The sequence below is a fragment of the Protobothrops mucrosquamatus genome, unplaced genomic scaffold (assembly GCF_001527695.2).
Source record: "Protobothrops mucrosquamatus isolate PMUCROS unplaced genomic scaffold, P.Mucros_1.0 scaffold1212, whole genome shotgun sequence".
NCBI classification, from domain to species: domain Eukaryota; kingdom Metazoa; phylum Chordata; class Lepidosauria; order Squamata; family Viperidae; genus Protobothrops; species Protobothrops mucrosquamatus.
The window spans coordinates 107,418-209,044 of NW_015387421.1; the positions used below are offsets into that span (position 1 = coordinate 107,418).

Consider the following 101,627-nt stretch of genomic DNA (forward strand, 5'->3'; position numbering starts at 1 on the left):
ATTGTCCATATCTGTGAATACTCTCCTTTCTATCCATTAGCCAGATTAAAAGAACTTTCTATTTCATCTCTGAAGCATATTTTTACAAAATCGTTGTTGAAAACAGTTAAAGTTCTGAACTCTAATCTGTTCTACCACTTCACATGAGGTTTTTTCTTTCTGCTTTGCAATAGTAGGTTATTCATTTAAAAGAGGCAAATCATAACGTACTTACTATCTAGCATTCTCCCAGCCTTCCCAATTAATTCTCTTAAATGGTCAGAGGTCAGCTTCTCAAGTATATCTTTCTCTTTTAATAGTAATTTTATTAAAAATTACAACAATAAAAGCTAATAGAAACTATAAATAAAAAAATTAAAAGAAAAAATAGAAAATGCAGAAAAGAAAAAAATAGAAAAAATAATGTAGAAATACATATACATGCACACACATAAAACTTCCCCCTTTATCACAGCAAGTATAAACAATTTTAATAATTTAGCATCTTCTCTTAAAATATAGCAAATAATCTTTTCTTCCCATATCTTGTCTCTTATCTATAAACAAATCCTTAAAACCTCATCAGTTCAGTCCTAGTGTCAGCAGAAGTCCATTAAGGGTTACTAGAGATAACAACATATCTATTTTAATCTTCATCAAATAAACCAAATTTATATTTCTCCCTTTTACTCTAGTCCCTTCAAATAATGTCCTTTGTCCTTTCTGATAAAATTCTTCAGTTTTGCAATTCTTTTGCAAATCCAGTATAGGAGAATTAACTAGGACCTAGGTCACTCTTGGTTTGTTATTTGTATATCCCTTTCAATTACTAAGACATCAGCCAGTTCTTTTGGATGTCCAATGTGACATGTTTTTCCATTTTTGTAGCCTTCATTTTTAGGTTCACTTTCAAATCAATTCCTTTTCCATAACATATTTTAAATACAGACTGTCTACAGTCTTAAAATTAACTTCCAGGACCGTTGTTCAAAACTATCCTTCTGTACGTTCAATGTTAAAATATTTTGGTTCATTCATATTTGTAATTTTAGTTTAAGTGTTTATCTCCTTTAATTGTAATTTTAGTTCCCTGTAGTGTCCAATTATTAAAATTCTATTTTCTTATGATTTTTTAAGTAATTCAAAACAAAAGCTTTTTTCCACAGGAAGCTGTGTTTATAATTAATTCCAAAGTCTTGTGTCAAATTTATCTTGACCCTTGGTCTGTTTGTGACTTGCTAAAATCAATATTTGAATCATCGTTTTGCTGACACCCTATCACTCAAGGCAGTCTCTCTCTGTAGGTAAGAAGAAGGGATGACCTAAGGAGTGAGGTTTAAGGGATGAGCCTCCAGCTACTTCTTGGCAAATCCGATTTCTCACCATATATTCTGATTCTTGGATTCTTGTTCTTGTTGTTAACAAATAAAATATTTACTTTTTTTTCCTCCAGGCCTTCCTGACCAAAGTAGCAAAAATACAGCAAGGAGCACTAGAGTTATTGAGATCTGGAGTAATAGTGAAACTTGCACAGTTTCAGGTATATGATATGCGGCCAGAAATAGATCAACAAGGGTAAGTTTATACACCAGATTTCCAAAGTAACATCCTGGTTAGTGGTTTTTTTTAGTGTTATATGTTTATAGTGCATGTTTTGACTAGAATTGAAATTATTTCACTTACTGATAAACCGTTACATTTCCTTTAAAAATATAGGGTTTGATAGTTTTATAAATAGTAACTGGTTATATTAATCTATGTTTCATTGCATTTTTTTCATTTTTTGTTTTATTTTACAAGGATTTATGTATGCTACAGCCCCGTTTTATGGGCTGCGAAATCATCTATGTAAATAAATAAATCTAAGATTTCATTCACTTTAATGTTAAATCAAAACTGAATTTTGTTATATTTTCTTTTCTGGCCACTAATTGAAATAAATTTATCCATCTATCTAAAGCATGACCTCCACTTAAATCTCAAAACAAATAGTAATGCCAAGCGATCCTTTCCCAGCCATCTGTGCTAGATGGATTATACCAGAACTACTCATGAATAATCTCCAGCAGATGCTTTATTGTTGGTCACCTGTCTTACAAGAAGCTTGCCAGACCGATTACATTCCCTGGGAAATCGTCTGATAAGGCTTCAGGGATTCTGGGAAGTCAGGCCTATGCCACTTTCTGCAGTGCGAGGATTCTAGGTTTGCCCCCCTCTTAAGACCTCTTAACAGCCTAGCAGGAGATTCCACTACAATTAAGGTTGTAACTCAAGGACCACCTGTATTATCACGTATAAGCCAAGCTAGTGCTAAGCTAGATAAGTGTTCTGAGAGTATACAGAGAGTATGTTTTGTATTTTATAATTGTAAAATATGTACTATCTTGAGTTTTCAAGGTTTTTTTTAACATAACTAGATTATCGGTTTCCTTTTCGCTTCTTCATTTAAGAATATTTGGAATGCGAGATCCTCCAGTCTTCATTCCTGCTCCTGTAGAGCGTTATCACCAGATTCTTTTGCCTGCTCTCCAGCTTTGCCAGATCATCCTTACTTCTAGCATGGCACAACATGCTCAGGCTGCCAGGCAGGTAAGATGACAGAAACTGGCTGTTCATTTCAATTATTCTCAAAGTTACATACTATTGGATACTGGATATCATTGGATACTATGTGCTCTTATTTCCAGCTCCCTGAATTAATTACATTTGAACTTTGCTTCTTTGTATGCTTCTCTCCCTTCCTCCCTCCCTCTCTCTTTGTCTCATAGGTTTTGCAGTTCCTAATATCCCATTCAGATGCTGTCCAAGCAATCTTGCGGTGTCAGGAAGTTAGTGTGGGAGCCTTGCAAGAATTGGCATTACTAACTGGAATAATCAGCAAAGCTGCTTTACCAGGCAAGATGTTTTTTGTTTTTGACACAAAACAACACACTTTCTTTTATTGGGATAACATTAAATATTTATAAAATATATTATAAAAACTTTCCACTTGTATAGAGCAAGGAAGAGAAAGTTCACAGAATCTTTTCTTAATCCATATAATAGACATTACAGTCTTGCATTCTAATATAGGTTTTAGACTCACATGTTCATTATATTCTTCCAGGGAGTGAATCAATCAATCAATCAATCAATCAAAATCACTGTGTATTTTGAGAAGTTAGAATGCTGAACTATTTTATTTATACAGTTCAGCAGAAACTGCTTATTAGAAAAGCTCCTAAATTCTCCTAAAAATTTTTCTAAAAATTGCAAGAAAATTCTGAAACAACTAAAAATTAATATGATCCTGCTAAATAAAGTGGGTAATTACTACAGCCTAGCAGAAGATGCCCTTATAAAAAATATATTTCAATCTATTATGGAGTGTTGTTTCATTAGGTGTGCTTGGTGACTTCGACCCTGATTTCAATGAAGGAATGCAGATTGAACTACAAGGACATATAGGGCGATTTCAGGTAAATTTCTATAATTACAGCAATTGTTTTCTTTAGTAGTTTACAACTTACTCTAATAACACAACTTCACAGCAGTATTTATTTACTTAATTACATAGTTCTATAGACCACTTGAATCATCATTAATTCTAAGAAGCGTATGATAAAATAAGTAGTATACACATTTTTATAGGCTGTTTAAAGTATTTATTATTTATCCATCTTGTTTTTTGACAAAAGAATAAATGTTATAATTTAGCTAAGATTTACATTAAAAGTAAACATATTCCCTATGCTTTTCCAAAGACAAAACTAGTTGTGGCATAATATTTAAATACAACAAATAGTTTCGCAGAATGAACTTTAGGGCATAAAAGGTGTGCAGAAACAAGGAACATAAGGTACAGCCCAAGTTATATTTTGTAAAATTTTGTGAGGTGCAGGGTAGGTGAGGTGAATAAAGTATGATACTGTCAGGAACAAAATGTTTAATTGCAAATTTTCAAAACAGATAAAACCATTGAGAAAAATGAAAAAGGCAAGAATTTTAATTTAATATTGTGGTCAGTAATGCAGAATATGATTTTATACCTTAAACACAACACATTGAATTTTTATACAATTAATGGTAAACATCTGGAGAACAGAATTAATCATTGGTTTATTTTCATTTGCTTTTAGCGCCAGTGCTTAGGCCTACTCACGCGTTTTGGTAGTTCAGAGAGACTGCACCAATTCAGGTTGCAAGATGATCACACAGAGGCGGATAGAGTGAACAAGAGAGATGATATTGAACTAGCCATGCAACAGGTGAGCCATTCAATAAACCTCTGTATATACAATTGAGAAATGAGGTGGTCTAGCGGCTGAAGTGTTGTACTGGGAGTGAGAAGACCCAGGTTCTAGTCCATTCTCTGCTGCAGAAGCTCCCAGGGGGACTTAGTTAATTGCTCTCTCTTGCTCAGCCCAACTTACCTCACAAGGTTGTTGTGGGGAATGTGAGGGAGCATCACACACACATACACCACTTTGGCCTCCTATATAAAAGGCTGGATATAAGTCAAATGAAGGAACAAAGGCTGTTACTGCAACATTCTCAAATACCTTTTTCTATTTTCTGTGCCTTTTTCAAAGCAATAAGAGACATTGTATTAAAAAAAAAACTTTACATCTATATCTCTAGATCTGTGCCAATGTGATGGAATATTGCCAGCTGCTTATGGTACAGTGTGCCCCTACTTTTGAACACACAGTTTGCCTCTTCACTCCCAGTCTTTCTGAGTCCACCAATCGAGATGGACCTCGGCAGGGTAAGTTTGTGGATTTACTTGGGTAAATTAAAACATGCATTCTAGATATTATAGTTAACAATTCTTCCCATATTCTCATGTACTGAGAAGGCTGTTTATGTCACGCTTTTAAGGTCTGCTTTTACATTTGGGAGGTTGAGACTGATGCAGAACCTAGACATTCTCTGCCACAGAGGCTGCTTTAGTTTGTAAAAGTGTTAGTTCCGCAATATGCTGAATTGTCATAGTTATTCACTTTGCCAGTATGATTATCTTCCATATAATATGGCATACCATATATGTCTGTGTGACTTTGCTCTCAATGTTTACATATGTAGCATACTGTAGTACTTATTTTCTACATGTTTGTACTCTACATGTGGATGGGAGGGCAATATCAAATACATGACATTGGAGGCCACACTTTTGTAATAAAGTACAATTAACTCTTTAGCTTTTATTTTAGATTAAGTTTGTTTTTAATTTAGTGGGATCCACCTTTATGGCAAATGCTCTTTGTTTTAACGTGGATTATTACCTGTTTTAGATACACAAGCACCAGTGATTCCATATTGGCGATTGCCTGGCCTGGGTATTATTGTCTATCTCTTAAAACAAAGTGCAAATGACTTCTTCAGTTACTACGATAGTCATCGTCAGAATGTTAGCAAGTTGCAAAATGTGGAACAGCTACCACCAGAAGAGATAAAAGAGGTAATTTTCCTGTATCCTTCTCTTGCTTTCACTATTTCCACCAAGTTTATCCTTTAATTGTTGCACCCCTTCATGTTATATTTTATATGACAGTAATTACAACAATCAGTGAAGGGGATACTAAGTGTATCAGTACAATGGGGAGGGATGGTATTTACTGCCTCTTTTTGTATTGTAATAGTGTAAGTTCTGAATGAGAAAAAATTAAATATTCTTGCTTTTCTTAGAAGAATAAAGAGACTTTTAATTTTTTCTGTTGTTAATCAGTCTTTGCGGAGATTATCAAGTTATTCAGTGACTGAGATCTCGGGAGATGCCAAATGTATCAAAGTTGCTATACAAGTAATATTCCAGAGTTTCTCATTGTAAAATTTCTCTTTAAGCTTATTTTTTATTTGGAATAATATGTGTCTTTATATGAGAAGTTGGTTTTGTAGAGCTCTTACTTTGTATGATGGCTAAGTACACAATATTACATGTTTATATGTCTTTCTTTCTTTCCATAGTTGTGCCAGTCTGTTATTCTAGCTGGAGTAGACAAAATTTCCACTACCCAAAAGTATATTTTAGCAAAGCGACGTTTAGTGAAGCTGATCAACAATAGAGCCAAATTGCTTTCTCTGTGTTGCTGTATCCTTTGATCATTATGTGAAAACTAATTTGTTTTTTAGAGCAAACTTCAGAGATGGTATTTTAAAACCTTTAGGAACAAAATTAAGAACTTAATATGGTGAAAAGTGACTTCCTCCACTGCTATCCAACTTAAATGTTTTTTTTAACCAATCTTGCAAATCTCAACAATTTGTGATTTCTTGATTTTAAATAGATAATAGCCTTTGTTCAAAGACTGTAATCAGATGTAATAGTTTTTTAAATATCAAAAAAATCTGCATGACCATTGATCTAACATTACAATTTTATAACCTTTAAAATTAATCAAAAAAATGAACTTTTGTGAGAGACTGTTTAATTCTATAAGATGATAACATTTTAAATGCAGCAGAACTTCTGGGAAGATTTTTTGTTTAAGAGGCATTAAATGCAGTTTGGGATTATGATTATTGTTAGGAATATTAATTGAGCAGTCTAAATATAAAGTTATTTAATAACGTTTGAGAAAGCAATAAAAATAATTTAAACTGCAACTAGAGAACTTGGTTTTGCTTAAAAATGATAGAATGTATGTGTATTCTGGAAGAAATAATTTAAATGTGGGAATGAAACAGATCCTTATTTGCCATTAACCCAGCAACTGTATGATTATCTCTTGCTTTATTTTGTTATATACATGCTCATGTATATGGACAATAAATGTAAGCTCCTTTACTAGATATGTTTTCAGATATTATAGAAACCTGTCTTTTTATTCTTTGGCGGCATCTTGAACACTATCTACTACACTGTACTCCTGCAGATTCCCAAGCTTCTCTTTTGGCTCCCAGGACTCAGTTGAGGAACAGAAGATTACAAGGTAATTTTCCTTAAATTTATTTAAATTCCTACATTATGTTATCTCTTAAAGTTTAATCAGCAGATTATGCAACTATTTTTAATCAATTAGGATTGGAAAAGTTTTAATGGATTCTGCTACAACAAAACTAAAACATTGGTTTAAGCATTTTGTGATTAATTAGATGCATGAATCATGCTTATAAAGGCTCCCATTCCAGGGGAAATTGTAGTTGAAACAGAAGTTGTAACTTGCCCCTCAGTAATGGCTTCCACTTATTCCTCCAGCAGGAAACATGAATCCAGAACCCCCAGAATACGATCCTGTTCTCATAAGGAAGCACAACCCTTCTAGAATAAAATATGAACTTACTCTAGAGTTAGATTTCTAAATCTGACCTCTTCATTCTGCTGAAAATAAGTCTAAAGTTTGTTTCTTCCATCCAGTCAGTCCCTAACAGCCTCCAGGCATTGGGATATCATTTTGATTTACAATTCCTTCTTAGCTTAAAGTGGAGATATATAGTTGGTTATCATCAACATGGTACCTTATATTGTGCTGATAGATGACCTCTTCAGTAGAATCATGTAGAGATTGAAAAATAAAGAGGACACAATCCACACCCTACACAGTTCAGTGGAATACTATGACCAGTGGTATAAAAGAGGCCTTCAAGATGTTCACAAGATCAACAGGGTCATACTCCCTCCATCCAGATCATCTTACAATCATCTACATATAAGATGTAGTCTTATCTGATTATTGTAATTATTATTTTAATTACTTTTATATTTTTTATAATAATTATATTTTTTATAATTATTATCGGAATTATTATTAGGAGCCAGGAAGAGGGCTGAGAAAATATCTACAGACCCCTCACATCCTGGACATACAGTGTTTCAGCTCCTCCCCTCAGGATGCCACTACAGGGCATTGCATGCCAAAACGGCTTGATACAAAGACAATTTTTTCCCCCATGCCATCCCTCTGCTAATCACCTAATTCCCACAGCATTGATTTATGCCTAAGAATATTTACCCATGTAGTTGGGCTGTATTGCTATTATCCTTCTCATGTTTCCTGTTATATTCTCCTATTGGTATCTTACAATTTATCACTTTGTTGTTTATATGTACATTGAGAGCTTATGCACTGGAGACAAATTCCTTGTGTGTCCAATCACGCTTGGCCAATAAAGAATAATTCTATTCTATTCTATTCTCATATCTGAAAGGGATTCAGACAATTCTTTTCATCTACAATGCTCTGTAATTGCTGCCCTACCAGTTCCCTAAGGTTAATAGTCCTCCAAAACAGCTGAATTGAGATGGCTCCTTTAGGAGACGCAGTTGGTATAAGGATCTCAGATTTTCTTTGTCTCTCTATTTATATGTACTAGAACAAAGATATCAATTGATAAAATATTTCTATTTACTAGAATAATTTTTGATTCCATGTATAGATATTATGCAACTCTAAAATGACGTAACATTGCATATTTTTAAAGCTTGCTTTGGACATAACTATGTTAATTTTTAATTCCAACATTCCTTTAATTCAGAAACTAACTTCGATGTAACAAGTGGATTGAGCAGAGTAAGCCAACTTGATATAGATCAGGTAGGATCTTTCAAAGGTTTTCTTTATAAATAGTGGGCTTGATTCTCTACATTACTTTTATTAAGTGATTATTGGTCCTTAAAAATAAAATTTTTGATTAGTTCAATGCTACTTACCTTTGAAATTATTCATTCTGAATGGTCAATAAATACACAACAATCCAGCATAAATATTGCTTCTAGAACCATACTTGTTCTTGTGGGTTATGAATATTAGTAATAAAGGGTTGTGGGAGGGGTTGACACATAGTGAGTAGTAGTCCATGCAGTTTTCTTGGCAAGGTTTTTTGAAAATGGTTTGCCACTGCCTCTTTCCTAAGACTGAGAGAGAGAGACCACGGTTGCCCAACTAAACTCTAGAACAGTGGTGGTGAACCTATGGCACACGTGCCAAAGGTGGCACTCGGAGCCCTCTCTGTGGGCACGCACGCCATCACCCCAGCCCTGCCTCCCCCCATGGCCCCCTCCTCACCAGCAGCCCCCCTGGAGGAGAGTCGCCCCCAGGCACAGCCCGCACGGAGCAGCACAGCCAAAGACATAGCGGGGCAGCAGGGACAAGACTCTGCCCTCGCGCCTCATAGTGTGCAGATGATGCTGTGGGGTGCGGGTGGAGGGCGTGGCTGCCATGGTGCTGCAGGGCTGCCTGGGCGATCTGCGGTGGGCCATGGAGGCGGTGCGTGGTCCTGCGGCTGGGCGGGCGGGGGCAGAGTAGGCAGGGTGGGAGGCAGAGCAGGGGTGGGGGGTGGTTTTTGGGCACTCAGTCTCTAAAAGGTTTGCCATCACTACTCTAGAACTTAGTCTCCCAGTTTAACCACTATTCTAAACTGGCTCTGTAATAAAAGAAATTATCCAACATATTTGCTTTTTCTTGTCTCGTCTCCTTTACACTTTTCTATTATGATACTAAATTTAAAAGCAGAAGCAAATATTGGAATTTTTCTTTTCATTTCCTTTCAATTAACAAAATGTAAACCATTAAAAAGAAAGCATACTTTGCCTTGTTTTTTCTTTGCAAATCTTACATTATTATAACAGTAAAAAGTATATTAGCTTTAAAATAAATGAATATAATTGACTATTTTTTCATACACTTGAGTAATTTATATATTATTTGTATTTATCATTTTTCATATATTTGAGAATAGAAATTTAGGGATAATTAGGTTTCTTGGGTGCGTCCCTGTATCATCTTTCTCTTTCCATCAAAGTCTATATTTTAAAACTTTAAAATAATAATATTGTAATGGGCTTCTGATTCTTACAATGTTATAATATCAGGATTGGATTTTCACTTTACTTTTTGTAACAAGCATATGTTAAACCTAGGCATGGCATGACATAAATATATATGCTTACTTTTTAGATTTTAAAAAGCAAGGCTGGGTCTGCTTCAAAGAAGACCCCATTTATATAAACCACTGAATCTAAATTAGCAGTGCATTAAAGGAGGATTTAATAAATAAAGATTATCTTGGGTTTTGTTGTTGTTTCTTTTTAGCTTCAGCTAGAGGCAACCAATACTTTTGGAGAATCCCTTCAGAAGAAACTTCTAGATATAGAAGGACTGTATTCTAAGGTGCGGTCACGCTATACTTTCATTCAAGCACTTGTTAGACGTATCCGTGGCCTGCTAAGAATATCAAGGGGATGAAGAATAATGTTTATTCATTATTGATGTTTTTTGTACAAGTAACATTTTATAAATTATGGTGAAATAATTTTAATAGGTTTCATTACATGTATGAGTAATTTTTGTGTGTTCTTGCCATTCATTACCTAAGTGGAAAAATAAACTTTTTTAAACAGCCACATTTGTGTACAAGGTTAATTAGTTTGAAAAGGAAATAGAATATAATTAACAAGAATAAAAATTCTGGTATCAGTATATCAGTGTCAAACACTGGCCAGATTTTTTTTTCTTTAACTCTGGCAACCCACATGAAATGAAATAATGTGTGTGTAAAATGATTTTGTCTACAGGTAGTCCTTGACTTACAACAGTTCATTAGAGACTGTTCAAAGTTACAACAGCAGTGAAAAAAGCGACTTATGACTATTTTTTACACTTGGGACCATTGCAGCATCCCCTTGGTTATGTGATCAAAATTCAGATGCTTGGCAAGTGGCCCATATTTATGATGGTTGCAGTGTCCTGGGGTCATGTGATCACCTTCGGTGACCTTCTGACAAGCAAAGCCAATGGGGGAAGCCAAATTCACTTAACAACCATGTTACTAACTTAACAGCTGCATCGATTCACTTAACAGCTGTGGCAAGAAAGGTCGTAAAATGGGGCAAAACTCACTTAACAAATGCTTCATTTAACAACAGAAATTTTGGGCTCAATTGTGGTCGTAAGTCGAGGATTATCTGTATTTAAAGAATTATTGGAAAAAGTTTCTTTTTATAGCAACATTGTTTCCCTTCCCCCATTCTACTGAAATTATATGAGCCTTTAAAAAGTATTCTGAATAAAATCTAGATTGTCTAAGGCAGTGTTTCTCAACCTTGACAATTTTAAGGCATGTGGACTTCAACTCCCAGAATTCCACAGCCAGCAATGCTGGCTGTGGAATTCTGGGAGTTGAAGTCCACATGCCTTAAAATTGTCAAGGTTGAGAAACACTGGTCTAAGGATAGTGCTTTCTTTCATAATGTATGTTTTGATAATTGCTCTTTCTAAAAAAATATCAAATAACGCCTTTACAAAAAGTGAAATGTAACCAACATGTCATTCTATAAATATTAAATTACGTTGGAAAATCCCAGGATAATCACATTCTGCAGTCCTGTTGCAAGTTTCTTCATAGATGTACTTGGAAATTCTCCACTGAAATATGCTGCTGCCCCGTCGCGCTTCATTCTTAAACTACGCGGGAATGAAACATCAAGTTTAGCAATAAATACTACAACACTGCAGACCCGCAACCTTAGGTAACAAAAAAAAACAAACAAATACGCCAATGCTTTCCCTCAAAAGCAGAAAACGCTTCCTGCAACTTCCTACCTATCACCGCTTTTGCTCAGCACCACGTGATCCCGGAACTCGAACCAGCCCCACCTCTTGGATCCCGCGAGCGAAATCTATCCCCGCCCACCGGCCGAATTTCTCCAATGAGGAAGCCGAGAGAGGTTCTGTCGCTCTGCTTTCGACCTAGCAGATTCGTCGCGTCGTCCTCAAGTCTCTGCGCCGCTGGTTTGTGTCGAAACGTCTGCTCTGGGTTTGGCCGCCATGTCAGGCAGCTGGGGAACGTCGCGACTCGAGCACGCGGGAGCCGACGTGGAACCAGCTTCTCGCCGACTTCCGGGTGGACGCCGCCGGCAGTAACAAGAGTCTGAGCGGGGAGGACCAATACCGGGAATCTGAGCGGAAAACAGCCCGGGAAGCCTTTACCGCCATGGGTGAGGGACGGGAGAAAGGCAGGACTTTGGCGAGGGCGGAGGTGGCGGCTCGAAGGGGAGGAAATCATGCAAATCCGAAAAAGGAGCGCTGGGGGCAGGAGGGGGCGTGGGGTTCCGGGAAGAGCTTCCCCCCCCCCTCGTGGCGCGAGACCGGTGTGTGTGTGTGTGTGTGTGTGTGTGTGTGTCCGCGGCGCCCTTGAGGCTCTGGGCTATTCCTGGGGACTATCGGGCGACTGGATTCGCTCGCCTGGGAGCTTCCTGGAGGGGAAACCCGGCATCTCGGGCGGTGTGGTGGAATTTTCTTCCCGGAGTCAACTTCGACGCCTTCGAACCGACTCCCCTCCCCTTTTCCTCCTCCTCGTTCTCACGCGTTATTTCCCCTTTGTTTAACTTAGGTGAAATGGAGGGTAGCTTGTACTGCAGTGTTTCTCAACCTTGACCATTTTAAGGCATGTGGACTTCAACTCCCAGAATTCCACAGCCAGCATTTGCTGGCTGTGGAATTCTGGGAGTTGAAGTCCACATGCCTTAAAATGGTCAAGGTTGAGAAACACTGTTGTACTGCTTGTAGACAGTAACATGCCCTGGCTCTCGATTTCTAATTTCCCATTCGGAAGCTTTTACCTTAAGGTCGGGTGCGACCCGCAGGGATATCCATCTGTATGTCACTGAACTATAAATTTCAGCCGTCTCTGATGAGGATGGCAAACCAACTTGGAAACCAAAATTAAAGCAAGATTAGGGGTACCCCAGCCATTCCCCCACTCCTTGGCGCTAGAACAGTGATTCTTAAACTTTTTGCTTTCAGCATCCCCTTCCCAATTTTTAAAATTATGGAGGACTCATAAATAGCTTTAGTTTGTATGAGCTATATTTGTTGGATATTGATCATGTCTGTGGAGATTCTCAGTCATCCAGGTCATGGTTGTCCCAAAGGTGCTTTTCCAGGAGACAACTGGACTTTATTTTTCTTTGAAGACGTTTCACTTCTCATCCAAAAAGCTTCTTCAACTCTGACTGGATGATGGGGAATAGAAAAATTTATATTCCTTGCAAACAGCTGTTCATTTGCATTTGCAGCTGCCTGCAAGGAATATAAATCCTGCCATTCCCCACCATCCTGATCTTCATTGAAAGATGTTTGGAAATTATGAAATTGCATTCACAAAAATACAAAATGATGTGTAATAATACAGAAATTTCAACTTTTAAGATTACTATGCCTTGCTTTTGTATTGCATGTGTGTAATTATTAAAAAGGACAGAAAGGAGAAATATTGTTAAGATAAGCAGATGTCTTAGAAGTAAAATGTATTTCTCAGGAAAGCTTTAAAAATTATTAATTTGGAACAGTCTGTTATTGTAGTACACTTTTAATAATGCTTGTTTTTTTATAGGTGGCTTTTTTTCAACAATCTTTTCCAGTTTGTTTGGTACACGGGAGATGAGAATTTTAATTTTGGGATTAGATGGAGCAGGAAAGACCACAATTCTCTACAGGTTACAAGTTGGTGAAGTTGTAACTACCATTCCTAGTAAGTGTTTTTTTTCCTAAATGAAATGTGATTGTAATGCAATGTTCTTATCTCCTTTTATACATTTAATAATTGAAGTGTCCTAAAATCTACTTCACCTTTCTTTACAATATGGGTTGCACAAAAAAAATTGTAAATACTTAATTTACTAAATATTATGAATATTATTAAAGGAAATTTTATAACATCTGAGCAGAACAAACATCTCTATGTATAGGGTATTCTTTTTCCTCCTATAAGGAAATTAGGATTTTCCAATATTGGCTTTTCAGCTGTAGAATAAATTTATTTCCTTGTTGGGTTTATATGCCACTGGAATCAGTGAAGACTGAATAGTGTACATTTCAGATATCTATTGACCAGGTTAAAGGATAATAAAATAATACAAAACTCGTAGTACATTCATATGTAAATTCTGGGAACAATGCTTACATACTAGCATTTTATACAGTTTTTGTAAAATTCTGGGAACAATATACTAACATTTTATACAATTTTTGTAAAACAATTACATTAATGAAATATTTCAAAACCAGGCAACAACGTAAAACCTCCAGCCAAGTTTGAAAGGCTTTCCTAAAAACCACTAGGATAACAGCCATTGAATTTTCAGCGGGTGCCGTTTTAGAAAAAGAAAGCAATATTTGAGTTGAGTTTCTTTCATGAGATCTGCTGATGACATTACCCGTATGAAGGGATATGGAGAGAGCCTACATTATGATATCAGATATAATTGTGAATAAGCAAGCATTTGTATGAAAGCAGTAGTTGTATGTATGAAAGCACTTAGACACAGTTGCTATCTGTTCATTGAGCAAGAAGTCAAGAAGGACACCTAAGTTCTATATGGGACAACATAACCCATCCAGTAGTAAAGAATGAATCAGCCTAGAATCTGATGGCTCTTCTGCAACTGCAGCCCTTCTTACCAATCCTGCCAAAAAGGGAAGGTTGTAGGTTATTCAATATTTATGTATTATTTGCATTTATAGTCCCCCATCTCATTTATATGCATCTTGGCTTATAAATATTGATGTTTTGGCTATGTTTTTAATAATATGGATATTCCTTGACTTATAACTACATTGAGTGCAAAATATCTATTGCTAAGCAAGACAGTTAAGCGAGTTTTGCCCCATTTTACGACTTTTATTGCCACAGTTAAGTGAATCACTGTAGTTGTTAAGTTAGCAACATGATAAGTGAATCTGGCTTCCCTATTGACTTTGCTTGTCAGAAGGTCACAAAAGGTGATTGATCACATGATATGACACCGCAACCATCATAAATACATGCCAGTTATCAAGCATCCAAATTTTCATTACGTGACCATGGGATGCTGCAATGGTAATAAGTGTGAAAAAGGGTTGTAAGTCTCTTTCAATTCCATGATGTTGTAAGTCGAGGATTACCCGTACTGAATATTATTCAGTAGTAATAAAAATTTATTTGGAAATTAAAAAAACATTCATACAATAGAGTTGAATATCAGTTTGTTTCAAACAAGCTAGTTAAGTTTTGTTTTTTCTTTTAGCAATTGGTTTTAATGTTGAAACAGTCACCTACAAGAATCTAAAATTTCAAGTCTGGGACTTAGGAGGACAGACTAGCATCAGGTAAAATTATTCTGAACCGCAACAAATCTTGACTTCTAAATATTTTACTGAATGTTGTGATATTTTCACAGTTTACAAGAAAATCAGAAAAAAATTCTTTGGGTTAGGCTTTCATACACAGAGTAAGCTGTGAATAATTTATCAGTTTCTACAGATTTTGCCATTAAAGTTAAGAAAAATATTTTTAGGCTCTAAAATACATTGATGTATAAAGAACAATCCGAAATTTCAAGTACCTTTTGAAGGAACTGAAAGTGCTACCATAGTTGTTCAATTGTAGATGTAGGATACTAGGGGGAAACGTTTTATAAGCTCTTGGAATCTATGGTTTTGATATCAATAGATGCGTTTTTGTTTAAAACTCAAAACTTATAAAGCTGTGACTTTACAACTACTAAGAAACACTCTTGAAGGCTATGAATTCTCTTTGATATAAGATACAATTTAAATTTTGTTTTCTTTTCTAGACCATATTGGCGATGTTATTATTCCAATACTGATGCAGTTATCTATGTAGTAGACAGCTGTGATAGAGACAGAATTGGAATATCAAAATCAGAGCTTGTTGCCATGTTGGAGGTATGAAATAATAAAGTGGCTCTAGATACTGCATTTAAGATTAGGCTCATAATTATGAAAAGGTGTCTTAACCTGATGCTATTCCTGTTTATTCATTTTCAACTAAAATGATTTTTTATTACTAATCCAAGCATCGTTTTAGTTCATCCTTTAGATGAACTTTATTTATTCTTGGAGGCTTTGGACATATATTAATATCTGCTAATATGTGATTCAGTATCGTCAGTACACTGACGATACCCAGTTATATTTTTCAACTCTGGGCCAGCCAATTAAGGCTATTGAGGTTCTGTTCTAATGCCTGGAGTCTTCTGAGTTAGGATGGGGAGGTACCATCTCTCATTCAGTCCCACCAAGATGTAGTGACAGTTGGTGTTTTGACCACCCAGATCTGGGGATATTCCAACTTTGACTTTTGATAGTGTGGTGCTTCCCCATTCGATGGTAGTACATGATTTAGTTTTCCTGGCCTTACAACTTCTACATCACGAGCAGATGGTAGCTGTGGACAGAAAGATCTTTGCCCAGCTTCATCTGGTATACCAGTTGCATATTGACTTGGTTGCCCTTCAGTTATTCATGCCCTGGTCACCTCTTGGGTTAACTACTGCAATGTGCTCTATATGGAGCTGTCCTTGAAGACAACACAAGCTTCAGCTGATCCAGAATGCAGTGACACAGGCAATGATGGACATGCCTCAGTACGCCCATGTGACATCTCTGCTTTGCAAACTGCACTGGTTGCCAGTTTGCTTCTGGATGTGATTCAAGGTTTTGGCTGCTACCTATAACAGCTTACATAACATAGGGTCTGCTTACTTGAGGGACTGCTTGTCTTCCATAGTATTTTTCCAGCCAGTTCGATTTGGCAGAGTTGGTGCAATCTAGTTCCATCGATTAAACAATGCCTTCTTTTGGAACCCCGAAAGTGCATGTCAAGAGAGAATGTGGTTTCCCCCAAGGTTTGAACACCCCCCACCCTGTTGGTATTTTGAAGGGCCCAGAAGACATGGCTCTAAATCTGGGCCTTTGATGAGGGCAATTGACATCTTCTTCCTTGTTCCCATCAGGGTTTGTTTTTCCTGCCCATCTCTGTTCTTTTATTTTGTACAGTTTTTGTGTTTTTCTATTCCTTGTTTTTAAATGTATTGTAAACTGCCCAGAGACACTGGTAGTTTGGGCAGATAAACTTAACATTTATTATTCACTTTAGAACTTGCAAAAGAGAAAAAATTAGAAATTTTGCTAATATAATTTTCTGTGCTCTCAGGCTAGGGGGGATAATTTCCTCCCCTCAACAACTATAGATTCTGAGGGGAGGGGAGACTAATCAGAGCTCAATTTGGGCTTTATATAGAGAATCTACGAATTACTGCAAATCATGGACATAGCAGGGCTGATAAGAAAGCCTTTCCTTTGTTGCTGAGAATGCTGTTGCTTGCCTGTTTATTGTGGTAAAACTAAGGTCTTTGTCCAATCACACTTGCTAATAGAGTCACCTTTTTGGCCTAAACTCCAATGAGTTCCTTTTCAAACACCTTGGATTATTTCAACCACATAAATTCTATACAGGCTTTCAGGACTACTGTACAAGTAGTCCTCAACTTATAACCATTCCTTTAGTGGTCAATTGAAGTTATAACAGCACTGCAAAAAGTGACTTATGACTAACAACCGTTGCAGCATCCCCCACTGTCACATATTCAAAATTCAGACGCTTGGCAACCAACTCATATTTATGATGGTTGCAGTGTCCTGAGCTCATGTGATCACCTTTTGTGACCTTCTGATAAGCAAAGTCATCGCAGAAGACAGATTCACTTAACTGTGTCACTAACAACTGCAGTGAGTCACTTAACAACTTTAGCAAGAAAGGTCGTAAAATGGGGTAAAACTCACTTAAGAACTGTCTCGCTTTTAGCAACAAAAATGTTGGGCTCAATTGTAGTCGTAAGTCAAGGACTAGCAGTACTTTCAGTACAAGTCTGCATTGCAGAGTGAAGGAGGGGCAGTCCAATGTTGCTGTCTGTCAAAAGAAAAATTTAATTCTTTCGCTAAATCTAACCCAGGTTGAGTAACTTGTGGATTTAACTGTCTCTGTGGCCCTGTGATTATTAAGCTGTTTCATAGTGGAAGCATGATTTTATATTGAAAATCTAATGTAATCTATTGACTGCTCTTTTAGGAAGAAGAATTAAAGAAAGCCATTTTGGTGGTATTTGCAAATAAACAAGATATGGAACAAGCCATGACGCCTACAGAAATGGCAAATGCACTTGGACTCCCAGCGCTAAAAGACAGAAAATGGCAGATATTCAAAACATCTGCAACCAAAGGCACTGGACTTGATGAGGCTATGGAGTGGTAAGTATTATTGTTCTGACTTCTGTAGAGATTATTTATTAGGACTGTGCAAAAAAAAGGAAAAGCTGATTAAGAGCATGCGGGGGTTGGCCATGCTCATGTGGTACCTATCAGCAGTTCCTTGAAGTAGTCTAATCTGAATCCACGATCACAGTAAGAGAGACTCGACTAATCTTGAAGTAGCACACAGGTAGTCCTCAACTTACAACAGTTCATTTAGTGACCATTCAAAGTTACAACGGCACTGAAAAAAATGACTTATGACCATTTTTCACACTTATGACCGTTGCAGTATCCCCAGGGTCACGTGATTTACATTTGGATGCTTAACAGCTGGTTCATGTTTATGACAGTTGCAGTGTCCTGGGGTCATGTGATTCCCTTTCTGCAACCTTCTGACAAGCAAAATCAATGGGGAAGCCAGATTCACTCAACAACCATGTTACTAATTTAAAAACTGCAGCAATTCACTTAAATGTGGCAAGAAAAGCCATAAAATGGGGCAAAACTCACTTAACAAATTTCTCACTTACCACAGAAATTTTGGGATCAATTGTGGTCGTAGGTCAAATATTACCTGCATTGACCTTATATAGAAGCTTACAGGAAAAGCCACGTTTCATTTAAGGAGATGCTAACAGATGCTGAGGCACGTTCCAAATCACTTTCCTTCTCCGAATCTGTGCATAGTACAGTAATAGTATAGTATATCCTAGTGCATGCTATAGAAATCCAGAGTCATAAAGATGAATTTATTATTTTACTTTTAAAATGTTTGATTTTTAAATTTCAAAACAAATTATTTTTTCAGGCTGGTTGAGACCTTGAAGAGCAGACAGTGAAACAGACTTGAAGTTTTCTTCCATTGGTTATGTGAATAAATGCAATGCTGTAAATAGGATTGACAGATTATCTTTTGAAAATAAAAATGGTGTTCCTGTGCAATTACTCTGAAAGTTTGCATACTATATTTACTTCATATCTTGTGTAAGTTACGTAACATCAATTTTTATGATACTCAGTACTGAATATTGGCTAGAAAAATTGGAATAAATCTTTATTTTAAGTGTCTGAAACTATTTAACACTAATAAATATTTAACTGTCTACATTTTTGTCTCATGCTAGTTATCTGTAAGGTATTCCCTTTTGAAAGTGAATTAGACAAGGCACAGTTTTTTGTGTAACCTGAAAGTCAGGAATACTGGGTGAAGCTGTGAAAGTTTACGTGGGCTTTTTAAAATTGCTTAAACCATCACATACTTGCACTTGTTCCTTCGGGGAAAATTGTAAGTCAAAAATCACCTTGATCCTTATATTTCCTTTAAGAAAAGATACATGTGTTGCAGAGATATGGGAATGGCTTCCTAGCATTTTCACAGAGAAACTAAGTGATTGTATCAAGTCTCCTTTATTATACAGAAAAACACAGGAATAGAAACCCCTTTTATGGAGTCAACAGTGTTATTAGAAGGAAAGTCAAATGTCCTAAACGTTCTAGGATCTGTATAAAGTGTATCAATAGTTCAGTTTAAAATGAAAACCCAAGTTCATAGATCATACTAAAGCAAAAAGATCATTTTCAATTTAATACCAGTGGCACCTGCAGGGTGCATGACTCGTGTACAAATGAGGCAGAGCTCGCCTCCCGACCCTGTCACTGCTATCTTGCCTGTTCTGGCACGCACAATAAATTCCACTACTTAGTACAAACCGGTGGCTTGTCAACAAATCATGACTTGGCAAACTATGGACTGAATCTGACCTAGTAATTTTAAGCTTAAAATCAGAATCCAGCATATCCAAATGTTTTCTGTAATGTGGGAAGAATTGGTACAGTGCTCAGATTAAAGAAAATTAGCTGACATTGAAGTGGAAAAATATAACATTTTACTAATACGCTGTATGAAAGAGGCAGCCTTCTCATCTAAATAAATTCAATGGAAAGATATTAAGCCAGTTTCATAGTGAGAGTTTGATTGTGAAAAAACTAATGTCATGTTTGCTGGTACCAAATCAACTTCAATGCTACCAAATGGTACCAAAATAACTAGCACACAGTTATGAATAAAGTTTTTTAATCACGTTTAATAAAAAACACATTTACCACAAGCTGTACATTAACATATAATAAGCTCTGGACAACTAAAATGGCTGAGAACTCTCCATCCTTAATCACAAGCCTTCTCAGTGAAATGATTGAAATTTTTACAGATTTCTCAATATTACCACTAGTTGAACAGGATTTACAAAGAATAAAAAATATAAATATTTAGAAAGTCCTGTAGGTGTATCGTTCTGAAATCAGAAGTATGGTTTCCTGAAACCATTTCAAAGTTTAAAAGGCCATGAGGTGATAGTTAAGCCTCTGCTATATATTGCCTTTTAATCCACAGAAATACAGATTCTTAAGTAGAGCTTTAGTTGATAAAAGCTGTTGAATCTATTGTTCTTATTTTGTTAAAATCACATAAAACGTTTTCTGCCTTTTAAGCAAACATGAAAGATTAAATGTTCTTTATAAAAAGTTACGTAATAGAGTTTTACTCAACCATTGCCAAGTCCTTTAATGCATGGCTTCTTTGTTTTTTGGCTTTGTAACCAGGCCGTAGATATTCTATTTTTCTCTTCTTTGCTTCAATTTTGTTCTTATGCCTTTTTAACTTCCTCTTGGCAGCAATCTCAGGATTAGCAACAGCCTAATGGAAAACAAATCATAATATATCTTCTGAAATTGCTTAGTTGTAATAAAACCTCTCCTGATAAATGAGATGGTCAACATTTTTTTTAAGCAAATGCAGGTGGAAAATGAAGTAGATACTAACCTGTAGGGCTCTCTGCTTCTTTCGTTGAGCTCTCTTCTGACTGGCTTGTTTTTGCACAAAAGCAAATGAAATTGAAAAGTCTTCCAATCCAACTAATTTCTTCAGTAGTTCTATGATTTCTTGGGAAAGATTCTTTAGGGTTGGATCTGGCAAGAATATGATTTTCATTACTTAAAACCTGAGGACAGAAGCTAAAGTATGTTATCTACTGTTTACACTAGTGTACCGTATAAAGTTCCATAAAATATATTATTTCATTTCCATACCAAAAATATTTGAAATAAAATGTTTAACGACCATCAGTTTTTATAGGAGAAAATGGGTTCTTTTCATCTTTAGCCACCTCTTCCGGTATAGATTAAGTGCAGCTTGCCAAGCTATCTGAATCCCAAGAACCTGTGATTACCTAAACCAGTGATGGTGAACCTTTTAGAGACTGAGTGCCCAAAAACCACCTCGCCTCTGCTTCGCCCCGCCTCTCCTGCCCACAGGGCCACACACTGCCTCCATGGCCCGCCACAGCAGATCGCCCAGGTGGCCCAGCAGCGTCATGGCCACGCTCTCTGTCCATACCCCGCAGCATCATCTGCACGCAATGGGGTGCGAGGGCGGAGTCTTGTCCCCGCTACCTGGCTGCCATGTCCTTGGCTGCGCTGCTCTGACCAGGCTGCAACAGGAGCGACTCTCCAGGGGGGCTGCTGGTGAGGGGGCCATGGGGGGTGGGGGTGGGGCGACGGTGTGCGTGCCCACAGAGAGGGCTCTGAGTGCCGCCTCTGGCACGCGTGCCATAGGTTCGCCACCACTGACCTAAACCATCAATTTTCAATAAAAGTTCAGCTGGATAAGTTAAACTGCAGTTAAGAGGCATTTCTTATCTCTTCCTGACAGCTGTGCAAGAAGAGTAAAAAGGAAAGAGGTGACTTTACAGTGAGGGCAGAAAATAATTAATTAAAGCAAGTTAGCTATACCTGAGGCTCATTCACATAACATGAAGCCAATAATGCTTGATCAAAGCCATATATTTAGTATAGAAATGCATGCATGGGAAACAGCATTGTTTAGATTTTGACCCACCAAGCTATAGCAAGGATTTTGCCAGATATTCGCTTAATCCTTTATGGCAGAATACAGCCAAGTTATCTAAATCCAAAAGCTTGTATTGTAGTCAAATATTGGGCTGTTACAAGGGGCAAATGAATATATAAAGCAGCCTTTACTGACATACTTTTTTCTAGATATGTTGGATCTCAAGTTTCAGAATTCTTATGCAATCTGACTGATAAGATGCCAAGAAATTATGGGTTTCAATATCCAATATATGAAGGGGATACAAGAAGAAGTTGGGTCAGGTTTTCAGAGCATAGCAGATTATTTTTCCATCCTGATACCTAGATGAACAATTTGCCATATCTCCACAAGACCATTTAAAAATTACACAGAAAATACACCAATGTCTCACACCAATTACCATGTATAAAAGCCTCTTCATCGAATTACTTTATATGCATTGTAGAGATGGGAGATGTGCAATCACTTCACTATATAACATCCAGAATGGAATATTGTCCTAGTGGACAATCACTTAAATATGAGCCAGCAGTGTGCTGCAGCTGCCAAAAAAGCCAACTCAGTGCTGCATTAACAGAGGGATAGAATCAAGATCACGTGAAGTATTAATACCACTTTACAATGCCTTGGTGAGGCCACACTTGGAATACTGCATCCAGTTTTGGTCACCACGATGTAAAAAAGATGCTGAGACTCTAGAAAGAGTACAGAGAAGAGCAACAAAGATGATTAGGGGACTGGAGGCTAAAACATATGAGGAACGGTTGCTGGAATTGGGTATGTCTAGTTTAACGAAGAGAAGGATGAGGGGAGACATGATAGCAGTGTTCCAATATCTCGGGCTGCCACAAAGAAGAGGGAGTCAAGCTATTCTCCAAAGCGCCTGTGGGCAGGACAAGAAGCAACGGGTGGAAACTAATCAAGGAGAGAAGCAACCTAGAAGTAAGGAGAAACTTCCTGACAGTTAGAACAATTAACCAGTGGAACAACCTGCCTCCAGAAGCAGTGAATGCTCCAACACTGGAGGTTTTTAAGAAGAGACTGGACAGCCATCTGTCTGAAATAGTGTAGGGTTTCCTGCCTGAACAGGGGGTTGGACTCGATGACCTCCAAGGTCCCTTCCAACTTTATTATTATTATTATTATTATTATTATTATTATTATTATTATTATTATTATTATTATTATTATTATTATTATTATTATTATTATTATTATTTAAAAGAGCAGTAGTTGCAAAGACACAGAGAACCTCAATAAGAACTCAATATTTTAGTTCACAAGCAATATAGTGTAATATTATGCAAAGTTATTGAGCCCAAAAAGCATGATTCTTTTAAAAATTCAAAATTACAAGTAGAAAAATTTCATTTAAAAGACAGATTTTAGAAGATTTAGCAATCCTACAAATTTTAAATTTTAGTATTGTTAAATTTTAAGGATTTTTTTAAAATTATGTTGATGAGCACCATATAAAGCTGTTGCAGGTGTTGCTATGCCAAACCTCTCTGTTCCTCCATTTTAAGCATTAATAATAGATCCATTCTACTGGAAAAAACTTGAATGCTTGCCTAGGTGTTTTAAAATATAGAAAGTATAAAATACCCACTTTTATGCCAATTATCTGTGCAAATTCCCTTACCTTGTTCTGCATACGTGCTACTCAGTTCTCTATATAGAGGGGCTATGATAGTTGGAAGATACGGTTTTACATTCTCTTTGCCAAGGTCAACTGCAATAGCACCAAGAAACTTAAAGATGCAGGTTCTCTGAAGAGGCAATGACATTTGGTCAACAGATTAGCCCACAAAGCAGTAGAACAACCCAAAGATGTTATCAATTAGTGGCAAGGGAATATTTTTTCAGTGAAACCTGGTAAGTACATTTTCTAGCAGTTCTGACAACAGTTTGATTTGCTCAATATCTAATTTTAAGCCTAAATTGATCCTGCTTCTTCTGTGCCTACAGCCCTCTCCATTTGCTATCTATTCTCCAGACCTTTCATTTTTGTATCCCTTCTTCCTACAATGCCTGGCAAGGCCAAGTGCACTCTTAAGTAGCATTTCTCAGCACTCCAAAGACCATGCCCCTAGAATGTAACCACAGAATCCAGTAGTCTTCTGAAAAAAAAGGGGCAGAAAGAGATCTTTTTCCCTTTCCCACATTATATTTACAAATGGCTTCTTTCAATTTAACTCGAGGTGAGCATTATGTGGGCAACTTCATTCATATTTTAGCACAGTTACTGTTAGAGTCTCTGTGCCCCAGGTTTTATTAAGTAAGTAATGAAAAAGCAAGAATCCTTGGATTGGGACAGGTTTCAAAAACCAAAATAAAAAAAATAACACAATACAACTTTAGCAAAAGCAGCGAAGAGAATTGAAGCAAGGATCTTTTGCTTATTCTGTTCTTCCTAAGAAGCTAAGGGCAATAATGCTGGATGCCTTCTTGTCCTGAACTGGAAAAATGCTACTCCCACTTGCACGTCCATTTATGAGACTATCCTGCTGCACTGGTTTTTTTTAACCATTTGCGTTTGTAAACTATAAAAGTTACTGATACTTTGACAGTATTTTCTGAGCTGAAGGTGTCATTTGCAGAAGACAGACCAACCTTTAAAGAGTCTTTGGGTGAATAAGCAGCTTCTCTTGTTGCCATGACTAGGAGTTTCTTCATCACCCACAACAAACTGGCTGGACTGCTCTTTTCTTTTGCTTCCATACCCGAAATCTCTTTCTCATCTTCGCTTCCTAAGTCACCCTGATCTTCAATTTCCCAGACCACATTCTCACCAATCTCTTTGCCATCTTCTGGAGTAGGAGCCAGAAGATACAGTACTTTGGATACAAACAGTAAATTCTTTATAACCTTGAATACAAAGAAAAACAAAAGGAAGACATCCAAATCACTCATAAAATGTTTGCCAAAGTTTTCGGGCAGGTTCTCAATGAACTGTTTTTAGCTACTTGATTAAACTTCTTGCTTTATGACTTCTAAGCTAGTATTTTTCAGCATTTTGTCTGGGGGATTGTGGGAGTTGAATCCACACATCTTAAAGTTTAATCTGCTGAGGCTGAGAAATACTCCTTTAAATCTACTGCAAAAGCAGATTTAGCATGGTTATCACGCCATTTGAGGCTCAATGTTTCCCAACTTAAGTGCCAAGATATAAAAATAATATTCTTACATCAAGGAATATGTGTACAAAACAGAAAAAATGCACTAATAACCATTCTTAACGCTACAATATATCCAATATATATCAAAAATCTATCATTTTATTTTATTATGAAAATGAAATACTAACAAAGGATAGTAATCTCTATCTCTTTTGCAGAGACCAAAATATCACTCCTGCCTAAAGAACTAGCTATTCTCATAGAGCAGGGCTTGGAACAATAATTCCTAACATGTAGAACAGTCTAAATTCCTAATGTACTGAATGCATTAGATAACTGAACAATTTATTAAAATAAATGGTTGGGGGGGGGAAGCAAAACTGAGAAAATAATTCAGATTACAAACATCCCATAAAAAGGCTAGTCGTGCTTGAGACTAAACATATCTAGAGTGCAGTCAGGTCCAGGAACTTGTGACTGTCTTTTGAATGGCATAAAATCTGGCCACCATTTATGAATCTTTCTGATCTTGAACTCTTACATCTGTTTCAACTATGTTTTTCTTTCAGCAAATGCATTATAAATATGACAAAGTGAAAATTTCTACTTAATAATTTACCTGTTCTCCAAGATTGTAACTGAGAAATCTGGATTTCAGCTGATGGCAGAAAGCTAAAGCAAATGTTTTCATCTGTAAAGGAGCATGCAAGACAAGATAATAAGTTGTATCTGGTGCTAAATTTGGGGCATTAAATCACGCCCCCCCCAAAGAAGTAACAATTAAAATACAACAAAAAGAATAAGCTCTAGCACTAAAGATCTATAACTGTAACGGAACCAATAAATTATATTGAAATTAGTATTAATTTCTGCTCCCTCCACCAACTGAAATAGCAATAGCACTTAGACTTATATACCGCTTCACAGTGCTTTACAGCCATCTCTAAGTGGTTTACAGAGTCAGCATATTGCCCCCAGTAATCTGGGTCTTCATTTTACCAACCTCGGAAGGATGGAAGGCTGAGTCAACCTCAAGCAGGTGGGAATCGAACTGCTGGCAGTCAGCAGAATTAGCCTGCAATACTGCATTCTAACCACTGTGCTACCACAGCTTGGAATATGCAGCAATATAAGTAAGATAGTAAGATAACCTTTTCACTAAGTTCCTCTATTAAGAAAATTGTTGCTGATGGCTCATGTGTCACTTGTTTCTTTTCTGTTTTTCTTTTGCACCATTTATTAACAAGTTCTTCTGGCTTGTGAGAAGCAAATAGCAGGCCAAAAATCTGAGCAGAAGTCAGCCAAACCCAGCTGTGTGGGTACCATAAATGGGACTGGACATGACCTTAAAAATGGAGAAAAAAGCCATCACTTGAACTGAACTCATTTATATACAGAGATATAAAACAGTTATGCATTATACACTTTTAAAATGCAGTCTTCATAATAAACATGCCAGGCACCAATGCTTCTTTTTGCAGCAATGTAATATTGAGAGGCAGTTTGGTGTGGTAGGTAAGGCATCAGGCTAGAAATCATGAATTCTAGTCCCACTTTAGGCACAAAGCCAACTGGGTGGCTTGGGCCAATCACTTTCTCTCAGCCCTAGGTAGGAGGCATTGCAAACCATTTCTGAAAAACCTTGCCAAAAAAATTTCAGACACTTGCCAGGCTGTCTCTGAGAATTGGACACAACTGAATGGAAAAAATGTTACTACTAACCCCAAATGTTGATCAGAATCTCATGGTGTTTGTTTAATTGAATAATGTTGCACTCATTGATTAGTTTAATAAGCAAAGTTAGGAAGCTGAAGAGCAATCTGTCTGCCTGCTTTTCTTCATTCTCTTCTTTAACCTTAAAAAAAAGTGAACGTGGAAGATAACAAATGATATTCTGCAGAAGCAATAGGGTTCAAGTAATTAATACATCCCTTGCTAGTCTTCATAGCCTGGTTTAGGTTGCTGCCTACTTATAATACTGATACAATATTGTAAGTTCAACTGCAAATAAGGACAATGAGACTATAACCTGAAACACAACTGAGCAGACACAACACAAACTCTTTTCTATAAAGTTCCACATTTCAATTTCAAATTGAAATTTGCAAAGGATTTCCTAGCCAAAGGAACACAAAAGAGTGGACGATCACTACATCTCTTCACACAGAAGTCACCATAAACTGTGTATTTTGGCTTCCTGAAATTTTTTTCTTCTTTTATCTAGAAAACTTCACAATAGTCTCCTTCCCTCTGTTGTTATGGATATAGAGAAACAGTGGGAAACTTTTCCCAATTAAGATCATGCTATCTCTAAACTGAATCTTTATACGTAATCACTTTGATTATGAAATCCACTGTCCATTCTGAAAATATCTATGTACTAATATGTCATGTATTATCCTGGTATCTTTCATCTGCATCACAAATGCATACTCCATGTTTGCTAGCAAAGCTAACGCATGCCAGAATTTATAGCACTGAAAATAGAGCTCTTATGCTAATAGATTAAGGCCTATATTCAACATTTCTTAATAGTTTGCCACAATAATCAAAAACAATATACTGAACCATTCATTTCCTTCATACCCACTGAGGAAGACAATTCATGTGTAGCCTAAACAGCTTATAGAATAAAAACTCTTTTCCCCTTTTGCTTTTCCCTTCCTTCCTTACTACAGCTATATTATCTCTTAAAACTGTTTCAATAAGGCTCTTTCACACTTCTTGAAAAAAATGACATGTTTCTGCCAAAAATAATTTGATAGATTTCTTTCATGAATCTGCCTTCTTGTAAAATAATGAAGCATTTTGTCTCATTTGGGTTTTTGATCAATTTTCTCAGCTTTTGTTTCCTAGAAACATTATTGCTGATTAAAATACTTACTTCTTCAAAATTTGAAGGATGAATTTCTCTCTCGATAACAGGGAGAATGGTTCCAAGTCTTTTCTCAAATTCAATTTTTTCAGCTTCAACAAATGCTCCAGAGGCATGAGCAGCTAATCTCTTATGTACACTCTATCAATAAAGACAATCTCTCATAAATTAGACATTTTGCAAAAAATTATAGACAAAGTAATAGTATTTGTCATTTCTTTGTGTGAGGAAAGTAAATACATCAATTTGTGTGAAGGAAGGAAGCACATCAATTTTGCTCTCCCAACAAAATCTAGAAGAGAAGGGTTGTCTGAATCCCTATCCCTAAGGAATGCCAATTCTATAGAAGATGGTAGGAGTTCTCTGTTACTGCCCACCCCTTCTCTAGAATGGCATCCTAACCCTGCCCCAAGATCAAATAATCCCCAGTGCTCTGTTTTTTTTTTTTATATTTTATTAGATTTTATAAGGGTGGGGAAGGGATAAGCTCGGTAAGGGTGTTGGATGGGGTTGGGGAGGGAGGTTGGGATAAGGGTAGGGAAAGGTACAATAGTGGGGTTATCCCCAACAGTAATTCATCGCTTTAGCAAGCAGACTGTCATCCGGGTACAAATGTTAAATAACAGTAATTAAAATAATACTAAAATGTTATAATCACAAAAAATAATCGTAATCATAAAAAATAAAAGTAGTCAATAAGTGTCGTTTATCCTACTAGATAAATAGTTACTATAATCCTGAATAATTATAATCACTAATAATAACAATAGTCATAAAAATAAAGCTTAATCAATAAATATCATTCAACTTGTTAGCTTTACAATATTAAATAACCTTAGTTAATATAATACTAAACAATTATAGTCACCAAGAATGACAATAATCATAAGAGGGGAAAAAAAGAAAAGTTAATCAGTATCATTCATCTTAAGTAGTAATAATTAATATAATACTAAGTAATCATAATTGCTAATAATAATAATCATGAAAGTAAAGACTAGTCAATAAATATCCTTCATCCTATTAAGTTTCACAATCCATTCTCATTCTATCGAGCTGCTAACCATTGATAGAATTTTTCCCATGTTTTAAAATAATCTTCTTTTTCTTTAATCTCTAAACTTAGTCTGTCCATTTCTGCACATTCTAAAATTTTCATAATTATAATCTGATCTGCTCTGGGTTTTTTTTATAGAGTCATTAAAACCTCACCAACAAGATTTTGAGGGCTGAGAATTGATCCTTTGTATGGTTAGTGTCATCCTTGAGCTAAGGTTCTTATTACTCATTGTTATTAGTGTTTATTGTATTATGGGCTGCTGTGCTTTATTTTCACTGTAATATCAAAGAAAATAGGTAAGCCATTCAGAATGAGTTTTGATTGAAGTAGCATATAAACACAACTGAATATAAATATATTTCCTCGTTATAAATAACAAATTTAAAAGTTCCTACTGTAAAAACTGCTCTACAATCATGATAAGAAATAACGGTCAGAACTCAGCCTGTTTAAGAGTATGATTTGTCACTTCTTGAAAGCAGACCTTTAATGTGTCATATGGTGCAGAGGCTATAGCCAACTCCTGGTCTACCTGCAGATAAGTGAATCCTTTACATGCAAGGAAGGCTCAAATTGGTAAATGTGTCTGCCTTACAAACAACATGGTCGGCCTTAATTCTGAGCGGAGGTTTTAATCTCACAAGAAAATGAATGCTAAATGCCATGTAATAAAATAGTGTTCTGCAAAGAAATTTGAGTTGATTATAACTGTTCTTTGAAAATAAGTTAGACTCTTGACATTCCCTTATTTTATTCATGCTGATTAAAAGACTAATTGCCAATGACAACCTAAACTTCTGCCTATATAGTACCTTTTTACTTGTAAACCATGAAGCAACCAGGGAAAACATCAGGTCTCGGTTCTCAGGACTAATTTTGCTGAGAAGATTTTTGATTGCCAGTGCTGCCATCCTCTTGCACTTTGCTGAATCATCATTTACTATCATCATACATAATGGGACAAAGAATAGGCCACAAAACTCATGCAATAAGCCCTGCAGAAATAAAGCAGGAATCATATAGGTTGGAAATATCTAGAATGACAGTTTTCCCCTGTAACCTCAATGAAAGAAAGATCCACATCAAGACAATCAAAATACAGCCACTCCTTGTCTAGCGGATACCTCATTTAGCAACTGTTCACAACTATGAAAAATGATCACCATCATTTTCTGACCAATGCATGCACTTAAATTTCTGCATCTGACAACAATGTATGCCAGTGTGAAAGTAAGCTGTACAAGAGAACTTTATCTAAATGAGACAACAACAACCAGTGGCCTTCACAGCATCTCTCTCTCTTTCTCTGTCTCTCTCTCTGACCATTTTGCTTCCAATTTAGAGACTGGATTGCAGTCACTAAACAAGGAAAGGTTGTATTCCATGTACAGATGAACATACCACATTTTTTCTGCAACATGTTTCAGTTAAATAATACTGTATCTAAGAATTGCATATATTTCATAGTTCTTAAGAAAGCAGGGGTCCAAAACACTCTAACTGCAATTAGCAAGTGTATGTTAAGCAACATTTGGACTGCTTTTCACAATATATACAAAATAATTGTAGGGAATGGTTTTGGATAAAAAAGCTTTGTATTAAATGGGAGGGGGGGAATCTCCTATTAGAAGAGGTAAGATTTAAACAAATAAAATCCAATCCATGAAATTCTTTGTTCCCACAAATTCCAGAAAACTCTGCAAGAAGCTATAGGTTTACAACTCCTCTGATGTGCTTACAAATTTGATCCTATACATATTTTCTCAGCAAACTCATCCCATTTAATGAAAGTTATCATAAACAGTCTTATTCAAACATTATACTTATTTTAGTTCAAAGAAAACATTAGGGGTATTGTATCTGTGAAGTAACTGCACAATACCTGAGGGAACATTTCAAAAATGTAAGCAATCATTTCCAAAGCAGACTCTCTTCCCGTCTCATATTCATAACTAGGGTGAAAACAATTAACAGCAATATAGTTAATACTTCCAAAGTTGCCAATATTTTTGCCTAAACAGCATAATGCCTGTGAGCATTCAACTAGATTTATTCTTATGTTTGTGTTTAGAAGCCCCAGATATATAAAACATTAAGCAACATATTTTGATCATACAGTCTGCCTTTGCCACTATTGGATGCGCAGGTGCTTTTGCTCCTTTAATTGTTGAAGAGAGGAAAAATGAAATAGATACACACATATACGGCAAGCTTTCATTCACAACAAAATGGGAGACAGACTGCTAGCAGCTCTTCATCATCTTCTTTTCAGCTGTTCAGCATGACAAGCTCTTGGCCAAACCCCAATTACCTGGACAGGATATCTAATCTAAAAACAAAGCTATGCAAATGTCTATGCACTACATAAAGTTCTATTATTTAATAGAAGTATCCCTGGCACAGAAAATTCAAGCATTAATAGAAATTTGGCAAACTTAAGAAATCACCATAGGCCAATTTCAGAGCTTTCAGGAGGCTTCATATTCAGCCCTTGGAATCTTCAGATAAAGCAGGATTGGGTAACTATGGCCCCTTTATGAGTTGTAGACTTCAACTCCCAGAAATCCTGAGCCAGAATTCTGGGAGTCGATGTTCACAAGTCATAAAGGGGCCATCGTTCCCTACCTCTGAGATAAAGGAATGATAGAAAAGTTGACGAGAGAGGCAGTAACAGACAGCACAAACATGGTAGGGAAATAAATAAGACCTATTACAGCAGGGGTCTTCAAACTTGGCCCTTTTATGACTTGTGGACGTCAGCTCCCAGAATTCCTCAGCCAGCGTGCCTCGCTGAGGAATTCTGGGAGTTGAAGTCCACAAGTCATAAAAGGGCCAAGTTTGAAGACCCCTGCACTACAGGATTTTGCTTAGAACACATGCATTTGTTTATCTGCAACCAAAGGGAAAAACAATTGCAAAATAATCATTTAAAAGAAACAAGCAAATATTTAATATTTATGTTCTCATGGTTTGAGAATTATCTCCACAGTACTTACGTAAGCTGGGCAAGGATACATTCAAGGTTGGGTTTCAACTTTTTCCCAAGGGGATAGTCAATTATGTATTTCAGAAAAATCTGGGGGAGAAAAGTGAACCAGGAAAAACAATACTAATATAAATGATTTAAGAATTATTTTCCCATTTACAAAGACAGGACAGCTATAAAAGTGCCAGCAGGCAGAAAATATTCACAAGTTAATCTCATTAACTTTAGAGCCAAAATAATCATTAACCAACATTGGAAAACTTAATGTAAATACACACCCACACACGTATACCCCACACTATTGGGGACAGTGGCATGGGAATTTATAAAAGAATCAGTGTATAAGTACAGAAGGGAAAAAAAGAATGTATATATGATCCTAAGCCAAGGAGGTTAAAAAAAGAGTCTACATCCCATAGTGGGTAAACTTTCCATCTTAACTATGATCCTTTCTACTACTGGCAAATACCTATCAGTAAGCTTGTTAAGGGTCAGTTCAGCTCCCACACCATTATAACCATTATCTCTGATTTAATAAAATTACTTAAAATACCTTTGTGCTCCTAAGAAAATAATTCCAATAATGAAAAGGACATTTTTAATATGTCTACAAACCTGTCTACATTGAATTCGAACTTGCTCGCTTTGGCCTGTAATGGCAAAATCTGCAACCTTCTGCATGACACCTTCGATTTCTGGAACTATTAATTTTCTAAATAAAATAGCCTTTTAAAAAAAACAAAGAAAATAATGTATAAATATGAGTCAGGGTAAAGCTGTTCTAATCTATCAAAAGCAACTTACAATAGAATTTTCCTTTCTTTGCCCTGGTGACACAAAAACATCACACTCCAGAAACCCAACTGCTTAACCAATCCAACCAAAAGCCAACCCTTGAGATATCCATTCAGTAGAATCAAAATTATTTTATGTCCAATCAGCCACTTCGGAAGTTGTCATCTCTTCTGATCTGCCGTCAGATGGGCGAGACTGGTATTCTGCTTACCTGATGAACAGTGGCTTATCTACAAAGTGCTGGTGGCTTAGAATTATCCTGCTTGCTGAGATGTAACACAACAAGATAATGCTGAATAATATTCTGCTGCAGGAGAAATAGCTAAGCTGAAGATGTTCTAGGCTAACAACTCATAGTTCAAAAACCTGAGGTCAATATCAAGAGGAGACACTTGCACCTGGCTTCCGATTCCAGGCTGGCTGATTTCAAGAGAGGATTTTCAATGTTCACAAAAAATACAAAATAAGTCATTCAGTTTTCAAGCATTAATTCTTAAATGACAATTTGTTATGTTACTACCTTTAAGAGGCCAAAAGCTGTGGTTTGTCGTAACGAGTCATAAATATCTTCTTCAGCATATCCAAGCAAAACTTGCAATTGTTTATCTGTAATCTGACTCTTTGTATTCCTCACCAGCAGAGTTACACACTGCAAATTAAAATTTTGCGTTAAAAAACTTAATTATAAGCTGGTCTACCAAATAAAAAATTCTCATCTTACTCTATAGATGTGCAAAAATATCACTTTCCCCACGAAGATTACAAGCCTAAATAGAATTAAATAGGGACGAAGCCTCCATTATTGTTTTTCAAATTAGTAGGGTCTTTTCTTTCTGATGAAACCTATTGCTGAATTATACCCATGCACTCCTTTTCTGAGGCGAGATGAAGCTATACCTTTTGAACTTTTTATTTTCTGCAGCTCAACACTTTTTAAAAAAAAATTAGGCATGTTTTTAATTCAACATAAAATGGTACACAGTGACTTGCAATTCTTTGAATAATCAAAAATATACAATAAGCAAATCTACACATACGAGGATACATATAATAAAAATGATAAGCATTAGTGATAGGCAAGTTTTTGAATGATTTCCTTCTTGTGCTGTTAACAAAAAATGCAAATGGAAATGGAAACAATTCCCACAACACTGAAACTGGGTCAGATTATTACAAATTACACTCTGTCCCACTCAGTTTCATTTATCTCCAAATGAGGCACCTGTGTAGTTCTTTATTTCTGCAAACACTGCTGAGTAGGTTCTACAATGAATGATCACTTTGGACAAAATGCTAAAAACTGCTACTGACATTTCTGCATGCACAATAGCCTCCAAATCACCAATAAGTACACTTCAGTACAATTTGCTAACATATGCAGATTCCAAGAAGGCAGATATACCTTCTTTACCGCACAGGTAATATAATACTGGCACAAAACTCATCCAAGACCAACAACGAACTGTTCATTTGGTTAAGACTTACTTTGAAACAATTGACAACTAAATGAAAATTCTGTCCTTTAGCTGCACCTGGTTTAGCAAACTCCTTCAATAGGAGGAAAAGCTGTGTTGTTAACTGTTCCACATTATTATCTATAGCAGGCAGAGGAAACTTTAAAACCCAGAGAAATGATTGAAGAGCACCAGTAATCACCTGAAAAGAAAATAACAAGAATGATTTCTATGGCTCACTAAAATATTGGTAGCAATCAGAAATCTAAGATTATTAAGCTTTTAAAAATTTAGAATTACGGGTTTTCCACAAACAATCACACGTACCAAATATTCGTATTAACTGGCCACCTAAGTATCACCTAAGCAAGCACCACAAGGGCCATCACTGCTGAATCAATAGTTTAGCTTACTATTACACTCAAAAGATTATATATAAAAAATAGACAAAATAAATGATTGGTATATAATCTAGAACCTAAAAGGGGAAGCAAACTTCTACCAAAGCAGAGCACCTTTAATTTTGCTAACCTTCTGGCTAATATGGAATATATTATGGTATGTACTAGAGCAGGGGTTCCCAACCCCCAGGCCTCAGCTCATTACTGGGCTCTGGCCTATTTGGAACTGGGCCCCACCAGCTGTGCAAGCATGTGCACATGTGCAATCCAACCCCCCCACTCGGGAGGCCCAGCTCCCCTCTTCCCCCCTTCACTGGGCTGCCAAGCTACAAAGGTTGGGGACTGCTGTACTAGAGTCCATGTTAGCTGTCCGGCTAGCGAATTCAGCATTGAGGAAACTCTACAGCTTTGAGGTGCCATAAAAGATAAATTTTATTGAATACACCTCAATACTGAAGAAGTAAAATCAGCTCTAAGTTTCCCGCCTGAAAATCTAGTTAGTTAACAATCGTTCTTCATAACCTCCACCCATCAAGTGTTCACGTTGCCCAATGATATTTCTTTGGTTTGTTATGAGAACGGTCCACTTCTCTGTCAGACACCTGCTTTTGTGACCTTGGTTCCCACGATCTGTAGATGGCTTCTTAAAAATCTTGTTTTTCCCAAGCTTCCCCTCCCCCAATTCAATGGCAAGTTGAGTAGCGACAGAAGTTAGCAAGCATCTTAGCAAATCTTGTCAGTCGAGCTCTTGATACACTTCTAATGCACGGAAGCTACAGTCTAGTGACCACTTTTAAAAGTACTTGGAGGCCAAGGTTTGGGGGCTGTTTATAGCCCTAGGGTTTTCAGTTATGTATCTCTATTTTGAAGTTCTCTCTGCAACTGTAAAATCCAGAAATTTGCATTAAATAGAAAAACTTTAAGTAAATCTATTTTTCTTCATTTGTTTGATTTCTGTAGCCACCCATTTTAACAACTGACTTTAGGCAGCATACATCATAAAATGTAGAAACAAATTAAAAACAATCAAAACAATACAAAATAAATATATACTGAGTACTACTCTTGCCATGGATACAGCCAAGAAACAGGACCTTAACACAATCAGGATCCCAGGTCCACTAATACAACCAAGTCTTCACAGCCTTATGAAAGGCCAACAGGGTCATCCTAATTTCTGAAGGGAGAAATGCAAAACTCTTGATTTTCTGTACTGATATCTAAGCAGCGAATATGCATTCTCCCAATTCTATTACTGTTCTAGGGTTGATCTCTATAGTCTTGTCTTCACTGCTATAAAGTTAGTTACATGTTGCTAAACATCGTACCTTAATATCTGTGGACTGAAGACAGCTGATAAGCAATTGTACAAATGGATCCATCATTTCTAAAACATGCTCATCTGAAGAATTTATTTTAGATCTCTTCAAACTCATGTGCAGCAGCTGTGCATAATAAAGAAATATTAGGAGGCCTTTAAGCTAAAAAGGGAAGTGATTTACAAGGAAATTACAGTGGTACTTTAGAAATGCAGCACATTAATAGGGGAGAGTGCAAGCATGAAAAAGATTGAAGGCACAAAAGAAATGGATGGAGAGAAATATATTCCTTCTCTTCAATCTTTCAAGTCTATTTAACTGTAATACTGCTCAGGAACTTTCCACAAAAGCAACTTTTTATTGTGTTACTACAAAATAACATTTTTTTATAATTTGGCTCAATTAAAGCAGAATGGCAAGACATACAGATCCCATTCTCTTAGTGACTTCCAAAGTTCTCATTTCAATTTCCTTATGCTAATAATATAGAGCTCAGCAGTTAAGATGCTGGGCTTATCGGCTGGAAAGCTAGCAGCCCAGGTTCGAGACCCAAGCTCCACATGATGGGGTGAGCTCCCGTCCTTGCCCCAGCTCCTCACAACCTAACAGTTTGAAAGCATACAAATGCAAGTTGATATAAATAGGTACCACTTTGGCAGGAAGGTAACAGCGCTCCTTGACGTCATGATGGCCACATGACTGCGGAAATGTCTTCAGACAGCGCTGGCTCAATGGCCTTGAGCACCCCTCCCCCAGCTGGCAATGAATAGCAGAGTAAAATCCTCAGGGTCTCCTATACTTATAATATATGCATTCAAATATAATGGCATGATTTACCCTTATCCTAGAAAGAAAAACCCCGGATGTGAAGGATGGAAAGGATGGAAAGGGACTGCAGTGTTATACACATTGGCAGTTTTCTCATAACTGAAGGGATCCTGTCCATTCAACTCTTTATTCTGGTCAAGTGACCAATCTCTAACACACAGAAAGAAATTAGAGCTATGAAGTTATTTCAACGATTTTAAAGTGGATCATGAGGTTTGATCTGGTTTATTTATAGTGTTCCTGCAACTGAAAGATAAAGGGTTGGATTCACTTTATTACAGAAACTACACATTTTAAAACAGAAAAAACAACAACAAAAGAGAGAATGAGGAATGATGCCTGGCACTTCTTACCCGTAGCCCTGACTCAACCAAGACGTGCATGTTAGTCTTACTGCTCACAGGTGCTTTTTGACCTCCTCGAATAGGGGTTGGTGGTAGTAGAAGGCAGCTCTTTGGTCGCAAACGAGGATCTGGAGGAACTGCAGCTTTCATTCTAAAAAGTTGTTGAAAAAGAAAGCAAAAATAAGAATTATGGTCTCAGCAGACAGTTCTTCTAATCAAAGAAAAGGCACTTATTAGGCAGAGAAAGGAGAGGAAACCAAAATGAGACATTTAGAATGAACTTATATATTTCAACGTATGCTGAGTTATTTAATGAAGCCATTCCTTTTTGAGGATTTGGAAAAGATCAATCATATAATTCTGATCTCAAAAGACTGTTGTGTGCATTGAATGCCCTCATTAGAGGAAGGGGGAAAAAAACTTTGAAGAAGGAATCAAATGCTGGTTAAAATAAATTATAGCTTCATTAGAAACAATAGAACTGCAAATAAACAAATGGGAAAATCCAAAATGGCAGGCACTGCAGAAACACAAAACCAGAGGTTGCTGACTTCTTTGCATTTATAATTAAATGGGATTCGCTGCATATAAGTATGTATGCTGCTGCACATTTATAAGATTTAGGCATTCAGGTATAGATTTTCTACTAGAATTCTGTATACAGTAATCACATTTATTGGCAAGCAAATAACGGGGAATCAAACTAAATTTAGTTTTCTATAATTTTATTCTTCCTAAACTTACTTTGCTTTTTCTGTTAGCAATGGTAGATTTTCACTAATCAAACCATGGCTGAGTAGAAGAACAGTTTCTGCAGTCATTTCCTTATTCACTATCAATCCAGACACAATTCGTCGTAAAGTTTCATGCACCTTTCGAGACATTTTTAGGCTGGTTGTATTCTCCAAAATCTGCAGGACAACATTGCAGTTCAACAATCACCTTACAAAGCAAATCCTGGAATAGAAATCTTTTTAGAAGGACACTTTCAACACTCACAACTCCCACCTTTTTGCAGCAGAAGCATGTTCTGAGAGGATGAATCATTTTGCTTTTTCCCATGCCTCTACATCAAAGGAGATATCTAAAAGTGCTCTACTATGTCACTGAAAAACCTCCCTCTATTTTTCTTCCAATTTCTTATTCATCAGAACATTCCTAGATACTGTATACAAACATTCATTGTGTGTCTGTCCTCTTTCTACAAGAGAGGCATCAACCAGCTGCCAACCAAATTTTCCCAGCCCAATAAAAAAATTCTATACTGTATTTCTACAGCCTCTGGAACACTGACTGAATTCATTGGAAGAAAAAAAGGGGAAACTGCAGATCAGGTAGACAATTGGAATCCAAAAGCAGTAAAATGGTTCTATATTTCCTACACAATAATCTAGGCCATTCCTTAATTTGTGGATTTTTCATTCAGTAAATAAAAACAAGATTGAAAATTCAAAATTATAAGTGGGAGAGGTGATATTCTATTGGACTGATCATGCCAGAGATGGGGAAACAGCAGTTTGGCAAAACTTTGAGGGAGAGAGACCCTGAATACCCTATAGATCATGAAGTCATCTTACAGTAAGGTGGGCAATCTGAAGCTTCAGATCATTAACCTCTTTTGTGCTCCTCAGAGCCTCTGGTCAATGTTACTGAAAGTCCACAGCTTGTTTCCCAGTACTGTCCCAGATATAGGAAAACTGTAAAATAAGTCAGAGCTAGGTTTTATATAGAAAACAAAAATCACAACCAAAAATCCTCCCCCGAAGGAAGAAATTACTGTCTGGCCATGTACATGACATGTCCCTTGCCTTGGTCTTTGACCCTTCCTAAAATATTAAGTACCACCTCTAGTCCCCAGAAGTTTATTCATTCCTGACTTAAACGTATAAATGAGATTAACTGGTTAATCCATGTTCTTCTCAGCCAAAACTGGCACAGGAGGGAATCTGAAAAACCTGTACAGTTATACTTATTTGTTTATACATAAAATGGATATACCACTTTTCATTAAAGCATCCATACGCCCTACAATGAACCCTAGCAGGACTAATTAGCAAAAAAGATATTTTAATGACCAGGGATTATATTTGGGACCAGAGCAATGATACAAAGTGATAGAGGTGGGTCAGGTTTTACAGTATTTTCTTCTTTTAAGCCCTTGTTATGCTTGTTTTAGTTCTTATGCTGTAGCTTCCTGTATCAAAATGGTGAAAAGTTTTTGAAAGACTGGTAAAAAAGGATCTATATGCAGTTCTGGGGCTATAATTTACTCACTCTGCCTGGAATGTTGCTCACTAGAAGAATAGAGTTACTATATTCAGACACATCCCACTAGGAAGTCTCAATGTACACTAATTCTATCTTCATACCTCTTTCAATGGAAGAATAAACTTAATCACTTGGTTTTTTCCTACATATTTGGCAAGGATTTCATAAGAATCATAACTTTTGATTCTACGAGCTTCCATAACTTTGGAAACGATGCCTTTTACTTCTTTTTCTTCAGCTATTTCCCCAAACAATTCACGGTGGAAAATCTTTACAAGAGAAACAAGAATAGTTTAGCAACAGAAAATAATGAAATAGTTATAACTTCTTTTGCTGTTTTCAGTATAACTTTCCATACAGCTATCTCTTTACTTCACTGCTGCACAAATTTTGTGGCACCATAAAGATTAACCACAAAAGCCTATGCTGTTATACAAGAGAGAGGAAGAAACCCTAAGTTATACATCAGAAGTACAACACCTTAAACATGGCCTTCTTCCGCTTAAAAGAAAATTAAAATCCAATAAATGCCAGCAAATCATAATGCGTTGTCCAATTCAAAAAAAGCAATGCTATCAACATAACGTCTATCAACATAACGTCTTCCTGTGCATCACATATCAACATAGGTTGTGTATCTGGACATTATGAAAGCCCAGCTAAAGATCAAACAATTGTTCTTTTCTCTTCCTTTAAGGAAACAGCTCACGAACTGAGTTTCTTCAGAGAGCTAGAATTTTAACTTTGGTGTTACCCAACATAACATTTTCCCCATGGAAGAGTTAAGTTAAAGACCTGGTGAAATAAATTCATTTTGCATTTAAATTTTTTCATATGCTGTAAACACGTACTTCCATCAACAGTTCTATGCATGGATCCAAATCACCAACTTTAAGTCGATCGTTGGCAAGACTCTTCAGCAAGAGGTGGACAGTGAAAGTTAACACATGGACCTACATATTTAGGAGAGACCATTATATTTGTTAAATGAAAAGGGAACCACCAAATGAATATTGTAAAAATATAAGTCAAAATACTACAGTATACTCTATCTTTCCACAGTTTTTCTATGGTTGTCTAGCAGATCAGTTTTCAAAATAATAATAATAATAATAATAATAATAATAATAATAATAATAATAATAATAATAATAATAATAATAATAATAATAATAATAATAATAATAATAATAATAATAATTATTATTATTATTATTAATAATAATAATAATTAGTGGTTCGCCACCACTCCCCTATACCATTTCAGACAAACGGCTGTCCAGTCTCTTCTTAAAAACTTCCAGTGTTGGAGCATTCACCATTTCTGGAGGCAGGTTGTTCCATTGGTTAATTGTTCTAACTGTCAGGAAGTTTCTCCTTAGTTCTAAGTTGCTTCTCTCCTTGATCAGTTTCCACCCATTGCTTCTTGTCCTGCTTTCAGGCACCTTGGAGAATAGCTTGACTCCCTCTTCTTTGTGGCAGCCCCTGAGATATTGGAACACTGCTATCATGTCCCCCCTCATCCTTCTCTTCGTTAAACTAGACATACCCAATTCCAGCAACCGTTCCTTATATGTTTTAGGCTCCAGTCCCCTAATCATCTTTGTTGCTCTTCTCTGTACTCTTTCTAGAGTCTCAGCATCTTTTTTACATCGTGGTGACCAAAACTGNTGATTCTATCCCTCTGTTAATGCAGCCCAGCACTGTGTTGGCTTTTTTGGCAGCTGCAGCACACTGCTGGCTCATATCTAAGTGATTGTCCACTAGGACTCCGAGATCCCTCTCACAGTTACTACTATTGAGCAAGGTACCCCCTATACTATACCTGTACATTTGGTTTTTCTTGCCTAAATGTAGAACCTTACTTTTTCACCACTGAATTTCATTTTGTTAGATAGCGCCCAGTGTTCAAGTCTGTCCAGGTCCTCCTGTATCCTAAGCCTGTCTTCTGGAGTGTTGGCTATTCCTGCCAGCTTGGTGTATATCCTGTATTTCTCAAACTTTCAAAATAACTTTCTAATGTTATTTCTAATATTTCTAAAAAAATTTTTTTTTTATCCTGAGCAGTCATCACAATTAACCCAATGTCAAGTGATATGCTTATTTAGGAGAAGATTCAGTCATTCTTGGATATAGTTCTGCAAATACAGTCTGTTACTATCTACAATTATGGTTTGGTAATAAAAGCAGAATGAAAAAGGATTTCCAGAATCTTCCTGAAATCTATTATGCTTCGTCCTTACCTGGTAACCAGTGACAAGGATTGACACCATCTCTTTTAAGACATATTGCAAGTATTGTGACCCCAAAGCCTCTATTATTTTCATCAAGGTGTTACGTGCAACGTCCCGGATTTCCTGTGCTCTATTCCTCAGAAGAGAGCAGACTTTCAGAAGAATGCTGGAAACAAAGACAGACTACAATTACCTAAAGATGCCAAATGGAAAAATACAAAACACCACTGGAAAAAGCTTCATTTCAACTCTAACAACATTTTAATTCTATGTTGATATGCTTTATCTCCAAAGATTTATATGTGAATGATTTATGGATGATATAGATTGTAAATATAATATTTACCCTGGCAAATTCTCCTCCATAACATCCTGAGGAAGAGACTGCATTAGCTTGACCATTGCAAAAGCTATTGGCACTTGCACCACCTCTTCATCATTGATAATCTTGGATTTCACCATCTTGTGCTGTTCATCTCTTTTCACCTATCAGTACCAAAACAAATACTCTTCAGTAACAATTTTATGATAAGATGCATTTTATATCTTTCTTCTGCTGGAAAAGAAATTTATACTTGGTCTACTTTAATGTACAAGCTAGACCTGCCTCCTCCGGATGGGCTTGACTGCAATTCCAATCATACCCCAGCTAGGAGAAGTGTTAAGAAAGGCTGGTTAGAATGGTGGACAAGGTCTAAGGGCATTTTAGATCTCAAACTTCTTTTGATCATAAAAATCTCTATATGCTCTTTTGCAGCTTGACCTTTCTTGCACTATTATTCTGAAATAAAGGTAGGAGAAATCCCTATAAGGCCAACTTGAATGTCTCAGAGAGAGAAAAAGAAGGAAATGTTAAAATGTACCTTTGCAATGAGACATCTGTGCAATTTGGGCAATATATTGCCAGTCACTGTTTCCTGAATATGTTTAATCAGACACTCCAACTCTTCCTTATTCCTGGGCAGGAATGAAGGTGCTTTTCTAACTTTCTGGAAATTCTCATCTTCTTCATTAGCAGGCTGATCAGACCTAGGTTCAGCATACACTTTCTGTTCATAAACACAAGACTGTTCTTTGCTGGTCGTTTGGCTTTCTTCTTCTCCATCACTAAGTTCCACCTCCATGGCTTCATTCTCTACTTCAGGATTGATATCCACAGCGTCTACATGTTACATAAAATGAATGAAAATACTATGGCATTAATTAATCAAGATACCCTTTTGGAATAAAACAAGAGAAATAAAAACTGTAACAAAATACTTTAGCATATCAATAAAAAATGTAAAAGGCATCATAATTTATTTCAAGCAGAATAGATTCCCGTGGGCCAAGGTACCCTCAATCAGATTAAGGAATTAAAAAACTTACCTTCCTTTTCAATAATTGAAAGTTGCTTTTCAAGAGTTTCATGGTCAAAATGAAAAGCCTCCAGCACCATTACTAGCACACTTTCAAATTAAAAACAAAAGAAAAGAAATATATTTGAGTTCTTTCCAACTTTATCAAGCAGTTTACAAAACACTCTGTATAAATAAGGAAAAAAATGAGCCACTATTGTCATGGTGAAAATAAGCCTGGATTAACAGATAAATTTCACAAAATAAATATATGTACAGCAATACAGTATAATCTTTATAATCCAAAATAATTGTGAGTCAACTATAATGAAATAGCACTTTTTAAAAATATTACTAATGTAAGAGCAGCATAATTCCCAAACTTCAAAATCACCCATATTTATTTAGAGGCCCATAGCATTCAATGGTATCTATTTCTATTTAATGCAAATGATTATAACCTTAATCTTAAAACTGGCATTTAATGTACGTACTTGACACCAAGTTTCTGATTGATCTGTCCAGTCTGCAATATGTGGATGAAATGTTTCAAATGGTAGAGGTAAGCTGACCAAGAAAGATGTCTGCAGACAGCTCCCACCATCTCAACTGATGCAGTTATCATGTTTTCATACTAAGGAAAAAAGAGTATTATCAGGGAGATTAAACTACAGAACCTGTTCAACATCAAGTTGTTCCTCTAGCCTTTCTTTTTAATGTAAAAATAAATCCATATTTCCCTTAGCTGGATCAAGACCACTTCAGGAGGGTGGGCAATAGGAAGCAATCTTTCTGAACCAGCTCCTTACGTCCATCCCCCATATATGAGAAGCTTCAACACAAGAAATTCTCCATAAGAGCTATGGGTTCTACTAAAGGTAGTAGAGCAGATTTGATTTTCTTGCTTTATAAAGATCAGAAGTGTTGATGGAGTAAATCCTTCTTATGGCAATGAAGCAGAAGTAGTTTTGCCTATTTTATGTTCAAAAGCTTACCTTAAGCATTTTCTCATTGAAAATGGTACTGGTTGCATAAGGCATAATATAATTTTGAAGAGTTTTAGAACTCAGTATGGTTTTGCCTTCCACTAACTGCTTAGCTAGTTTCATCAGAGCTCGTGCCCTTCTGTGAATCTGAAAGAATATAAAAATTAAATTGAAGTTGGTTGAGATATCTTAGTCCACCAAGCATTTGAATACTAAAACAAGGGACTGCAGATATTTTATATCAATAGAAAAAAGGAAATAAGTGGTATCAGTTTTCATGCTATCACTATCAAGATAACTTATATGCTACTTTAGGAGAATCAGTTACAACAATTCCTATTACCTGAATATGCTTCATATTTTCAAAGAAGTCCATCTCTGGATCATGATAATCAGTCAGCTGGACCAAGTCATGAAACTCTGGATGCTCTGAAAATGCACGAATCAAGCTTGATAGCAATGATGTGTAATCTTGCTGAATGCACTGAAACCACAAAGAAAATATAAGTGGTTTACATTTACATCTGACATTCTAAACTATATCATAGCCTCCACCTTTTAAACCGAAAACTTTTTTTTACAGCAATCTGTCCGAATTTTCCCTTTTAAACTGCTATCCCAAGCTACTGTGACCATTTCTAAATACCAGATATTTATTATACTAAGACTAGACTTTGAAGCAATAATGGAAGTAGATACTCTATACTATAAACTGTTTGTTTGTTAAATTTATTTGCCACCTATCTTGCTACTCTGAGCAGCCAGTAAAAGTACCTTAAACTAATAGTAATAGTAATAGGCTAATAGTAGTACCTTAAACACATTTCTATTTTTAAAGTCTACCTGTTCCTAGCAAAACAGGTTTTTGCATCCAGGATAACATATACAAGTGTCCCAAAGCGTACAGGATTTAACTCATTTAACATATTTTATATTTTCCCACATTCGGATCCCCATGGGTTCAAAGGAATGACCAAGAAACAGATAATGGAACATTATATATATCTATTGCAAGCCTTTAGTAATTTGAGGATAACTCATATTAATTCAAGCATAAATAGCTAAATAAAAGTCATGGTAAAAGTAGAGCTGGGACCGAAAATACAGTAAAAAGTCCTCCAGGGGGCTTTTATTTTCATAAAAGTGAGAAATACAAGATCTACAGACACAGATTTTCAATTTTCAATTCATCCTGATTTTTATATTGTTCCAATATCTCAGGGGCTGCCACAAAGAAGAGGGAGTCAAGCTATTCTCCAAGGCGCCTGAAGGCAGGACGAGAAGCAACAGGTGGAAACTGATCAAGGAGAGAAGCAACTTAGAACTAAGGAGAAACTTCCTGACAGTTAGAACAATTAACCAATGGAACAACCTGCCTCCAGAAGTGGTGAATGCTCCAACACTGGAAGTTTTTAAGAAGAGACTGGACAGCCATTTATCTGAAATGGTGTAGGGTTTCCTGCCTGAGCAGGGGGTTGGACTTGATGACCTCCAAGGTCCCTTCCAACTTTTTTATTATTATTATTATTATTATTATTATTATTATTATTATTATTATTATTATTATTATTATTATTATTATTATTAAAAATTGTGCTGGCTCGTCACCTCAATCTTGCTCTTTAGCCCTTTTCTCAAAGAATCCAGAAGTGTGTGCTGGATAATTTCCTTGAATTCATCCTCTGTATGCTCAAGTTCAGAAAATCTTTGAATAATGGCATTCAGGCAGAGGATTGCATTGTCACTTAAAGCCATTTCCTCTAGCTGCAAAAGAAAAGGATCAGGACACATGAGATTATAATCCTATAAATTGAAGAAACAGTTAGAAGTATGCACTAAAATAAACATAAACTACATCACTAATGATAGTTAAAAACAGCTATAATGTGATAAAAATTCCAAGTAATCTTCATTAGCAGCACAGTATGACCAAAAGTGCATAAATTGACTGCAAACCTTTTATAGGCTTCTTTTTTCTCCAGAAAGAAAATAAGTTTTGCTATTAGATTGCTGGCAACCACAGATAATAAACTTTTCATTCAGGAATTCATGCTAAGGGAATGCATGCTTTCCTTACCACCCAACCATCTCCTATTGAAGTAAATTATTTCCCCATATGTCACGGGAAAGTCAAGATGTTGCAACAATAAAAGGCAGAAGAGAGGAAAAAATTAGCAAGAATCGAAAAAAAGTGTTTTGCAGGTCCAGGCTCCTTTAGCTTGCCTCCATTTCTAATTATTTTGACTATTTCCACCTCCTACTATACTTTTGCACACTAGATCCTTTAAAAATCCCTTGGTACTTAGAAATGTTTTTGGGAGAATGCAGATACATCCATATAGCTATAGACGTACCTTCTCTCACCATCATTATAGAAATTAGATGGCACTGCTTTTTAGGGGTATACAGAGAAGTAGGTTAAAAAGATGGAATATGATTTGGAGTGTGCATGGGACATCTTAAAATAGTTGCTGTATCCTGAATAAAGAAGCATTTGCTTTAATTAAATTAGAGAAATTTCTAAATCAAAGTTAAACTACAGTTGGCATCAATTTCATTCAGTTGGCTTGGCAAGAAACTGAAAGAACAGACTTTCAAGGATACCATAGCTGGTAAGTAGACATATTGTAATAGAGTTAAGAAAGGCATTACAAAAGAATCCAGCAATTGCTATGTATAAAATGAAACCTGGTTTGTTTATTTATTGTGGAAACAAGGTTAAAAGTCTTGGGCAAAACCAACATTTTCCACTCATTTCTTTTGTTGTTGTTGTTAACAGGTCATATGAAACTTTACTCTCACAACTGGAGTGACAAATGACAAACAGGAAAAATATGTAAATATTGATTTCAAAAAACTTGTAAACTGTAAATATCATAAACAACAATATAAAATGAATACATTTCTAAGGCAAGCACAGATATTTTCCATATTAATGGGACTCACCTGTATAGTGTAGAAACAGTTATGCATTACCGGGATGAGGTAGTTGACATCTATTTTGTTCATCCCTTTGATATGAGAAACGATGTCTTGGAATGCTGACAAACGGACGTCAAAGTTGATCTCATCAAGATGCTGCAGACTGAAAGCATTTAGCTAAGACAAACAAAACGTTTAATCAAGATAAAAATCAATCTGAATTTTAAAAACATTAAGCAAATGAAGAAAACTGCTACATACCTTGACAGTATCTGTGATATATTTTATATTACTTTCCAAATGTGATAATGTCTGTTAAAAAAAGATTGAAAGTCATTAAAAGACAAAATTAATGAATAATATAAACTGCATTTATTTCATACATTATTTTTTTAGGCTATTTTTAACTTCATTGAGGATAAAATTTGTTGGGGCAGCATACATTGTATCAAAAGATAAACATATATAGACCATACATGCTGGAATATATATTCAGTATATAAATATACTAACTTGCAATCTGACTAAATTTGCATTTGTCAACAAATCGATCTAGTCTGTATGGCATCCAATTATAATGTTTGGAGAAATCCTTTGTAACATGTTGTCCTCTGCCAGGAAAACAACAGATTACATGATACAGAGGAAAGGATAGGCAATGTGGCAGCATCCATATATTTTGGACTTCAATTCCCACAATAGTTTGTGTGAAATATAGTCCAAAACTTCTAAAAGTTATCAAATTGCCTATCCGTGACCAAGGAATCTTAATGGAAAATACCACAAAAGCCTCTTCCTCCAACCATAGATACTCAACGTATATCCATAATTGAGCTTGGAATTACAGTTGTAAGTTGTGTCAGTTGTTAAGTGGGTCACCATGTGACCATGGTCAACTCTTTCAAGGAATTTTTAAGCAAATGCTGTGGTGTTAAGCAAATCCATTGTATGCATTGGACATTTTTTGATGGAAACCAGAAGTAAATGCCAGTTTCAGCAAAAAAAAAGTCCTAAATCGCAGTAACATAACTGCAGGCGACTGCAAACAGCCATAAATGTGGGCCAGTTACTAAATGCCCCAGAACAGTATTCAGAACTTTGAATCCGCCTTGTAAGTAACCTGGGCATGTCTGTTATAACTTCACACAGTTGCTAAGTGACTGGTCATAAGTCAAGGACTACTACTGTTTTCTATGACAAAAAGACAGAAAAGGATAATACTTAAAAAGGATTTATAAAGAAGTCTACTGTTGATAATAAAAAGAAGCAAAGGAACAAAAGCTACTCAACAATCTGAAGCATAGCGGGATAAGAATTTTTAAAAAAAATAAAAATAAGCATTTATATACAGTAATACCTCAAAAACCACACAGAGTGCCTGACGAGACAACTTGTTCTGAATAACAGAAAACAGTTTTGCCAGAGGTTTAAGGAAGCTTGCTGGAGTTAAGCAATGTTTCAGTAGATTTTGTACTGTCTCCAGAATGTCAATCTCTGTATCCTAAAAGAAACAGATTGTCAGTAGGTCAGGTTCAGGAAAACGACAGAACAAGGGTTACAGGAATGCTACTTTATTGCTTGGGGTGTAATAACAGAATCTTGAAAGCCTGCCAGAATATCCTTGTGCCACTGCTTATACTGAAAAGATTCAAGGTAGGGTAATCTTGAGTTTCTTTCTCATGTCTTCTCCTTTTGCAGGACTAAGTTGTACCTTGTTTGCCTTATTGATTCTTGTTTATCTTCTTCCTGAAGGTTATCCATGCATTTCTCTATATAAATACATTGCAAAGGACTACAATTGACTAAATTACTGGAAGTATCTTTATGTACTCTTCTGTGAATTTTAGAGATACCAAGTAAATTTTGGTTGAATCAACTGCAGCAATCAATGAAAATGTGCCATCACAAAATGAAGTATCTATTAATAAGACTAAATATTGATGCTCATCAAACCATTAAAAACCAGTAAATATTTTTAACTTTATGTTGTAAATAAACAATATATTGTGTTGTTTTTTGGAGCTAGTCAAGCAGGGTGATCCTGGTAGTGGATTTTATTGGCAGAAGGGAAAAGTGTCATCAAGTCTCCAATAGAAAATTCCTTCTATTTCTTGTTAATCATGTGACATTCCTGAGTATATCGGGTTTTTTTATGTATGTTCATGACAAAATTAGAGTAAGAACTTCCCAATTAAGGGTCAGTGATATTTCAACATAAAAAAGTGAACTGAAATTCTTGATCAGGTTTATGTCACATGCTGACATTCTGAATTTTAAATCGAAAACACAATTTAAAATAACAAATTAACAAACAAAAGTCATTTCTGGACTTCTTCACTTTTCAATCATTTTATTCAATAAGATGAAATCTGCTTTTGAGGAAAACAATTGTAATTTGGGGAACTTTGTAATTGTAATTTGCCACTTTTGGGGAAGTCCTTTAAACAAGGAGTAAAAAGAATGGAAGTTAGAATCAATTTGGGAGGCTTCACATTTTCCCTGTATGCTTATACAAGCGCTATTATGCTGATCCCTGCAAACATTTATGACAAACTTAGTGTGTTGGTCATCCATGAAGGCCGCATGAACATGTGGTTTTTTTTTAATGAAAGATCAGATTTCCCATTTTTTGCATAACTCAGGCAGGGCTGGTTCAGCAGATCACACCAAAATTGGTCTCTTTTATAAAGCCTTGGTGCTGATTTGGAAAATTGTATTTATATTTTCAAAGATTTAAAGATGGTATCTGCAGAAGTAGATGGGGAGCTAAGAAATGATTTACAGTAAATTAACAAGATGCTCAAGACGGCATTCTCCCTCTACATTTGTATTTAGAAACCTCTATTTTATACCCCAAAAGTACGTTACCTAAATACATAGATCAGCATACAACATATTAGATTCATTCTGAATCTAACTGAAGTGGTTATGGCCCAAGCTTCCCTCTGCTTCATCCACTATTTTTCATATTCTGCTGAGTTTCATTCTTTGTTGTGGCTTATACATAACCTGGTTACCTTTCAGTGTCAGCCTCAATGCATGTAAAGTCCATAAGTGCAAAAACATTTAAAATGTCATCACAAAAGTAATTAACCTGAAAGAAAATATTACTTTCCATATATTTTATTATAAATTTACCTGAGTAATGGTGCTCTGTTGAAGGAAGGGGAGCAGGAGGCCAATCAGAATAGAACTCTGGTTCTTATCCTTTATAAACTTGCTAATCCTAAATACAACAGAAAATAAAGGTAACCACATACACCTACGTTATATCACAATGTAAAGTTTCAGGTGTCTAAATTAAAAGCCAAGCTTTTTTTAATATGTACCCTTGAAAAGTTTTGAACTTTGGCATAGAAAGAGCATGTCATTGCATTCACAGAAATACTGAGAGATGTAGAGGAGGAGGAAAGACATTTTTTGCATCTGTTCTGAGTGAAAATAGAACAACTGTCAAAGTCATCTAATTTCTTGCCTTCTGAGAGATTAGGAAGAGCTTGCTTCTACTATTTTCTATTAACCTCCTTCCCACAAAAAAAAGAGCTATTTCCTCTCCACTACTTCTACAGCATTAAGAAATCTCTGTAAATATCTCTGTAAATATGAAAGGATAAGAAACCACTTACTTTGAAAGAATGTTGAGTTCTTTGCTGAGTTGTGCGTTATATTTTTTTTTCTTTATCCTATCTACGCTGATCATAGTTTTGTTGAGATACTGAAGAACTGAAGGGACATGGGGGAGAATCAGCCTCGTCCCCATACTAGGAACATCTAAAATAGAGATGTAGAATATGGCCATTTAAAGTGAAAAACCAAGCCTTTTTTCCATGCAGAAAATACAAATCTTTACAAAACAGTCTAGTAAGAGTGTTACATTTTTTAAAAAAAAAATACATGTTTCTACTTTGTTATTTTTATTTATATACATTATGATGATGATACTTTGGTATCAGTATAAACTGATTATACCTGCTTATGATGTTTGTGGAAACAATATATTTTTTAAAAAAAGATTTAAACTCAGAAACCCTCCAAGGCAACCAAAATCTTGCATATACTCCCATTTCTGAGTCATTTAATCTTTTTTTGTCATTTTGGAAAATCAAAAAGTTCATGTAGTTGTACCAGATATTTAAAAGGTGGCTGACCTCAGGTATCAGTCTTAAAAGCTGGCAACTTTGACTACTTTTTCAATCTGGGCCTCATTCTGAAGGGAAGCCCTTGTTAGGCAATTCTTCTGAAAGAGTTCATTCCAAGGTGAAAAGGTATTTTCTGTAAGCACCACACTTCTGACTTCAAATTGCAGGAAGGCAAGAGAAGGCTACTTCAATGCAAAGGCTATATGTTGTGGGCCTGGGCAACCCTTTAAGCATCCCAAGCTAAGACCAGGAAGTATCTTTCATTTTGTTTACATATTCCGTGTAAAACAGCTTTTAATAAAAGTATACACTTTGTATGTACCTCTGTAAAGCTCAAATATAATACACTCAAGCCATTTTCATTTCCAAATTAATTCTCTGTCCTATCATCATCTGAATTTTCTTGTCTCTTTTAAAGTTGCTTAGAACCTGGCTGTTTCAGTGAGAGTTTGGGCCCAATGGTGGCTGGACTGCCAATTATATAGTTTCAATATTATGTGGCTTTGACTTTATTTTATATATTTTTCTTGTTTTTCTGAACTCCTTGTGCCTTATAGAAATGGGCACTATTGTAATAAATAAACAGTGCCATCCAATTGAGATCTATCCATTCCTACCTCCTGCTATTTCTTCAACTTCAGTAAAGATGCAGTCAGTCACTGTCAAGCTGCTAAACTGGTCATTAGGTTCAAAGTCAGGAATATTAAGAAGGCTGTCAATCACATCCATCACAATACCAGCTGTTCCCTCTCCCAGAATCTTGGCTGAGAGCACGGCAGATACATTTAATAATATATCATATTCTGGATGCCCTGGCTTCTGCTTAGCCAGCAAAATGAAATACCTAAAAGCAAAGTGAAAGGGGGAAGGGGAATTTTAAGAAATAAATTATATGAAAAAAGGACACGTTTTTCATTCTTCTGGTGGACAACTTAAAGAAACTGCTTCAGCTTCTTTTATTATAAAAATATTTATGACCATTTCCAGATATTAACAGTGAACAAAAGCATGAAATCCCCTGAATAATTGACATCAAATTCAAAACTATTACTGGAGATCAGGAACAGATTATTCTATCAACATACACACCAGCCATGGAGATGAAAATATAACCGAATTGAATACAATTCTATCTGTAGGATTAAAAACACTTAAGAAGATCAATAGATAGAACTCCTGCTGTAATAAGATATTAAGAGATAATTAAATAATCACATTATTTAGTTTTGCTTTTTGATTGTATAAAAGCAGCCATTGTCACTTGTTTATCATGCTTTGGGTGCAATGCAAGAAATCACTTGATTTAAAAAGGTTGGGACTGGGAAAGGAGAAACTTTGGAAGCTGTCAGTGACCTCTCCGATAAGCGTCTTTGAATCACAAACTTGCAGTTTATTCTTGTTCACAGCTCCAGGAAGGAAAAGTAGGCAGAAAGAAGAGGATAAAAAGGATAGTTTATTTTGGCAAGACACAAATACTTGCAATACAGGGTTCTAGCCTTTTTTTGCCTGGTCCCAGTATTACAATTATTTATCCTTACTGGTTTGTTTGTACATAAAGAACACAGGCAGATAACTATGGCTCTCCATCTGTGACTGGCATACAATTTCCACCAGCCCAATCAGCAGTGTGAATAAGAGATAATGGGGGGTTGTAATCTGGGACTAATGCAGATGGCAGAGAGTTCTAAACCACAATTGCATGTTAACCTGCAAGCCAATACACCAACTGGATTTAAAGCTTTTAACTAACGTAGATAATAAAGTCTATAATAATTATTGGGGAAGGAGGAAGGGTTGCTAAAAATGAATAGCTTGCCTGGGGTTTTTGCTCCAGATGTGAATAATTTTGAGTAAAGGAGTAGGAGAATATTGGCTCTCAGAAGCCAGCCTAGTGATCTGAAAAAAACAAAACAGAAAGATAAAATCAGGTTACATTAACAAGTATATCTTAGGATAGCTATTCAGAATAGAAGAAGCAAGACTATTTATACCTGAAAGAACAGTGAACTATCTGGGGTCACATGCTGTATTATGCCATAATTCTTTTCATCTTGACTTAGCACATGTGAATCTAGTATTTATTGCAATGCCTTTTGCACAGAATAACAAAAGCTGCTTCCACTGACAAAAATACTTTGAAATTGCCAACCCAGCTTGTTACCATTAGGCATTGCCTTCAATTCACCAAGTGAGAGGGGCCTGCTGCTAATTTTAAAGAATAGTCTTTAAGTCCCAGGATCCTAGCTACAGAGAAAAGTGGATATTACATATAATTTCTGGCTAAATTACAGAAGTCTTCCTTCTAGCCTTAGCCTGAGCTAACAAGAAGAAATTTCATATTATTTATATTTAAATAGTATACAATATCACATAACTATTATAAATATGATTTACAGTACTTCATCTTTGTTAGTGGAAGCTGGCCTGATTTAAGAGGAAGATGAATTGATGAACTGCAGATCCATTCCTACTCCACCGGGATTTAGCCAGTAGATTCACCTATTACCTTTGCCCAGTAACTCTGCCTAACTTAAGGATATACATATTTCATATAAAGGAGACTTCTGTAGTTTTTACATTTCTCAGCTGCCAAGGTAGAGTCGTATTTGCTGATTATGTCAAAGTGATCTATGTCAAAGTGATTCAAATTCAATCAATATTTATTGAACTATTTGTTCAATTTATATGGACACCAATCTCAAGTTACTGACCCTGAGCAGCTAGTGACATTAAAAATATAAAAGCAGAAAAGCGAAACAACATATATACAACAGCAGCCAGGGTAAAAACAACTCCACCAGTAACACAGCCAAAGCACTGTTTCCACCTCACCGCTTGATCTCCAGGCACAGGACAGATGGGTAACATTAAAGTAAAATATAGGCCATTAAAATGTGGACCATCTAAGAGGGATATAACGAAGTGAGATGCTTTATTTTAATGTACTCTTTTCCTTTTGCCCCAAATTTTACTTTTCCCACAGAAGGTATGTATTAACCTTGGGAATCACTTTACTGAAAGGAGCAGCCTTACCTGGGGCCACACCACTGCACAGAACACAGCATCAATCTCTTCTTCACTGAAGCCGTACATTTCAAAGTCAGAGAAAAAGTCTGCGATAAGCTTAAGTCCAAGGCGCCTTAAGTTTTTCAGCTGGTTGATAAATCTGAGTTGAATCTGTAAAATAAACTGTGATGGTTCTTTCTTTCCTTAAGCAAAACATCTTCCGAAAATTGCATTTTTTATTCATGTATTGGGTCAAAATATTTAAGATTCATTATTAGACATTAGCATGCATTATTATACCTACTTAGGTACGGTAATACTTTGGGAAGTAGTTTTTTTTAGATATTTTACTAGTTACACCCTGTGTAACTGCATATTATTTTTTCTGTATAACCTTCTTACTACGGAAATTGTAATTTCTATAATGTGTGAGAGGCAAAGTCAACACAAAATTCTGTAACACGAGTTAAGAACTTGCATAGCAGAGAAAGAAAATTTAAGCACCATAACCACAAAAACATTATTCAGAATTGCAAACTTTAGAAAATTGTAAGGCTAAGTTTCTTTACAACTATATAAGGTCAAAGTTTAACACAAATGGGAATGTTTGTCTGCAATGTATGACTAATATGTTTAGAAAACTACCAAGTAAAGTACAAATCGGGCTCTCACAGACTTTAAGTTTCTTTTAGCTCCTCAATAGATAATGAAATGTTAAATTCAGTTTAACAAATGACAATGGTGAAAGAATTTTTTGGGTTACTAAATTACAGTTTTTCATTTCAGTGTTACTGAGTAACTTTATACAAAAGGTCACCAGTAATTATCTTGCTAAAAAAAAACAGCCTTTCCCCAGTTTAACCAGCTGCCTGGTAAAGGCAATATGTACAGTCTAAAAATGCTTTTCAGAATTTTAACTATTTTCCCTATATCTAAGGATTAGGATTATTGTTCTATGCTGGTTAGCGTACGGCAACTCTATGCTGGGGTATAACCATAATAAAGATTTGATTTGATACTGGTACAACAGAGGAGGGCTATCAAGACAATTGAATTCAATTTCAATAGTAAGCAGCTTACTATTACGTAGCACTGAACCTGTACACTGTATCTAGCCCAGCATGACTCTCCCTGCCAAAAGTATACAAGGACTATAACAGAAGGTTGCTAATAGAGATAGTCCTCGAGTTGCGACAATTGAACTTAACATTTTTGTTGTTAAGTGAAACATTTGTTAAGTGAGTTTGCCCGTTTTGCAATTTTTCTTGCTATAGTGAATCATTGCATTTCTTAAGTTAGTAACATGGTTATTAAGTGAATCTGGATTGACTTTGCTTGTCAGACGGTTGAAAAAGGTGATCACATGATCCCAGGACACTGCAACCGTCATAAATATGAACCACTTGCAAAGCATTTGAATTTTGAACATGTGACCTTAAGGATGCTGCAATGATCGTATGTGTGAAAAATGGTCATGAGTCACTTTTTTCAGTGCCATTGTAACTTTGAACGGTCACTAAATGAACTGTTGTAAGTCGAGGACTACCTGTATTAATATTATCAATAATCTTTTGTTGATACTGTATATTTAAAATATACACACTGCATTTTGTTTTATATTTAGAAACTAAACCAAATGTTTAATTTTGTAAAATAACTGAAATGCATCCTTTGCAAGTTATGCTAATGTTAGGTAAGCATTTATTTTTAGTACTTTAATTCAAGCACACTAAATGAGAAATACCAAATTAGCTTGCTAACATTCCTTTCTTAATTACACCAAGATATTTTTTTTTACTCTCATGTCAGCTTGAATAGGCAGCAGCTCTCACCTTTTCTCTTTGCTGAAGAATGTGGGATACTGTTGCTGTCATGCAAAGTAAAATCTGTAAAATCTCAGGCAGGTTCTGGCTGATTAGATGTCCCAGGTTTTTTAGTACTACTTCCAAACTGTTGAAAAGGCTATGCTGACGGCCTAACGGTAGGACCTGAGATAAATCCAAATCTTGCATAGCTTGAAGCACAGCAGAGTGGCAATGTCCTTAAAACAGAGAGAAAATGTAGAAGAGGAAAAGAATAATGAATAATAATGTATATTGATAAACATTCTACAGAATGGGGTTACTGTTCAATATTTCATTTGTGTAAATCTAGATTCAAGATTTAGTCATAATATTTAGAAATTGGCAAATTAAGAATGGTTGTGCTTTAGCTACAAGACAATGCCCAGTTTGGTGAATCAAATTTTAAGATGATATTTAAAAATGAAGGAAAACACTCTAACTACTGTAATACAGAGGGAGAAGGCTGAAATTCTGCATGTGCATACATGTTAGTCTCACTTAACAAACCAATTTCCGATTTCAAAAACAGGATGTTTAGGATTCTAACACAGGATAAATGTTCATATTTTCAAAGTGCAACTGTTATTTCACATTAATCAAGACCTATGAGATGTGATGACTTAGTTTAGTAACTAGGTAGATGCAAACTTTCCTGTTCCACTAGATACTGCTGATCCAGCATTAATCCCCAGAACTAGAAAGGTTTACTTTCCCATAATCAACTACTCAACCTATCTTCTTAATATTACAAGACAATTTTCTCATCTGCTTCACTGTCATTGCTGCACATGGTGCTCATGCTCATGAATTTACATTAAAGAAAGTTGGAGTCAACGCAAAATGTTGTAGGATGTAATTGTCCTACAGGCAGGTTCATGTTCAAGATTCTGATTAGTCAGCCACAACCTCCTTTAGAATATTAGGGGGCTCACATAGGCAATGCCAAGACCACGTAATCCTTGAAATCACAGGTTGCAGTTCATCACAATTGAACATAATTCTCAACCACTGTTACCACTGGCTTTACCTGTCACCATTACGTAATGTTGTGATGACATGGCTGCTGAAAGGCCACTTAACTCTTAAAAGTATTAGCATTGAGTAAGAGGACTCAAAATTAATTTTAGAGCACTCTCAGAGCCATTGCCTAGGTGACTAAAAACTTTCATTCTTGCCCTCCAAGAATTAGCATTAGCTCTAAGAGGGTTGATAGCTCATCACAGAGCCCATTGAAGTCATCATATTCTGAAGTCTTGACCACCAGGCTAAAATCCAGGAGATTCTAGATCCACTTTAGGTATGAAAGTCAGCTGGGTAACTTTGGGGTAAGGAAAGAGTATGTTTAAGTTATTTACAAGGTAACAAAAGTGGGATAAAAAATCTAAAGAAAAATGGAGGAAAATGGGTAAGAGAGTTAGGGGTGGGGAAGGAAAAGGAAATGAAGGAAAGCTGCTTTTTCTCCATTGCTATTAACAGGAGAGAAAGTGATTGTTTCATATGAATGTGGTATTAACTGCAGCTACCAGGTCACATTGAAAATGCCATACTCTGCTTTAAATGTTAAGAAACCATTCATGTCATCCAACGCTCCACTTCCCACTCATTCTTCTAATTAATTAATTTATACATTTTTAAAGCCATCTCATTCTTTAAATATTCTAGGCAGTACAAAGGAACAATAGCAATGAGCCAATGCGATAATACATGCATAGAAATAAAGTAATATTATTTTACAATATGTATTCAACATTCTGAGGCTACAGGCCATGCTCAATCTTCACTGGGCAATGTTGACAGTAAAGACAGTTCCCATATGCTTTTGTGTTATGTTTATTTCTGCAAGCTTCAATCACCTTAAACACGTTGACAGTTCCATTATATTTGTCAAAACTTAATTTTTTTTTCTTGTGAAAAACATACCATTATTGAAATGTCTCACAGGCTCAAAGAGCAGATCCAAAAACACCCTTATCTCTTCAGACAAAGAGCCTGCCAGGAATCTCAAAACAATAGCCATACGGGTCCCTGCTGCCGATTTCCCTTGTGTTTTGCTTCCAGTTTTGTTTTTCATCCGTCCATACAGAATCCTTCCAGGGGTAAGAAGAAATCATGTTAGCTTTTCAGAAGCAATGGGGTCTATAGGCAAAAGCTCAGTATGTGCTGGTCCTAGTAGAAATTCCCAGGACAATACAAACTGCAATAATAGTCCTAAATCAAAGAGGCAGTTTGGTGTGGTGATTCAATGCTGGTCTAGAAACTGGGACACAATGAGTTCTAGTCCTCCTTTAGGCATGGAAGCCAGTGGGATCATTGGATAGTCACTCCTCTCAGCTCAATCCACCTCACAGGGCTTTTGTTATGGGGAAAATAGTAGTAATAAACATCTTGAGATATAAAAGATAAAGGTAGGATATCAATCTGATCAATGATTATAATGAACATTATTGCAAAATAATTCAGAACTGGAAGTTGTTTCATTCTTCCATCCATACTTATTAAAACTTATTTCATTCTTTACCCACATTTATTTTACTTATAATTTTATCTTCTACAGTTACCCACTTTACACAGCTCTGGGCTGCATTTCTCCAAGCTTGGCTGATATTGGAAAGCTAAGCAGGATCAGGCATGAAACTTTGACAGGAGATCATCAGGAAACCTTAGGGCTACCGATTACTGGAATGTTGAAAAAAAACCCTTTCTATGTTGTTGCCATAAAATTATGTAGCTGTTACTAGGAGCCAGGTTTGATTAAACCCCAGTTTACATGCATATGGTAACCATTTTGCCTCCATTTTATCTTTACAATATCTCTGAATTATGTTAGAGTAGGAAGTAGTAAATAGTTCAAAGTAAACCTCATGTCTTAATGGTATTCAGAGACAGACTTTTTTCCAATCCCAAATCAGCATTATAACCAGTTCACCACAACTGGTCCTCACCAGGGTCTACAGTCAAGCTCACAGTTGGGAAATCTGTCCTTTGTTTGATTAGAACTAAAGTTAGCTTTTATAATTTCAGAGAAAAGCCACTTTTAAAAAAATAAGTTGTGGTGTTAGTTTTATACAAGAACATAACATAAATTAAGTAACAAGTTTAGTACAAAGATGGTATGTTTACAGTAATATTTGGACAATAGATTCAGAATTTCCATCTTCTTTGGGAGGCAGGAGATAAGACTTTATTTTTAAACATTCAAAGCATGTATAGTCTGGTAAGCCATGCAAGTAGAAGTTTAAAATATTACACTCTAAGAAGTAAAAACACACACTGCCTAAAGCAATAAAAGGTAAACCAATGTCTATATCAGGGCTTTTCAACCTTTTCACCCATTGTACCACTTTTAGGATATGGCAATATCCGAGTACCACCAGCCACCTAGCAAGGTGTCAAAAACTTGACCAAAAAAAAAAAAAAAGGAAAAAAGTGATAAAGTACATGTAGTCCTCGACTTACAACAGTTCGCTTAGTGACTGTTCAAAGTTACAATGGCACTGAAAAAAGTGCCCCCCAAGCCACAGCCGAGCAAGACACCTGCCTGCCCAACCGGCCGCACTCTTCCTCCTGTCCGAGGTTTTCATTGTTGTGAGCATTTCTGTTGAGGATTGGCAGTGGGGGTAGGGTGGGGGTGTGTTTGGTTTTTATTTCCCCTGTCTGCTGGGTGGTTGCAGCAGGTTTTGGTCACTTCACATGATCCTGGGACACTGTGACCATCATAAATATGAATCAGTGGCCAAGCATCTGAATGTAAATCACAAGACCCTGGAGATGCTGCAACATTCCAGATGATTGGTGCTTCTTCAGGGCTCAGCAGAAGCACCAGATCAGCACCGAGCTCCAGCTGGAGCCTGGTGCTGATCCTGGCGCTTCCACTGAGCCCTGACAGCCCCGAAGAAGCGCCGATCATCTGGAAAGCAGTACTGATCCTGTGGCTTCCGCTAAGCCCTGACAGCCCTGCAGCTCCAGCCATCTCTCGCTCAGGCTTGTGCAGTGCTGCCATCGGTTCAGCTCATTCCCCTCCCCCATTACCACTTTTCTAGGATGGTTGCGTACCACCTGTTAGGTGCCAATGTACCACAGGTGGTACCCGTACCACTGGTTGAAAAGCCCTGGTCTATATTAACATACAAAAGTCTCTTACCTCATCAAAACAGGAATAAGTTCTGGTCGGTGCTGTGGTTTTACTATACTGTTTTCTTCAGAAATGCTGAAATGAACTATTTCTTCTTTAAAACTCTTGTCTTCCAATAGCCGATATAAATTTTCTCTGTAAGTACATAACGCAACTTAAAAAGATTCTTTACATAATTTTTTTAAAATATAAGGTCACAACTTTTTAGTATTTGAAAAGATATATGTGAGAGCTGACAATAGTAAAGCTTATTCAATCAATGACTAGCAAAATTTACAAAATATATGAAAGTAAAATAAATTGAATAAAATACCAACATAACAAGGAGCCTCTATTCATTTTTTAATATGTTCTATCTTTCTGTCTCATTTTTAAATCGCCCATCTCCCTCACACTCTATAATAAAAATGTAACATAAGCTAGTGTAATGATACAGTGTATATCATTAAACCAGGCAAGTACACATTTAAAATATTAAAATCCAGGAAATAAAAATGTGCCTCATCTAAAGCAGGGGTGTCAAACTGCCGGCCCATGGGCCAGTTGCATCATGCGCAGGCCACGCCTACCCCAGCTCCGGCAATGTGAAAAAAGTTGCGATACGTCATGACACATCACGTGATGCGGCGAGTTTGACACCCATGATTTAAAGCAAGAGAAAGTAACACAATTCCAGAATCTATATATTAAGTCTGAAGTTATATTTGTGAGTGTATAATCATATATAATTCAATGCACTCTCTTACTTATAGGGCAGAAGATGTGGATGCTTGTAAGTCATGATACAGTCAAGAGCTACTTTTTGCACATTTTGGTCTTGATGGGTCAGCAGCTGAAAGTAATGTTTTAAGATAAGGTAAGATAAGATAACCTTTACTGTTATTTTTTACTATGAGCACACTGGCCAACATTAAAAATGAAATTCTGTTGCCTGTCTCGAAAGAAAGTATATATTTACCCATACACACACATACCACATATATACATGCTATATGCATATATAAATATGCCATATATATATACATATAAATGTCCATTTTGAATACATAGCAGAAGGAAGAAACTTGAGAGTTCACAAGGTTGATTTATGGAACAGAACTGTGGCTGAATCTGGATGTTCTGCTTCAGATACCACGAAGCCCCCTCCCAAAACAAACCAGGGTTAAAATAAATGTGTTAGAGTTGTTCTATAGCATATTACAATCAATACTTTGTCAAAATTTACACTGACCTGGAGGATAGTAATTATGCAAACAGCAGAATCCATAAGCAGGGAATGCTTTTGCCATTTTAATAATTGTTCTTATACCTAGAATCCATGAACTTCAATCATGTGCTCTTACACCACTGTAAAAATCTGAAACACTTATATGCTCTCCTACTGGTCCTAATAATTACTATACCATTTAGACTCCTAATAAAAAGAATGATCCTCAAAACAGGAATCTCCAAGAATCAGCTCGTAAAAAAGCATGATCAGTTGCTATAATCCAAAAACATTTATGCAATACTTACACTATCTTGCTTAAGTCCTTAATTCTATAAGGCTTTTCCTTTCCCCCAAAATTCATCATATACTTTAGCGTTCCCCAACCTTTCCGGCTTTGAGGACTGGCGGGAGGAGCAGATGGTTCCACATAAGTGGTGGTAAGTACGTGTGCAGCTCCATTTGCACCTGCATGTGTACTCGCCACTTGCACAAATGGAGCTGCACACACGTGCACACTAACCCACTGCTTCTGCAGCTCGGTTCCAAATAAGCCGCAGCCCAGTACCAGGCCATGGCCTAGGGCTTGAGAACCCCTGATATACAAGCCTAGATCTTGTAGCTGATTTTTCTTAATACGTTGAAAGCTGATTTAAGCTATTCCTCACTACTATCATAATAATTCTACCACCAGCCAAGAAAGATCATAACAGAGAAATTATTAATTTCTAATGTGAACATCAAAATTCAGATTGTCATGTGAATACATTTTATTTATTTTTATTTTTCTCTTTTTCTTTTTACTTATCTTATGTTTACATACATACATACATACATACATACATACATTCATTCATTCATTCATTCATTCATTTAGCAACTCATTTCTTGAGAATAATTTAGTCACTGTCGTGCTGGCTAGAAATTCCAGAAGTGACATTCACAAGTTTCTCTGGAGACATCAGGCTGGGAACAAATTCTGAAACAAAAACCTTTCCCAAATTATTTCCAAGCTGCAAAATAATAAATATGCATGTTTATTAATCATTTAATCATTTTTTAATTAATCATTTTGAAAAATTCTTACCTGAACATATATTTTATTCAATTTGGGTTCTAAATACAAAGCACGGGGATTTGAAAACTGAGTGAAAACTTGTAAGTGACTGATAAGCTGCCTGAAAAACAAAACAGAAGAGATCAGTTGTCAGTAAAAACTCAAAAAAACCACCACAAAAGTTGTCTTTTGAGATGGAAACATTTCAAAACTACAAACAAATGTATCAAATGCTTTTTTAAAAAATGCTCTTATGTACTTAAATTTACACAGCTCTTTTCAAAGATCACTGGGTTATTTTATTGAATCTAGCAATGACTATTAGCCTGACTTGGTTCAGCTATTATGAAAAGCAACAAGCCAGGACTGGATCACCCTTCTTTCTTCGCCGCCTCTCCGGGGCGACTTAGACCCATTTAGGGTCCCCTGGCAGGGCGAAATTAGCAGCGGGCGTGTGGAGAATCTGCAAGCCAGCAACCGGTTGCTACCACGCAAAACCGGAAGTTCCCTCATCAACATCTTTAAAGGAATCCAGTTTACCAGAGAAGAAAACAACAAGCACTCCCCTTTCTGGACATCCTGATCAGCAGAGATCACAATTGCAAATTGCAAACTAGAAACACAAGTGTACAGAAAAAAGTCATCTAAAACATACACAGCAATAGGCACTACGTAGGACAAACAGACAGAAGTCTGGCAGAATGCATCCATGAACACCAACTAGTAATCAGAAGACATGATGAAAACTCTTTCATGACTCTTTCATGATTTCTTGACTACAGTAAATTTTTAAGCTTAAAATTATAAAACCTACCACTATTTCAATTTCTGCTGAAATTTCATGGGGTTGGTATTGCCTGCTGACATAATCTTATTTTTTTAAATATTGAACAATAACCTGTTTTTGTTTCACCTTCAAAAATATTCCTTAAATTTTCTCACTTCTTCAATCCAAATTATATTTCTTCCAGTCCAATATTTCTTTTGATATATTTTGTATACAAGCTAAATAAATAAGAGGACAGTATACAATGTTTGCATACATCTTTCCCAATTTTGAATTATTTAATTGCAACATATTCCAAGAATCTCTGACAGGTAGGGCAGTGGGCAGGAGAGTTCGTCTTGCGGGGTGAGGCGAGGCAGGGGACAGGGCGGGGGTGCTGCCACGGGCTGAGGCAAAATGAGGCAAGGGGCGGGGTGACCGCTGTCGGACACCTTTGGCCTCTGTGCATAGAGGGCGGTGAGCACACGGGGCCGACAGTGGCCATCAACAGCCACAGTGGGCCGGCCCCTCCGCCGGTGCACTCTGGGGCTCCACAGCCCACTGCCACCAATGGGCCGGGCCCCCAAGCGGCAGGCGCTGCGGTGGTACCAGCAGCAGGCAAAGTCAGGGTGGAGGCACGTGATGCAGACCACTAGATGCGCCTACTTTGTCCCATCTGTTTTTGCTTGCAGTTGGAGAGCAGGTTACTGCTGGTCATCTCCTCAGTCCCCTCATGGGTCTTGCCCTTGGCCCACAAGCGGAGCGTGTTCCCATCGGGCACCCGATGCACCTTGGCCCCACTCCAGGCCCCCGCCACCACCGAGGCCACCGGCAGCTCACACAGGTCCATTAGGCTGCTACCCAGAGCTGCAGGCCCACCCAGCATGAAGGAGGTGAAGCGGCCAGCTAGGAAATCGAGTAGAGGTGGAAGAGCACGCCCAGGCCCAGCAGACAAAAGACGGCCAACCCGAGCAGGGAAAGCCAGATCCCCACTGGTGCCATAGCCACCCAGGCCCAGCAGAGACGGAAGGAAGCACACAATCCTGGCTGGGCCTGGGCGGCCATGGCGCCGAAGGGTCTGGGCATGCTCTACCACCTCTACTCAGGCTGTTTCGCCTCCTTCATGCTGGAGGGGCCTGCAGCTCCGGGCGACAGCGGCAGCCTAACGGACCTGTGTGAGCTGGTGGTGGCTTTGGTTGCGGTGGCAGCTCGCGGTGAGGCCAAGGTGCATCGGGTGCATGAGGGGAACACACTCCACCTGTGGGCCAAAGGCAAGACCCACGAGGGGGGCAAGGAGATTACCAGCAGCGATCTGTTCTCCAACCACAAGCAAAAACAGACAGGATGGAGTAGGCACGTCTGGTGGTCCACATCACATGCCTGCCGGTGCTACCGCAGTGCCTGCTGCTTGGAGGGCTGGCCCAGTGGTCACAGCAGGCTGCAGAGCCCTTGCTGCCGGACACTGTCGGCCCTCGCATGCTCACCACCTCCTGTGCGCACACCTGGGGTGGCTGCCCGACTAGGCCGGGCAAGGCAGACCCATGGCCAGGGTGGCGGGGCCCAGTCCCTCACTGTCTCTGTGGTAGCCCCACGGGCCAAATATGGGCCAATTCTTGTGTTTCATAAGTCTGCTCTACATAGTCAATAAAGCTAAATATGAACTCTTTTCACTTTGTCTCTGATCCATGACTGGAGTCCCATGTTATATTAATTCATGGGCTTGATTAACAAATCAACCACATTACTGAACCTGAATTGTGAGCCTAATGAACATATGACTAAAATGTTCTCCTATTACATATTCTAATGACTGGACAAAGATAAAGAATTAAGAAACTATGCAAGGCATGTTACAGTTTAATAACAAGAACTACAGGCCAAATTAAGTTTTGAAAACCCTTATCATTTCATTGCAATTAAGACAAACATACTTTGTTGCAGCTCTTCTGGTTTTCCTTCTGGGCATCTCTTCAGTCATTTGGCCTTCAGAAGTTTGCTTCTCTTCTTCAAAGTCATATGACTCATCCTCGGTTGTATCTCGAAGATCCATCTTCTCTGCCTGATTTTTTATATCCTCACTACAACTGGTTTTTTTTCTAAGATCTTGCACTGGGGCTATTTGTATATCAGCAGGATAATACTCATTGCTGTAACAAAACAAAATACAGGAGTTGGTCTTCCTACCTATCTTTTTTCAATTCATTCTAGTGACTTATTTGTGCCTCAGAGATAATAACTCTTTTGTATCACTGTTACTCTTTGTAGCCCTAACTCTCCCTCTCTTTTAATGTTTGTGTTGTGCACATAAGGCCCAGCAGATTCTTCACTTTTCTATTTGATATTGTACTTCAAGGCAGACCAACTAGGAAACAAAGCTATAACAAACTACTTTTATTATAGTGTTAAAGTAACAGAATCTTAACACATCTGAATGCACCTCCCCCCTCCCCACGCTCTTATCTGCAACAGAACTTGGGATGATCAGATCTGAGACATTTACTCAAAACTGCATTTCTGCTTTGGACTTAGATTTTGTCTAATCAATGTCTTGGTTGCAAATTCTTGCTACTGTTCCTCAAAGTTATTCTCACAGTCCATTATACACCATAGTCTGTTTGTCATGAGTGCTTGGGATGGGGGGGGGGAGCAGCAAGTACAGTCACATTTCCTTGTTGATAAGTGATAATATGAACTATTCCATCATATGATTTAGCTGAATAACCAAGTAATTCCAAAAGTGATTGGGAAACATGTATATAAATATTTCTTCTATAAAAATCCTCACTTACTTAATAAATCTTAGTAGAAGTGGAGAAAGTTCTCTTGACCTGGATTCCACCCTGTATGCAAATCTTGACATTGCCTTCCAAAGGAGAAACCTAAAGTTTGTGTGATCCATTCTCTCATTACAGCATGTCTGACATTTCAATTGCTCATCATACAAAGCTCTGACATGATGCTGATAGATTTCCTCACTTCCAACATCCGCAACTGTTTTTGGTTCTTCTTCTAGCTCATTATGTAGCTCTTTTTCTATGAAAAAATCACCAAAATGACTCTTTTTAGTCATCCCAGCTAACCTATTACTGCAAATTTACAGCAAATCTATTTATAGTTCTGGTTAATAAAGAATTACACAAAACTTAAAATTTAAGAGTTCCACTTTAGTGAATACTGTTCAATCACTGGGGTTTTGCAGAAGGCCCAGAAAATTGGGTACTTCCAGAAATTGAGGCCTTCTATCAATAAAAATAATTGTTTTGTGTTCTTTGAGACAGAAAAGAAAAAAATGGCAAGCAACAATTCCAGATCACTGCAAGCATGTTTTGCCACTGGAGACTGAGAGAGACAGAGGGAGCAGGGGAGAAAATTCCTGAAGTCAGACACTATTTGCTTAGTTAACAAGCAATTTTGACCTTGTCAAAACTTTTATATGACAATGTCTTACCAGCATAGGATACAGCTTTTTCCAAATGTTCATGATAAACTTTCCAGAATAGCTTGTTTTCCATTTCATCTGCATGGGATCTAATTAAAACGTTAGGATTTAAAAAAAATAAAAATAGGTAACTGAACAAATCAACTATTAACTATCATAGGCATGTCTTCTTTTCCTCACAGAGACTAAACTATTTTGCAATGCTTTGCAATCTTTCCTTTATTTATAGGGCTTTATTCCTATTGTATCACAATCCAAAATCATTTTGCTATATGTTTGAAAAACAGAAGCATAAGAAATCTGATAAGTATATCTAATTTGCTCATATCATTCCATAATCTGATTTATTCCAAAAGTGCAAAGTAATGTAATATGAGAATAATGATGCTGAAATATTCAGGAAATGTGCTTCATTAAGTCACAAAGAGAAGGAAAAAAGTCACCAAGTTTGGATTATTTCTTAATTCTTTTCTCTTTGAAAAGTTTCCTTGGGGTAAAGTTCTGCTTGTTCAATTTTCTTTTGCACGGTAAACTGATTTTTTCTTTTTATTTGTGGTCATTCTTCAGCATGTGCTTAAATTTCGGTGACCACATGTTCTTTATCAGAAAGGGCAGTTCTTTATTTCAGAAAGCTATACTTAAATTTAAGAATTTATTTTCTTGATTTTGCTCTTGAATGTTCTTTTGTAAAGCAAAATTATAAACATTTTTAATCCTTATGGAAGTCTTTAAAATTAGCCCCTTTTCAGTTTTGTCCTTAATTTGGTCATACACACTAGAGCAGTGGTTCTCAACCTTTTTAATGCCGCGACCCCCAACCGGTCGTAAGTCGAGGACTAAACCGGTCGTAAGTCGAGGACTACCCAACCGGTCGTAAGTCGAGGACTTTCCCTGCCCGGGAGCGCCGCGCATGCGTGGTTCCGCCCCCTGCGCCAGCCGAGGTGTAGCTGGCAAGTGGCAGAGACGGAGCAGGCCGACCACCAGCTGGCCCAGCCCAAGGGAGGTAAGGCACCCGCCGGAAAAGGGGAAAAAAATGGCGGACAGCCTTGCTTGGCGACCCCTGTGTAATGGTCGATCGACCCCAAATGGGGTCGCGACCCATAGGTTGAGAACCGCTGCACTAGAGAAAAGTAGATTTTCAACTAAACTTGAGAGTTCAGTAGTAGGATTCTTCATAAATTAATTTGCCTAATCAGTTTGATTTAAGGATATACACAGACACACAGCTTGCCCTTAATAATCAACTCAAAGGAATTTAGAGTGATTTATCCACAACCCAGATATGCAGGGATAAGAACAGAGTGGGAATTCATTTAATGAGCAATGTCAGTGAAAGAAATTCTGACATTTCTACCAGCTACTTTAAGAGATATGGTACTCCTTTACTCACAGCACAAACATAGGACAAGTACTCATCTTAAGACTTATGCAACATCTTGTGCAACTGGGATTTCAGCTCTTTCCTCATCTCCACTCGTGGAAAAGCTCCCTGGATTCAGCCTGCTAGATGTTTGTCATATGAGAGCGAGAAAGGAGAGCCATTCCACCCAGAAACTCAATTACAGAGAGGGATGAGGAACTTTGTTCTCTACTCTTTGATTGTGCAAGGGTTCCTTAAACTGTATTGCTACAAACCTGAAACTGCACTCCTTCATTTCTCAAACATCTGCTCATTAAGTAAATTTCCTTCCCACAAATGTTTGGCATCATTCAATTTCTCCCAGACTCAAGTTGAACTAAAGAGGTCACATTCTAATGTATATGGGTGGGACCAGTGGTGGGATTCAAATATGTGAACAACCGGTTCTCTGTGTGGATGCCACTTCCGGAAGTCCATTCTGGATCTGGGCAACAAAACATTAGCTACCGGTTCTGCCGAACTGGTGCGAACTGGCTGAATCCCACCACTGGGTGGAACCAACATCATTCTATAAGACTAAATTCATTTATGAAACAAAATATTTTTCATGGATAAGTCGGGTAGAATTGTAGTGTGTAGATGCAGCAAAAAAAAAAAAAAAAGTAACGAAGAATGCAATTCTATAATAATATCTTCATGATGGATGTGGAAGCTAGGATTTCAAGTTAACTCAGGCATTATGAACTGTCTATTCATATTATATGAATCATATGATTCATGTTACATAAATCATCTATTATAAAAAAAACCTGCCAGGTGCCAGAAAATAGCAAGCCGAAAATAAAGAAGTCATATTTCCCACAGGCTGAACAATGTCAATTATCCCCTCCTTCAAGAGAATGGCACGTTCAATAGTCTCACCAGAAATAAGACATTTACTTCATTAGCACATTAAACTAATTCTCCACCCCACATAATTCACAGGTATATGATACAATTGATTTTTGTCCTTATTTATAACTACGTAACTACATAATTTTATAACTGTATTTGCCTCTCTTTCAGATATTCAAAGTGACATACACTACATTTTTTCCTACAACAATTCCCACAACAAAGGCTGGGCTCAGAGGGCCTGATTCCCACTTCACCCAGTGAATTCCCATGGCTTGGGGCTGAGCTGAATCCGAATCCTTAGTCACAATACCCAATTTGCTCTTTTCCTTGAAAAGCAAAGACTTACCTTATAAGCTCAATCACAGGTTCCCATAGTGGACTGAAGTTGATATAAAGCATTCCCAGTAAATACCGAAGAGACACCTAGAATAACAGTCTAAAATGTTTGATTGCCTCTTTCAAAACCACCAATACATATTGAACAAGATCACTGGTATCCATTACTATAAAGATATTCTTCTTAAATATTATCAGTATATTATTATCCAATGTTTTATTTTTTCCTTAAATTCCAACATTGGCATAACAGTGGCCTTTTTTCCTGAAATCTTGGGCTACATATATTATACCCTCCTTTATTAGCTATACATGTAGCCACTCTTGAATCAACAGCTGTTTTCTTAGAAGTTAATTCTTAATCAAATTTTGGATGACATGCCAGACCGCTTCACCAGTAACATACTGTGGTTATGGACTGTGATTAATGGCTCTTTCTCTTATCACAAAGGATGTTTTTTCCCATATTTAACCAGCTAGTGCAGTAAATGAAGCCACAATATAGCAAAGTGCTCCATGTAAATATGGTCTGTGTTACAAAGGGAAAATGCAAGTGAGGCTAGTGCTGCACTGAATCCCACTTCAGTCTAGTAGTTTGTATGATACTGAGTGCCCCCCTGCAAACATCTGGCCAATATGACAGAATTTGATTAAGAAAATCAAAATACTATTTCAGACTTACCAGAAAGATAAACTGTAATTAAAGAGAAATGTCTTTGCCGTAAAAACAACATAATAATTGCCCTTGATTTGAAACCTGATTGCTAACATAAATTAATCATTACCTGATACTCTACCTACCCACAAATTTATCTGATCAGAGAATTAAAATAGAGATGGTTATGATCTCTATAATCCATGGAAATCCTTCACCATTGGTGTGAATTGATTTTGTTTCTCATCACGTTATTAAAGCCATTATGATAGTATACAAAAACTGCATGATTTGCTTATAGGAAAATGCAATTATGCTAAGACTTTTCACAAAGAACACTTTTACCTCCTGCAAAGCTCCCTCGGGGATCATGGAACACACCAAATCATATCTCAGCTTACTCAGGTAGAGCAGCTTCTCACGATAATCATTGATATTTGCTGGCACAAGTTCGGCTTGAAGCAACATACCAAATAACCCCACATCCTAAGCACATGAGAAAAAAAAATGTGTCAGAAAGTTTCTTCAAAGCCAAATGCATTCATAGCTTATTTGGTAGAAAGTTTCCTAACTGTTGCTAGAAATCAGCTGAAAATCCACTATGTCCAAAAAAAACATTCAGTGAAAAGAAATTCAATGCATGGATATGAGTAACATCAAATATTGTTTTCAACCAGAAAGAAACACACCACCCTAAACTTAAATCCAAGCTGTTCCTAGCAATTCATTATTGTTTTAAATGAAAAAAGAAAATGTACTAATGTATAAAGTATTTTGCAGGAATCAAACCTTCACTAAGTGCAAGCTCTAAATTCACCAAAAATAATGGCATACTAACATTCAGAAATGTAAGTTAGGGAACACTACTAAACCTATACTTTGGTTCATCTACCACTGCAATTTTAACCACTTTAGGAACACTGGAGAAGCCTCTTTCTACATGAATGCTGTACCATTTGCTGCACTAAATTACAATTTGAAATGTTACCTGAGCTCCTGTTGAAAGCAGGTTATCAAAACGACTTAAAATCCGTATAGTTAGCAGTCGCACCTGTTCCAAAGATATCATGCTTCGTTAATTCATTTAATAATATATAAGCCAGCAATAGATAAGCTATGTCTCCAAATATTTTTAGATCCATCTTCCATGAGCTTTAGCCAATATCCCCAAAGTTAGGAATTATGAAAACTTCAAATTACTTGGATAGGAATAGTATATTCCCAATACAATATTGTATTTCTTTCCTGTTACCTATCACAATAATTTAATTTATATCAAAATCTGTTTTATCAGATATAGATGAAAGAAAACAAAGTGAAGGTCAGTATAAGGAAGTAAAAAATGAATATTCATTTCTACATTTTTAAGACATTTCAATATATTAGTATCAAAGAAAAAATAGTACAATTAAAAATTCTGACTTCTTGGAAAAAATATCAAGCTGATAATTTCTGTTTAAGGCAAATTGGATGAAATCATATTTTAACAGGCATTCATGTTCTACAATCTCGTTTTTTTATTCACCCCTCAAACTGATTTTCTTGCAAATAGCTATCCTTAAGATCCACGAATGTGATTATGGAGATTTAAATATCCTCCAATGTTTGTTTTATGTCCTGATTTATTTCTTTTGAGTCTTTGCCAGAGACCATTCTTGTTCATCCGGTTAGTGCCAGAGGGCATTCAGCACAAAGTATTATGTAACACTAATTGATATGAGGTGAGAACAGCCACAGACTGCTGATTGAATTGCTGCAGTTTACTGCACATTATGCAGCAATGACTCTTTGTGAAGCATGAAAGAACAGTGGAGAAGCAAAAAAGAAAAAGAAAAAGAAAACCAGTTGTGATCAGCTTACTTTAGGTGCACTGGAAGAAATATTGAATTGCAATTTAGAAAATAATTCCGTCAGAGTCTCTTTAGATAAGTGTTTATGATAACCACACAATGCTAATCTTGTAAAATACAGATCAGCCAATAGTAAGGCAGATGGTTCTGAAGGAAATGTCCTAAAGAAAAAGAAAACAGTAAAATCAAGATATATTTTAAAAATATGATTTTTACTTTAATTTACTATGTTATTGTCTTAACAGCAGGCTTTCTATAAAAATCATCATACATTCTTAGTAATGTAGTACAGAAAAAATGATGGCTAAACAGTGCCATTTGTGCAATGAACATGAATTTGGGCAAACTCTGGAAGAAAGTGGTGGAGACGGGGGGGGGGGGCTGGTGTGTTATGGTCCATGGGATTGTGAAGAGTTGATCATGACTTAGCGACTAACATCAACAGAGTTGGGGAGAGGGAGGAAAAAAGAAAATAAGTGTATGTAAAGGTACATGGACATTAACTGGCCAGTTTTAAGAGACCAAACAAGATGTCAAGTTGACTCTAGCATACTCTTAAGCACAGAATCTTGTTCTTCAAAGAGCAGTTGAGTAGGATAGCCTCCAAGATGGAGAATGTATTCAATCCAACTGTTAGCAGTAAGCAAATACAGCAGTTCTACTGTCTGTTTTCAAATATTTAAGACCTTATCCTGCATTATTTACTATTAATCCTTATAATACCTCTTTACAGTTATCTTACGTTTTATCCCTCATACGGCAAATTGAGATGACACAACATACTTGCTTTAATGCCATCTATTAAGTTTATGCAAGGGTAAAATTGCACTTTATTATTATTTGCATTTTAATTTTACATCACTTTACCACATCGGTTCTCAGGTTATCAATAACCTATATAAAACCTATATCTTACAGAACAATTGTTTTATCTGTTGCTAATGATGCTGAGTACTCCCTCACCAATATGCACAACAATGACAGGTAAGACAGCAATGACAATCAAACCTAAGCACAATTGATGACAATGATTAAAATGAAGCTCCCATAACAGCAAGCTAATGTGCCCCATTTAGACTTAAGACTGCTCACCTCAGCCAAGTCACAGAACACGTTATATTACAGGATGCAAGATAAGCCTCCTGAATTGTGCTCCATGTCATTGCTACATAAAACTTCAAGCTTACAGGAACTGAACACTTGAAATACACAGATGCAATTTTCTATTTTTCCCAGCAGCACGACCATATTGCCAGGGACCCTTTACAATAATTGGAATTTCTACCATGAAATCTTTTCTTTTTCCAGTAGTCTGAAAAACTGTCTCTGATTATTAACCTTGGGGATTGAGTTTTTTCAGGGAAAGAAAAAGTCCCATCTCTGCTGTATAAAATGCAATAAATACCAATTGTGTCTGACATTTTCCATGTAAAAAAGGAGTTTCTAGGTCTAGCAATAACTATGTAAATAGTTCAAATAGTCCTCGGCTTACTCCCATTTTTTTTAGCAACCATTCAAAGTTAGAGGAGTGTTGAAAAAATGAATATACAATTGATTCCCCCAAATTCCAGCCACGGCAGCATCCCCTTAGCCATAGTTGCAATTGTGATCGCAACTGCAACTACAGGGACCCATGGTCATATGATTGCCATTTGCGATCTTCCCTGCCAGTTTCTCACAAGCAAATTCAGTATGAAAACTAGCAGGGAAGGCCACAAGTCACTCTGCTAATTCCCTCCCACTTTTTCTCTTGGTTGCAGCATCCCCTGGCTCATGCAAGCCTTCACAGGCTCTCCCCCAGCTTCCTATGACTCACATGTAACCTGTGCTGGCCCTCCTATACCCTTCCCTGATTTCTTCTCACACATCTGGGGGTTATCACAGCAACTGCAACTGCCCAGAATTGCCATCACTAAGCAATGCAGTCACATAACATAGTGCTTTATGACTTCATCACAGAGCAACAGCAATCCCAGCCCAACTGCTGTCATATCCTGAGGATTACTCAACCTAGTTTTTGATAACAATATAGCATAAAACAGGCTAACTTCAGCTAGAGTTGCTATTTCATAGGGAAATATTTTCCTATTATACATACATCAATAAAGTCTTTATGCGTTCCACTGGTAACATATCTAAAATTTCCAAGGATTCCACTAAACTAAGAAGCGTGCTCACAGCTTGACAAGTCACAAACAAGTTTCCTAAGAAAATAAAAAACAAATTGTGTCTTAGTTCATATGTCCATATCAGAAATACTTTAAAAGCTATTAAAATAAAATAATCATTTTATTTTACAAAACATGCACACTACCTGTAAAATATGTACATTTTATATAAAGTTAGAGAAAAGATGGATAAATATGAAAAAATATTAATTCAATTTCATAAGGTAAATTAAATGCACAGTAGAAGTCTAACATATTGCTTAGATATGAACCAAGTTAAGTATGATTTTCAAAGATCTGGACATGCCATTATTGGTTTGAGCAAGAAAAGCTGAAGCCGATCATACAAGGAGAATAAATATCAAATTAGAAAAGATTTCTTTCTCCTGGAATGCATTTCATGCAAACATCTGCACACCAGTGATGTACGCATTTTTCTAGTGTGCATCTTCTACAAGACAATAACAGTCTTAAACAATCTTAGTACAATGATGCAATCTGTATCAGAAGTTCAGGGTACCTCACAACAGAAATAAGAACAAAGCTTTCCCCCTATAATCTTGCCCCTGTACTCTTATTTAGTTATCTCAACTAATTAATACTGTATTAAAAGCAAACTAAAAGTATAAAAACAGCAGATTAGGCCAATCAAACAAATAAATGTTTTAAAATAGAATTGCCAAACTTTTTATGGCCGAGAAGAATTCCAAAATTCCAACATTTGGAATTTTGAGAGCATTTTATGAGTATTTCAAAAATGATTGTCAAAATGGTGAGGCTGATCACAAATCATCCATCTATTACAGTGATGGCGAACCTTTTAGAGACCGAGTGCCCAAACTGCAACCCAAAACCCACTTATGCATTGTCGAGTGGCGGGTGGGTGTGGTCCATTGGCTGGGTGTGGCCCATTGGCTGGGCGTGGCCAATTGGGTGGGTGTGGCTGCAGTGGTAACGGCAGACTGGGTGGGACTAAAAAGTTCAATCAATCAATTCCAACCTTGCAAGATCTTTTTTTTCCCGCGAGAAGTTGAAATTGACTGATTGAACCCTTTTTTTTTTGCACACGGCAGCGGAGACCTAAAGTGAAAAGGTTTTATAAAACCCACCTGAAGGCCTAGGACTGGGTCGACGGCGCGCGTGCCCACAGAGAGGGCTCTGAGTGCCGCCTCTGGCACCCGTACCATAGGTTTGCCACCACTGATCTATTAGAAAGCAAATAAAGCATTGGGCGGCAGACGCCCAAATGTTTTTTTAAGAATGATTCTGGGATTTATGGAGGACCAAAATGCATAGTTGAAAATGCAGGCTGTTTTCAGGTTAGTGATTATGCTTGAGCAAACTGGCTACCCATTCATTTTTTAAAATTAAAAAAAAAAGAAAAATTAAATTCAATAAGGGATGGTGCCAAGAAACATGTTGGCAACCACACTGTTATCTCCAGGGATCACACTGGAAAGGCAAAGTTTTTAAAAAATCTGGGCAAATAAGGGAGTGTCAATCCAATAGCAGTCAAAATTAACCACACTTATACAAAGGGGGAGGGGAGAGAGAGGGAAAGGTACAGACCGTATTTATTTTTACTGACTCTTACAAAGAAAGAACAGATTAATCAAAAGGGCTAACCTTTGCAGAACTGTCCTTTGTCAAGGGCAGCAAAGAGACTCTCAGAGAACCTTGTAAGCACTGGTGTGACTTTTTCTTTCACTAGTGGCCTGTCAAATATATAAATGCAAATATAAATTATAATTTTACTGAAAGCTAAGCGTTGGTTTCTGAATTTCAACCTTGAACTATGATTTCATTTTACCCTCCAATGTACCCCAAAGCATGAAAAAAGAAACAGAAGTAAGGAGAGAGAAAATTAGAGGAGAGAAAATTTGTAATTTGCCTTGGGCAATTTGGATTGAGAATTATGATAACATTATGTTTAGCTGTACATTCACAGCTATAAGAAAAAATAAGAGTAGCAAATTAGAGATAACATTCTCAGATACATCTAGTTCTCTCTTGCAAAATTAGAAGGTCTTTGGAAATAACTTATTTGAAAAAAGAAAGAAATCCAAATCCTTCTTTTCTATTAAATCTGCTAATTTGTTGATGCCACAATTGTTAGCAAGTCTGCAAACAGTTTTTGATGTTTGCTTGCCTCTAACAATAGAAGCAACAAGGGATCAGTAATAAATCCAAGAAATGTGCTCAGATATCACTGGCAATACTGCAGATGATCTTGACTTTCAACTGCTGGATTTTTAAACAGTCATTTAGCCAGCAAAGTGTTTGGGATTATTTTACCCTTTCTAATTTCCTAGTTCTGGTTGAGAACTGCTGTTCCAGAAAGCAGAAGAATAAGTCCAAGTTCTACACATCAGTTATAATACATGTACTCCAATATGTGGAAAGAAGTAAAAAAATAAGCCAGGGTAGATTTATAGTTGCCTTATATGTGGAAGTACTACAAGGGCTGCCCAGGATTGTGAAAGGTCAGCTGTGTTTCTGCTGGTGGGGAATCTGATGCAAGACAGAATATGATCAAGCACTGTCTCCTCTTCTTTTTCCTCCATCTTCTTACTTCTCAAATATCTTCTATTCAATCTAAAATAAAATTGAATGGTCACTGTAACAGTTACATGAAATTGTTTGCACTATACTTTTCTCTTGTAATTTTAGAGATTATGCTTTCCACTATAATTTGCAACTTATGCACTACCCACTTGCCCAACAAAGATCTCTTTTTTATAATTTTATATACGAAGATGTCCCCCAAACGGAGATGAAACATTGCAATCTAATTACCAAGCCCAGAGATCAAACCAACAGCCCAGCTACCAACCTGAGCTACTAATATTCAAACACATCTCGTGTGTGTGTGTGTGTGTGTGTGTGTATGTGTGTGTGTGTAAATATATACCATATATATAAGTAAAAAAGAACAGATTAAGTTATTCTTGTTATTTTTCTTTATTGTAAATATTTTGATCTGGTTCATAGATCACTGTTTGTTTTTTATTTAGTGTGATATAGAAACTCACACTAAGTAATAGTTAAAAGTGAGCCAAGCCAATATACTTATTAAGTATGAACAGACCAGTTTAGTCTAGTGGTTAAAGCATCAAGCTAGAAACCAGGAAACTGTGAGTTTTAGTTTTGCCATTGGGATGAAAGCTGGCTAGGCCACTTTGGGTCAATCACTCTCTCAGCTCACCTCACCTCAAGAGTTTTTGTTGTGGGAAAAATAGAAGGAGGAAAGAGTAATAGGTATGTTTGCTGCCTTGAGTTAGTTGTAAAAGATAATAAAGGCAGGATTAAAAAAAAAATCTAAAAACCAACAACTGCTCTGGTTTCAGCAGGAACCTAATTTGCATAGTTTTCCTTTCATTATGGAGTTGAATCAGACATGAACTTGCACTCTGACTCTGAAAGGGAGATACCTGAACTACAAAGCAGCAACACAGACTGAGAAATATTCTAAATGAATTAATTACTCATACAGGTAGTCTTAGATAGCAACTGCCTTGTTTAACAACCATTCACGGTTACAATAGTGATAAAAAAGCTGCTTTGTGACCAGTCCTTGCATTTACAACCTTTGCAGATCTATAAAGCAAAGGAAAGCTGAAGTAAGACAATAAGTCCAGTTGTGGTTTCACTTGCAATCACTTCACTTAACAACTGATTCTCACTGGCACCCATCTCAAATGTGGTTGCTAAACAAGGCATTTTAAAATATGAAATTATGACACTGACCCGACACTAAAGATTAATACATCAACACAATCAATAGTGTTTAAATACTTAAAGAGCCAGATTAGCTCTTTATCACTGGCTTAGAATAGCCCTGGCAAGAGATATCTTCCACTTCAAATTGGGTTAGGAGAAATGAATGAACTGCAGCAGGATTATGATTCAATTTATGTCCCTTCTGTTTTAATGTAGTAACTGCAGAACAATTAAACCAAAATGGGAGTTAAAGAATTGTTATCGGATGTTAAAACATGCACTTTTGCTACACTACATAAGTTTATTTAACAAGTTCTGAGGAATATCACTTGTGTAATTCCAGATAAGGTTAAGACATACATACCCTTTAGCTGATTCTTCAAAAACAAGTGGATACTTCTCATAGGCCATTGATCCAACAGAGGGAGGTTCTGCTTTCTTTAGGATAAGTCTAGAGAGAACTGCTAAGGCCACTTCCTGGATCAAAGCATCATCGCTGTAGATACAGTACCCAGTGTATCCAAGGAGGCTGGGAAGAAATTGCTGAAAAGAACAGAACAAGACAATACAGGTAAAGCTCGACTTAACAACAGTTCATTTAGTGACTATTCGAAGTTACAACAGCACTGAAAAAAGTGACTTATGACCATTTTTCACACTTATAACCATTGTAGTATCCCCATTGTCATAGGATAAAAATTCGAATGCTTGGCAATTGACTCATATTTATGACACTTGCAATATCCTGGGGTCATGTGATCACCTTTTGTAACCTACTGACAAGCAAAGTCAATGGGGAAGCCAGATTCACTTAACAATCATGTTAGTAACTTAACAACTGCAGTGATTCGCTTAACAAATGTGGCAAGAAAGGTCATAAAATGGGGCAAAACTCACTTAACAAATGTCTCACAGCAACATAAATTTTGGGCATAATTGTGGTCATAAGTCGAGGACTACCTGTACAAGACTTTTCAAACTAGGACACAGATATATCAGAATCAGGAAGCCAATTTTCCACATAAACACAGAACTTAGTCTTATTTAATTGTGGTGGCTTACAAAGAGTATAGTATAATCCTCTAAAACAATGCCAGCATTTTTTTTTTAATCTTGGGCTCACACAGTCTATGGCAGGCATGTCAAACTCGCGACGTCACGTGATGTCGCACGACATATTGAGACTTTTTCCCCATTGCTGGCAATGGCATGGGCGCGGTTTCGCTGTGACGCATCCAGCCCGCGGACCGGCAGTTTGACATGCCTGGTCTATGGAAATGCCCATGTGTGTGCAATTATTTTTAATCTTCAAGAACCCTTAGGAGTGGATTTGGGGAGATGTATAGAAAACAAATATATCTTCCAAAGGCTTCAAAACAATCTTTTCCACCAGTTTAGCTGTCAGAGACAGAAGGGGGAAAAATCAGTCATAAATAGCTGTTGTGCTGGACCAGTGCGCATGCAGGTGCATGCTGACCTGCTGCTCATGCAAATGGAACTGTGCACACATGCACACTGGCCTGCTGCTCACACAGGTGGAGCTATGTTCACTATGCACATGCAAGCTGGTCCGTTGTTTGTACAGGTGGAGCTGAGCACACGCATGCACACCCACCAGCTCGCCGCTCGAGTGAGTAGAGCTGCACACATGTGTATGTAACAGCCCACCTCTTGTGTGGCCTGGTTCCAAATAGGCCATGGTTCAGTAGTGGGCCATGGCCTGGGGATTGGGGACCCCTGTTCTAGAGGGAACCTGGGGGTAGCAAAAACATACCTGAAGGGTACAGATTGGCTACAGGTTGCCCATCATGCCTCGATATCTGAAGGATTCAATATGTGGGCATCTAATATGTACTTTCCTCCCTATTTTCTATCATTTATTTATTTATCTTAAAATTTTACACTGCCTGACTCCTAGCAACCTTAATCAGGCAGCTACATTGTTCATCTTCTTCAGTCAAATCTTTAGGGGTCCTAAAAGCAACTTCAGGGAAGTGGTAGCACTTAGCTACACCCAGCTGATTTCTAAATGCAAACGTAATGAGAAGCTAATAAAAAATTCAAGGGCTACAGACTAGATTGAACAATTTAAAAAGAAATCCAGGAAAGCTCTGATGATAAACTATTCTGTTGTCAAGAAACATGTCAGCGAAGTTTCCAGGGATCAAACGTGACTCAGAGGAAACTACTCAATTAAAAATAGTTAAATGAACAACCTTAGCTATTAAAAGCAACCTCTACATTTCAATGTAAAAACAAAATTAAATTATTTGGTCTCTAGAACATCTATATCTCTCTCTTAACATTCTTAAACTAATTGCAAATCTTCACTGGTTCCATAGTTCATACTCCTCCCACTTTCCCCCTTCATAACACTATACTGCTGTTCTGTGTTGCACTGCTTCATGATAAATGTTCATCTAAACTTTTCTACCCTATGAAATGAAGTTCTCTCCTAAAGCGACAGAGGCAAGTCTTAAATTATAGACCTGAGAAAATTTACTAAACTTCCTAAGATGTAGAGGGCACTTAATATTCCGGCTACTGAATGTTTAAAAAAATAGGTTTACTCTAAGAGCAGCTAAAGCTGGGCATGGGAATTCTGCAATTCATCTCCCACTAAGCTACATGCTCCACAAGCTGTCGTGATAAGCACTACAGGTAGTCCTCGACTTACATCCATTCGCTTAATGACTAATCAAATGGCACTGAAAAAAGCAACTTATAACCAGTTTTCCCATTTACAACCGCTGCAGCATCCCCATGGCCACGTAATTAAAATCTGGGTGTTTGACACCGGGCGTGTATTTATGACAGTTGCAGTGTCCCAGGGTCATGTGATCACCATCTGTAACCTTCCCAGCTGGCTTCCGACAAGCAAAGGCAACAAGGCAAGCCAGTTTCACTTAATAACCTCATAATTCACTTAACAACTGCAGAGAATTGCTTAACAACTGTGAAAGAACGGTTGTAAAATGGGGCACCACTCATTTAACTGTCTTGCTTGGCAACAGAAATTTTGAGCTCCATTGAGGTTGTAAGACAAGGACTACTTGCATTCCCCAGCCTCAGCCCTATCTGCACTGTGAGGTAACAGTGGCATGATTCATGAAATAGCCCAGGGCTTATACTGTGACAATGAAGTGCATAAACCTGAAGTGCTCTTATTACTCACTTCTGCTGCATAAATAAAACACGCTAAGGTTAATTAAGTTCATGCATTATCTCTAAACAAGATTTTCAAGAATCTAGCAGCTATTATAGTTGTTGCTATGCACTTTTCATACCCAGGATATTCTTTTCAGAGTATCTTTTGGATCCGGCATAAATGAATTATTTTACTTTTATTATTATCTGAAACTCAAAGAATAGAATAACTATAAATCTATCTCAGAACTAATAAATACAGCTCTTAGCCAATGGCAGTTGGATTTTGCAGACTATAAACACTATAGACATTTCTTGAAGTTCTTTCCACATAATCCCTACATTAATTAAAACATGGATGGGCAACCTGGGACTGAATTAGAACTCTCTGCATTTGACATTGTTGGAGATGACTGCTTGGATTAAAACTCAATAACATTCAGAGATGCTTGTATTGCTTCCCCAGAGCTGAAAAGTTGCTGAAAGGGTTGCCTACCTTTTCAAATTGTTTCATCAGAAACATCGCTTTAGAAAAATTCAAAACAGAATACCATTCAAATCCACTTCTGAAGACCTATTAAAAAGAAAAGGGCCGGTCCAGATTCAATGACTTTTCCAAAAGATTCTCAAACTTTTCAAACTGATTCTGCACAATTTGCCCGAAGATAATCGTGTCACAAAAGTTAACACTGATTCATGAGTGGCATCTTTCCAGAATTAACTATATTCATATACATAAGCATCATCACAGATCACACTAAGAAATGTCTGAAACAAATCTTACATATCAACATGCAAAAACTATGCTGTCTTCAACTCTTGCCCTCCCTTTACATATTCAGGCACTGTTGATCGAGAACCCCAACTCAAGGGTGAAAACTAAACATTTAGCTAGGTAAACCTTAAAAACTTACAAATTTAAAATAAAAAAATAAAAACATTTAGGGGAATAATTCTCTTAAGCCATGAACTATAGATTTAACATTTGGCCATATCCTTGGCAAAAAGCTTCCAATTGCTATCAAACCTAATATTTTATTTACCCTGATTTTTCCTCCACTGCACCTTTTGCTGTTGTTTAAATGCTTTTGTGCATTTCATTTCTGCCATATTGACTGTGGTCTTTTATTTAAAATGCAACCTCCTATAAATATGCAGTATTACAATAAAAAAAATATTTTGCAGGAAAAATTCATGGACTGAAAAGTAGAATTGTTACTGTCCATTTTCCAATGAGTTTTTTTTATCAATGACATTTCAGTTTTGTACTTATTTTTTTTTCCATATATGTTTGGGCAGCTTGCTCAGTGAAAGCAAGTTGGTTATGGTTAACAACTGGTTGGTATATACAATAACTTTCCTGTTGTGGGTGATGCACTTTACGTTTGATGAAGTGGATCATGATCCATTTTATTTATTTATTTATTTATTTATTTTTGGATTTATATCCCGCCCTTCTCCCGTAGGACTCAGGGCGGCTGACAATCTATTTAAAATACATACAAAACAATACAAATTATAATAAATTTCTTAATCCTTAAGGTGCCATAAAACTCAAATTCCTTAAAGTAACATTTCCCCATGTCAATTCACATATAGTTCATTTCAATCACTGATGATAAATCAGAGTTGTCATTTATGCCCATCTACATATATTTGTTATCAGAAATATTTAGATCTATTCCAGAAAAATACAAAGCAAACATTATAATGGGCATATGTTCATTAGATCTTTTACCAAAATATACATTTTAATTTAACTTAGTGCCTTATTACCTTTTCAACAGTTTCTTTCACCAAAGAATCAGACAATAAGACATTCTCATGAAGAAGCAAAACAGAAATAACTTTAAGCAGGGAATCACAACAAGGCACTGTGAGATCAGATGTATCTATTATTTTTATTAATGTCTGGAATAAAAGAATGAATAATGATTTTCAAAATTTTAAGACATTCAGGCAAAATAAAAATATATAAAAATATTGTTTCCCTCATTATTTCACATATACAGCAGTACACAGAAAGAATCCTCACAATGTGAAAAGTAAACAAAATATTGTAATATTCCTTTATACCAAAAGGTGTCTATAAAACACTTTTTCTCAGAAAGTTTTCAGCAAGTGGGCTGAAAATGGAGGCTAAAAAAGAATGTCGTTAAAAAAGATAATCCAATTGCAGATAGGATAATCCAATAAGATTTAGAAACATATTATGGTAGTATGGCAGGTTGCCTACATTTCTTTAAATGAAATCTTTTGTTCTAGTGGAAATTTATTATATGGTAACTAATTTTAGTGAGAATTAAAATAATTCTTTGATTTCTTTCCAAAAGCCATGAAGTCTAAAACATTTTTTGTTATTTGTTTACCTGAAAATGTTGTCTTATCTGACACCTTATTCAGTGTTCTATCACACTGTAAATTGTGCCTATCTCTCAATCATTCTATTGCCATGTTCCTCTCAGCTGCTTCTTCCTTCTGGAGCAATATTGCCAATATTGCACAACAGTATAATATGAGAATCAGTAAGGTATAAGAGAATCACACATTCTGGCAGAGAGAAGTTACCTAAGAAAGGGCTCTAGCACGAGTCCAAAAGCTCGGAAGACTAAACCTCTGGTCCTGGTGACGGAACAGGGATTAAATCCTGCAAAATTATTCTGGGACACATATATTTGCTTTCATTCATAAAAGAGAATTTATCTAGGGCTACAGAGTCTTTTTCAGATTGTATAAAAAGATTAGTAAGAACATTGTCACATACCATTACATATAATCCTTTAACACAACAGTTAAGTCATGCTGCTTCCCTGCTTTTCCCAACCTGGTACTGGTCAAATATATTCAGACTACAGTAACTAGTATTCCCAGGATTGTCATTTCAGTTTAGAAATGCCCCCAAGGACATCAGGTTAAAGAAGCTTTCCTCATAACAAACCCACATGACCTGCCCCAATAAAAAAAAAAAGTTGAGGACTTCCGGTTTTACGCGGTAGTGACCAGTCGCAGGCTTGCGGATTTTCCGCACCCCTGCGGCTAATTTTGCCTTGTCTGGGGACCCTAAATGGGTCTAAGTCGCCCCAGAGAGGCGATGAAGAAAGAAGGGTGCTCCAGAAATTCTGAAATGGCGGCAGCCGTTCCGTTCAACTTGGGGAAAGCCTTCTAACCCGACAGGAGAAAGGCTGGCTGTACTGCATCGACCAGCCCAAGCTACTAGCAACCGAACTCCAAAAGCACTAACCAGCACAACTGTGAACAGTGTGCTTGAAACTGGGTGAGGAATTCGATCTTCTCTTTTCTATTCTACATTTAATTTCCTGGAAAGGATTCCCCAAGAAGCAAAATACCTCCGAAAGGGAAGGAGAGGGATTTCCGACCCACCCTTATACTAACGGAAGCGGCGAATTAATCTTTTTATGAAGGATCAAAATATATGGAAGTGAAATAAATATAAAACCTGAAATTTAAAACTGAAATCTGGATAAATCTAAAATTGTTTGAATTGTTAAGACTCTCATTTTAAAGATAATTGTTTATTTTGGAAATTGAAAAACAAATAGTTGCTAGTGGTGGATGAAGACTATGACAGCTATGACTTTAATATAAGACGTGGCAACCTGGGAAAAGCTAATCTGTGTTTGTGACCTTCAGTTTTAACAACAAAGAACAGTTGTGACAAAAAAAGACATTAATCTGGGCTGTAGATAAAGAGAGAATTATAAATTTCAGAAAAAAAATCTGGTTCACATGGAAAAATAGTTAAATTTTTAAATGTAATTAATTTTTGAGAAAATCTTAACCAGTAACAATACCTAGAATTTTGTGGGAGAAACAAATTTAAATAAGGACTGTAACAGGACCTATGATAAGGCAACCAGAATGACTGGATAGAAAAGAAATATTATATTGATGTGATTATTATTTTTAGGAATATTGGGGGGAAATTATATATTTAATTGTTATCTATCAAAACAATAAGAATTGTATTAACTCAATGTTTGCAAAAGAGGATATTTTGGGAAAAGAGGAAATCAACTAAAATCATTATGTGGATTATGGATTATAGAAATCAATTGTTAATTATTGTTTTACAAATGTAACCTAGACAACACACTGTTCACCAATTATTAAGTGATTTCTGTTTTTTAAAAAATCAATAAAATATATTACAAAATAATAATAATAATAATAATAATAATAATAATAATAGTAATAATAATAGTAATAATAATAATAATAATAATAATAATAATAAGAAGAAGAAGAAGAAGAAGAAGAAGTAGTAGTAGTAGTAGTAGTAGTAGTAGTAGTAGTAGTAGTAGTAGTAGTAGTAGTAGTAGTAGTAGTAGTAGAAGTAGTAGTAGTTGACCTTACCTTACAAACTTCTTCAGGCTGTGAAATTTTTGAGCCATGTGCATACTCTACTATGATTAAGTAGACTTGCAATAATCTTTCCATTTGTTCAGAAGCTTCACAAAAGTTGTCCTTGGTTACCTTTTCTTGCAATGTAAACACTGTTTCCTGATTTTTTTTTGACAAAAATATATTCAAAGTTTAAATTAATAAAAATAAGACAGAAGGTTCATTAAGATCAATGATATTTAGTGCTTATAACTTTTCTGGTTTTGTCTTCTTCCTTATTTCGGAGATAACTATAGCAGTGGGCAGCCATTCATTTCCACACAGGCATATGATACCATTAAAGAACCAGTCTCTTCTCTGTGAGTACAATAATTTTGTTTACCTCTAGGGCTCTTCCGCATGACCCCCAAAGCTAAACTATAAAGATTTCAACTCATACAGAAGCTGTAATATGTGTCGCTCAGAAAGGTTAATGACAATGTACTTATGGAGTCTGGCTCATCATGGATGTCATCAAAGCAACATTTATAGATAGGACGGACTCTTCCCTGCTACTCCCACAGCACTGCTTTACAACACCTAAATCAGGCTGATGTGAAAGCAATCTTGGACAAAACATTATTCTCACACAACTTTTAGATAAGTTTGTAAACAGTATACATCAACATGGTTATTTGTGACTCCAGGTAGTCCTTGACTTACAATCACAATTGAGCTCAAAATTTATGTTGCTAAGTGAAACATTTGTTAAGTGAGTTTTGCCCCATTTTACAACCTTTCTTGCCACAGTTATTAAATGAATCACTGCAGTTGTTAAGTTAGTAACATGGTTGTTAAGTGACTCTGGCTTCCCCACTGATTTTGATTGTCTCAAGGTTGCAAAAGGTGATCACATGATCCTGGGACACTGCGACCGTCATAAATACGAACCAATTCCAAATATCTTAATTTTGACCATGGGGATGCTACAATGGTTTTAAGTGTGAAAAAGGGTCATAAGTCACTTTTTTCAGTGCCACTGTAATTTGAAAAGTCACTAAATGAATTGTTGTAAGTGGAGGACTCCCTGTACATCTGCTGTATTTTTTCATCAGTTCAGCTTTCAGAACAGTTTTCCCTAAGCATAAGTCTGCAGTAATTGGAACAACTACTTCCATATGCCACAGGCAGGACAACCATTCTGGGAAGGCTTATATAGAGTATTCCACTGTTTGCTGGAATATAAAATAATACTACCTCAACATAAAATACTTTTCCTCAGTTTTTCATTATGTAATCTTATCACTAATATTAAACTGAGAGTTGGGACTTCTCTTTGTATTTCAATTATCTTCAACTCACCTGCAAGCATTTGAAAAAGATATCAAAATGTTCCCTATAGATGAATCTAGAAGCTGATTGTGCCATATGTTTGCAAACTTCTCCAATGGAAACCCAGGGGAGTATAACCTCTGTTTCTGTAACTGGTCCCATCTTCTTCAAAATTAACAGTATGGCCTGCAGAAAGAATCCCAGATATATGAGGGCTATTTTCTAAATAAAGCTTTTAAACAGTTATTGTCAATAACTTCTACAGTAATTTGTTATTCTATGTGAATTGATCATTACAGAATACAGCAATCAGAAATCAAAAAATTAGAGATATAATTATTCCTTCCATAGTCATGATTTCTAATACTGCCCAATTCAATATTTCAACTAATCAAATGATAACAATTAAATATTGGATCAAATATCTAAAAAGTTTCCTTTAGAATTGGGAGAGATGAGCAATCTACCACACTCACCTAAAAACACTGCTGAAATATGTTATCATATGACCAGATTATGGTCATGTGGCCTTGGTTCTCTCTGAACTTGGTTGTTTTCTTGCAGACATTTCATTACCCAAACTTGATCATATCATTAGTGCACTAGTGTTACATTGGTTACACTAATAATTAAGCTCAAAGAGCATCAAGGACCTCTTATGGTAATATGATTTTGTCCTTTAAAAAATATAAATCAGATATGTTAACTTCTGATGGATACATGTTTTACTAAAATATGTATTTTTAAGTCCTTCTAAAATTGAATTCCACCATTGGCACTGAAAGTGTCTACCCATTGTCCAAGTAGTAAGCAAAAACATTCTTAGTGATTAAACTATAAAGGATCCGAATCTAAACCAACCTAAATATAGCAAATCAGATACTCTATATATTATTTAGCATATGGTACAGTTGCAAGAAAAAGTATGTGAACCCCTTGGGATAACGCGGAGTTTTGCATGAATTGGTCATAAAATGTGCTTTGAACGTCATCTAAGTCACAACAATAGAAAAACACAGTCTGCTGAAAATAATAATACACAAACATTACATGTTGCCATGGTTTAATTGAACATAACATGTAAACATTCACAGTGCAGGGAGGAAAAAGTATCTGAACTGTTGGACTTAATAACTGGTTGACCCTCCTTTGGCAGCAATAACCTCAACCAAACATTTCTTGTAGTTGCAGATCAGACCTGCACAACGATCTGGAGTAATTTTGGACCACTCCTCTTCACAAAACTGTTTCAGTGTAGCAATATTCTTGGGATGTCTGGTGTGAATCGTTCTCGTAAGGTCATGCCACAACATTTCAATCGGGCTGAGGTCAGGACTCTTCACTGGGCCACTCCAGAAGGTGTATTCTGTGCTGTTGAAGCCATTGTTTTGTTGAATTACTTGTATGCTTTGGGTCATTGTCCTGTTGCATCACCCATCCTCTGCAGAGCTTCAGTTGGCGGACAGATGGTCGTACGTTTTCCTGCAAAATGTCTTGATGAACTCTGGAATTCATTTTCCCATCAATGACAACAATCCGTCCTGGCCCTGAGGCAGCAAAGCAGCCCCAAACCATGATGCTCCCTCCGCCATGTTTTACAGTGGGGATGAGGTTTTGATGTTGGTGTGCTGTGCCTTTTTTTCTCCACACATAGTGTTGTGTGTTTTTTCCAAACAACTCAATTTTGGTTTCATCTGCCCACAGTATATTTTGCCAGTAGTGCTGTGGAACATCCAGGTGCTCTTTTGCAAACTTCAAACGTGCTGCAATATTTTTTTTGGACAGCAATGGCTTCCTCCGTGGTGTCCTCCCATGTACTCCATTCTTGTTTAATGTTTTCCTTATTGTAGATGTGTCAACAAAAATGTTAGCATGTGCCAGAGATTTCTGTAGGTCTNACCACGCCTAGGGAGAGTAGCAACAGTGCTAAACTTTCTCCATTTGTAGACAGTCTGTCTTACCGTGGACACATGAACATCAAGGCTTTTGGAGATACTTTTGTAACCCTTTCCAGCTTCATGCAAGTCAACAATTCTTGATCGTAAGTCTTCTGAGAGCTCTTTTCTGCGAGGCATGGTTCACATCAGACAGTGCTTCTTGAAACCAGTAAACCCATGTGTGTGTTTTTAAAGGGCAGGACAGCTGTCAGCAACACATCCAATATCATCACACTGATTGGAGTCAAGGTTGGCTCACTCCTGGCTCCAATTAGCTCTTGGAGACGTCATTAGGCTAGGGGCTCACATACTTTTTCATCCCTGCACTGTGAATCTTTACATGTTATGTTCAATTAAACCATGGCAACATGTAATGTTTGTGTATTATTATTTTCAGCAGACTGTGTTTTTCTATTGTTGTGACTTAGATGACGTTCAGAGCACATTTTATGACCAATTCATGCAAAACTCCGCATTATCCCAAGGGGTTCACATACTTTTTCTTGCAACTGTATATCATACATGGAGTAGCATTATATATTAACATTTCACCTAGATTAGTAAAACACAATAAAATATAAATATTAAAAAGATCTATGTTCAAATACCAATGTCTAGGCCAGAGGCCCCCAACCTTTTAGGCATCAGGGACTGGTTCTGTGGGAAGAGGTTTTCTGAGGACCGGAGGGGGCATGGTTTCATGTGCTGCCTGCATCCCACGGATGGGGCTTCGCTTGTTTGCGTGGCCTGGTTTCTGGCAAGCTGCGGCCTGGTGCCGATCCATGGACTGGGGGTTGGGGACCTCTGGTCTAGGCCATCTAACTGTTTATATCATTTATATTTTAAAAATCAAATACTGGACCAGTATATGCCCTCAGCTTATATAGCCAGGCACGATGTGATCATGATTATCGATCCTCTATAAATTATGTTATATTTGTTTCATGCACCAAGAATTATTTACCTTTTCTGCACAGGAATGGAACATGTTTCTAACCCCTTTGCACATCTCAAAAATTAATTGTCCCACACCTTCCACTTTCTCTGGATGCTCTCCCAGATCAAGGAACATAAGGTTTAAAAGAGCATTTTTGTCAGAAATCTGTGAGACAAAATTGAAGAATGAAACTACAGTGTTCCACTATTACATTAAAAATTCAGTTAATTCCCAGTGATCCTCTTACTTCTCCATTTGAAACTCTCAATACTGTATTGCTATTCCAATTTACATAAACTTAATTGGAAAAAGTAGGTGAGCGAACACAATAGCCTATTAGTATTATTATGGAAAGACCTCAAATTATAATTGGCTGCTTGACAGTATGTTTATTTTTACTATCATTTTACTGTCCTATTAATATTATTGCTTGCTATTTTATTAATTTTATATTTAACTGAATTTTACTGTTATTTAATTTTATTTACACTTTAAACTACCATGAGTCGGTTTATGACATCAATATATTAATATAATAAATATTTTATTTCCCATACAATGTTTTCATTTCATAATGAAAAATATTTCATTAGTTGTTTGATTAGGTATCATTCTTTCTCTCAGGAATTCAGACAAATTTGGGATTTCAAAAGCCTATCAAGTAGATCAAACTGAGCAAGTAATTCGTATGTTTTCCTTGCAATGTGGTCCCTGATGAAAAGAGAAAAAAAGGTAAGCGACTAGCTGTTCAGCAAGATTTTAAATAAAGCTACCCTTGTTCTAAGCACTCATGATAATCATGCTGCAGAAATATGCTAGTGGGAAAGTCTGTTGATTTCGTTTGTCAACTCAAATCACATTAACAGCACTTTATCAAATAATTAAATAGTTGAGTAGAAAAAGATTCCACAATCGCTTACAGGAACAAAATATGAACATAATAATAGTAATAGGCCGTTAGTAGAACAAGGACAAATAAAACTTATCTCCTGTACACAAAATAATTACTTCTGGCTCTTTACATATTGTGTCAGAAAACAAGGAGGCATAGAAACTTGAACACTGATTGTATAAATAAACCTTGTATTTGATACAAAGCTGTATACGTCACTGAAATTCTGTTATAGCTTCCTAGCTTTACAGCCATAAAAACTGACATATCACAAGTTTCTGGATTCTTGATTGCCTAATTGCTTCCTCAGAATCCTGCCATAACAAATCTGATGTCACACTCTTTTTTTGGTCATACATTGTGTATACTATTATTATTGTTGTTGTATGATCACCCAGTAAAAGGTACAGCCTTCTGTGTTATATATTTCTTGTTTTTATTAAGTTAGTTTATTCAGTAATATATGTAGAAAATTAGAAGGTCCTTATGAATGTTACCAGCTGAAAATATTCTTAGGCTTAATAGTATCTTGGCAAGAATTAAATTAGTGTGCTATTTATAGTATAGAAAACCATAGAAAAACTTGCACAGTGATTATATGGTCATTAGATTTTCTAAATTTCCATCTGTATTCTTCAGGAAAAACATTCAACACCATAAAAATGTTATGTTTTCCTTCCTGCCCTCTTCCCCACCTGTTTCTGTTGTTGTGTATTACAGTCGTTCATTGCCTGAAGAGCACTATAGTTGCAATCACTATAATGATAACAATCATACCTACTTCTTGCTATCAAGGTCAGATGTATAGTGCAAGCCAAACTTGCACATCACAAACTGAAACAAAATTAGTTATGTGGGATGACTAAGCTGAGACAAGGATCTTGAATTAACATACAGCAATGCTTGTAATTTCCCACACTTCCCATTAAATAGTTCATAGTAAATAACTGAAAAATTTGGAGCTCATGCGGTAGCATAATTCAAGAGTTAGAAATCCTTGGTTCAAATCAAACTGCAGGCATGAACATACTTGGCTCCGATCTTCCTCTCCCAGTTCTCTAATGTGTAAACTGGATATATTAATGCTTGGGCAGTTGCAAGTATTATATAATATATATGTATATTGGGAGAGAAGAGCTACTCTTATAACACTGTGACTTGCATATTATACCATGAGAACTGATATTACTACATAGTTATCTAATGAATACTTGACCAAAACAGGATTTGAAATTATATTTTCTAACATGTATTATTAAGAAGAAAGAGATTATCATTCATAGCATATGCTCATGAAACATGTTCTTCATGAAACAAAAATAGCCATCAGTCCCAAAGGCATCTCTGGGAACTGTTTCCATTGATTTAAAGACAATGACCAACTTGTCTCAAGGAAAACTATCCCTTTCCCATTCATTCTTCCCAGTACTGCTCCCACTGTCCATCAAACACCTACCTTCCTCATCAGGAAGGTGAAGCTTTCTGCTGCAAAGTTTCTGATGTGCTGTTTGCGATGAGCCAGAAGGGTACTGTACAATCTGTAAACACAATATTTTCATGTACCAAAAAAAGAATGAACACTAGCCAGGTCAACTGATTCTTCCAGCAATATTTTGCAGACTTAGCCATCTAACTCAGGTTAAGACATATTTTGTTATATGTTATATATATATATACAGAACACATACACCAAAGTAAGATAGCTCATAGGAATGGGAAAAGATGACCAAACTTCACTTGGGTAGGGAAGAAACTGGTGATACAAATTGCAAGGATTGTTCCTAAGTAGTTCCATGAAAGCACAGGAGTGGTGTGGTCAGAAGATTAAAGAAAAATACATTTCTGTTTATATAATCCCATCAACTCCTTCATACACACACACACACCAGAATGTAACAGAACAAGAATTATTTTCATTATACTGGACATTTTTGCAGCCTAATGTCATTATACACACACAAAATATTAAACTAATACAGGTATGCAAGGCAAATGGAGCAATTGATCACTAAATAAATGTCTAAAGGTTCTTTAAGTCTAAAATGGTTGAAACAGTCATACCGAAGTATTGGATTTTCATGTCAGGAATAGTTAAATTTTGCTGTCAGCACATAATTGTACTAAGACTACAGACATATTTCCATTATCTTCGATGGACACCAAATTCCTTACCAGAACCACATTCTGTGCTTATCTGAAATCATAATTCTGAATATGTGAATATTTCTAAATTAGATATTAAAGGTTTTCATTTGAAAGTTTCCCTAGTAATTTACAACACAATATTTATATGATTTATGTGACAGGATTTTCCTCTTGGGATAGGGTTCTGGTCCATTGTGGATTCTGTATAAAATTAATAAGTATTAGGAGAGTTGTTATGGCTTGTACCAATCATTGATTTATATTTATTTAGATTTATGGAAAGGTACTTTGGTATAGCAGTTAGGGGACTGGACTGGAAAAGAGACTATGTATTCTCCCATAGGCAGAAGAGCTGGCTAAATGTCTTTGGGCTGGACACTTTCTCAACACAATGCATCTCCCAGGGTTATTGTTATGGAGAAAATAGGAGGAGCAAGCGTTAGTGTACGATCTTGAGTTCTACAACATGAAGGAGACATGTATGTTTAATCAATGTTATTGCACAGATATTCTTACCGAGTTATTGTTAAGACAAGTATTTGCTTTTGGATATGGTGAAAGGTTCTAGCACACTAACGACTTTGATTAAAATTAATATCATAAGAATTAGGCACATGCTTGAGGTTAGTGATAGACTCTGATATATGTTATAGTTGAGATTTTCTTTTAGAACATTGAGTTATGAAGTTAGGGTTCTAGTTCATTAAATTAATGTTACAATAATTATTGGGATACATCTTAAGCGTAGTGTAGACTAACATATATATCACTATTGGTATTTCCAGGGTTAGGTTTATAGCATATATTTTGCATGGTCAGTAAAATGAATTAAAATGATGGGAGTTAATAAAACTTGTATACTAAAATCCTCTATAATATTTTTGATCAAAATGCTTACCCATAAATGTTGGTCATGTCCTTCACCATTAGTCTCCATAAATATTTGTAAAGGTAGGAAAGTGATGTAAAAGCCCATTCTAACAACTCTGTGTCCTGAGTATCTAACAGACTTGTAATGCAGAGAAAAAAATCTTGAAAATGTGGATAAAAATCTGTCTGAAGATCACGGGCCAGCTGTACCACCAAACTAGATTGAAAAACATATAGCAGAATTATGACTTGATTTGCACATTGTATTAAATTACTTTGTTTAACTGTGTACCCCTTAATCGGATAGGCTCACACAATATGTTCGACTAAAAACTATGGTTTTCAATTATAGTAAGTTGCATGGGGCACTAAATCAGAATGAAACAAATAACATTATGGCATGTGTGAATACAGCCTGTAACAAACATACACATTTAACAATAGTTACAAATAGCTCTGAAAAATCTTGCTGCCCTATAGTGTGCTCAGAGTGCAATGTATTTATATAATGTATTTTCATATCTGAAACATTCCTCAGCTACAGGTAATATCAACTACAACAGTTTTGAGAAGCAGATATAATTAGTATTATTGCTCCACTATTAAATAGTCAGTTTATTGTATCATTCATATGTATGAAGTATTTAATCTGCAGTATAGTACTTTTTCCAATCTGTTGCCCTCTTGGTCTGTTGGACCAATTTCCATCATCATTTGGTCATAAACATCCATAAAGAATATATCTGCTGATATCCAATACAGTTGGAAAACATCAGACTGGAGAGGACTATTCTACGTTAAAATGTGATGTATGACCTATATGAATTATGTGATTCATGCAGATTGGCTTCACACATTGCACTGCAATTGATTTTACCTCATACTCTAAACCAAAAGTAAAGAGATTATATTCTATGTTAATGCATCGTGTCAACCCAGTCAAAGTGTTGTAAATAAAGCAACAGAAACAATCATTAAGATTAAAAAAAATGAAAGACACTCACCATGTTTCCCCGAAAGTAAGACCTACCCCCGAAAATAAGCCCTAGTTTTGGGGCAAGGCACACACCTAAAAATCAAGCTAGGGCGGGGGTGAGGGGGTGGAGCTGCCCCAAGAGCTCTAAACCCACTTACCTTGTAGCCAGGCCTCTCCTCGCCAGCCCACTTCTTCTGCAGTGTCCCTGGGCCTGCATTTCGCAGTCAGAGGCCTTTCTGCAAGGCCTGTACAGCCGAGAACCGAGCTACACCTTGCTTCTCAGCTGCAGTGACCTTCTGGAAAAGTCTCTGCGAAATGCAGACCGGAGCTCCATTCTCTGCTGCAAAATGAAGCTGCTCCTTCAGCTGTAGAAGAAATGGGCTGGCTGGGCAAGGCTGTCGGTGCCGGAGGTGAGTGGAAAAGACACCCCCCAAAAATAAGACCTGGTGCCTCTTTTGGAGGCAAAAAAAAATTAGATCGGGTCATATTTTCAGGGAAACACAGTGATACCACAGAATCATACTTTTTGTTTACAGATAAAAATACCCACATTCTTGTCTTGTGTCTGTGAAGAAAATGTATTTCTGATGACAACTTATACTTACTCCAAAAGGGGTTGAAATGCAAGGCTGTTTTTCACTTGCAGGTGGGTTTTCAAGCTTTTTACAATGTCATTCTGATAGTATACTAACTGGTTGAAAGACTGGCATTTGTTGACTACCTGTCTGTAGAATGTCACTATTTTGAAAAAAATATAAAAATGTTAAGGGGAAAAACAGAGAAAACAATAAAGTAATTAGTAACAGTTATAAGTAATTCAAAAGATAGTACTTTTTTTGTCATGGCTAAGTACTTTTTTTGTCAGGGCTAAGTGAAAGGCTAAAGCTTTCCAAATATATATACTCGAGAATTTATGTATGTATGTATGCATGCATAAAATAAATATAGGATTGGAGTCTCCGTTTATTTTTTAAAAGTTTCCATCTGGATGAGTCAATAAGAGTTAACAACATAAACTCTTCATTCATCCTACTCTGATACAGAACATATCAGAAATCTTCCAATTTTAAAAATTAAAAATAGGTAATTATAACATATACACATGGAATAAGGATAAAGAAATAGATTATTTGCAAGACTTTTCTCAGCCCTAAAAATATTACATCAGTAAATGAATCACACAGCAGCACATTTTTAAGGACCATCCTGAATGATTCATTTACTGTACACATCAAAAGCTATATGAACTCAATTATCCACTCATGCTGATGTAATGTTTTTAAATCTGAAAAAAGTAAATTCAATGAATTTATAACTAGAAAACTTCCAATACTAACACTAGAAAGTAGCACCTCCATATGTAAGGAAATAAAAACTTATTTTAGAAAAGACAACACTAGGTAAAATTTGAGAATGTGTATGAGAATGAAATAGGGATGACATAGATGTACTCTGCCAAAAAGCTAAAGTACACTTTTTTGGTGGCAGCAGAGAAATGGGTTCATGCCATTATAATCAGAGAGAACATATCTCTGATATATTATGATACACTAAGTATCAAGGTATCATAACTGTTGTAGAAAGACTGTAATTGACCATCAAGTACATAGAATGTGAATGCCACCACCTGTGCATTAGATCTATGCCACTCCTGGCTGATTAAGGACACCCAAGAGGTGTCAAATGGATGGTTCCAGGCCACTGTGATTCATCCTTGTTGGAAGGAGTATTCCTGGCTCCTTTTAAACAGGAGCTGGTGTGCCCCCTCCTCAAGAAGCTATTGCTAGACTCTACCATTCTGTACAATTTTTGTCCAGTCTTCCATACCCCCTTTTCAGAGAAAGTGGTGGCATTGCAACACCAGAGAATCCCAGAAGAAATGGGTTAGGGTTATCTGGACTCTTTTCAATCAGATTTCAGGTCTGGATATGAGACTGACCTGGTTCACCTCCTTTCTCCAAGGTTGGTCCCAGTCAGTTTGGACAGGGAACGAGAGGACCACCTCTCAGTCCCTGCTTTGTAGCATGCCATAGGGCTTGGTGGTCTCTCTCTCTCTCTCTCTCTCTTTTAAATATATATATTTAATTAGATTAGATTAGGATAAGATTGGATTAGATTAGATTAGATTAGATTAAAAACAGGAACTCAGATTGACATGCACTAAAGAAACGGAAGAAGGTGGGGCCTGTTAAACAACTCAATGACAAATGACTCACAAAATTAATGGAGTTCATTATCTCTACACTAATATTTAGTATAAACAAATCTTATATTTCACATATACAGGAAAATATTATTTATTTAATACAACCTGATGAAATGAATCCCATGACCAGAATGCAAGATTTGAATGCAATGACTTCAATAGGAACAAAAGCAGTAGAAAGGGAGAAGTTGCATTGCTTTTTAAAAATATCCACTCTTGCTCAAAAATCTAAACGGATGAATTAAGCAACGTTGTACGGTAGCAAGTTCTAGGGTTAAATTAAGTGAGGGAACCAACAAAGTAATAATGCTTTTGGTATATTACTGTCCATCCAATCTAAGGGGAGATGTAGATAATGACTTGCAAAATTAAACTGCAAAATTAAAATTAAGAGATATGAAGTAGAAAATGACATCTGATGTCAACAAATTACTTGACACTTGTTGGGAAACAAATGTAGCCAAACATAAAATTGTTTATGTTTCAGAAAATTCCTGGCTGTCTTAGCAAGACAACTCTGTTTTTATAGAGGGAGGAGGAAGACACAGAAAACAACTATTTTTTACTTGATGCTAAACCAAAAACTGAAGACTTAGTTTAGAAACTGGAAATAGCAGAAACAAAGGGACAAAAGAACTATGTAATTCTGAATTTCTTATTGTAAGTACTTGGATTTCGGAGTGAAATGCAATACAAAATATGGGGGGGGGGGAAGAGTATACCAAAATGCCGTGTCAGATTCAGCTCTCTCCATTTCTCAAGTCCTTCATGAAAATAGGTCTCAACCTCCTACCAAAATCAAACATATACATTAATCAGTGAACATACATATAATTTTCCAAAGAATAAGGCACACAATCTCTTCTATCATAGATCAATCTTTTGTGATATATGACAAAAAAAAACCTGAAATACTCCAGTAGTTATTCTATTGCATATATAATTTGAAATGATTTGCCAGACAATTTCAAAAAGAACCGAAAATCCTAATAAATCAACCACTATGGCAATATCTTATAATACAATAGTAATAATTTGACAGTAGGAAGCCAACTGCCAATTTGTGTTATAGTAAAATATTAATTTTCTTCTATAGCTTGTTTTCACTGTTTTACTACCAAAAAGGAAAGACAAGAGAAGAAAGGAATAGATAAAAATAGGAACATTAGGAAGAGACTTTATACAGTTAATGTACAGTTACTAAAATTAATAGAAATGTTCTCACAAGCAGATCTTTTGTTCCACTACATGAAGTCCTAACCACGTCAGCATTATATAAATTAATGGGATATGTATATAAATTTTCCTTGATTTTTTAAACATTTGTTTTGTTCTTTTTTTAACTAAACAATCATATTCAAAAGCTGACTCTGACATATTGTAGATAAGCCTAAAATAGGGTCTGCATCTATATTATAATTACTGTTAAATTGAAAACAATACTGTTTATCATAGCATTTAAGAGTAAATAATGAGAATCCATTCAATACATTTTCTCAGTTCAAGGTAGATAGCTATGACAACAATTCTTCCATGCTGCCATAATTTCACCATGGAAGTTGATGTACATGTGTCCAAATAAAAGGGTATTTGTGGTGCATTAACTGCTCCCTCAGTCACCAAAAGGATTGATTTATTTATTTACACACAAACACATATTTGTAATTTGAGATGTCTTTCTGCCATAGTTCGCCATCTGTACAGTGAAGCTACAGAACTTATTTAATGTATACCTCAAACTTTCCATCAACAGTGGCACACAAGGCAGCTAATTGCATCATGGGAATAATATAAGAATGTACCACAAAGGGACAGTAATCTTTGTTACCACACTGGGAGGGACAGAGAGAGGGAGGACAATGATATCAGCAAGTAAACCAAATAATAACTGTTCCTATCACTAAAGAATATGATATATGGCAATATTCTCACAAAGACAATATGACTTTAAGACTGTTGATCTTACCTCAGCATAGCTTCCTGTCCTATCAATGCGGTGTATAATGTCAATGTTTACATTGCTTAAACGTTCTGAAAAAGTGAGAAACTACAAAAAAAAACACAGAAGATACTCTGGCTGAATATCAGTAACATTCATGAAATCACACTGTAAAAGAATACTTTGTCATTTGGATCAAATTTGATGCCACTACATCTTTAAAATATTTGTCTTATAGTGGCATGGTGCTTATGAAAACACATGCCCTATACATACATTATAATCTTCTAATACTGACACATATAAGAATGTGAATTAGTCCTTTTTTGCACTTAACCACATGTTCCACATTCCAGATAATAATAGTAATAGAATACTATAAGCCAAAGATAATGACAAGGTTGGCTGAAAAACTTGCTCCAATCCCCAAACAGGAGCCTTCCCGATCTAGTACTGTAAATTGTTCTGTCTGGACGAATTTGCTCAGTTCACTTACTTGTAGATGATTCCTCTCTTACACTAAATATTATTATAATGTACATGTTATTGGATAGACAACTAGAATAATTTTCATTCGCAAACTAAAGATCTAATTAGTCTTTAGCACCAGTGAAAATATCTATTAATTTCCTAATGCTAATATGAAAATAGATGTCACAATTTCAGATCTAAGTTCTATTAAAATCAATGAGGTATCCAGGATTAAATTAACAGCATGTATTAATTATCCTTTGCGGTAAATCAAATATTAAATTGAACTGGCACTCGTGTCTCACCCGATGCGTGTTCTCAGCCTTATGAGCTGACGATTTGGTCTTCATGTATTCGAAAATTAAAAAAAAAAAGCTACTTTAGGAGACGACGACAGTAAACTAAGCAAGAGATCTTGCAAAAAAAACCTATTTATTCAGTCGTATACCCGTACAAACATGTGCGTCTTTAGCTCCAGGAGGCTACCATCTTGACTGAGGGATTCTGGGATATGGCCATCATGTGACACGTAAGCCGGAAAAAAGAAAAGTGGAAGGAAAACTCGGCGTGATGGCGTCATTTTACAAATCTTTCTGGCTCTCTATGACAGATAATTCGAAGGCGTTTGTGCCTTTTAATAACATTTGTCAGTTGAAAAAAATATTACTAGACTCCTAATTTTTTGTCGCTATAACTTAACACGGCTGTTCTTATGTAGAGTCTGGTGTCCGTGTGCATTACTCAGCTGCGAGAGAACGTGCTTGGGAAATTAAAGCAAAAGGCTGAACCGAATTCATTAAGATAAAAAGAAGTAGCTCGGGGGTGGATTTTGGAATAAATGCATAGACGGAGTCCTTGGGAATCGAATCTAATACAAATAAATAATTGGACTAACGATCAAACACTATAATGGGAAATCTTGTACTATTGATAGTCTGCTGTCAGTGATGGGTTTGAGGCTGGAGTTTCCGTGGTTTTTGCAAGTACATTTCTAAAATAATACTGAAAATCTACAGGTTAATCGATTTACAGTAATTAAATCTATAATTAGGGCTTGACCTTGGGGATAAAGGCAGGCTGATTCCTGCCCTGAAATACTTTTCCAGGGCAAAGGAAGCAATAGGCTGGCAAGGAGGTATTAAGATCAAGATACTGACAGGCTTAATTGTGTGCATATTTGCATATTTTATTTGTTAGGTTGTATCTATTCATATTTCTTTTGTACAACTCAAGGAAGTGAATATAATGCTCCTTCCCTACTATGTTGTTACAAAAACTTTGTGGGGTGGGTTAGGCTGAGGGAGAGCCATCTACTCGAAGTCATCTACACAGCTTCTGTGCCTAAGGGAAGACTATAATTCATAGTCTCTCTGTTTTTAGTCTAGGAATTTTAATTACTATTATCATATTTTTCAATTAAAATGTATTAGACTTTCTCATAATAAAAAGTTAATGTATTTAGCATCTGAATACCTGACAACATGATTTCAATGTTTAAACTGCAGATATATTAATAAAAGATTTAAATAGAAAAAGTAAAGCATGGAATGCTGGTGTAGGAGGAAAAGAAAAATAATGCAGTTTGCTAATCTAAACCTGCCATTTTTTGTGACACCAAGACAAGCAGAGGCATGCCTTCTAAGCAGAGGGATTAACCATTAGCATGCTTTTCTGTAACTATTATATACTAGAAGAAAATTCATCAATTCTGTAAAAATTCTGCTATGTGATTTTTTTTGTACTTCTTTAAGTAAATTCAATATAACAAAATATTTACTGTAGAAGTAAATATAATGCTACACAGTGGGAGATTTTTTTTTAAAAAAGGCCACTAGTAAGTTAGAGCCAGCATCTGAAAAAGAGCTCAAGAAGCATTATCAGAAAGTGAGAGAAGCACATCAACATCTTATCAGATAGTTGGCATATCAAACTTTGGGAACCAGAAAAGAAACTGTAGAAAACAAATCTCAGAAGGGAAAAAGGAGCTATGAGCACAAATGCAATAATGAGAGCAAAAGATTTTCTTTTTCCATATAGCTTTGCAATTAGCAGAACACTGTGTTCATAAGTCATTGAAAGAGTCTAGCTGCTTTATTACCTTAGGGCAGGGGTGTCAAACTGCCAGCCTGTGGGCCGGATGCGTCATGCCGAAACTGCTCACCCCATTGCCTGCAATGGAAAAAAAGTCACTATACATCACGACACATTACATGATGTTGCAAGTTTGACACCTCTGCCTTAGGGCTTTAGGGAAAAAAGGGAAAGGAGTCCCATTGATTGGTGTCCACTTGTTCTCCCATCATAAAAACTTTTTTTAACTCAGCTATTCAAAATTAGCTTGTCCAAGATGCCCAGTCATTGTCATCTGTGAATACTTCATCAAATTAAGTGGGAGAAACTTGAGTGTGTGCACAAAGAAGAGAGAAAGCTTGATTAAAAGTGGAACTCATAAAACCATAGGAGTAATTAGAAAATTATATAATTAGCAATAGCAATAGCACTTAGACTTATATATTGTTCCACAGCACTTTACAGCACTCTCCGAGTGGTTTACAATGTCATATTGCCCCCAACAATTTGGGTCCTCATTTTACCAACCTTGGAAGAATGGAAGGTTGAGTCAACCTTGAGCCAGTCAGGATTGAACTCCTGATAGTAGGCAGAGTTAGCCTGCATTCTAACCACTGCACCATCACAGCTCCACCATTCTAACCACTGCACCACCATTGTGCCACCATAATTAACACACTGGAAGGGGGCTATTAAGGATGATATGCCCCATTTTCCTCTATGTTCTCCTGTTCTTACACATAACATGACTTAGTAAGATAGCAGATTTTAAAGAAAGTCTCTGAGCTTCCATTTCCTTCCCCAGTTCCCTCTAGCTACCAGTATTTTTCAGATCTTTTTTCTCATCTTCCGAGGAAGGCTAGCTCAAAAGTATTGTCCTTTTTTAAAACTGAGAGTCATCCTTCTGTGGTATGGAAAGTCTGATGTAAGAGCTGGTACTGTCTCATAAAGCTTTTGATAGCTTATAGGTAAGACAAATAA

The 101,627-nt window shown here is 36.4% G+C and overlaps 3 protein-coding genes across 3 annotated transcripts in view; 2 read left to right on the plus strand and 1 right to left on the minus strand.

Moving 5' to 3' along the window:
* The window catches only part of NUP205 (nucleoporin 205), a 40,257-nt gene extending 29,977 nt beyond the window's left edge, over positions 1–10,280 (plus strand). Inside the window, 11 exon segments of the mRNA XM_029285030.1 lie at positions 1,433–1,554; positions 2,430–2,568; positions 2,748–2,874; positions 3,361–3,437; positions 4,098–4,226; positions 4,600–4,726; positions 5,253–5,419; positions 5,926–6,049; positions 6,762–6,890; positions 8,434–8,492; positions 9,990–10,280. Of these exon segments, the coding sequence (XP_029140863.1) occupies positions 1,433–1,554; positions 2,430–2,568; positions 2,748–2,874; positions 3,361–3,437; positions 4,098–4,226; positions 4,600–4,726; positions 5,253–5,419; positions 5,926–6,049; positions 6,762–6,890; positions 8,434–8,492; positions 9,990–10,142 (1,353 nt within the window). The 3' untranslated portion in view covers positions 10,143–10,280.
* Positions 10,281–11,742: 1,462 nt separating this feature from the next.
* Positions 11,743–19,097, plus strand: ARL1 (ADP ribosylation factor like GTPase 1). The gene is made up of 6 exons (XM_015820911.1): positions 11,743–11,893; positions 13,291–13,428; positions 14,963–15,044; positions 15,512–15,623; positions 17,809–17,987; positions 18,799–19,097. The coding sequence occupies exons 1-6, from the start codon at positions 11,890–11,892 to the stop codon at positions 18,827–18,829; spliced, it is 546 nt and encodes a 181-aa protein (XP_015676397.1). The 5' UTR covers positions 11,743–11,889; the 3' UTR covers positions 18,830–19,097.
* A 952-nt stretch (positions 19,098–20,049) lies between these two features.
* Positions 20,050–99,066, minus strand: UTP20 (UTP20 small subunit processome component). The gene is made up of 62 exons (XM_015820913.1): positions 98,882–99,066; positions 98,133–98,213; positions 96,889–96,955; positions 94,566–94,698; positions 93,013–93,201; positions 91,426–91,507; positions 89,105–89,242; positions 86,234–86,389; positions 84,905–85,051; positions 82,307–82,441; positions 81,027–81,104; positions 77,748–77,926; positions 76,103–76,258; positions 75,290–75,378; positions 73,594–73,699; positions 71,506–71,656; positions 70,634–70,696; positions 69,991–70,131; positions 69,001–69,077; positions 66,407–66,486; positions 65,748–65,991; positions 64,890–65,105; positions 62,223–62,313; positions 60,675–60,760; positions 59,938–60,063; positions 57,717–57,883; positions 55,785–55,993; positions 53,980–54,123; positions 52,763–52,842; positions 51,564–51,790; positions 50,434–50,578; positions 49,946–50,033; positions 48,165–48,308; positions 47,069–47,119; positions 46,832–46,984; positions 45,494–45,649; positions 44,229–44,369; positions 43,895–44,032; positions 43,394–43,533; positions 42,931–43,010; positions 42,426–42,724; positions 41,909–42,048; positions 41,572–41,728; positions 40,180–40,281; positions 39,430–39,597; positions 37,805–37,971; positions 37,070–37,211; positions 35,898–36,014; positions 34,200–34,370; positions 33,235–33,363; positions 32,535–32,645; positions 31,930–32,009; positions 30,816–30,885; positions 29,746–29,928; positions 27,883–28,014; positions 26,721–26,853; positions 26,150–26,343; positions 25,618–25,689; positions 24,493–24,747; positions 23,522–23,648; positions 20,812–20,957; positions 20,050–20,685 (listed from the first exon to the last, which is right to left on the minus strand). Exons 1-62 carry the CDS (start codon positions 98,924–98,926, stop codon positions 20,530–20,532), a joined length of 8,370 nt encoding a protein of 2,789 aa, XP_015676399.1. The 5' UTR covers positions 98,927–99,066; the 3' UTR covers positions 20,050–20,529.
* Between the last annotated feature and the right edge of the window lie 2,561 nt (positions 99,067–101,627).

Coding starts and splice junctions, on each gene's coding strand:
- ARL1 (XM_015820911.1), top strand. Junction 13,429..14,962: donor AGTTGTAACTACCATTCCTA/GTAAGTGTTTTT, acceptor TTTTTCTTTTAG/CAATTGGTTTTAATGTTGAA. Junction 15,624..17,808: donor AGCTTGTTGCCATGTTGGAG/GTATGAAATAAT, acceptor CTGCTCTTTTAG/GAAGAAGAATTAAAGAAAGC.
- UTP20 (XM_015820913.1), bottom strand. CDS start 98,926: ATGAAGACCAAATCGTCAGCTCATAAGGCTGAGAACACGCATCGG. Junction 96,956..98,132: donor GGACAGGAAGCTATGCTGAG/GTAAGATCAACA, acceptor TGATTTTGGTAG/GAGGTTGAGACCTATTTTCA. Junction 70,132..70,633: donor TGCTTTCAACAGGAGCTCAG/GTAACATTTCAA, acceptor TCATGTGCTTAG/GATGTGGGGTTATTTGGTAT.